We start from the raw sequence: 144,179 nt of genomic DNA on the forward strand, positions 1-144,179 counted from the left end.
GGATTCTGAGTTGATTCATTGATTTCTATAATTGGTGATTGGCAATGTTTAGAAATTTTCTAGAGAAAAGTAATTGAATGCTCTTGAATGTAAACCTTTATTTTGGAGGAACCATAAAGACATGAGTAATTTTGAACAAAGAGCTAGTGAAAAGTTGAACAATGTTCTTATCTTTGATAAAAACAGTTGGATATTGTATTAGCATTCTCCAAAGAAATAGGAAATATGTTATCTTATAAGGAATCCGCTGATGGGATTATGGAGGCTGACAAGTCCAAAATATATACAGCTGATGTCCCAGATCAAATGCTGTCATGCAGGAAGATCCAGTGTTCCATTATGAAAGCCATCAAGCAGGGGAATTCTCTTACAGTCAGCCTTTTGCTCTATTCAGGCCTTCAACTAATTGGATGAGGTCCACCCACATTATGGAGGGCAATCTGCTTTACTCAATCTACCAATATAAAATTTTTAAAAGACTTTATTTATTTATTTATTTATTTATTTATTTATTTATTTATTTGACAGACATTGAGAGAAAGAGAGAGAGAATAAGCAGGTGGAGCAGCAAGTAGAGCGAAAGGAAGAAGCAGGCTTGCTACTGTGCAGAGACTCCAATGTGGGCCTCGATCCCAGGACCCTGGGATCATGACCTGAGCTGAAGGCAGATGCTTAGCCAGCTGAGCTACCCAGGCATCCCTACCAATATAATTGTTGCTCTCATCCAGAAACACCCTCACAGAAACACTCAGAATGATGTTTGAATGAATATCTGGGCATCTCATGCTCTAGCCCAAGGTGACACATAAAATAAACCATTACAACTTTTTTCAGAATTGACTTAAGCTATGAAAATGCACACAATATGTGTCTCCTAGCACAAATTGTACCTCTACTGATTATTGTTTCAAGATTCTCTAAGAAATATCAGAGATCTGTTGGAAATAAGGGTGAAAGAAGATGGTCTGATCTCTATTTGGTTGGTTACTGGTGAATGAATTTTTTTAATGAATTAAAAAAAAAGAAATACTGCATTTCCAACAGGAAGAAGCAGCAAAGCCAATTCAATCAAAACTTTCACAACAGCAAGAATATCTAATGAATAGCCTTATAGCCTTTGCCAAGCAAAGAAAATTAAGGATGGGGGGTTAGAACAAGGCACATGACAAAAGAGGATTTGTTGGTTTGATTGCTCCTTCAATGCAGAGTTTGCAATATAGAAACAGAGAAACTACTCTGGCTTGTTTATTAACCAGCACATTAAAATAAAGAACGTGGCTAAATTCCAAATCAAATTATATCAGAAGTATTTTAATTTTTTTTTTAATTTGTATTTATTTATGATAGTCACAGAGAGAGAGAGGCACAGAGACACAGGCAGAGGGAGAAGCAGGCTCCATGCACCGGGAGCCCGATGTGGGATTCGATCCCGGGTCTCCAGGACCGCGCCCTGGGCCAAAGGCAGGCGCCAAACCGCTGCGCCACCCAGGGATCCCCCAGAAGTATTTTAATAGGAAGTATGTAATATCTTTTGTCTTCTTCCCTACCACTTAGAAACCTCTTCCCCTTTCTTCCTCATCCTCCTCCCACATCCACCTCATCTAGCTAATTCCTATTCTTGTTAAAACCTTGAGTTGGAATTTACTTCCTCTGGTATACCTTCCCTAATCCTCAAATTCAATCTAGGTTGCTCTCTTACGTGTTCTCCTAGATTTCATGAATGCTAATACCATTTCTGTGTTAATCACTGTGGTGCTGGCATATGATAGGCACATAAAATGTATTGAGTGCCAGAAGAAGAGTTTAGCTCTCATCATTTAGTGATGAGAGACTGAACAGACAAGTGGACAATGGCCAGACTGTATATGACAACAGAACTCTGATTCCACGCCTTCTGCTGCACCAAATCCAGAAAGCCAAACTACAATTTAGCAAACAAACAGCTCAAAACAATGGGGACTTGGTTAATGACTGCCAGCTTCCCTATTTTTGCCCCCACGTATGATTTCGGATTAACCAGAGAAAGCCAAATATGCTCCCCAACCCCATCACATAAGATGTCCTGCTTCCATTTAGCCTGCCTCCAGCTTCCCCATGGCAACAGCCTCCCATCAGAGCACACCTGATGTTTCTTTTCTTTTTTTTCCCCATGACAAAGGTCTTCCACTCCCATTTGCCTCTGAGTTTCTGCTACAGTGGTAAGTGCTGACTTCCTTACTATAGCAAACTGTTAATAAATAGCCCCTGTTTGAGGGTGGCTGGGTGGTTCAGTCGGTTGGGCATCAGGTCAGTTTAGGTCATGATCCTAGGACATGGGATCAAGTCCTGCATCAGGCTCCCTACTCACCGGGGAGTCTGTTTCTCCCTCTGCCCTTCCCCCCTATTCATGATCTTTCTCCCTCCCTCTCTCTCTCTCTCTCTCACTCTCTCTCTCAAATAAATAAAAAATCTCTTAAAACAATTTTTTAAAAATACCTCTTTGTTCTCATTTGGATAGTTTTCATTTATTTTTACAGTGGGAAATTATTTTCTGAGCACAGACTGTTTTTCAGTATAATTATACTCTTTTTTTTTAAATAGTATTTTCATTTTATTCTATTTCTGGGGTTACTTTTATTTTATTTTATTTTTAAAGATTTATGTATTTATTTATTCATGAGAGACATAGAGAGAGAGGCAGAGACATAGGCAGAGGGAGAAGCAGGCTCCTCAGAGGGAGCCCGACGATACAGGACTCCATCCCAGGACCCCAGGGGTCCTGAGTCAAAGGCAGATGCTCAACCACTGAGCCACCCAGGTGCCCCTGGGGTTACTTTTAAAGTTTATTCAGTTTTTAGTAATCTCTACACCCAATTTGGGGCTCAGACTCATGACCCAATATTAAGAGTCACATGCTTTTCTGACTGAGCCAGCCTGGCATCTCAGGGTTACTTTTTAAAAATTAAATTATTTGGGGGAAAAAAATGGCTCGGGGAAACATAGAAAATGCAATGAAATACATGAAGAGTCCATACTAAAATGAATTTGTATTAAGGCAAGTAAGTACAAAGGCATAAAATATACATGATGACAAGAATTATAAAAGGAAAGGAGAACATCACAATGAAATGTTTTTGCTATATCACTAAAGAATTTGCATCTTGAAGTTTTATTCATAATAGCAGATTTTTAGCTTGATTATGCAGTTCCTTACTTCTGGCACCCACCTCACATATGCTTAATACCTTTCCACTTGAGTATAGATAACTTTAGGTTCATAACAAAATCATAATCTCTAAAACACCACATTTTAATTCCGACACTAAATGATAAGAATGGTGAAATGTAATAAGCAGTGTGTGTACACCTATTTGAGATATAATTGACATATAACTGTTTTAAGTTGTACAATGTAGTAATTTGATATATGTATATATTGCAACAATGTGTATTCTTAACATTATTTTTTTGCAATTCAAAAAGAGATCAGACAAAATACTAATGGCTAAAACACTTTGCATGGGATCCCTGGGTGTGTCAGGTTTAGCGCTGCCTTCAGCCCAGGGCGTGATCCTGGAGACCCGGGATTGAGTCCCACATCGGGCTCCCTGCGTGGAGCCTGCTTCTCCCTCTGCCTGTGTCTCTGCCTCTCTCTCTGTTTCTCTCATGAATAAATAAAATCTTTTTTAAAAGTTTAAAAAATAAAACACTTTGCACATTCTGAAATAGGAATTACTAGAGGATCTATTTTAAAGGAGCAAATGAGGGCAGCTCGGGTGGCTCAGTGGTTTAGCACTGCCTTCGGCCCAGGGCCTGATCCTGGAGACCCAGGTTCGAGTCCCACGTCGGGCTCCCTGCATGGAGCCTGCTTCTCCCTCTGCCTGTCTCTCTGCCTCTCTCTCTCTCTCTCTCTCTCTGTGTCTCTCATGAATAAATAAAATCTTTAAAAAATAAATAAGTAAATAAATAAATAAGCAAATGATAAAAGTATTTTCTTTTCTAAAATGGTAGAGTCAAATACCTTCTTTTCTATGACTTGTAAATTAGAGTAGAAATATTAGGTTAATTGTAATGAGATAATTATACTATATGAGGTATTATAATAAAAATTATATTATTTTTCAAAAGACTGCTATGAATTTATTTTAATGACTGCTAAATTAAAATATATTCTGTACTGAAATATAATGAAATAATTCATGCATTTATTAATTATTTATTGAATATATACAGCATGCTAGACCCAGTTCTAAAACCTGGGAATCTGGTGTGATCCAAATAATTGAGGCCCCTGCCTTCATGGAGCTGATATTCTTTGAGGGAACACAAATAATAAATACAAACACATAAAATGTCAGAAGATGATAAATGCTCTGAAGGAAAATAAAGCAGTAAGAGCTATAGGGCGTACAGGATGTGTTAGCTATTTCAAATAATATCAGAAAAGACCTCTCTGATAAGCTGCTTCATTATATAATAAAAGAGCTAGAATGGATTGAAAGGAGTTTGATTAGATGTCTTCCTAAATGATTGTCCTCTTCTTTCCCATATTTATATTGTTAAAACCACTAAATTTTAAGTTAGCTACTTCGGTATGAGTAATAAGATCATCATAGTATTTTTTCCTCTGAAAATTATCAGTCTACTGTTCTAACCAAATGTTATTACATTTCCAATTAAATATATTTATACTATGTTTTATGGCATTTATTAGTTTTAAAATGTACACATTTTTTGTTCATTTCTGCAACTATAGTAAAACTCTACAGTTTCTTTTTAAGCTTTTCTTTTTTTTTTTTTTTTTTTGTAGTCTCTGTATCCATCACGGAGCTCAAACTCATGACCTCGGGATCAAGAGTTGCATACTTTTCAGGCTGAACCAGCCAGGAGCTCTGAAACCTCTACAGTATTTTATTTTATTTTATTTTATTTTATTTTATTTTATTTTATTTTATTATTTATTTTATTTTATTTTTTCGTGAGAGACACAAAAAGAGAAGAGGTAGAGACACAGGCAGTGGGAGAAACAGACTCCCTGAAGGGAGTCTGATGTGGGACTCCATCCCAGGACTCCAGGATGACGCCCTGGGCCAAAGGCAGACGCTCAACTGCTGAGCCACCCAGGGGTCCCTCTACAGTTTCCTAAGTAAATTTTTGTAGGATATAGCATTGAACAAAGCAAATTTTCTTTTTTTTTTAAATTTATTTATTTATTCATGAGAGACACAGGAGAGAGGTAGAAACACAGGCATAAGCAGAATCCCTGAGGGGAGCCTGACGCAGGACTGGATCCCAGGACTCTGGGATCATGCCCTGAGCCAAAGGCAGATGCTTAACCACTGAGCCGCCCAAGTGCCCGAACAAAACATTTTCTGCCCTTTGCTGCTTTCATTTCCACAGAGAAGGAGACAATAAATATATATATACCTATGTACAAAGTCAGTTGGTGATAAATGTCTTGGAGAAAAATAAAGCAGAATAAAAGTATTATTTTAGGTAAATTGATCAGAAAAAGGCCTCTAAGATGAAAGGGGGATTTGATTAGGTTTAAGAGAATTTGATTAGATGCAATCCTATTGTATTTTCCCTCATGCTTTTGTATTATCAATCATTATATCATAAAGACTTAGATATTAGGTGGGACACAACTACCACTACAGCTTTTTTTTTTAAACACCCCTGAAATTTCTAAGTCTGTAGTCTGAACCAAATAATGTTACTAAATTATGAACATGAATTTACCTACTCGCTATATGCCTCTATGAAATTTTGCAAGACACATTTTTTATTCATCTGTATCAATAGTTAAAACTTTCCATCCATTAGGTAAATTTTTAGTCTCAAATATGATTATATTCACTAGTAAAGTTGAAAGCATAGTTCCCCCATTCATTCTCTTTCAATTTATAAGAAAAATAAGAATAAAAATACAAGTTTAGCCTTCCCTAGACAAAAAGAAAATAAGAATGGGCAAGGCAACATTGACTTCTCTGTTGGGAGAGAAAACACAAAACTTCAGAATGCAAAGGTTAGGAAACATCTATCACAAAATGCTATTTGTTGAACACCAGATGGCACTCTGAGTTAGTTATAAATTCATCTAGTGCAAGGCTTACAGACTGACCACCCGAGATCTTTAACAACCACCGGATCTTTAAAAGAGTAATTTGCTCACACTTCAAAAGAAAACGTATTTTCTGTTCTTATTCCAAGTCTTCTGACCCAGAGACTTAAGAACACACATTTTATGGATATAGAAATGATATAGAAGGAAGGAAATAGTGCTTGGCAAAAAATAAGCTTTTTAGAGAAATAATTTTCATTAAAACATACTGAATGCTAATTCTTCAGCAAACTGAGGTGGTAAACTTACCACATTTTTAAACAGAAGTTCTATGATGTACCTTTCATTTCCTTCAAAAATACATCCAGGACATATTTAGTTCAGGAATATCCTGCTCCCAATTCTTCCATACGAGTGTGTAATACTCAGTATCAGATTTTCCTTCCCCTGTTCACTGGGCTTAGAGAATTTAAATATCTTTCAGTCGGACACTTAGAAGTTCTGAATAAATCCTTAAATAATCCTTTTCATTCTTACTATTCTGATGGATATTCTACCCAACAAAGGTACTTTTTATTCATTTCATTCTTGAATTAGGAACCTGAACTATATACCTTCAGAGTAGAGGAACTTCAAATAATATCTGACACCTCCATTTTTTTTATCCCTTGGTTTCTATAAAGAGACCAGATAAGTTCTTATGGTATAATATATATATTTGAATTAAAATTTTTTTAAATGGTTTTTGTTTTGTTTTGTTTTTAGGTTTAATTTTTAAGTAATCTCTACACCTAGTGTGGACCTTAAAACTCCCAACCCTGAGATCAAGAGCTGCAGGCTCCACCAACTGAGCCAGCCAGGTACCACTATCTTTGGCTCCTCCTCCCCACAACCTTTGGAATTTTCTTAGGGATTGGAGAGTCTTTTGTTATTCATAACAAGTCTCTGTCCCTCTACCCCCATTTATGTTAATGAAGTGATTCTTGGTGGCCCTTAGTTTCAGGGAGGAGCTGGCTATGCTTAAGGAACTTTCAGTTCTCCCCCCATCCCCTACCCTCCACTCATCAGGGGAGGGGAAGGCACTGGCAATTGACTTCAAGCACCAATGGCAAATGATTTAATCAATCCTGCCAACAAGGACACTTTAATGAAAACTCTTGAATGACAGGGTTTTGGGGGATCTTCTGAGTGGTAAACACATTGATTTGCGCGGGGCTAGTGGTACACCTGAAGAGAGTATGGAAGCTCTGCCCCAAACCTTGTCCCAACCTCGTCCCATACATCTCTTCTATTTGCCTATATCTGAGTTGTATCCTTTGTAACAGTGCTGTAATTATTTAGTAGTTTCCTGAGTTAAGTGAGTTTTTCTAGCAATGAGGGAAGGCCATGATAACACCACAATTTGTAGTTGGCCAGGAAGAAGTACAGATAGTCTGGACACCCTATTTGTAGCTGGTGTCTGAAGTGGAGGGAGTCTTACAGGACTGAGCCCTTAACCTGTGGGGTCTGTACTAACTCCAGATAGTTTGTGTTAGAATTGAATTGAATTATAGAACACCCAGCTGATATGAGAGCATTGGAAAATTGGTGGTTGTTTGGAAAAGCAAACAGTCCTTCTTAAGCCTTCCTGGGAAATGATAATACATTGTCATTTTTGTACTTGTAGAATGAGAAACTATAACGCTAAAAGGCTTCTAATAAATTTCAGTAATGGTTTCTTGAAAGATTTATTAATTTAATTTGGGGGAAGGGGTGAGGGAGAGAATCACAAGCAGACTCCCCGCTAAGCAGGGAGCACAATGCAGGTTGGGGGTTGATACCACAATCCATGAGATCATAGATTGATCTGAGCTGAAACCAATCAGTTGAATCACCCAGGTGCCCCTTCAGTAATGGTTTTTAAATTAATGTGATTTTAATTATAACTGCAGTGTATTTGGGAAGCAGACATAAGTTTGGTCTAAAATGCATGGGCACACAGAAATTTGTTTTTACCTTTTCAGATTGGGCTTTTTTTTTTTTTTTTAAAGGATTTATTTATTTATTTGAGAGAGAGAAAGAGAAAGAATGAGAGAGAGCATGAGTATAGAGGGAGAGGAACGAGTATCAGGAGTCCAACTCGGGGCTGGATTCCCGGCTCCTGGGATCATGACCTGAGCTGAAGGCAGATGCTTGAATGGCTGAGCCACTCAGGTGCCCCTCAGAAGGGGAGTATTTAAGAGTGATGTAAAGTAAAAATATTATAGATCTTTATGAACCATGAATTTTATACCATGTTCAAAAAATTGGAGAAAAGATAGAGTTTTATCTATTATAAGTAGGACCTTGTCTGTATCCTGTACCTGACCAGTGACTGACATAGTATAGGATGATTGAAGTAATAATATTGTAAAACAAAAACAGAAAATGAGATAACACAAAATTCACAGAATTTTAACAAAATACCTGAGACTTTAATGAAATATCAGGCTTTCTCCAGGCTGTTTTAAGTATTGTCATTGTGATAGGCAAAAAATGGTCTTTCCCCCAAAATATCTAGGTCAAATCCCTAGAACTTGTGAATGTGACCTTATTTGGAAAACTCACTCTTTGCGGATACAATTTAGTTAAGGACCTTGAGATAAGGGACCCCTGGGTGGCTCAGCGGTTGAGTGTCAGTGGTCAGGATCTGGGGGTCCTGGGATCCAGGCCCACATCAGGCTCTCCACAGGGAGCCTGTTTCTCCCTCTGCCTATGTCTCTGCCTCTTTGTGTCTCTTTATTTGTGAATAAATAAATACATTTTAAAAATGACCTTGAGATGAACATGTCCTGGATTATCCAGGTGTGGACTAAATCTCATCATCAGAGACAGAGTAGACAGCAATGTGAAGATATGGGCAGAGAGTGAAGTGATATGGTCATAAGTCAAAGAAGCCAAGAAGACACCTGGAGCCACCAGAAGGTGGAAGAGGAAGAAAAACAATTCTCCTTTATAGTGCTTCTAGTAGGAACATGACCCTGGCAGATTTTGGATTTCTGGTTTTCCAGAACTGTGAGAAAATAAAATTCTGTTCTTTCAAATTTGTGGTCATTTGTTACAGCAGTCTTAGGATACAAATACAATAGCTAATCCTTGAGGGCTGACAATCACGCTCTTTTGAGAAAAGTTTCTTTGGAAGGAGAATTTAATAAGGTTCCCAGGTGGCTAAGGTCCACAGGTTGGACCCAGTATAGAGGACCTCCCATATGGGCCTTTTCAAGTAGAAGATCTCATAATTCACTGATCTTAGCAGTGTTAAAAAACAAAACAAAACCCAAGAAACAACAGGTCCAAAATACTTAATACCTAACCTAATTTAGTTTCAGCCTTTCTCGGGAATATAATCTTAATAGTTCAGCTGGGAATTTCTGGGTGAAAACTAGTGAAGGATTCTGGTTGATAGACTTCTTTCTTCCCCAAAGATAGGTGACATTGTATTAAATAATCCTTTCATTTGTTTATGACCCTTGTCCCACCCCCTCTCTGACTTTTACTTATATATTTTTAAAGATCTTATTTATTTATCTAAGAGAGAGAGAGATCACATAGGGAGCTGGAGAAGCAGATTCCCCACTGAGGAGAGAGCTCTACGTGGGGCTGGGGGTTCGATCCAAAGACCCCAGGATCGAGACCAGAGCTGGAAGCAGATGCTCAACCCATTGAGCCACCCAGGCACCCCTCCTCTCTGCCTTTTAAAGCTTTCCATTTTTACGGCATCTTAGAGCTCCTTTCTATTTGATAGATGAGATGCTGCCTAATTTATGAATCATTGAATAAAGCCTGGTAGATCTTCAGATTTACTCAGCTGAATTTTGTGGTTTGGTTTGGGTTTTTTTTTTTTTTTTTTTTGAATTTTGTTTTTAGTAGTAGCATTCAACCCTAGGGAGGGGATAAATCTGTTTTGAGGTAAAGGGGGAAAAAAGTATGAGCTTTGACAGTTTAAGCAATTAAAAACACGTTGAAAAAAAACAAGTTGAAAGAATATCTAAAGATATGTCAAATTCTTTTAATTGGTATCATGCTAAGATATGAAAAAAACTGTAGAACTCAAAGGGCTGTCTTTACCCTTTATTTATTCTTGATCTATCTATCCTGGCCATCCCCCCATTATGTTCATACCATACATTTAAGTGAACAGCCAGCTGGCATACTTGTTAATGTGCTATCATAGCACAATTATGGCCAAAAATCATCACTTCTGTAGCTACCCAGTGAAGCACAAAGACTTGAAAATTATGAATATATTAGGCTTAATTTAGACATTACACTTTTGTTTGATGTATTTTCATTTGGGGATCCCTTTTTAAAAATCCGTCCAGCGAATTGTGCTTAACACAGGCTGTATTATATTAAAATCATGACATGATTGTTTTGCCTCATAATGGCCTTTATTTTGTAAATAAGTTAGAATTCTATTTCAAAACAAAAATAACAGAGCAAACTTCCTAAATAGCTACCTTTGCTTCAAAAACCAAACCAAACCCAACACTATAGATAACATTTCTTAAAGTTAATTTGGGGTTTATGAAAAATGACTTCACACCTTTTCAGAGTACTGGTTTTGCAACTAATTTTCATACTTTTATAAGGCAATGAAACACCTCATTTGAAAATGGGGGGGGGAACCGTTAGAAACAGACGTTCTAAAAAAAAAAAAGACGTTCTAATTTTGTGACTTGGTAACTCGAGTCTTAAACTCATGTAGTTGGATGTGAAAGATCAAAAAAGGTTTGTTCTTATAATCGTTTAGAATTTTGAAAAATACCGTATTTGCCCTTTGACCTTAACAAATAGATTTCCATGTCCTCAGTAAATAAATATAAAGCGCCACCCCCCCCCCCCATCTTAAATAGCGACGCACAAAGGGCGATGATTACCACGAATGGCACAGTCCTTAGCAGCGCTTGACCTGGTTTCAACGCCTGGGCAAGACCCCTCTGGGCCGGCTCAAGTTTTATTTTCTGATTTCATTTTTATTTATAAACACAAATTTTGCTTTCTTCGGAATGAAAGCTCTACGTTGGGTTACTCGTTTTCTTTTAATCCTGGAGGTCCCGCCGAATAGTCCCAGGGCTTCTGTGGGCTCTCGAGCAGCAGCAGCCTCACCGCGGGACACCGGCTCTTCGCGAGGCGCCCGTCAGACCCGAAGTCGTGATGACGCCACCGGTTCGAGTCTTTCTCTCGGACGTTTTTCTTCTCGTTTCGCCAGGATGTGGGCCGCGGTCCGCCGCGCTGCTTCCACGCGCCCGTGAGCCTCTATGGGCGTCCCTCAGCCCTGCACAGCCAGGTGAGGGCTCGGCCCAGGCGTCGAGGCCAGCAGGTGGGGCGTCCGCGGCTGTTGAGGCGCACGTGCGCCGCCCTCGCCCCGCCTCGCCCCGCCCCCCCGCCGGCACCCGCGGCCCCGCACAGCCCCCTCCCCGCTCCCTGCACACACCCCTGGCCGGGCACAACCCCCCCGCCACGCCCCCCTCCCGGCCCGGCACGCCCCCCTCGCCACGCCCCCCCCCGCCCGCTCCCCACCCCCCCCACCCCGGCCCGGCACAGCCCCCTCCCCGCTCCCTGCACACACCCCCCCGCCACGCCCCCGCCACGCCCCCTCCCGGCCCGGCACGCCCCCCTCGCCACGACCCCCCGCCCGCTTCCCCCGCCCCCGGCCCGGCACCGCCCCCTCCCCGCTCCCTGCACACACACCCCGGCCCGCCACGCCCCCCCGCCACGCCCCCCTCCCGGCCCGCACACGCCCCCCGCCGGCACCCCCGGCACAGCCCCCCTCCCCGCTCCCCCCGGCCCGGCACCCCCCGCCCATGCAGGGAGGACGCGCGCGGCTGCGCGGAGGAGACCGGCGGCGGCTCGGACAGCCCCGCGGGGCGGGGAGGGCCGGGGAGGGCCGGGGAGGGGCGGGGCCGGCGCCGGTGGGGGCGGGGGCCGGGGCGGGGCCGGGGCGGGGCTGGCGGAGCCGGGTTCTCCCGGGCCGCGGCCGCCGGATGCTCCGACCATGTCCTGGTTCCGCGCGGCGCTGCGGGCGACGAGGCCGGTGCGGAGCTGGAGCGGGAGCGGGAGCGGGAGCGGCTCGGCGGGGCGGCTCGGCGGGGCGGCGGGAGCCGCGGCCTCTGGGTACGGGGCGCCGGGGGGCGCAGGGGGGCACAGGGGGGCGGGGCGGGGCGGAGCGGGGCGCGGAGGCCGGTGGGCGGCCTGGGCCGAGCGCTGGGCGCCGGGCGGGCCCTGGGAGGGCGGCGGGGCCCGGGAAGGATGGGGATGGGGGTGGGGGGGACGAGGCCCTAAGCGCTCGTGTCTTAGGACACGGATCCTGTGACGCTTGGGCTGAAAGCGCCGGAGTCGGGGCGGCCTGGACTCCCCTCCCCCCGCCTAACCCATTGGGATTTCGGGTGAACAGCGCCGCGAGCCCAGTCGCCGAGGACCCCAGGCGTTGCACGGGTCAGACGAGCCGGGAAGCTCTCGCCGTGCGATGGAGCTTGTGCAGGTCTGTCTGCTGGACCCGGCGCCTGCCGCGGGAAGTGAAGGGGCCGCTTCCTACTGACTAACAAGGCCTCGCGGAGCGGGCGGATGGGCCTGCGGCTGGCCCAGGTTGAGGTCGCCTCCCGCTCCGGCGCCAGGCCTGCGGGGGGACCCTGCCCGGGCTGATGCTGAGCCATCCGCAGGCCCCGGCCGGCCCCCAGGTGGTGGGGCCAGTTGCAGTGTCTGTGCCGGCCACTGAGCACCCGTCCCTCTGCCTCGGGGTCTCTTCCTTCCTCCTTGGTTTGGTGACTCTGACCAGCTCTGCAAGGCGCCAGGAACTTTTATGATCTTTCTGTGCTAAGCTGGTGACCCACTCCGGAAGGTGCTAACCACGTGGTTTTTGCTATTTGACTCACAGGCCCTTGAGTTCCTGTGTATTTCCAGTGATGTGACTCCCCGAGGCATTTAGCGTTTCGCCCACCTAGTATGCAGTAGGCGCTCCATAAATGTGGCATGGCTAATGGGTGCAGTCATTGTTGAAGTGAAACGTTTCTTGTGCACTTCTCTGTTGATGTCCCTTTAACTTACTAGGTAATAACTTTTACCAAGCCCCACCAAAATTGAAGGAGAGAGGTTCTTTCCAGAAACACTTTTATAGGAGAGGGTAGGAGATGATACTGCGATGCACCCCCTACCTCCTCTCACTGCCCAAGATAACATTCGTTTGAAGGTCCTACTGAAACTCCTGCTTCAGTAGGAGATACTGTGGTAGATAGTTTGGGGATGAAGGCTAGATGCTGGACTAGAGATGGAAATTAGTTGATAAACCAATAGGTTGCTGATTTATTTATTAAAGATTTTATTTATTTATTCATGAGAGACACACACAGAGAGAGAGAGAGAGAGAGAGAGAGGCAGAGACACAGGCAGAGGGAGAAGCAGGCTCCATGCAGGGAGCCTGATGTGGGACTCGATCCCAGGTCTCCAGGATCACACCCTGGGCTGAAGGCTCGCTAAACTGCTGAGCCACCCGGGCTGCCCAGGTTGCTGATTTATTACACCGAAGCACCTTCTTAGGTCCAGCCCAGTGCTGGTTAACCTTTTTTTTTTTTTTTCTTCTGGTTTGGGCTCCAGGAACTCCACGTGCTTTTTTTTCTTCATGTGCACTCTCTGCTCTCCATCTAAGTTGGTTGCAGTCTCCCTAGCATACTATCCTCACCCCTTCCTGAGTTAAGTGCATAAGCCTTTTTTGTTTTAAAGATTTCCTTGCTGACTATTAAGATAGATTGTAAACATTGGGGAGTTCTAGTGCTATGATGTTCCCTTGGAGTAGTTCCTGCCTCTCTTTGTAATTCTTGAAGGAGATGTTTGTTATAGCATCCTTATTCTAAGTGTGAAGGCTGGCCATGTAAATCAGCTGCTCATCATCTGAGGATAACATGTAATTATCCATTTAAATTTTTTTCTCTTAAATTCTGCACCCAATGTGGGGCTCAAATTCACAACCCTGAGTTACTGATGATGACGCCAGCTAGGTGCTCCCGACATTTAAATTTTAAATGCACTCACAGGGAATTAAGGAAGTGTTTGGAAGGAGAAATTTTTCTATCAAAACTTGAGTTTGGAACATAATCATAAGGAGAATATATTTTGAAATATTTGAAACTTCGGTTCTTTATTTTAGCCTCTTAATCTTTTCTTTTTTTTAAGATTTTATTTATTTATTCATTCATGAGAGACAGAGAGAGAGAGAGAGAGAGAGAAAGAGGCAGAGACCCAGGCAGAGGGAGAAGCAAGCTCCATTCAGGGAACCTGATGCGGGGCTCCATCCCAGGACCCCAGGATCACGCCCTGGGCCCAAGGCAGACCCTAAACTGCTGAGCCACCCAGGGATCCCCCTTAGTCACTTAATCTTTAGATGTTCAAGTAATTCTTCTTTGAAGCCCATATTATTCTGTGATTCTTTTGTAAGATTTGTAATTTTGCTCTAATTAGTTTGCATCAGGATGTTGGATGTGGTTTGGACAATGCAGTGGACCTGGCTGATCAAGAAAGATAAAGTGGATGGGGAGAGGTCCTAGAGATAGGCAGAGAGACTTGATATAAACTGCTCAAGTTTTTAGCGAATATACTCGTGTTGCAATGAATGCCTCCTTTTATAAGCTCCAACAGCTAAGTTTTAGATAATATATACCTCGAGGGTCCCTGTAATCAAGAAATGATAGTAATATGTTAAACGTTATTGAATATTTACTGTGATCAAGGGACTGTTCTGCTGTCAATACATTTAATCTTTGTAAACCCTTTGAGGTGGGAGTGACTATTATTCTTACTTTATGGATCAGGAAACTTGGAGCTATGAGTATTGTGATTGAGATATCTTAATTTCCTTAAAATCTTTGAATCTTTGTATATTCTCTGTGTCACAGAGAATTTGTGACATGAAGATTTGGCATATTTTAAAATGAAAATGGAAACTATTTTTGAACTAATGGTCAGGTCATAGGTCAAGCATTAGGACAGTCTGTGCGAAATTTGGTGTTCAGATATGAGTGCACCAGGCTTTAAACACAGTAAATGTGGTTTTATCAAATAATTAAGGACATGTGGAGGCTAGCAAAGCACACAGTCCACAGTCCCTTTTGGTTTTTGTAAGCAAATACTTTGTAAACCTATATTTTTGTACTAATAACAAGTAAAACTTTTCTGTATTTCATAGATTTGGATATATATTTATTTGCGTACCGGATTTTTTTCAAATGGATCTCATCTGCTGTCTTATTTTTAATGATATATTATCTTTAATGTTTAAAGCTGCATTGCCTTTTGAAATTCTTTTTAGGATGGGGAACAGCACATCATCATCTGCATCAGCACCTGCTCCTGTGAATCAGATTCAAGTGAGTGTTGGAGAAGTAGGAAAAAACTTTCCTCTGTGGAAAAAGAATTGGGTCTTACACATTTAATATGCTTATTCAGTATTCAACACGACATTAGGTCAGCAAATGAATTACTAAATATATATTTTAAAATCTGCTATCAAAATAATCCAGTTCACAATTTATTGTACTGTTGATACCAGTCACGCTGCCCCAGGGATACTGTTTGATATTGGCATGGTGTGTAAAGCTTTCTCCCCTAACACAGAACTTAGTGTGCTGTAGTTACTCTATAAGTGATCCTCTCAGGAACACCGTGTGCTTCTGTGAACTCTTTTCCTCTTTTTCACTGCAAAACGCAGTTAATTCTGCCTCAGGAAGCTTTTCTTATGTATGGTTTTCTTCCCTTGCAGTCAACAAGACATACTCATGTTTTTCTTTTCTCTATTCTTCACCACCACCAACCACCACCACATATATAACATTTCTGCCTTTAATTTGTTCGGCTAAAAAAATGTTCACTCACAGCTGATGAACTTAACAGCAATGCTAGAAGCCTGTAGTGAGGGAATTGCCCCTTTTAAAACAAGAATATAAAATCGTGAAAATTTAGCAAGGTTGAGCTCAAGAGAAGGTGAGAAGGATTGTTCGAGAAACTCTAGCATTGTCATCTTGAGCTTCAACTCACTTTGAAATGTCTTCATCAGTTGTTTTTTTTTTTTTTTTTAATTTTTTTTTTTAATTTTTTTTTTTTTTTTTTTTTTTTATTTATTTGTGATAGTCACAGAGAGACAGAGAGAGAGAGGCAGAGACACAGGCAGAGGGAGAAGCAGGCTCCATGCACCGGGAGCCTGATGTGGGATTCGATCCCGGGTCTCCAGGATCGCGCCCTGGGCCAAAGGCAGGCGCCAAACCGCTGCGCCACCCAGGGATCCCTTCATCAGTTGTTTTAATGAATGTCAACACCCGGGATGCTCAGCTCTCTCTAAATGATGGGCTCCGTGTGCTTATAACCCGGGGCAGCATGGTGGAGGAAAAAGCACTGGCTTTGGCATTGGGACAGGTTGGGTTAAATCCTAGTATTGTGAACTTCTCAGTATTGTGAACGTTCTCATCTATAAAATGAGAAGGCAGAAAAGTAGACCAGCTTTCAGACAGGTAGACCCTGCCTTAAAACCCTTCTGACACCCAAAGATGGATGTAACTTTAGAATTACTTTGCCCCCGGGCACTTTACTTTCTGAATTTTGGCTTTCATCTTGAAGGTGTTGCTTATGACCTGCGTAAGAACAGCCCAGACAGATGCTTGGGTGTTAGACCTATCTATTCAGAATCTCTTGAAGAACCTGCACATTTATATATTTAGAAACAAAAAAGAAAGCAAATTTCACAGGCAATGCAATGCAGTTGCATGGCAAAGTCTCATGTTTTTTGTGATGAAGACCCGGAGAGTGTTTTCCAAACCAGGCTGATGTTAGAATCATCTGGGAAGTTTAAAAAAAAAAAACTTTCTGACTTCTGCCTGTAACCCATTGAATCAGCATTTCTGGTAGTAGCTTTTCCAGGAACAACAATAGAAGAATGTCTTAACAATACTGTAATGACAGTTTGTTGTTGTTTTACTATAAAGATATTTAAGAAGGAGTAGAAGTTGAGGGGTATTATACCTGGATCAGTGAAAGCCTTACATTTTTCTTTTTTTAAGATTTTTTTATTTATTCATGAGAGACACAGAGAGGCAGAGGCATAGGCAGAGGGAGAAGCAGGTTCCATGCAGGGGGCCTCATGTAGGATTCGATCCTGGGACTCTGGGATCACACCCTGGGCCTAAGGCAGGCGCTCAACCGCTGAGCCACCCAGGTGTCCCAAAAAGCCTTATATTTTAAAGAGAAATCGTGTATCAGTTCTCACCATTAAAAGTTAAGGAAGGTAAGGAGTTAACTCCTAAACACCTATTAAGTATTTAAGAGGCAATGTAACAGTTTTAAGTGCTTGGACTATAGAATGAGACTTGCCTACCCACAAATCTCAGCTTTCCAGCTCTTTTTAGGTGAGGACTATGAGTCAGTCACTTCGCTTTCTAGTGCCTCACTTTCCTCACCTGTAAAATAGAGATAAATATAGGACCTATCTCAGGATTATAACGAGGTTTGTATGAGCTAGTAAAGGTCAGGTGTTAAGAATTGTGTCTGGCACACAGAGATGTTTGCTGTATATGAACTGGCTATGATTATTATTGTTATCACTCCATGCCTACTTTGCATCTGTTACATACTTTTTTTCCTAAAAACATTCCTTTAAAATGAATAATAATATTCTCAATCTGCAGAAGATGGATTTTGGAGTCTCATGATTCAGTGCTCAAACTAAGTCCCTATTATCTATTTTCTCCTTTCCACTATAATCATGATTTTTTTCCAGAAAGTAATGTCTAGAATTAAAAGAATTTTTTTTTTTTCTGACTTCAGGAAACCATTTCTGATAATTGTGTGGTGATTTTCTCAAAAACATCTTGTTCTTACTGTACAATGGCAAAAAAACTTTTCCATGACATGAATGTTAAGTATAAAGTGGTGGAATTGGACATGCTTGAATATGGAAGCCAATTTCAAGATGCTCTCTACAAAATGACTGGTGAAAGAACTGTGAGTGTATCTCTGTGGTGCTTTTCCCCAAATAGGTAGCACCGGGGTCACCTAGAGCCTAGACCTTTGTGTTAGAAAAGTGAGCCAGGCACTCTCTCTTTCATCCTCTGAGAATCTTCTATGGATAAAGAAATGGCAGATCAGGGAACAAGATTCAGAGAGTGGGAAACAGCAGAATTCATTTTATTTTTATTCTTGCCATATGTGCATACATGCATGTGTGTGTGTGTTTTGACTAGGAGAGTGGGGTAATGGTGTTGTCATGAGTACTTGTCGGTGAATCTTTAAGATCCTCCTGGAGCTCCTTTCAAGATGAAATTCTTCCTCCTTTGGCTTGGACAGTACAAACCATGGGTCAGTCTTGAGTTACTGTGCTAATAAGAGTGCTTTAGGTGCTTTATGTTCTTAGATTCCTGAAATTTGTCCAACCATATGCATTTTTTCAATGAAATGCATTATCAGGAAAATATAAAGTGTCATTTCCTTTCTTGTTTCCATGTGCATGGAGGATGTTTATGGTATACTTTTCCCGTTCAGTAAACAAGTATAAGAACCACCTAAACATATAAACAATAGTTACAGACTGCTATTTTCCCTTTTATATGCCATAGCAATTAGAAGGGCCTGAGGGTCGGATTGCCCTGCATTTAAATCCTAGCTCTTTCATTTGCTATCATTGTGATGTGGGGCAAGTTCCTGTGCCTCATTTCCCTCCAAAATAAGGCTAAAATTAGTACCTACTTCAGGGGTTGTAGAGATTTAAGTAGATACTTTGTGAAAGAGCTTAGTTTGGTGCCCAGCCCATAAAAAGTGCCCAGAGTATGAGCATCTATTATTATTATTATATGAAAGGTCCTATACTTCTGACTAGAGTGACGCCTAATCTTGTTTATTCAACAGGTGCCGAGAATATTTATCAATGGAACTTTTATTGGAGGTGCAACTGACACTCATAGGCTTCACAAAGAAGGGAAATTGCTTCCACTAGTTCATCAGTGTTATTTAAAAAAAAGTAAGAGGAAAGAATTTTAGTGATGTATGTGCTCATAAGGTTGCTAGTAAAATGATAACGCCCGATAATGCCTTTTAAATGTTTGAGAATGTATTAAATATGTAAATAACCTTCATGAAAAAGTTGTAAAACTAATGAACAATAAATTGTGGAAATCTCTCTTCCTACTTGCCAATTCTTGAGCAAAAGGGAGGATATTTACAACTATTGGGGTGGAATTGTATTAAAAGATAAAATAATGTATTTTATTAGGAATTTATATATGAATTTTACAACCAAGAGCTAGAAGGTGAGCATTTGAGATTCTTTATTTATTCTGTGTAGTATTCAGAAGTTTGACTCCTTATCATTATGGCTTTCAGTGGTGAGGACTGATTTTTTTATTTCTCTTTAAGATGGAAGGTTCTCTTATATATAGTTGTCAGCTCAGTAGGGATATCCTTGTATTGTGACAAACTTTCACACTTTGTAGTTCTAGACTAAGAGAACTTTATTACATTCGTATGATGGAATGAAATTTTCTTCAGAGAAACCCAGTTACTCCTTTAATGACCTAGTAGTTCCAGAGAATGGAACTGTACATAGAGGGCAGAAATTAAAGGGGGAAGATTGTATGAAGATGAACTTTTGAAATAGTTCAGAAATGTACTTGAGTATTATTGTGAGGTGGGAAATTCTGCTTTCCAAAACTTGTCGAAAGGCTGTTTGTAAATGTTCCATTAGAGATCCAAGTATTGGGTGAGGGTTTAGCTTAGTGACCCTAAAGTAATTTCGGATGTAGATATTCTTCAATTCTGTTCCTGATACAAGCTGATCTCAGATAAACTTAGCAAACAAGATTATCCTATAGGACGTCTTATTATAGAATAATTAAAAATATTTTGGATACTTGATTAATCACATCCCTATTTCAAGCTTCTTATCGACAAGAATTTTTTAAGTGCACTTAAGGAAGTATTTTCCTAGCTAATCTCACAGTCACCAGGGCAGATTGCCAGATGCTGTGAAGAGAAGTCTTCCTCAAAGGTGGGAGGACAATGCATTTTAAGAGAAGTGAAGTGCTTCTGCTTTTCTGGTCAAGGTGGACCAAGAAATCTGGGATAATTCTGCAGGAGATAGGTGGTGGCTTTTTTGGCTAAATGTAATCTATGATGCTCCTTCATACATGGATTTATTAAACTGCCATTAGGAGACTTTGATAAAGTAAGAATTAGGATCATTTCATTCTCATGTGGTAAATTAGAACACTGGAATGGAGCAGAGAATAGAATGTCCGTTAGTCCTTTATTTTGCATTTTGTCCCAGAAATTCTACATGCTTGCTATGTTGTAGAATCCTTGTTAGAGAGTAGAGGAAGTCTGTTACCTTGTGTAATACTATAAGTTACAGTAGGAAATATAGATTTGGTCTTAATCCCATTCCTGGCATACAGCTCCTAAAACCCTTGGTTTTCTTGTAATGAGAGCCATAAAAATGTTTTATTTAATGAGATGATTTGAGGGGAAAGCCCATAAGGATGGCAGCTGGTTGCCTGGAGAACCAACCATGTGATTAGAGTGTTGGAACTTTCAGCCCCACCCGACTGCTGGGGAGGGGAGAGAGTAGATTGTCATTATTGGCCATTGGTTTAATCAGTCGTGTCCCTGTAATGAAGCCTCTATAAAATATACCCCAAAAGGACAAGGTTTGCAGAGTTTCCAGGGTGGTGAACACGTGAACACTCAGGGGGAGTAACATGCCCAGAGAGCATGGAAGCTCCCACTCTTTCCCCATACCTTGCCCTATATGTCTCTTCCATCTGGCTGTTCCTGCTGTCCTTTTATAATACACCAGTAATCTAGTAAGTAACACATTTCTCTGAGTTCTGTGAGCCATTCTAGCAAACCAGTTGTCCTACGGAGCAGGTCCTTAGAACCCTTAATCTGTAGCTGGTCAGTCAGGGTAACACGTGACACAATCTGGATTTCAGATTGGTGTCTGAAGCAGGGTTTGAGGGGAAGTCTTGGACTGAGCAGCTGCCCTGACGCACCCATCCCAGATAACCAAGACTTAGTTTTAACTGAAAGGTGCTAGTTACAAAGCCTAGAGTTAAGGGGGAGGTATTTGGTTGGGGCTACAACAAACCACTAACTCCTCAGTGGAAAAAAAAAATCACTATTAGTACTTAAACAATGATCAGTACCTATTAGATCAAGACAGAGAAGTGTTCAAAACACAGATCACAGAGGGTGTGACCAATGGGTAGGTGACAGTCTCTGAACAATAAAGTCCTTTTTCTTTTTTTTTTTTTTTACATAAAATATGGATACCATCTTCCTTAGTATTTATTTTGGGAAGTGGAAATAATGTAAATCACACACCATGGTGCTTAGTATAGACAGATTTTTCAATATGTAATGGCTATTATAATCACAATGGCTCAGAAGTATGTATGGTTTTCTTGGGAACCCATCAGGGTTTTCCAGTGTCCTAGTTAAGATTTTAGGGGGATGGATTTCCAGTTCTTCTCCCTTACCATATATCTTAGCTTGGGCAACTATAGCAAATTACCAAACTGGATGGTTTAGACATCAGTCTATTTCTCAAATTTCTGGAGCCTTGGAAGCTCAAGATCAGCTCAAGTGCAGCTAATTTGGTTTTTGGTGTGGGCCCTCTTCCTGGTTTGTAGATGGCTGTCTTGTGTGTCTCCACAGGGCAGCAGAGAGAAAGCAAGCTCTCGTCTCTTACAAAGGCCTCACCTTCAAGACCTAATTACCTTTCTAAAGGCCTCATCATCAAATACCATCACACTGGGAAATAGAGTTTCAATACACAAATTTTGGGGAGATAGTCTGTAACTCCATATTTTACAACTTGGCAAAACTAGGTAGACGTTGTCTCAGCAGCTGTTTTTCCAGAACCAAAGGCTAGAAAGAAGAGAATCGTGATCATTTTAAGAAAAGGTAAAGTTAGGGCAGCCCAGGTGGCTCAGCAGTTTGGCACTGTCTTTGGCCCAGGCCGTGATCCTGGAGACCCGGGATCGAGTCTCATGTCAGGCTCCCTGAATGGAGCCTGCTTCTCCCTCTCCCTCTGCCTGTGTCTCTGCCTCTTTCTATGGGTCTTTCATGAATAAATAAAATCTTAAAAAAAAAAAAAAAAAGGTAATGTAAACCTTTTTTTCACTCTATTTAAAAATATTGTATTCATTCGTGAGAGACACAGAGAGGCAGAGACATAGGCAGAGGGAGAAGCAGGCTCTCTGCGGGGAGCCCGATGCAGGACTTGATCCCAGGACTCTGGGATCACATCCGGAGCTGAAGGATCAACCACTGAGCCACCCAGGCATCCCAGTCTATATAATTTTTAATGTTAAGATTTGGAAGATAAACTCTTTATTGTGGCCTACTAATATTAAGAAATAGGCCATTTCTCATTTTATCACTAATCAATTTATATTTGAATTGCCAAAATAGCTAGTAGGGAAGCTAAAAAATTGTTGAAAAAAGTGGTCTTTGTCTAAATGTATTAGGATTGTTTACTAATATAAAAATCCCATTTGAACAGTATTCTTAAAGTTATGTCTTACTGATAAGGTTTAATGTTAAATATTTTAACTTTTTAAAAATTATTTGAGAGCAAGCCAACTCCCTACTGAGTGGGGGAGCCTGATGTGGGGCTCTATCCTAGGACCCTGAGATCATGACCTGAGCTGCAATCAAGAGTTGGACACTTAACTGCCTGAGCCACCTGGGTGCCCCCTATTGTTAAATATTTTCTAAGTCTAGTTTTCTTCAATGAAGAAATGTAGAATTTGTGATCTTACTTTCTCCATACAACTGCTATCATCTTTAAATACAGAACTATAAAATCAACCAAATGTTCAAAGTTTTGGTAGGTATATTTTGATGTAACTTGCTTTTTACTCTTTTGCATAACCTATAGCTCAGATCTTATAAGTTTTCAGAAGTTTTATGGGAATTCAGAGAGAAAAGAAACATCTGCATTGGCACTAAAACTTTTTGTTTACATAATTGATTTTTGGTATTAACATCACTTTTCCCAAAGGTAACTTTATGGAGTATTTTCACAAAAGAATCCTATTCTAAAACTCTTTAAGAATGTGCATTTGGTTAAATCCAGAAATTCACTGGGAAAGACTCCTCAACCATATGTATTTTAAATATATGTAATTAGAGCCATTATAATAAGGCTAATGTTAATTATCAAACTTTAATTTCATCTTGTTAAAATATGATTGCTAAGAGCCTTAGATTTTATAAGGCATATTATAATCTTAAAATTCTTATTTCTTTAAATAAATGAACACCATTGTGTGATGTGCATAGAGTTTATTTGGTTTATCTATCAGTTTCTACAATAATACAGTTGACCAGAAGCAGTTCCCATAATGTGCATCTGCACCCCATGTCTACAATGTTGTATTGCGTATGGTATTTTGGAAGGCTAGAAAAGGAGAGAAAGTCAAGATTTCACAGTATCGGTGAAAACTTTATCATGAAATAAATTTAATTCATTAGTATTTCATCGATTTTTTTAATCAGAAAACAGCAAAATTACATTGTTAGATATATTATTTACAGTGAAAACATGGAAGACTCAACAAAGCATCAGTAAGTTTATCAACAGACCTAAGAAACCACCCCGCCCCTCTTTGCAGGGTCCTTTTCTTTGAAATGAAACTTGTGATAAATCAAACTTTGTATCCTTAAGCACCAGCTAGACAATTTTAAGTTTTCTTTCAGTTTTATAAAATATTCCTACTTCGAAAGGCAAAGTGAATGTAAAAATGTGAACGTAATTAAATCACTGACCTGGATACTTTTTATTGCAACATTCGCAATGTTTTACAACTATATTCACTTCTTTGAATGAATTTGCTTATAGGCTTGAAACAAAAGCATTTGCCTTTTGTCTTGAAAAAAACACCCTCAAAAAAGTAATCATTTTTGAAACTGTACAATTGTTTTTCATCCAGTGTTTAAATATGCAGCTTGGTCCTTGGAGATTATGTTACATAAAGTCCAGCTTCTTGGATAATTTGTTATACCAAACAATTAAAAAACCCTTGACCTACCACAAAATATTACTGATATTAAGTCATGTATATAGAACATACCAGTGTACTCAGATTATCCTGTTAATAGGTGCTTAAACTAATGTACAATCAGGTTTTAAAACTTTAACAGTTAAATTTCCATTCATTATGTAAAAAATGAAAGCTCTAAAAGACCCTTTGAATTCTGTACTTCAGAAACACTAATACTATTAAGGCATTACTTAATGAACAGACTCTATGGAAAGTAACTAGTATGCCTGTTGGAGAGCTAGTCAGATTTTAAGGCAGTCAGAAGATTCATTTTTTTCACTTTAAGGCTCTTGCATACTTAAATTTTATTCTATGCAGGCATTAGTCTGTGTAATTTAAATATTCAGTAAGTGTCAATTACGGAAATCAAAAGCCTTTATATAAAACAAATGGATAGTTTAGAACTCCTTCAACCTATTTTTTTTAAAAAGATTATTTCATATATCTCATCCCTTTGGAGAATTTCTTCATTATCAGAAGCTGGCAATAAAGGGAGAAAATATAGCATTACAAAAAGTTCTACTAATACCAAACCACATTATATGTATCATTCATATTTAAAATAATAGTGCAACGAAAAATTTTTTCTTCATTACTATCCATTAGTTGTGTAATATTTTAAACTCAATTTGGCTGTGTATGGATTCTAAAGTTTACATTGCAAATAAAGCCTAATATTTAAACATAAGTTTCAATATTCTATCAATTATATATGGTCATGATAAATAAAACAGCAAGGTTTTACCTCATTTACTAACCTCAACAATCTAAGTGTTCATTAAGTGAAACCTGCAGAAATGTAGCTAACTTCGTATTTCTTTTGTTCAGTTTTCTGATAACTTCCAAAAGTACAGAAATCAAGATATATTTTAAAATTCAGTATCACTTATGTTCATTGAATTAATAGGACACACGGTGGTGCCAAATTAAATAGAAGCAAAGGGAAAATCTGTTTAGGCTCAGAAACAGCTTTTGCGTATTTTCATTGTATTTACAAAATTCAAAATCATTGAAAATAATCACTTTAATTTCAGTAATAGAATTTTGCAATGCAACTCCTCTAGTTTATGTTTCTACCAATTTCCAATATAATTTGATACTTTCAGAGTTTAGGGAAAATGTGTCATTTATTATGATTTTATTCAAATACTATGCTTAACTATATTATTAGACTTCTACATGAAAAAATATTGCCATAGAATTTTTAAGTTCATAATTTTCAAAAGCAAATATAAAACCAATTAAAAAATGTTAAATGTGAATACAAGTTACTTACAAGATCTTTTAGGCCACAAACAATGTATATATAAGCTCAGTGAAGTACTTAGTAGATGCAAGACTTGAAAGCAGTCCTTATATGGAAATAGGAGTATGAGATGTGCTATCTTCTGAGTAGTCAGTTAATTATTTTTTTCTGAGAGCTTTTTCTAAGAGCAAAGTAGATGTAGAATTGCAAACAAAGGCTTAAAGTCCACAGAATTTTTGCAGCATCTAGCACAGACATACAATATAATTTGATGTGGGGAAATAAATATATTAATCCAATTATTGTTCCAAGAGACCTGCCCCTTATTAATTTGAACAAATATGATCTTAAATCTGTATAGAACAAATGGAAATCTGCAAAAAGATTCATCCCAAAACTAAATATGGGTGATCTTCCTGTCATTCATTTTATTACTAAGGTTAAGAGCAGGACAAGGAACAGAAGACAAAAATGTCAGAATAAAGTAATTTTGAAAGAAAAAAAAAACAGGTATAAAAGTAATCTTCCAACAAATAAGATTAGGAAGCAAATAATACTGAAATGCTAAATAAAATCTGTACAGTAAATGTAACTAAACTCCTAGCTTATCTTTTTTTCTAATTCTTCCTTACACATGTAGAACATTTCTCTAGAGGACATACTGCCTTAATAAATCACCTCAAACTTGTAGTATGTACTAGAATTTTTCATTTTCAATAACTTACGCGAAGGACACTACTTTTCAATAAATTTTTATTTGTGGGTATGAAATTCTTTAGGTTAAATTAGGGTAAGTCCAGTAAGTGATCAAAGTGATTTCCTTTCAGTTATTGTTTAGATGTGCTTTTAAAATGTTTTTCATTAAAAAAAAAAAAAAAAAAAGTTTTTCATTTAATTATTAGATCCTCCAATTCGGGAATTTTTTCTTAAAGTTCCAAGATAATTTAATTTTATATTATTTTTCCAAAATCTTAGGAAATGAGGAAAAACCTTGATAAAATGATATTCTTTCATTTATAGGTTTACCTGTTATTTTAAAAGAATAATCAAATGCTTATTAATAGTGTTTGTTTAGAATATACATTTATTTTCTAGGTTTACCCAAGTAGATCTGAGACTTGGAATATGTTCCTTTCTCTTGATCAGAATAGTGACTTCTTAGTCAATACCTTCACTGTAAACATTTTTCTTCTACATTTTCCCCACTTATAACAGGAATGTTTTAATGAATTATTGAGCGTATTGAATGGTTTTTCTAAACCATTTTATCATTCAAAACATGTATCTCCTAATAAGAATGTTTTTAAAGTTCCAATTTGTATTGTAAGCCCCCCCTCCTAATTTAAACTTTGTTATACAGATATTAAATCATTGATTCTTCTAAGATCCAAGCATCAAGATAGGTCACATTTCAAAGATAACAAAATTGATAGGTTAAACTGGTTGTCTATAGTTACACAGTAAGTTAGATGAAGCAAGAGGTTCCAGAGGGGTAACACTAAATCCCATTCACCAGCATCTTCCTCACTAATGTTCCCATAAGATAGTTACTAAATAATATGTAACTTAATAAATGCAATTTTCAAGAAATTTCAACTAATAAGTAAGGGTATCATTATAAGATTAGTTTTTGTTTCACTAATTATTACCATATCCTGAAAATATTTACATATTTTCTAGGAAATAAAGTTTATTTTTCTTAGAGCTGTTTTTAAAGCAACATTTCCCTAAATATTAATGTAGCAATAATTCTAAAAGTAATTCAGAAAATAAAACTTCTTCATCACTTGAATACAGTTTTATTCATAATGAGGTAAAGTTTTAAAATTTTTTCTATAGGGCTACGTTATATGTAGCAACAGAGGTTATTAAGATATTAATTGTAATTGAGGATTATTATGAACTACAAAAGTATACGTGTTCACAATTTGTTTTTCTACTCCTAAAGCAATCATGTATATACATTATTTCTTAATGCCTAAAAAGATAAAGAGTCTTGAGTAATTTTATTTTGTTTCCTACTCTGTGAATCATTGTCTTCCCATTTTGTGGGGAGATTAATTCTGGAATGGGAATGAAGAGCCCAAGATTGCTATATCTAGTACTCCAAAGCCATACTTTTTTAGACCTTGGATCCTTAACCTACATTTAAAAATCACCTTTTAAATTTCAGATTTTTTTGTTCCTTAAATTTTACTCTAATCCATTTAATTAGACGTATCTAAATACTTCAAAAAGGTCACATCTAATCTTACTCTTTCTGATGGACTGATTAGCTTATGAACATCCAGTTTACATAAGTGAAGGAAATAAGCTTTTATGCTACATTCCAGTTAACATTTCTATTAGGAATAAAAAGTTAGATCATGTTATAATTTTTAATTTAAGGAGACCTTGGGTTTACTTAGAAACTTCAAAACTATTATATAACTCTACTAGGCCCTTTAATCTGAACATAGTATTTTAATGTCACCAAAAGTAGCGAACACCTTATATCCAATGCTTGACAGAGGGTTAAAAACCAGAATGACATCAGAAGCAATGTATGGGGGATGATGGTGGGGGAGTGCACATGCTACTTTGCTGACAAAAAAAATCTCCGGTAAATCACAACACTTACAAATTGCTACCAGTTGCCTTGAAGGAATGGCTACATAGCAGAGCCAGCATTAATATGTCAAATAAGTTTGAAAGGGACATTTTCTTTTCCCTTCCAGAGCCCAAATTTCTCATGAAACAAATTATCTTCACAAATTCTATACTACTAAAGTCCCCTTTGCCTTCAAAACAAAACCTCTAACTCCTAAGCACATAGAAGGCTATAATAATTTATATTTACTAGTTTAACTTTTCACATGACAGTGAGAAGGGCTTTATAAATCTTCAGTAAATCGTTAATTATGAAAAGAATAAATAACTGAAGTTTTAGGTCATCTTAAACAACCATGATATCATTATGAGCAAAGATACTGGCATTTTTAATAGGTTAAACCTCCCCAGAAAGAAGGGACAGTTGTTCAAGAAAATAATGCACTTTAGTGTAATGAAAAGGAAGTTTAATATACACAAATAAAATAGAAAAAAAAATTTCTTACAGATTGGTTAGTGGTAATGTTATTCAAAAGTTGCCTTTCAAACCTGAAAGACCTAGCTTGCTTTATTATCTTTTGTACACTATTAAAAAAGAGTGTTTTGTCACAAATGAATAATGAACAGAGATACGTCATCAACATGTTTACAATCAGGAAATATCTAAAACCCACTTACAATTGACTAAAAAAATAGGTAAAGATAATTAGAATATTTAAAGTAAGGTAAAAGCTAATCTGGTTACAGGTGAGATAATAATTGTCATACAGATTTAGGAGTGGGGGAGCTAAATGCTTGAAACAGTCTGTTGGTTTCATTTGGTAAGACTATGAAAAAAGAAAAAGTGTGGCTACATGTGGCTATTATTTCAGCACAAATTGTGAAGTTATGGCCCCACTCACAGCAATAAAATGCACCAAAACAAAAAGCAAACCAAATAGGCTTCCTCAGGTGACACAAACTTTAGTGTCTTTTCTCAGGGGTTTTCCACTATTTTCTGGTTAATGTAACAACCCTACATGTGTAAATAAAATATCAGATTCAAAGTATCTTTTTCACTGAGTAAGAAAGCTGCTATTTATATCTTAGAAAACTCCAAGAATTTGTAAAACCTGTTCATAATTTAATCAAATGTCTTTTTTTAACCCCTTGGTATAAAAATTTATAGATGAATTTCATATTCCATCACAGTTACATGGTCCAGTGCATTTTAGAATATTTGGACATTATCAAAGCTGTCCTTTCCCAATGCAAACATTTATGAAAACTTTAAGCACTTTTCAAACAAGTGACATGATATGGAACTACTTACACTTTTGGCTCTCACTTCTTTTAAGTACAAATGTGATTATTCACCACAGCAAAACTGTTTGACTATTTTACAGTATCTATCAACAAGAAGTTCTCTGTTAGATAGAGGAAGCTACAGTGTATTCTGAAGCTATTTCCCGAGAGCTAGTTTAGTAGACAGAAAGAACTTTGGGCTCATCTTACTTTTCCTTCCTTTTTTTTTGTAAAGTAAATTTTCCATTATGCATATACTATACTATCATCATCTTTCATTGGATTAAGATTAGCTGGGAAGTAGCTACATATTTTTAGCGAGATCACGGATGACAATGGACCTCCTTAGTTCATGCTGGTGCTTAGGTTAAATCACATCTAATGTGAAATTTCGAATTACATCCAGAGCTCCAGTATCAAAGCCACACATATCCAACATGCCTCTATCATCTGGGTCTGCAATGGTAAAACCATTCGATGTCATTCCACAAACAATCAATTTAGCTGGAATGTCCATTTTCTGTTGGAAAAGATCAAAATACGTAAAATTTATATAAGCAAAAGCAAATAACCTCCAAAATTAAAGCACTTCAAATTCTATCACAACTTATTACAAAGTCAATTTTTTTCTCTCTATAAAATTTCTTAATCTTTTAGGGCCAGAGTCTATGATCTTCAGAAGAACAGAAAATAAAATTATGTAGACAGCCTGCCTGAAATTCCTGCTTCTCTGTTCCATGGGCCATAGAGTACATTCCTTTGCAGCTTAGAGGCTTTTTACTCATGAAACCTGTCAGGACATTTGGGGGCATCAGATATTTTTACCAGTATATCAAACACTGGGGCAGTGTATGTGGGTATATATAAAGAAATATTACCCTGCAATTATCAACTTTTGGTCTTTGGTTGGTTGTGTTATATATGAAACATACATGTCACATGTAAGAACTTATTTTCCACAGCTATGGCTTAACGTTACAATAATTGAATTTTGGAGAAGAACCAATAATCACTGAGTATGCAGTATGTCAGATACCATAATGAGCTCTTTAATTTATTTAATATAATTGTTGCAATAACTCTAAAAGGTAAGTAGTACTATTAGATACTATGACATGTATCAGTTAATTTGCTAAGGTCCATACTAAAAAAGAAAGACCCAGGACATTCAACCCAGGCTGCCTTGACTACAGGTTCTATTCTCTCCCTTTGTCTCAAACTTATACATTAGAATTCCTAGGAGATTTGTTAAAACATAATCCAACTCTCCAGTTTGATTCAGCAGGTCTCCCATGGGGTCCAGGAATCTGTATTTCTTTTTTTTTTTTTTTGGAATCTGTATTTCTAAGAAGGTCCCAGGCTAAGGCTGCTGGCAGGGAAATCACATTTTGAGAACAAAACTCCTCATCAAATTCTAGTTCTCCTAGTCACATTAGCCACAACTCAAGTGCTTGATAGCCACATGTGACTCGTGGCTACCACACTGGATACTATAGATAAAAACATTTCCATGATTTCAGAGAGCTCAACTGGAGAACACTGATTAGAACACTGAAATAGGGACACCTGGGTGGCTCAGCAGTTTCGTGTCTGCCTTTGGCTCAGGGCACGATCCCAGGGTTCTGGGATTGAGTCCTGCATCGAGCTCCCTGCGTGGAGCCTGATTCTCCCTCTGCCTGTGTCTCTGCCTCTCTCTGTGTGTCTCTCATGAATAAATAAATAAAATCTTAAAAAAAAAAAAAAAAAAGAAAGAAAGAAAGAAAGAAAGAAAGAAAGAAAGAAAGAAAGAAAGAAAGAACACTGAAATAGCCATAAAACTTAAAACACAGCTTATAGCTTTAATTTTACATAGTCCTTTTGCAGAGGATATTTTAGTAATGTATAGAATTGGGACTAGTTAAAATAAGTCATACATGTATATCCCATTTTCTGTTGTAAAGATTTATTTATTTATTCATGAGAGACAGTGAGAGAGGCAGAGACACAGGTAGAGGGAGAAGCAGGCTCCATGCAGGGAGCCCGATGCGGGACTCGATCCCAGGACTCCAGGATCACGCCCTGGGCCGAAGGCAGATGCTCAACTGCTGAGCCACCCAGGTGTCCCAATATAGCTAATATTTTTTATTTCAAGTATTGTTGAACTTGTGTTGTATCCCTATGCAAAGATACAGAACTATCTTCAGTATGTTTTAGAAAAAATACTGAATATTTGAGAATTGATTCTTATTTGGGGTGAGAAAGAATATTAGAATTTTACCTTTCGATACTCCTTCAGAGCAACAGCAGGATGGATACTTCCAGCAAAGGTCTCATTATCAGTGAAGACAATGAAGACATCAGCAGCTGTGTTTGTCTTCTGAGCCCAGATCATTGGAAGAGAGCAATCAGTTCCACCTGCTGGGATCTAACTCAGATCAAAAAAAATGGATAAGAATAAAAGTGCCCTAGTTTACTTACGGAGATGTCTGAAATAATACTTAAAAATACTATTTTTTACATCATCATTTTGTTTACAGCCAATATATAGACCTTCTCAAAGCATGTGTATATATTTATTATTCTGTGCTCTGGGAAAATTGAGATAAAACTATTTGTTTTCATAAACTTATTAATATTACACATGACATCAAAATAAGATTATTATTATAGAACACATGTTAAGTAAACTTAATAAAAACAGTTCCTTACCTGACTCATAGCCATTAAAACTTGTTGTAATGTCATATCTGTAGTTACTGGACATGGTACCATTTCATCTGAAAAAGCAACTACATAAGAATCTTTTTCTGTTCGTGTAACAACCTGAAAAAAATCAAAGGTGGTAACTTTCAGCAGATTCAGGTAAAATAAATAGAGTATCTTAAAGTTCATTAAACTTCATTTTTAGAATATGCTTATTTTTGGGGCACCTGGGTGGCTCATTCAGTTAAACATTAAACATCTGTCTTCTGCTCATGATCCTGGGTCCTGAGATCGAGCCTGAGTCAGGCTCCCTGTTCAGCAGGGAGTGTGCTTCTCCATCTCACTCTGCCTCTGTTCCCCTGCTTTTGTGCGCTCTCTTTCTGTCTCCAATAAATAAATAAAATCTTAAAAAAAATGTTTATTTTATTTTTATTTTTGTTTTGGAACTACACAGTAACAGTATAGCTTTCAAGGTACTTTCACAAACTGTTACAAAGAAATTGGTTCTCATAACTGTGCTTTGAATCAAATAGAGTATATGTTCTTGTCATTTTATTAAAGAATAAAGCCACAGAAGAGAAGGGACAGTCAGGCTAGATCCAAAGTATCCTGACTGTTGTTCTTGGTTCCTGATCTTTTAATTTCTATATTTAATAATACTTTCTCTAAGCATTATCTGCTTCAACAATACATTAATATTTAATATTTTTTAAAATTAAAATTTCTGTTGTTCTTTAGACATGCTTTATAAATATACCTACAATAAACCTAGAACTTTTGAGAGAAAAAGCCTGCACCTGAGTGGGAGGAGTAGAGGAAGAGAGATGATCTTAAGCAGGCTTCATGCCCAGTGTGGAGCCCAATACAGGGCAAAAATCACAACCCTGAGATTATGACCTGAGCCAAAAATCAAGAGTTGGATGCTTAACCAACTGAGCCACCCAGGCTTAAAACTTTGCTTATTTTTAACTATTTTTATATATTGATATTCAATTGAAATAAAATGTGCTAAATAAAGCAAAATGACAAAAACAAGTGAAAACATAATCCTTGATCATATCTAACTTTATAGTTTTGTCCCACATTAAACATTTTTTAGGGTGGCTAAAATTCTTAATTGTCTTAGGTGTTCTCACCATGCACATTGCTGCAGCAACTGTGCTAGCATTGAGTACACTACCCAAAACTCTTTGGTTCATAGAAGCACTGACATCAATAGCCAGCAAAAAACGTTTTCCAGTTGGCTCCACTGTCTAAAAAACAAAAACACACAAAGCAAGTGTTAAAAGCAATCATAGAAATTACAATTAATTTCTAAAAATCATATTATTTTTCATTTGAAAGACTTTTAAGATAAAAGACCTGATTTTTAATTTACCAATTGACAAGAACTTGAAAATGCTTAGCTTTTCTGGAGGAAAATAAGAAAATAAAACCACCTATTTAATAATTCCATTAAAGAAGTTACCATCTTCCTGTTTTTTTTTTTTTTTTTTTTTAAGAAATCATTCCTCATAAAGTAAACTGAGAATATCTAACAATTTTTTTGTGGTAAAATATAAATAAAATTGCTCTTACATCATTTTTAAGGGTACAATTCCATGAAATTAATTATATTTACAATGGCACGTAAGCACCACTATCTATTTCCAGACCTTTTCATCATCCCAAATACAAACTCCCTACCTATTATTAAAAATTCCCCATTCCCATCTCCCTTTAGCCTCGTGCAACTTCTATCTTCTTTTCTATGAATTTGTCTATTCTAGGTACCTCACATAAATGGAATCATTATAATACCTGTCCCTTAGTGTCTGGCTTATTTCACTTAGCCTAACGTTTTCAAGGTTCATCATTCAAGGTTCATGTCGTAGCATGTTTCAAAATCCATTCCTTTGTAAGGCTGAATACTCCATTGTGTGTATATATTTGATTGTGTTTAACCATTTATCTGCTGAACACTTTCTACCTTTCAGCTATTGTGAATAGTGCTCCTTTGAACACTTATCTATAGGTATGTTTGATTCTCTTTTCAATTCTTTAGGGTATATAATTGGTGTAAATGCTGGATGGCATGGTAATTCTATGTTTAACTTTCTGAGGAACAACCAAACTGTTTTCCACAGGGGCTGTACCATTTACATTCCCACCAGCAATGCACTAAGGTTGCAATTTCTCCTATCCTCTCAAAGGCTCCTTTTTTCTGCTTTTATGATAAGAATCAATGATTTACATTTCCCTTATGACTAATGATGCTAAACATCTTTTCTGATGTGCTAATTGGCCATTGGATATCTTCTTTGGAGAAATGTCTTATTCAAGGACTTTCCTCATTTTTTAATTGGGTTTTTGTATTTTTACTGTGGAGTTGTAGCACTTCTTTATATGTATTCCAAACACTAGAAAGCTATCAAATATATGATCTATAAATATTTTCTCCTATTCTGTAGATTATCTTTTCACTCTTGATAGTGCCCTTTGATAAAAAAAGGGTTATTAAATTTTTTTTTAAATTTTTATTTATTTATGATAGTCACAGAGAGAGAGAGAGAGAGAGAGAGAGAGAGAGAGAGGCAGAGACACAGGCAGAGGGAGAAGCAGGCTCCATGCACTGGGAGCCCGATGTGGGATTCGATCTCGGGTCTCCAGGATCGCGCCCTAGGCCGAAGGCAGGCGCCAAACCGTTGCGCCACCTAGGGATCCCAGGGTTATTAAATTTTGATGAAGTCCAATTCATTTACTTTTCCTTTTATTGCCTGTGCTTTGATGTTATATATAAGAATCTATCGCCAAATCTAAAGTCATGAAGCTTTTACTCTATGTTTTCTTCTATGAGTTGTATAGTTTCAGCTCTTAAATATATAGGTCACTGAACCACTTTAATTTTCCTAAGTAATGGTGCAACTTTGTTCCTTTGCACATAGATATCCAGTTTCTCCAGCACCACTTTTTGAAGACTATTTTTTTCTGTACTGAACTGTTTTGACACTCTTGTAAAAAATCAGTGGGACCATACATGTGAGAGTTTATTTCTAGCCTCTGCATTCTATCCTATTGGTCTATGAATTTGCCTTTATGCCAGTACCACATGGTTGTGATTACGGTAGCTTTATGCTGTTTTGAAATCTGTAAGTTTGGAAGCATGAGTCTGCCAAATTTGTTCTTTTTCAAGATTGGTTTTGTTATTTGGGGAGTCCCATTAAAGTCCACATAAATTTTATAGTGAGTTTTTCTATTTCTGCAAAACGTGCTGAATGTGTAGACTGCTTTGAGCAATACTGTAATCACTGCATGTGTACTGAATGCACTACACATACACAGGAAAAGATAATGTGATGTATTACATTAATTTTTGTATATTGAACCATCTTTGTATATTGAAGATAAATATCTTTGTATACTCCCTTTGTTACTGAATTTAGTTACTACTATTTTGCTAAATAAGAAAATCTTAAAATCAAAAATTCTTAAAATCAAATCCTCTGATGTAGGATTTTCAGTCCTAAAAAAATCACTTCCCACCGAGACAACAGAGGTACACTACTGATTAACAAAATGGCAGAGGACCAAGTCAAAGAACTCTACAGGAATAAAAAAAAAATTTTAATTTGGTATTTTTAACCTTATCAAAATGATTTTATAAGATAATTGGGTATTTTCCAAAGGTATGGAGAAATTTTTTACTCATAAACTTACAATGTTAATTACATACCTGCATTTACATGAACTACGAAAAAAAAAAAAGAATATCTAATAAATGGTTAAACTATTAGTATGATCTTTAAAATGTATTTTTGTAAAATATATCAAGTCCCAACTGGGTCATTTTGTTATAAAGCAAAAATCAAACCATTACCTTAAATGTTTTGTAAAAAGCAGCATCCAAAGCTTTCAAAATTTCCTCATCAGGACGCCACTTCAGTTTTCCTCTAAGCCCATGACCTGTTTTATAAGTTTCTGATGCAATTAAAACATGAAATGGATGTATACGAGCCTAGAAACAAGACAGAGACAGAAATAAATGCAAAACAATCAAATGAAAAATAGTCATTATGTGTCTTAGATTTTATTACTGTAGCTAATAAATGTATTTCCTAAAGAAAAGACAAAAATGAGGACATATTATCTTACATTTCAGAGTTAATTGAAATTTGGTATTATAAAACTCTCAGAACACCTAAAAATGCACTAGTTACATTTCCAGAATTTAGGAGTTAACTTTTTCAATTAGTAGCAGCTAACAAATGCTTAGCGTTTTTTAGATTTTTTTAAAGCTCTTATTTATTTGAGAGGGTGAGCAAAAGTACACACACATGAGTGGGGGGGAAGTGCAGAGGGAGAGGGAGAAGCAGACTCCCTGCTGAGCAGGGGGGATCCACAGACCCAGAAATCATGAATGGAGTTGAAGGCAGACACTCAACCAACTCAGTCAGCAAAGCACCCTAATGCTTACCTTTTTTAACAGTTTTTCATTACATAGTTTTTCACATACTAAAGATACTTCTGAATTTCCTGGTTCAAGAACTGAATTAGCAGTCATTTTTCCTAGGTTCCTTAGTAATGCAGTAAGAGGCATTTCTTGTAACAAAGCCTTCCATACCTATTGAAGTGAAAACATAGGTAGAAATGTAAGGAATTAAGGGGAAATGAATCAGTATAATAGCTGTATCAATAATAATACTATTAACATTCTTTAAGACTTTCTTTTGGGGTTTGAAGTATTTCCTCAATAAAAAGATTTGCACAATGATCAAAGGCTTATCAAATTAACTTGCTCTCTACTATAGTAGGAAAGTGAAGTGTATTCTATGAAGGAACTGCATAGAAGAATTTTACTTATTTTTAATTATTAGCAAGGCAAATTAACTGGCCTATCTGAAGTAGAAATAACACTTAACTGAATGCCAACTACATCTGGGCATTGTGTTAAGTACTTTAAATAAGTATTAATTTCAAGATATATTTTACATTTTTGTTCAAAAGAACTGTATATATAGTTACCGTCTTATAAACTACATATCATAAATTACTTTATATATCACACCTTAAATTTTAATACTCCTGTTTAATCACATGCTATATTATAATTTACTTACCTCTTTAGACTTTAAATGATTTGTTAGAAGATGTTCCCTAACTAATCTATGTTCTTCTATTAGATGAATGACTTCCAGTTCATCCTTTGTGCGTTTCACTTTCTCTACGGCCTCCAGATACTTTAATAATTTTTCAGTCTCCACAGAAAGTGCTTTTTCTTTATACAATTCGTGGACTTCTTTCCAGCCCTTTGTAATATATTTGGTCACAATAGCAAGTCCTTTAAGAGAATAAGGAATTGAAACAGCATGAGAATTTCTGGGTGATAAACAACATATATACTGAGAATGCAGTAACTAGATACAGAGGAGCTAAACTCTTTACACTGTGAGGCCGCTTTCTGTGATATAACAGACACATTTAAGCCAACGGAGTCAAATGATCTCGCTTATTTCGTCACAATTGTTTTAATACAAGGCTCTGGAGAAAAATCTCCTATATTCTAAGTCATTTTATTATAGAGCTTTTGGTTTTGTTGTTTTGAGACACCAGCATTAGACAATACCTATCTCAGGTCTACAATCTCAGAATGATTCACAAAGTACAGATCTGTCTCAATCTTCAATTCACTTGTTCCTTTTTGCTACTAAACAAGCATTTATAAATAGCAGAGATAAGTGGAAGTGGACATGTAGGTAAGTAATTTGTTGTTTTTAATAAATGAGAAAGTATTACAGGCCAAATTAAAGAAAGAAACCAAGATGTTTATTTCTTTTGTGATTTCTTTTAATAGTTGAAAGGGCTTTGGATTGGGGGACTGAGGAAGTCTGTGTTCTATCCTACATTCTACCAATAAATGGCTGTGTGACCATTCCAGGCCTTAATTTTACCTCTGTAAAATGGAGAAGAGGATGTTTGAGTTATCATACTCAAAAAGGTCTATGGGGTAAATGCTGGTAAAATAAATAGGACAAGTCACATAATAGAGAGTGGTTAAGATGATGGAACTAAAGAGTATAACCTACTAATGTTTCAGTGAAGTTCTGGCTTACTGCTGCCAAAGAAAGTATTTTCAAAAGAAGCCAGAATAGGTATTTTTATGCGAGGTCTTCTGATTTTTTTAAAGTGATGTTAGCCATGAATTCATTTTTTTCTAAAATACTGGCCGAATAAATCCATCTTTAAGGCAGATTGAGCCTATGTGATATCTCTGGACTCTAAATAATTTGATCAAAAGTCAATACTAATATGTAGGATCTTCTAAAGTACTTTGACTCTTCCAGATTTTAGTACAAAATCTAATGTTGTCTTAAATTACTAAATGTTTCATATGTGAGCACATCTTCTATTTTGTCTTTCCAGTTAAATATAACTTCTTAAAGGCAGTCATCTTACTCAAGTTCTATGCTGGCCACATGGTAAGTACATAATAAAAAACTGATTGATTAAATCACATTTTCTTGTTTTATATGTTTTAAATACACATTTCAGTTAAAGTATTAAAACATTACTTATTTGATAGCTTAGACTATATTTCCAAATTCTTTTTACTCTGAGAAGCTTAGGGTCTCTTATCCCTGAACATACTATTATTCAAAGATTTTAAGTACGAGTTCTGCCCTCAAAAAATTTAGAATTAAAGAATACCATCTGTGGGAGCAGGTTTAGGGAACATCAACTAATTCCTCATTTTATAGACCAAGAATCCAAAACCCAGAATAACTATTTGCACAAATTCAGAAACTAATTTTTCCAATTAGAACTAGCACTTAGGTACACACAACCATGTAATGTTTCAACAGACAAAGCTGGATCCCTCCCTACCTTCTTATACTGAATCAAAAATTTAAAAATAAAAAATTAAAGCATGAATATGTTAAGGGAAAAAAACATAGGTATTTTTATAACTTTAGGTTGGAAAAGGCCATTCTAAACCTAACACAAAACAAGTATGTATGAAGAAAAATGGTAAGTTTCATTACATTAAAATTCCAAACTTCAATATGCCAGAAACCCCCATCAAAAAAAATTGAAAGACAAAGAAAAAAAAGAAAAGCGGAGGGGAAGTGCATGCTATGTATATAATAAGTTATAAATTCCTATATGTTCCAAGTTCTTAGAACAATGCCCATCCATTAGGTGCTCAATAAATATTTGTTGAATGAATGAATGGTGACAATATTCAGAATAGCAACTCAATGGATAAAAGGGCAAAGATACACTCCACAAAGTTACAAATAATCAGCAGTGCCCATAAATTCAGTAAGATATAATTTTTCACCTATTCTATTTTGCAAAGATTAAAACACACCGGTAATAATCAGTGTTCAAATACAGGGGAAACTGGCCACTTCTAAATACTCTTTGTGGGTTTACCTATTATATAAATATTTACATTATTCAAGTTTTTTCACTGTAGTATTTTTGTAATCGCATAAAAAACCAGAATCTATTTAACTGTCATCAGTAAGAGACTCGCTAAATAAATTATAGTATATTCATACGATGGTATATAAGCAACCATTTCTACTGACTTGAAGAAATATCAATATGTTTTTAATTGAAATGAAGAAAGTATAAAAAATTTAAAAGTAAAACAGTGTATGTTTAGGAGTAATGTTCAACACAGTGATTTCTTTTGAAGGGCAGGACTCCTACTTTCTGCACTATATTTTTATGTATTATCCAGCTATTTTAAAACAATTTCTAATAAAAAACCAGAATACAAATGGGTTTGTTTACATAAATATTTGTAATACTTTGCTGCTTAAATTTCATTTTAAAAAGTCCATTCATAATAAAATGGATAAATTAGGAATTAATGAGGAGCTGGCTTTTCAAGTTTCACTTCTGGTATTAAAAAAGAGCGAATTTTGGAAATGTTGTGTAACTTCATACTTTACATTATTCTTGCCCAAAAGTTTTTCTTATTTCCCTTCTAAGAAGGACTAGGTAATTATCATACATTCACCTAACTTCTCAAAAGTCTCTTCCCATAGACATAGAAAAACTGCCCCAAGTTACCATGTCCCCTGGCTGACTGCTTGGAGATAATTAACATCCTGAATTGTTAAGTTCAGCACTATTTCAGGTAGCCTTTAGGTTCCATGGAACATAAATCCTAGGAAGACAGGGAGGGAAAAAAATCATAAGGGACTAGAGCAGTGTAGCCTGGCTATCTGCCATCTACTGGCTTAGGAGGTGTTTTGCTTACTACAACTTTAATCATGTCCATGCTGCTTTCATAGTCCATAATCACTTGGGTAAGCATTCTAGTTAGCATGGTGACATTTTGAGATTTAAAATGTTAACCTGTAAATCTATCCTTGGATTCTTGATTAGTAATGTCTGGATTGCCTGTGGTTGGAGTTTAATTCCAGGTTGGCATCAAAACATTTCAATTAGTCAACCAATGTATTTTGAGACTAAAAGGCTATTTCTAGAAGATATTATACGATCATCTTATGTCAAATAAAAATTTGCTATTTATCAGATATCTGCAACCTCCCCCAACCCAAAGATCTTATGCTTACCTTCACTGGAAGGTTTAAGATGTGACAATCTTAATAGATCTTTGTGAGACCAGCCATTTCTTTGTTTATACTTTGTAACTGCCAGAGCAAGGGCCATGCCCCCCTTTTCATTGTACCAGTCTGCTATAGCCTTCCGGAGGGCACGGCCCCACATGCCACATTTCATGCTTTCCTTCAGATCTTTCTTAAACTGGATAAAAGTAAAGAGATGTGTAGGAATGCGACAAACTTCAGAAACAGCTTTAAATGCTGCTTGTTTTGTGCTTATGTCAGAACACTGAGAGCAAATGGCAAGTGCAAAGAGCATAGGCTCTTGCTTTGCGGTTCTGCCTTCCTGACTAAATGACTTTATTTCCTGGATCACTTCACATCCTCTTCCATCTTCAATCAGTCTAATTAAAGCTTCAGCATTTTCAAGGCCCAACTTCTGTTCTTTGATATAATAAGTTCCACCTTCAGAACCAAAACATAAGAACCGGTGTAGTCGATTCATATCAGTGACTTGCCATACATATCCATCTTCAGAATTGGTTATCTGCTTCTCATTCAGCGGTTGCATTTGGTTTACGGATTCCTCCATTTTTCTGTCTTTTAGGAAACCTACCAAAAAGCAAAATGTTATCATAGCTAGAAACAAAACAGTAAAATTACAAAAAGGAAAACATTTATTAATCTATGCTTTTTAAAATGTTATAAAACCTTTATTTTTTGTAAAGATTTAATTAGAGAGACTGAGCACGCACATGTGCATGGGCACTCTTTTTTTTTTTTTTTTAAGATTTTATTTATTTATTCATGAGAGACACAGAAAGAGGCAGAGATACAGACAGAGGGAGAATTAGGCTCCATGCAGGGAGCCTGACGTGGGACTTGATCCTGGGTCTCCAGGATCACACCCTGGGCCGAAGGCGGCGCTAAACCGCTGAGCCATCTGGGCTGCCCCTACATGGGCACTCTTGCAGGAGATAGGCAGAGGGAGAAACAGACTCTGGGCTAAGGGCTCGATCCCAGGACACTGAGATCATGACCTCAGCCAAAGTCAGATGCTTAACCAAATGAGCCACCTAGGTGCCCCTGTTACAAAATCTCTTAACTTGAAAGTATTTTTTAAGCTTGTTAAATGGTAGTATGATAACCAGAACCAACAACTAGAAGGTTATTACATTTTTAAGGCATAGTTGGTTGCTTCAGAGACTAGGCAGGTAGCTCAGCATGGGGTCTGGAGGCCCAGAGAGAATAAAAGGAGTAGGGAGGGCAGCTATGGTAGCTGAGGCTCAAAAAGATCTTAGTCTCTTTACTCCCAGAATAACTGTGTACACAGTTTTGGTTGGGTATCTAACATTCATCCCTTCCCTCCCCTTTTTCCCTAGCAATAAAGTCCTTCAGGGAAGGCTAGACCTTTCTCCAGCCCGAAGGGAGGATTCGTTTCTCTAAGCCAGCTTTCAAACTCTGTATCAGAATTCTTGAATTGCTAGTTAAAACACTGAATGGTGGGCTCCATTCACCATCCCTAAAGTTTCTTTTTAAAATTCAGTATGTCTGGAGTGAGGCCTGTGTATTTGTACTTATAACAAGTCTCCAGGTGATGCTCTCATTTCTTTTGCCGCGTGACAAGTTTAAGTAATGGGCATGTAACTGGCCAGTATAACATATTAAGTCTGCAGAGAATTTTTTTTTTTAAGATTTTATTTATTTATTCATGAGAGATACACAGACAAAGGCAGAGACACAGGCAGAGGGAGAAGCAGGCTCCCTGAGGGGAGCCTAATGTGGGATTCGATCCTAAGACCCAGGGATCACAACCTGAGCCAAAGGCAGAAGCCCAACCACTGAGCCACCCAGGTGCCTCTGCAGAGAATACTTCTGAGGTTTTCTTTATTCTTAAAAGTGGGACTGGGCTCTTAAAAAAGAATGCTCCCTGTTCTACCTCCAGACATTCAATTACAAGTGATGCCTGGAGTGGTGGGCTTGAGTCATGCGGGAATCAGTTTAAGACACACTAATTTATAAGGATGGTAGAACTGGAAAAAAAAAATAGAAAGAATCTGGATCCTTGGTATCATTCAGCTACCTGGAAATGCCTTACTTACAAATTTCATAACATATAATAAATGCATCCTTATTGTTTAAGTCATTTATAATTTATGTGATCTTGTAACAACCTGTACTTTTCTCCATCATCTCTAAAACTAGTAGAACTGGCTGTGTGGCAACAATATCCCTTTTTATCCTCTTAATGGAGGAGCCACAACTGTTCACTACTGTATCAGTTCACCGCTACTCTTACTATAGTAGAGCTGCTTATCCAGGTACCCCAAGTGTCCTGCCTATACCATCAGAGTGCAACAGGCTTCCCTCAATGGCAAACAAAACAAACAACACAATCAACAACAAGAAAAAATCCTTAACCAGCATTTACTGCATATAATGTGTAAGAAATTAAAGAGGCTCCTGTTCAATTTAAAAAAAAAAAAAAAAAAGTTTTTTTTCCTGCCCTTGGAAAAACCACATTCTATTTGGTGAGGTAGAAATATATACATAATACAAAGCAAACTGTAACTAAGTCCTCTAATAAAAATGTACTGTGAATCAGCAGAAAATAAAATAATGCTGTCTCAATAATGCAAGATGACTTGTGCCGAGAAGGCAAAATGTAAAACTAGTATATTAAGTTTGGGAGGGGGAATGTATTCCAGAAAGGGATTTCTGAAATCTTGCTGTCTTTAGATTTTAGAAAAAGAACTAAGTATATGGCATAGCTGTGAAGAAATGTTGACAGATAAGACAGTAACAGAGCAACACAAGGTAAACGAAATTTTGTTTTGATGATGATAAAAGCTTGAGGCTGTTTATGTATTGTAGAGAAGCCTTAAGATGGAATCTTGGTGAATATTAATAATTAAGAGCTAAGGAGAAGGGTGCCTCGATGGCTCAGCTGGTTGGGTGTCTGCCTTCGGTTCAGGTCATGATCTTTGGGCCCTTGGATGGAGCCCTACATTGGGCTTCCTGCTCAGCATAGAGTCTGCTCCCCGAATCCCGCCCTCAAAAATAAATAGAATCTTAAAAAAAAGAGTAGGGAGAAAAGGGCCATTTGAAGGAGAAAAGAGAAGGAGGGGTACATAGCAAACCAGGAATAGTAGTATCATGGGCCACAGGGAAGAGAATTTCAAGGAGTCAATGGCTGGTAATATCAAATACTCAGAGACAAAGTAAAATAATGCAGAAAAATGACCACTGGATTTAACAAACAGTAGTGATGAGGAAAGGCAATTGTAGTAGAGTTCTGCAAGGAAGAGCCTGATAACAGTGAGGAGTTATGCAAGTCATGCAATGAGGGAAACTTCACAGGTGACTACTACTCTTTGTTACCAAAAGGGATGGAATCAGAGTGTGTGAGAAGAAGAAGAAAAATCTTTTTACCTTTCTAGATGAGAGGACACGGAGAGTTTGAGGTTGAATGGTTCAATCTGGAGAGTGTAAGATAGTAGAGAAAGGATATAACTGAGGGATGAGATTCCTAAAAGTGGAACAGAATGAGCTTTAAAGCATCCACATTGAGACTGACCTATTGACAGCAAAATAGATATCTCCTTCACTAAGTGTGAAGATGGGTTTGAGAAAAGAGAATAAGGAAATTGAGGAGGTTCCCAATGTGGGAAGTTTGGTATGCAAGGGAGCAATGAGGATGGGTCTCATAAAGGGCAACACAAAATGGTGTGGGGATAAATGCAAGGGAGAATGGAGAGCCTCACATTTCGAATATGACTGGAGGGGAGCAGTGCTTTGAATTGTGTTGGAAATAATCAGCGTGATATTTCAAATAAAGCTCTGGTATAAAGTAGCTTATATTAGGGCAGGCTTAAGTGTAATGATCATATTATATTAGTCATTAGGGACTGATTTATAATTACCAGTGCAGTATTGGCTGAAACTCCTAGTGCAACAGACGATGCTTCTGCTAATTATTCTCTGCCACCTTTCAATATGGCTTTTATCTGCTTTTCAATCCAAAAAACTTTGAGAATAACAGGCTTCTCAAAGACTGACACTTTAACTGCTAATTCCAGTGGAAAATTTCCTTTCTTTCTTTCTTTCTTTCTTTCTTTCTTTCTTTCTTTCTTTCTTTCTTTCTTTCGGAAAATTTTCTATTTTACCTTTAAACGGCATTTGACATTGCTAACTTCATCTTTAAGCTTTTATAAAAATACCCTTGGATGGTACTTTAACCTGGCTATTCCTGCTTATTAGTTATATTTGTTAGACGAATAATACTGAAATGATACTCAATATTATGCTAAAACAACAGCTTTCCTGAACCACAGCCCAAGAAGTATGATCTAAAGGTTCCAATCCAAATCTCAAAATTCCCTCCCCTCCAAGTTCTTTCCCTTGTAATTATTCTCTGTGAGCATGTCTAGCTAATAATATTAGTTCCCTTAAGAGCAGGGACCTAACCTTAGTTGTGTTACCCTTCCTCTGAACCTAGAATACCACTTTTAAGAATAAGCAGTATAGTATTAAAATCATTTTCTGAATCATCTAAGAATGATGTGTGACTTTTTTTTCCTGTAATACATTTATTTTGAAATTAAGAATGTGTGCAATTAAAAAAAAGTAATTCAAGCCTTTAAGATAAATTCTGAAAATCAGAAAAAAATGTACTATATGCAGGTAATGGATATACAATCAAGAAAAGTTGAATGTGAAAAAGTTACAAAGAGGAAGTAATGAGTAGGCAGTAAAAATGTCTTCTAGAACAGTATCTCTTTGTAAGGTTTTCTAATATATTTAATGTTAGATATTCAAGTATCTTTTTCAAGTATCTTTTGTTGAGCAAGCAGCAAAATGAACTTTTAAATCTAGGGTGGATACTTAAGAGAAATTCCTAAATGTAATCCTTATTATAAGAAATATAGTTACTTATTCATTACCTCTTCAAAGGAATCTTACCCTTCCATATGTTAATGACAACCATGAAGACAAACATTCTCAACACTTCTGCAGGAAAAAATCCTCAGCTTTTCACATGCTTCTGTGACTCGTCTTTCCAGGATGCAACATAGGACAGTGGAACAGATCACACAAATGGCCCCTCTCTACTTGTTTGTGCAAATTTACCAGAATCAAATTTTTAAAGTGAAATATGAAAAGTGGAATGGCAGCAGTTCTAAGTAATCCTCCTTGTCCCTGAGTGCTGAATTATAAATTAGCTTTAAAATTGGCTGGGTGATAAGAGAGGGGTATAATAAAGAATATCTCGTTTTTGTCCATGTTTCTGGGCAGAGCTTCAAAAATCCTTGGAATTTCCAGATTGATAGGAGTCTCTTTGTTATGCTAATGTGGCAATTCATTCTGGGCTTCTGAATGGGGGCTGGTCACCGGAAAGACTAATCATTTGATTAGAGGGTTGGAATTTTGGGCCAGATCAAACTCCCAGGAGGGGTGTTAAGGCTCAAGACTGGGCTCAACCACACAGTCACCCAATCGTAATCCATAATGCCTCATAATAAAATCCCAAATACAATTTGGGAACATCAATTTCAGTGAAGCTTCCTAACCAGTGAACAAACGTGTGCTGGGAGTATGAACTGCCAGGATTCCACACAGAGGGTATCCCTCTCCTGCCTCTAGAGTTTGGCCTCTATGTGCCTTCCATTTGGCTGTTCTGAGTCATATATCCTTTATATTAAAACCATAATCATAAGGATAATGCTTTTAGTGAGTTATGCGAGTCATTCTAGTGAATTATCGAGGAGGTTATGGGAAGACGTGAATTTGTAGGTGGTTGCATTGACTAGGAACCCTACTTGGGGCTGGTGTCTGAAATAAGGGCAGTCTTTTTGGGGACTTGCCCTTTAACTTGTGGGATCTGAAGCTAACTCTGAAACTGAACTGAATTGCAGGACACGGAGTCTGTGTCAGAGAACTGATCTCAGAACACACACTAAAGGCAAAAGTGACAAAAGAAAATAAAGATCAACTGGACTTCGTCAAAACTTAAAACTTGTGTTTCAAAGGATACCACCAAGAATGTGAAAAGAGATCCCATGGAATGGGAGAAAATACTTGCAAATCATACCTTAAAAAGCTTATATCTAGAATACATAAAAAACTCGTAACTCAATAATAAAATAATAACCTAATTAAAAAATAGGCAAAGCATCTTAGTAGGCACTTCTTCAAAGACATACAAATGGCCAATAAATACATAAAAAGATGCTATCAGTACTCATTGATGTGGAGAACAAAGGCAAAAGAAATATAGGAAAAAATTAAATTTCCTTCGCAGCCCAATGACAAATACTTGGGATAGGCAGAGTGAACTTCCTCCAAGAGCTTAGTTAGTTATTAGCTGCCTCAATGTTAATACTTTGCTAGAGGCAAAAGGCAGCCTAAGCTTGACAAGTCCAACCTCCAGGATCCTGTAAAAATCCCTTTGGAATCTTCCTTTATCTCTACCCTTCCCCCCAAGATAGATGTTAGCAGTCATCCTCCAAGCATATGGGCCCCGATATACATCTGAGATTCATCTAAGGTTTTATTAGACAATAATAAATGACCTTTCCTAACGACAGCTAACCTCTCAATGCCCTCTAGAAACCCTGCTTTCAAATTCTGTAGAGACTTACTCTCAGGTCGCCTGGGTGGCTCAGGGCATGATCCCGGTTGGGGCATGGAGGCCCACATTGGGCTCCCTCTGAGAAGCCTGCTTCTCCCTCTATGTCTCTGCTTCTCTCTGTGTCTCTCAGGAATAAATAAATAAAAATCTTTATAAAAAATAAAAATAAAATATAAAAGATTAAGGAAAAAAAAAAAAAAAGAGAGAGAGAGACTTACTCTCTCCCTAACCCCCTCTCAACTTGAAAGTATACAATCAGCCACTCTTCACAATCCCAGTGCAGTTCTTTGAGCCCACGGGTCCTGTCCCTGTGCTTTAATAAACAGCATCCTTTCTGCACTTAAGACACCTCAAGAATTCTTTCTTGACTGTTTCTGAACCCCAACATTTTACACCACTCATCAGGGAAATGCAAATCAAAACTGACTTGAGATGCCACTTCACACTCACTAGGATGGCAACAATCAAAATGACAATGTAAGTGTTGGTGAGGATCTGGAGAAATCAGAAGCCTCATACACTGCTGGTGGCAATGCATAGAGTTCCATATGATGATCATATGGAACTCTAACCTTTTGAAGAACTGCCAGACTGTTCTCCAAAGTGGTAAGTGTGGAGGCCGAGAAAATTAAGGCCATTCCACTTTGAGTTCAGCGTTAGCACAAGTGCAGCCATCCCAGGTCCCTGTGAATAAGAGCTGAACTTTACCTTACTTCAGTTACAGGAAGAAAACAGTTTGCAGCTTAAAGTCCTAGGAAGCCCCTATGAGAATGAGAACAGAGCTCAACGCCCTTGAAAGCCCCACATGAAAATGTAAACAGAACTTGAGAAATTCCTCCACCCCTTCTGAAGATCCCCTAGACCAGCCTATAAAAACGAAGCTGAAACCCACCTCAGGGTCCAAGTCCCTGCTCCGCTGTGTCGGGTATACTTGGACCCAAGCTCGAGCTTGTAAATAAACCCTCGTGTGTTTGCGTCGGTGCCGGCTCCTTGGTGGTTTCTCGGATTCGCAATCTTGGGCACAACAGTAAGGGTTTCTTTTTGGGGTGGTGAAAATGTTCTGAAATTAGATGGTGGTGATGGTTACACTGAGATAGGGAAACTGAAGGGACTCCAAGAAGAACTGGGTTTTTTTTTTTTTGCTCTTTTTCCTGCATCTACTCTTGCTAAGACCTGCACCCCCACCTTACACTTGTGTGCCTTATACTTAGTACAAATAATGTATGCCCTTGTAAGGGTCTAGAAGTTAATGATTTCTTTGGAGTTTTCCAGTATAATCGATAGAAGTGACAGGGCAAGGCTGTCATGTACATTTTGCAGACCATTGACTTCAGACACCCTGATGCCAAGCCTCCTGGCTCCAGAGCATAAGTGACTTAAGGAGGACACCTGAGCACTCATCCTTGTTTTGACCAATTTCTGGATGCTTGAGAAGACATGTACACCAGATCACAATCCTCATCACATCACATCACAAACCCCACATCCCAAGCAAAAACTGAGATTTGATTTTTTGTTTGATTTCTATCCTTTGTAAAGCCATGGACCCTCTTGGCTGGTCCTGTAGGACTCCATTTGGATCCATGGACCCAGTCTGCCTACATCAACACAAGTCTGTGAATATACTAAAATTCACTGTATGGCATACTTTAAAATAGTGAATTTCAAGTCACATAAATTCTATCTCAAAAATCTGTCACTAAAAAAATGAAAACTAAAGGTTGACTTACTAAAACATATCTGGGAAGTTATTTAAATAAATATTCAAATGATATTTAACTCTGTATTTTTTATATTTGTCTTTAGAAAGCAATCTGAGATACACACAGACATAAACAGGACCTTAATTTCCTCTTTCCCCAACTCCCATCATCTCCCTCCTCAAAGCGTTAAACTCCATTGTCAGTGATTTAGAAGGCAGTTGGGGTGAGGTCAGAGCCTGGTCGTCAATTAATCCACTCCTGAATAATCAGAGTGTTGTAAATCCAGATTAACAACAACAAAAAGATGGTTAATTCTTTGGATTGTCCTGTCCTATCCAGCATTCTTAAAGCACACCACTCCAAAGACTTTAACATAACTAAAGTTGTTTCAAACTTCCATAAATTAAAATATAGGGAATAATTTTTTTTTAAGATTTATTTATTCATGAGAGAGACACACAGAGAGAGGCAGAGACACAGGCAGAGGGAGAAGCAGGGTCCCTGCAGGGAGCCCTTTTTTGGACTCCATCCCAGGAATCCACAATCATGACCTGAGCCAAAGGCAGACCCTCAACCACTGAGTCCCTCAGGTGCCCCAAAATTTAGGGCAAGAATTAAACAGATCATAGTATTTTTAAAGATATGGCCATAATTTGAAATTGGTTGTGGCCATTTTATATATATTGCCCACTTCTCTGTTAATATTAAATGCAAAATCAATGAACACTAGTAATTATTTTTTTTGAACACTAGTAATACACAATACTTTTCTGTTTTGCATTCATTAGAAAAACATTCAGTTATCTTTTAATAGTACTGTTAGTTTTGAGTTCCTGTTTTTCTTTAACATACATATTTGAGTATCTTTCCAAAGTCTCTTGATCATATCTTATTTGAAAATGTTCTCATCCCAAGAGGTCAAACAAGTTTTACAGCTTAATCTTTTTTAAATGAAGTCAAAGCTGACATACGGGACCCCTGGGTGGCTCAGCGGTTGAGCATCTGCCTTTGGCTCAGGGCGTGATCCCTGGTCTGGGATGGAGTCCCCCACCAGGCTCCTTGCAGTTAAGCCTGCTTCTCCCTCTGCCTGTGTCTATGCCCTTCTCCCTGTGTCTCTCATGAGTAAATTAAATCTAAAAAACAAAAAACAAAACAAAAAAAAACCCTTCTCTCTTTAAAAAACGCAATCCCCCCCCCCCAAAAAAAAACCCCCAAAAAACAAAGCTAACATCTAGGAGAGTGCCAGACAATCTAAAAGACACAATACTCTAAAAACTGGGGCCACAAATTCATACTGTATCATTCAGACTGGTAGTATACCTGAGTTGATCAAATCAAATGAGATGCAATAAAAAGTGGTGAGGAATTGTGGCAAACATGACAGCATTCCATCCTTAAGGCATGTACTTTCAGCCAACTGGTAGCCATGCAAGTATGGACCTTGTATTATCAAACCGTCTCATTTTTCTCAAAAGACCCAGAAATCTGGCTTTGTTTTAAAGATTTTATTTGTTTAATCATAGAGACACACAGAGAGAGGCAGAGACACAGGCAGAGGGAGAAGGAGGCTTCCTGCAGGGAACCTGATGTGGGACTGGATCCCAGGACCCAGGGATCACGACCTGAGCCCAGGCAGATGCTCAACCACTGATCCACCCAGATGACCCAGAAATCTGGATTTTTATGTGAATTTAGCATAAATGAAGAAACTTCAACCTTCCTTTCTGGTTATTTCAAGGTTGTGTCAAGGGCTAAATTTTCAATAGGCACCATGTTAAGTTGGATATGAAATGAGTGTTAGTTCTGAGTCTTTATTCAGCACAGAAGACCCTTTAAGTTCACGGCAATATTACAGATCAAAATATACCACAAATGATCACAAACAGCTTTGGGCTCCAGTGACAGTCATTTTAGCTATGGTTTATTAAGGAAATACAGCTAGACTCCTATGCCTCACAAACTTTTCCATTTTAGTCTGCTTAGGAACAGCTAATGAACAGAGAAGTCCTTCCCCACCTCCTCTAACTCCCAGAGTCTCCTCTGTCTAATTCGACACTTCAAAAAAGTCTCAAATCAAAAGAAAAAAAAAAATCAAACACTTGATACAAACTTTCATTTCTATTCCATAATACAGCCATGCCCCCGCCCCCTTTTTTAAAGTGGTTTCTAAACCCAATGTGGGCCTCGAACTCACAATCCGGAGATCAGCAGTTGCACGCTCCACCGACGGAGCCAGCCGGGCGCCCCACAGCCATGCTTGTTTTTAACACAAAAACTGTGCTGTTGTTTCCCTCGGTAACATTTGTCACTTTTATTTGTGGCTTCCCATAATCCGCAACACAGCGCTCGCTACCCTCCGAGCCCCTGGTCACCCCGGCGCGAAGCGCGGATCCAGTCATCTTTTCTGGATTCCGAAGGCCCTTCTCGGAACGCAGAGCTTTTCAGGAGTGGTGGTGCAGAAACACACACACACCCGGCTGAAGATTTCAATCTGAACACTTAGCGTGCTGCAAAAGCCTGCTGAATGAGGGCGACGTCACGGTTTAGCGAAAATAGGCATTTTTGGAGGATCCCTGGGTGGCTCAGCGGTTTGGCGCCTGCCTTTGGCCCAGGGCGCGACCCTGGAGACCCGGGATCGAATCCCATGTCGAGCTCCCGGTGCATGGAGCCTGCTTCTCCCTCTGCCTGTGTCTCTGCCTCTCTCTCTCTCTCTCTGTGACTATCATAAATTTAAAAAAATAAAAAAAATTTTTAAAGAAAATAGGCATTTAAAAAAAAGCAAAAAAAAAAAAAAAAAGAAAGAAAATAGGCATTTTTGGGGATCTCTGGGGAGCGCAGCGGTTTAGCACCTGCCTTTGACCCAGGGCGCGACCCTGGAGACCCGGGATCGAGTCCCACGTCGGGCTCCCGGTGCATGGAGCCTGCTTCTCCCTCTGCCTCTGTCTCTGCCTCTCTCTCTCTCTCTGTGACTATCATAAATGAATAAAAATCAAAAAAAAAAATTAAAGAAAATAGATTAATACGCTACGTTTCTTCGACGTCGGCCGCTGCGGCATCGCATCCCCTTACGCTTGTCGACCATCCCCGCGGACTGCAGGGCAGGCCTTTCTCCCCTGGTCATTCCCTCCAGGATAAATTCGCCTCCGGTCTGCCCACAAGGATCCCTCTCCCCAGTCCCCAGATCCCGGGCGACGCCTCTCGGCGCAGAAGCCGCGCGAGGAGGAGAAGGAAGAGGAGGAGAGAAAGGCCGAGCAGGGCCTCCCGACGCCGGCCTGCGGGAAGCCATGGAAGCCCGGGAGGGAGCGGCCCGGGGTTTGGGAGGGGCCCGCCCTGGGGGCGCCCGAGCCCAGCCCCGCGAGGCTGTGCCCGCAGCGGGCTCGTTCCGCTCTCCAGCGAGGCCCGGCCGCGGAGGCTCCGTCGAGGGTGCTCCGGCCAAGCGCCCGCCCCGGCCCCCGGCGCCGGGATGCGGGGTGAGCGACACCGCGGATCCGCCGAATCCTGCGCGAACGCGGGGCCGCTCAGACCGCACAAAGGGCCCCGGCGGCCCCCCGCGGCTTCCTCACCTGTGCTTGGCGGCCCTCCGAAGCCGCAGCGCCACCGGGTGAAGCCCCGCGCGCTGCGGGGACGCGACGGGAAGACGCCGCAGCAGCCCCGGGCCGGTCCCAGCCCCGCCGCCGCCGCCGCCGCCGCCGCCGACTCGCCCCGCCCCTCCCCGGGGCCCCGCCCCGGACTGGCCAGGATCCCGGATGTGGCCTCCTCCGGCGCCCGAATCCCCGCCCTTTCTTCGCAGGTCCCCGCCCCTTCCGCTCCGCTACGGGTCCCCGCGCGGCCCAGCCCGAGTTCCGCCGTCCCTGGGTGGCTAGAGCGTCCTCCTGCGCTCCGTCGCGCTGCAGGTGACGGCGCCCGGAGGCTGTCGGGAAGTAGGCGGGGTGACGTGGGGTTGACGAGCTCGGCGGCGGGTTTGCCGCGATTCCGTGGCGGCGGCAGCTGGGGCGGGCGGCGGCCGCGGCCTGAGGCGCAGCGGGCGGTGCGTGGCCGGGGCCATGACGGGCAATGCCGGGGAGTGGTGCCTCATGGAGAGCGACCCCGGGGTCTTCACCGAGCTCATTAAAGGATTCGGTGAGAGCCAGGGGGGCCGTGCCGGGCCGGGGGTCACGGGAGGAGGCCCAGGCCGGACACGGAGTGGTTCTCGGCGGCCACCGCGCCTCGCGTCTGACGGGAGGCGAGTCCGGCAGCCCGGATCGCGCTGGGCTCTCGGCCGCTCCTCCGCCCCGGGCACTGGCGGTTCCGCGGGGATCGGGGGCGGGGATCGGAGGTGTCCTGCGCGCTGCGGCGTCCGCTGGCCTCGGCGCCCAGTCACTGGTTCGGCGACCCGAGCGCGCCCCCGCCGCAGCCTCCAGCCGCCGCCGCCGCCGCCGCGCGGACCTCCCCGTCTCCAGGGCCGCTCGCCTGGGAGCGTTCCCCGCGCCCGGCAGGTGAGCCTGGACGCCGGCTCTCAGGCCGTCAGCCCTGCGGGGAGAGCGAGGCTGTGCCTCCTCCTCGGCGGCGGCGGCGGCGGCGGCGGCGGCGGCGGGAGGCTGCGGACTCCCTCAGCACCGCGTGTGTGTGAAGAGCCCGCGGCCCTCACGCACGCCGACCGCGCGGCACTGACGAGCCACTTTGCTGCTGCTTCCCCCGCGCGCTCTCTTTTTTTTTTTTTTTTTTTTTTTGACTTCCGGTAAAGTGTGGTTTCTTGAGCCAGTGCTCCAGACCAGAGGCCACATGCTTTCCTCAGTTTTCTTTTTTTCTGGCCGCGTTCCTTGTCTCACATCCTAAATAGCATGTTTTGGCCTTTTTAGACACTTTCATGTCCTTCTTGTTCTCATCCTTTCTTTTGGGCAGTAGGTTTATTTCTCGGCTACATTTCTCCCAAGTATTACTAATTCTAGCTATTATGTTAAAACTTTTACTGGGGGTTAGAAACCAAACGTCGGTAGAGATGCTGTCTGTTGCGCATCGCTGCATGCGAGGAATGTGATTTATCAAGTATGTGTCGTTTGTCTGCTGTATCGTCGGGCACCCTGGTAGGGCTGGGGAGTTTTCGGTGTGAATAAACCACGACTTCTCTTCTAAACATCCGACGAAGGAATGCGGTGCGTTAATCGCTGTGCTGGAGCATGTGCAAAAACGTTAAGGGGACACAGGTCACGGAAGAGCACAGGCAGAGGGAAAAACGTACACAGGAATGTAAAGTATATGCAGTAGGAAACAGCAAAGTGGCAAAAAACAAACAAACAAACAAAAAACCCCAAAACACATAATGTAACAGACGAGGAAATATTTGAACCTGAAGCTGAAAAGTAAACTGAGGCAAGATTGTATGCTGAGTTGTATAGTTTGGATTGCCCTGTCGTCACTGGGGACTTAGCTGTCAAAGATAATTGAATGCTGAAATGACATTTTTATAATTAGAAAAGGTTTGTGCCACGTGTGGTATGCGGGCCGGAGTGAAATGAAGGGAGAGAAGCTAGAGGTGTCTTAAAATGATTGGAGTCAGATGATGAACCTAAAGTAATGGGTTAAAGAGGAGGAAGTAGTTGTAATGATTTTGCTTTATTTAAACCAGCAGGACAGCCCACTGACCGGATGTAGGGGAGAAATGTGAAAACGCTCCAGGGTTTCTAGCTCGAGTGACTGGTGAAGCTTGATGAACAAGCTTGATAGACAAGAAAATGAGTTCCTTTTAGGATTTTTAGTTTGAGATGTCTGCAGGTTTAGCCATGAAATTTAACCTTTAACACCTTAACTCTTTTGACATTAGTGTTGACTTTAAGAAACAGTGTACTAGGCAAGTTTGTTTTTCAGTCCTATATACATAGAAAACTTATAATTCAGAATGATTAAAAGTTATACTAAAGAGGGTGATATGTAAATGCATTTTTTTGCACTGACACATATGGAAAGTGAAGCAATTGCTATTAATGGGTTGGCTTTATTAGCAGAAAAATGTTGCAAAAAGTTAAATGATACAAGTTGTATATCATCATCAGATACTTCAAAGAGAACATAAGTTTATTCCAATCATTTCCATCTTTTTTCTTACACAATTCATGGATTTAAAAAGCTTTTTGAAGTTCATTTTTTAAAAAGTGCACAATCTTATTGTGTCATGAATGCTATTGTAAGTTTATTTTAAAAGTTTCTTCACTGGAGAGGAAATTACTTGTGGAGTCGATGAATATATAAATACATATTTTAGTGGAGTATAATCCATGGTAAAACAAAGTTGTTTTTTTTTTTTTTTTTAAGATTTATTTATTTGAGAGAGAGAACGAGAGAGCACTCACACGTGCACACCTGAGTGTGAGGAGGGGCAGAGGAGGAGAGAATCCTCAGAGTCCCTGCTGAGCACAGAGCCTGACTTGGGGATCAATCTCATGACTACGAGATCACAACCTGAGATGAAACAGAGTTGGCCACTTAACTGGCTAAGCCACCCAGGCGCCCCCCAAAACAAAGTTTTTATTAGGAAACTGATGGAGCAGAACTTCTACTTTTAATTGGTGTGGTACACACATAATTCATAAATACACTGAAATAAACTGTGATAGTCTACTGATTAAAAACAGAAGCTGTAAACTTATGTTTCCAGCCAAGATGGAATAACAGGGACTGCATTTACTTTTCCTACAACAAATCAATGACCCCCAACTTTCATTTCAAGAAACCAGAAAAAGAATAGCAAATGAAACTTGAAGTAAGCAGATGAAAGGAAATAATAAAGATCAGAGTTGAAATTAGTGAAACAAAATAAGATGAAAATGGTGGAAAAAAATCAATGAGACTAAAAGCTGATTTCTCAAAAATCAATGAAATGGATAAACTTCTAGTCAGAGTAATTAGAAAGAGGAGAGGAGAAGGGAGGAGAGGATGCCTGGCTGGCCCAGTTAGTAGAGCAAGTGACTCGATCCCTGGTTTGTAGGCTTTTAAATAAAATCTTAAAAAAAAAAAAAAAAACTAGAGGAGACACAAATGACCAATTTTAGAAGTAAAAGAGGGGATACCACTATAGATTTTATAGATTAAAAAGATAATAAGGGAATATTCTAAACATTATGCTAATAAATTTGACAACTTGGGTGAAATGTATGAATATCTTTAAAGATAAAAATTTAAAAAATTACCAAAGCTCATACTAGAAGATAAAAAAGATAAAAATAAAAATTTTTAAAGATAAAAATTTAAAGATAAAAATTACCAAAGCTCATACTAGAAGAAATAGATAAACTCTATAGCCTTGTATTTATTGAATTGAAATTATAATTTAAAATCTTCCCACAATGAAAACTCTAGCCAAAATTGCTTCACTAGTAAATTATTTCAAATACATAAGGATTAACTAATACCAGTTCTACACAAAACTTTTCCTAAAAAAAAAAATGGAGAGGAAGAAGTATTTCCCATCTCATTCTGAGAGCCATCATTATCCTAACACCCAATCCAGACAAAGGCATTACAAGAAAAGGAAACTACAGACCTAACTCCATCATCAACATAAATGCAAAAATTCTAAACAAAATTTTAGCAAATGGACAATTAATATAGATCAATTAGTATAGGTTATAATAATCTGTAGGTTTTATACATTATAATGATATAGATTAATATAAATCCCATTCAGTTATGAATTCATGGGAATTCAATGTTTTAAGATTTGAGATTCAATGTGGTTTACCATATTAACAAACTTAAAGAAAAACTGTATGATTGCCTCAGTAGATACAAAAAGCATTTGATACAATCCAACATCTCTTAAGAAATATGTACTATTATATTTTACCCTGTTTACCAGCTAACAAGTCAGCCTGCACTATCTCATAAAGGATTGTATTATTTGACATATTGATAAAGAGATAAAGATCACTTCTCGGCCTTTTGGCTAAGATGAAGTGTAAAGAGATAAAGAATTATATTACTCTTGGCACAGTAAGCAGCAGGAGATTCACGTTTGCATTGGTTCCCTTGTCTTCCTACAAGTCCACAGGAGTGGCAGTGGATCCAGGTGGATGCTGCTGCATGAATCTATGTCATAGCTAAGGAACCTGAGCTTAGGGAACTCCCAGTTTTATTAAAGAGGTCGCTGTTCAGTCTTTAGCTTTAGGAAGATCCAATGGACAGCAAATATATCTTGCCTCTGCACCAGTAAAAGATACTATCTCTATCAAGTCTGTTTATTAAAATAACATCCTTGAAAAGATAGTCCAGAACTCTCAGAGGACAAGCAGAAACAGGAGAAACTCAGTGAAAATTGTCTCCGAACGTTATCCATTCTTGTTTTCTACACTAAATATACCTTTCCCTCAGCTACTCTGATTAATCTGACATTACCCACAGGGCTGGCACCAGATCTGTTTAATTTATCTCTTATAGTGTTTACAACAGAAAGCAGTGGCTTTCTCCTTATATTTTTATGTATTGACATTTCATCTTGGCTTAAGGCATTAGCTCAGGCATGGCTGGGTGTGTTAGTGATTGCATGGACTCCTCCTGGGCTTGCAAGGAAAAAGTCTTGCAGAATTCCATTATCCACAACTCTGGCCCGGGGTTGAGACAAATCTGAATGACTTGGGGGACCAACATAGTTTTTCCTTGACCTGAAAGTCTGTTATGACTTCTCTTGAGGTACGTGTTACTTTGTTTTGAGGAGAGAGGCAAGTTAATGAATGCCTGGCTTTCACACAAGAAATACAAGTATACTTACGACGGTGCACCTGGTACCTACCCCTAGAAAGGAGTACTGCTTATAATTGTTGGGGTCCCCAAAATGGAACCCTCTCATTAGAGATATAAATTAACAGCTTTCCAACTTGAGGTTCCCAAATAGTTGCATCTAGTCCTTGTTTTTGGAGGGCTTACTGAGTGCCCACAATTCATTTTTTTCCTATTTGGTCACATCACTAACTAAATAACATGGAATGACATGGTTAGGGAAGATACCTGGGACTATTTTTTGTAGAAGGTACAGAAGCTGGGGCCATGCCTTTGCTTCTGGTAGACTTGGTGTGGTTAGGGGAATGACAGATTGTCAAAACTGTTGGAAGATAGCATTACATTTAAGGCACTGGCAACAGGGAGGGTCCTTCCCTGGGTTGGTTGGTTTCTTTCTTTTCTTTTCTTTTCTTTTCTTTTCTTTTCTTTTATTTTATTTTATTTTATTTTATTTTATTTATTTTATTTTTTTTATTTTATTTTATTTTATTTTATTTTATTTTATTTTATTTTATTTTATTTTAATTTTTAATTTGTTTATTCATGAGAGACACACAGAAAGAGGCAGAGACCCAGGCGGAGGGAGAGGCAGGCTCCTCACAGGGGGCCCGTTGTGGGACTCGATCCTCAGACTGGGGTCATACCCTGAGCCAAAGGTAAATGCTCAACCATAGAGCCACCCAGGCATCCCCCCGGGTATTTTTCTTGGGGAGAAATGTTCCAAGTATATTTTTAAGAAAGTTAATTTTGAAATTAGTTCTGGAATAGAACTATTATGGAGCCACCAGTATCATAATACAACTATGTTTGTCAATACTTAAGTATTTCAAACATTTAAAATATATTCCTTTCACTTTGGAGCAGTGTTCTGGTTTGGATGACAGATTCTGTGCTCATCCTATTTAAGATGCAGTCCAGTTATCCATGAAAGTTTCTGATGAGCAAAGATAGCAATGGTCTCTCCTACTTACTCTCTCCTACTACTTCCAGAAGGCTCTCCAGTGTACCTTTCGTATGCAAATTATGCACCGTGCGTTGTCTTTGAATTATATATACTTGTTTCCTACTAGTTGTGAAGTTTTGTTTTGTTTTTAAACTCTATCCCCAATGTGGGGCTGGAACTCAGGACCCTAGATCAGGAGTCACGTGTTCTACTGACTGAGCTAGCCAGGAGCCCCCTGAGTGATGTTCTTAGGTTCTTATGTAAGATGTCTTAAGTATTATGACAATAGTTTATTATTTCCTGTCTTTGCCAGGACCTAGTACCATAGGTATTACAAATACAAGGTATTTGTAAAATAGCAGCATTTTGTTAACTTTTTAAAGCCTTCCCCCACCCTACCTCCATCTTTTTACTTAATATATGTTAAGGAGTCTGCATTAAGGGATTCTTTATGATGTATACCTCTCAAGGATTGTGTGGATTGGGTAAAGCAGGGAGTACCCTTGTTGTATACATAAGGAAAGTGAGGCTCAAAGACATTATGTTCTTGCTCACGGTTAAGCATTTTAAGGCGGTGCTGGGATTGGAACTTAGGTCTCTTGTGTACTGCTTCTCTTTCCTATTCCATGCATTATTTGAAATTGAGTTTATATAAGAGGATTATTAGATATAGAATTTATATAAGGAGAGAAGATAGTAAGAGTTGAATACTGTGTTTTCCTTACACGAAGAGTTGTGTGTTTAGCATGAGGTTGTTTAAACAGGTGTCCCCACTTGAAATTCTACCTGTGCAAAAGATTTTGGGACACTTTTGTTCAGTAGATTTTTGTTGTTTTAGCATAATATGTACAATGTTTTAAGTTTGGCCTTTTTATAGTTGATTTCCAATAGCAATAACCAGTGTTAACAGATGCATTAGGGTCCTTTTGTGCCCTTTTCAACACTCATATAAATATAGATTCACACTTCAATCTATATTTGAATCCTTAAGGCTTTTAACTCCAACTTGCTACATGTGAATGCCTAGCAACATGTTTTCTTTTTTCTTTTTTCTAGCAACATGTTTTCTACCACAAACAACCTAGTAACTCCCCCTTGTACCCGTATCTTTAATACAAGAGTGGGTACTTAATAGATATTTGCTGAATAGAGCAAATGGGGTCCTGGAGTTATATGAATGCCCAAAGTTAGGTGGTTGGTTGGCTCAACTTTTTTTTTTTTTTTTTTTTTGCAGGTAGGCCAAAGGGGCCAAAGGCTTCTCTAGCTTTTACTTGAAAATAATCTCAAATATTAAAAAGTGTCCAGACTTTGGAACCAGACGTCAGCCTTAATTTGTTTTTTGGCATATACTAGCTGTAATGAATTTAGACAAGCCACTTGACATCCCTAAACTTCTTCTGTATAATACTTGCCTTGCAGTGATTAGGGAAAATGCATTTAAAGAACTTTATACATAGAAGGCACTGGTAAATATGGCTGTTTTTTGTATTATAAATGGTCATATAGCTAGTAAATGGAGAAGTCGGGATTCAAACCCTAGCATTTTTATAGCCAACATTTTGACCAGTGCACTGTTACTATGATACATACTACTAGGACAGGGTTTCTCAGCTTTGGCAGTGTTGACATTTTGGGCCAGATAATTCTTTGCTGTAGGTGGCTGTTCTGTGCAGTGTAGGATGTTTAGCATTTCTGGCCTCTATCCATTAGATGCCAAGGCCATCCCACTAGTGACAATAGTGACAGTAAAAATGTCTCCAGATATTGTAAATTATTTTCCAGATGGGGTGGGGGAGGGTCCAAGGGGCAAAAAGCATCACCTGATTGAGAAACACTGTCCTAAGAAAAGGGTATGTTTGGGGGACTCTGAGGTAGTTGAAAATAAAGTTAAAGGCAATATAGAATTGGAATTTAGGAAAAGGGTCAGAACTAAACATCTGATAGGAAAGTCACTGTTAAGTGGTAATTATTTATTACCACTTTAAAAAAAAGTATATAGTAAAAAAAAAAAGAAGAGGGCCAAGGTCAGAGCTAGAGAAACAGCAATTGAGTGAAAAGAGTGGATATAGAGGAGATAGAGATTTGAGAGAGACTGAAAAGTCTGGGGTGGTATTTCAGTGAAAAAAAACAAACAACTTTTTTTTTTAAGATTTTATTTATTCGAAATAAAACAAAAAAAAAAAAGATTTTATTTATTCGTGATAGAGAGAGAGAGAGACATAGGTGGAAGGAGAAGCAGGATCCCCACAGGAAGCCTGATACTGAACTCAAATCCAGGACCTCAGGATCACAACCTGAGTCAAATGACAGATGCTCAACCACTGAGCCACCCAGGTGGCCCTGAAAAGTAACTCTTGAAAAGTCTTTAAATTATAAAACTAATATACTCCCATTATAAATAATTAGGAAGTGGGCAGCCCGAGTGGCTCAGCAGTTTAGTGCCGCCTTCAGCCTGGGAGCGTGATCCTGGAGGTGGGGATCAAATCCCACATCAGGCTCCCTGCATAGCGCCTGCTTCTCCTTCTACCTGTGTCTCTGCCTCTCTCTCTCTGTCTCATGAATAAATAAATAAAATCTTAAAAAAAAATAATTAGGAAGTAATAAAGGAAGTAAAAGGATTTGGCTGTGAGCTTTCTCAGTTTTACCATTTTAATTTGTTATATCTCATTGTTCCTAAATGTACATTTCTTTCAGTTAATATTTTATTAAATGTTGAAGGAAAAAATAAGTTACTTTGTTTTCAATTTTTTTTTTTTTTAATTTACTTATGATAGTCACAGAGAGAGAGAGAGAGAGAGACACAGGCAGAGGGAGAAGCAGGCTCCAGGCACCAGGAGCCCGATGTGGGATTTGATCCCGGGTCTCCAGGATTGCGCCCTGGGCCAAAGGCAGGCGCCAAACTGCTGCGCCACCCAGGGATCCCTTACTTTGTTTTCTTTTTTTTTTTTTTTTTTAAGATTTTATTTATTTATTCGTGAGAGACAGAGAGAGAGAGACATAGGGAGAAGCAGAGGGAGAATCAGGCTCCACGCAGGAAGCCCAATGTGGGACTTGATTCCGGGACTCCCAGGATCACACCCTGAGCCAAAGGCAGATGCTCAACTGCTGAGCCACCCAGGCGTCCCAATTACTTTGCTTTCTAAAGAAATGATTTCTTATTTCAGGTTGCCGAGGAGCCCAAGTGGAAGAAATATGGAGTTTAGAGCCTGAGAATTTTGAAAAATTAAAGTAAGTATAATCTTAGTTGTATGAAAAATAGTATGTCTGTACTTTAAGCAAACTGTTACCTGTTTATTTTACTTGGATTACTCTAGGCTGAATACATCATCTCCTTTAAGTCTTTCTTTGATCTTATGATATAGGTATTATTACTCTTATTTTATAACCCAGGCCTGAGATTCTATATAAGTAACTTGCACGGGATTAAAAACTAAGTATCTAATTCCATATGAGAATTGATTGATTGGCGGATGTTTTACAATGTTCATTTATAGATCAATAGGGTTAGAACATAAAACACATTTTAACATTAAAAACATGAATAATAGGTTGGTCTATAAAAGCATACTTAGTAGATAATGTATGTTAATAGTAATTCAGAATTTGTCTATACATTATCACATTGATTTTTGGAGAAGTTACAGTTCAAATTCCCAAGAAGATACCAGGAAGTTTCTTCTTTTCCCTATGACTGGAATCACCTCTCTGAGACTCCCCTTAACCCTAACCTCCATGCCCCTAAGCATTGACCCTGAATTGAACAGAGAGAGAAGAATTTTCGTTGGAGGAAGAATTCTTGGATTCTTGGAATGTGACAAGGGGTAGGCTTCTAGAGGGGAAATAGGGACTGTAGGGATATAGCTATCGTTTTTAATAATAAAGGGATCATTTGCTTCCCCCTACTTCCCCCTTCCCCACAGAAGGAGCAATGACTCGAGATGAAATAAGTGATTAGGGAAGATTAATTAAAGATACATCAATTGAACTGTCTTTAAAGGATAGGAAAGGGTTTTGTTGCATGGAAGACAGTTATAAAAGGGTGGAGAGAATCCTAAAGAGGTGATTTAATGTTTCATGGGCAAAAAGAGTTCCTTTAGGAAAGTGTGACTTAATTATGTATGAGATGATAGCATCTGTTCTTGCTGCAGTTTGATGATTGTTCATGAACCCAACAATTATATGAAGGTGACTTAGTATATTTTATAATATATATGCTATAAACCATTTATCTGTGAACACTGTATGTGGACTTTATTCATATAGATTGGAATTCAATCTGTAGGGTTAACAGCTTCTTTCAGCTTTTCTATGTTCTTGTTTTTAGTTTTTAAATGAAATGATACAAGGTAGAAATGAATAATCCAGATTTGAGAATGAAGTTTTCATTATAATTCTACTTTGCCTGATATAATTTTAAATTTTATTAGCCTTGTTGTAGGCAACATTCTAGTGTCTATGAATAGCAGTAGAAATCTTAAAAAAATTTCTCTGACTTTGTTTGCAATACATTTGTTAAGTAGCTTACTAAAATGTAATGTATTGACAGCATATTCAAAAAGAAGCAGGGTTTGGTGTCAACTAATTTGTATTTTATTTTGTAGGCCAGTTCATGGGTTAATTTTTCTTTTCAAGTGGCAGCCAGGAGAAGAACCAGCAGGCTCTGTAGTTCAGGACTCCAGACTTGACACAATATTTTTTGCCAAGCAGGTATGGTCCTTGGATACTCTGAAGTCTTGAGAGCAATCCTTTCTATAAACAGAACTCTGTTTCACTTTTGTGTCTTTGGTATAGCACTCCTCAAGCTTTTTGTCTTTGGATCCCTTCACATTCTTAAAAATTATTGAGGTCTCCAGAGAACTACTCTGTTTATATGGATTATATTTATTAATATTTATTATATTAGACATTAAGACTGTGATATTTTGAGAGTAGTGATGTTAAAAACAAATGCATTACATGTTAACACAACACATTTTTTAGTGAAATATAATCACACTTACCAAACAAAAAAATTAGCAAGAAGTTTTATATTTACGTTTTACATTTTTTTACATTTTTTGCAAATCTAATGTCTGGCTTAATAGCACAAAGCTGGATTCTCCTATCTGCTTCTTTATTCAGTCTGTTGCAGTATTTTTGTTTTGTTTTTGTTTGAAGTATATGAAAAAAAATAAGTTTTTTTTTTTTTTTTTTTTAATTTTATTTATGATAGTCACAGAGAGAGAGGCAGAGACACAGGCAGAGGGAGAAGCAGGCTCCATGCACCAGGAGCCCGACGTGGGATTTGATCCTGGGTCTCCAGGATCACGCCCTAGGCCAAAGGCAGGCGCCAAACCGCTGCGCCACCCAGGGATCCCAAAAATAAGTTTCACACATATGTGTAGTTGGAAAGGGAGGAGTATTTTAATATATTTTTCAGAAAATTATGGACATTCTTTGATATCAAGACTCTAGAAACATTGCTTTCTTAAAGGTTAGTTGCAATGTGAAATCTGAAACCATATCAGTGAACTTTGCCCTTTATTATATTAAAATTCTTTGATTTATCTTGCTCTGCAAATGAATCTTTTATTCATGCAGCATTTGATAACATTGTGTATTGGTCATTTTGAAAGTTCACCGACTTTTACATTTGATTACATACATTATCAACAAGTCACATACATCATCAGAAAAGTCGTTAATTATCTTTTTTTTTTTTAAGATTTTATTTATTTATTCATGAGAGACAGAGAGAGAGAGAGAGGCAGAGACACAGGCAGAGGGAGAGGCAGGTTTCTTGTGGGGAGCCTGATGTGGGACTCCACCCTGGGACTCCTGGATCATACCCTGAGCCAAAGGCAGACACTCAACCACTGAGCCACCTGGGAGTCCCAGAATTGTTGTTAATTATCATGAAACTTTTAAACTCACGGTGGGTTAAGTATCGTGAAACTTTTAAACTGATAGTGGAGGATCTTAATTCTAATTTTAATTTGAAAGTTCAAATTTTATCAGAAAAACAAATACTATCAGGTATTTTCCTTGAAGTAACAGACTCATTTCACTCAATTCAGAGAAAATATCTGCTATATGCCCTGTTTGAACAACCATATTTGTCTGCCATTTGTGTTTTCAAGAGAAAAAGATGTTCCAAGAAAAAAAGCAGCCAACTTAGCTCACAACTCAAACAGTTGTACTACTGCTTTTCCTTGAAATGACTAGCATATTTTGGTTTGCAACAGAAGTGCTTTATTTCTGCTACCTGTTTCATTTCATAGAATATTAAAGACTTGTATTCCGAGGTCAGGTTTTTTTTTTTTTATTTTAATTTTATTTATTTATTAGAGACACAGAGAGAGAGAGAGCAAGCAAGCCGAGGTCAGATTTTAATAAAAATAACTTCTGCTTCATTAAAGACAATCTTCAGTAAAATTACTTTTTTTTTTTTTTTTAAAACTATGTATCTGTGTCAATGAAACCGTTTAATGGCACTGCCCAGACTGGTGCTAAAATACCAGCAGTATTATCTACCATTGCCATTATACTATCAGTGCAAATATGAAAGCAGGGAAGAAAGCAGAAACTGTCTTTGAATTATTATAGAAGCAACTTTGAACTCATGAACCCTTTGAGAAGGGTCTTAGGAATTCCCAAGGTCCATGGACCACACTTGATAACTGCTGTTCTAGTATATACAGTGAAGTCAGTGAAGTGTTGAATATTACTAGATGCCTCCCATTGTTTGGGAAAGGAGAAAAAGAGAATGATAAAAGAGATTTGATTAATGTTTAAAATCTAAGCTAAATATGATTGCATTTGCTTGAAAATTGCACTTATTTCTGAGACTCAAAAAGTTGCTTAGGATAACCTGTTTGAATCTAAAGAAAGGTTGAAAAGAAGACTGCTAATTTTCATTACTGTCCTTTGGATCAAGCTTTTGCTATTTCACTTAGTAACTTGTTTTCCCTTTATTTCTTACTACGTCTTTCCATTTTCCCCCAACGTTTTAAAATTGAGTGTTTTAGAGAAATTAGCACTTTCTTGCTTTTACTTTAAGAAAACATTATTGTATATTTTTTCTGATAGCAGAATTTAAAGTGCAGAAATATATAGTGATAAAAGTGAATATCTTTGTAATCCTACACCCATCTTTACTAACTACTTTTAATGGTTTGACTCATTGATTTAATCAACAAGGAGTTATTGAGCACCCACTATGTGCTAGGTATTGTTTTAAGTGCTAGGGTATAATGGTGAATAAAACAGGCATCTTTCTTCTTACTAACAACTATAATGATAGCATTACCAACAGTAGCCAACATTTACCATTCTTACTGTGTATCAGATATTGTGCTTTAATATATTATTATTTAGTCCTTGCATCAACTCTGAGGTTATAATAACCTCATATCACAGGTGAAGAAATCAAGGCCTGGAAAAATTAACTTATTTTCCAGAGGTCACACAGAATTTAAATGCAGGTCTAAAACCCAGGTTTGTGATTCCACATTGCCTTACTATCTCCCACGTTTTCTTTTTATATGTTAACCCATTCTTATAATTTTCTTACTAAAGTTGGATTGTTATGCAAAATCTTTCGCATCTTTTTTCACTTAATGATAAAAGTTTGACTTTGTTCCACTTCCATACACATAATAATATTAGCTAACATTTACTGCAGACTTATTAGTTTCTTTCATATATATTATTTTTTATGTATTAATTTATTTGTAGTAACTACTACTCACAACAGCCCTTTGTGGTTTTTTAGATTTCTTATTATTTCACAGATGTGGAAACTGAGTCCCAGAGAGGTTATGAAAACATGCCCAGGTTATGCAGCTAAACGTTGGCAGCGCTGGGGTGCAAACTCCAGCACTTAATGAACACACTTTTGAGTTTCTAGTTATTTCTTCTAACACAAATAATTTGTTGATATATTGTAACACTTGTGCAATTATGTATTATTGTATAACAATTATAATTTTGTTTTGTTTTTTTTTTTTAAAGATTTTATGTATTTGAGCAAGAGAGAGAACGCGCATGCACACTAGCAGTCGGGAGGGGCAGAGGGAGAGGGAGAAGCAGGCTCCCTGCTTAGCAAAGGCTCCTTGCTGAGCAGGGAGCCCCATGTGGGGCTGGATCCCAGGGTCCTAGGATCATGACCTGACCCGAAGCAGCCACTTAACCAACTAAGCCATCCAGGTGCCCCAATAATTGTAATTTTAAAACCAAAGTTTGTGATTTTCAAGATCTAGATGGTAGAGAAAAAGTAGGAGAAAATAATTTTAGAAGTCCTTTGGGTGTTTTTTTCTCCTTTTAAAGGAAGGTTTTATTTTGAAAGGTATATAAAAATATATACTCATTTTCTAAAATTTAAGTATTATAACTATATGATGTAGAATATAAAAGTCCCTTACGTTTCCTGTGTTAGAGATAACCACTGAAAATGATTTATATTCTTTCAGAGTTTCTCTGTGTGTATGTGTGTATTTAATTTCTTCCACACTATATTTCTTCCACACTAAATTGTGAACCTGAGAGTGAGATTTTGTTTCTAGGTACAGTCCCTGGCCCATAGTAGATATCCAATAAATGTAGACTGAGCTCTTCATCTCTAAGAATATTACAATTAACACTAGTATTCACTAACACTAAGGCACTAATGATTTATACAGGTGTAAGTATTTTTAAGGTAAAAAAAGTCAGAAAAGTAAAGCCCTAATGATACTAGGGCTTGAATTTATAATTTCTGGAGTCCCTTGATATTTTTCTAGTTCTGTATTTCTGTCTTAACTATAATTTAATGTTTTATTTGTATTATATTATTCCTGCCATGTTTATTAATATGTAGAATTAGTGATTTTCCTATAATACTGGGTGTTTTTTTTTTTTTTTTTTTTAAGATTTTATTTATTTATTCATGATAGTCACACAGAGAGAGACAGAGAGGCAGAGACACAGGCAGAGGGAGAAGCAGGCTCCATGCTGGGAGCCCGATGTGGGATTCGATCCTGGGTCTCCAGGATCGCCGCCCGGGCCAAAGGCAGGCGCCAAACCACTGCGCCACCCAGGGATCCCTTACTGGGTGTTTTTTGTTCTATATTCTGTCAACAGTTCTTGTTGAACTGACAGGTCAGTAATTCCCCAATAATATCTTTTAGTCTATTTATTATATATTTAAAAGATTTTATTTATCTGAAAGAGAGAGATAGTGAGAGAAAGCACAAGTGGGGAGCAGGGAGGAGAAGCAGGCTCCCCCCTAAGCGGGGAGCAACTTGGGACTTGATCCCAGCACCCCAGAAGCTGACGGCAAATGCTTAACCGACTGAGCTACCCAGGTGCCCCTTTTTTAGTCTTTTTAGTGTATGCATCCTATGAGCCTATGCCCAAAGTTTTATATTACATAAATATATAATCCTTAATTCTAGGCTTTGAGAACTAATAATGATTTTATCCAGGTATCTCCATTATCAGAAATTTCATTTCATTTCATTTCATTATTTCATTTTATTTTTATTTTATTTATTTTATGTATATATTTTAAAATTTTTATTTATTCATGAGAGGCGCAGAGAGAGAGAGAGAGAGAGGCAGAGACACAGGCAGAGGGAGAAGCAGGCTCCATGCAGGGAGCCTGACGTGGGACTCGATCCCAGGTCTCCAGAATCAGGCCCTGGGCTGAAGGCGGCACTAAACTGCTGAGCCACCGGGCTGCCCTATTCCCAGAAATTTTAAAAATGTAATTTAAATTATATTTATTTATAAGGTCATACGTATTAACTAAGTATGTATTTTTGGTATTTATGAATGGAATTGTGTCAGTTTAATAGTAATAGTAATACTGGCTGTCTTAAGCTGATCATATGCTCTAATTGTAGGAATGCATATATGTGGATCACTGATTAAGAAAGTATCGAGAAAAGAATCTAGTAATTATAATTTGTATATAAGAAATGACATTTTGATAATACTTCTCTGTAAAACATCATAGTTTTGTTACCATTTCATCATTTACTTGCTAAGATTATGCTGTAGTGTTACTGGGTTTGTTGATTATCTATGCAGTCTTCCAGGAAAGAATGATTATCTACAATGTACCAGACACTGTGCTAGGTGCTTAGAGAATGATAATCATAATCCCTGCTCGCAAGGTGCTTAGAGTTTAGTGGAAGAGATTGGTTTTAATCAGTGAAATGGGGCAGCCCAGGTGGCTCAGCGGTTTAGCACCACTTTCAGCCCAGGCGTGGTCCTGAAGACCTGGGATCGAGTCCCATGTCGGGCTCTCTGCATGGAGCCTGCTTCTCCCTCTGCCTGTGTCTCTGCCTCTCTCTCTGTGTGTCTCTCTCATGAATAAATAAATAAAATCTTTAAAAAAAAAACAGTGAAATGCAAAATTATGGTGGTGATAAGTACTGCATGGAGTGAAATGAGAACCATATTATACTGCAAAGTTTGAAAACAATCTGAGACCACCCTCACTTTGAACACCAGCTATATAGAGTTCGGGGTTCCCAAGCCACCCTTATATCTGGCAATTCCAAGTTTGGAGAGGGTCTCCAAGAAAAACTATAATTTGCCAAGAAAATGCATAGACCTTATTGAAATCTGTTATAATTACAGTTATGGTCTATTACAGTAAAAGATACAGATTAAATTCAGCCAAGGAAAGGGATGGGGCAGTAGAGCCCTAGTAGAGCTACAGATGGCACTAACTTTCCTGGCAACGGTATGTGACAGTATGTACAGAGTATTGTCATCCAGCGAATCTCAACTAATTCTTGATATTCAGAATTTTTATTTGACCTCAGTCACATAGACCTGACTGACCGGACCCATATGACGGACCTCAGTCTGCAGTCACTTTGGAGGTTGAGCTGATACTGTTGACTCAAGATTCCATGCAAAGTCACAGTATTAGCCTACCTTAGTGGACCAAATACCCCAGGTAAACAAAGATGCTCTTATGAGGCCTTTCTTTTCAAGAGCTAAGAGTTTACCTCCCCCCCCTTCCCCCCCCGCAGGAACCAAGGGCAAAGGCACGGCCTCTCTTTGGGCATCATACATATAGTATACGTATATACATATATTATATGTATATAAATAGGGACTTAACACTTTAGGGAGACCTGAGAAAGCCCTGAGTAAGTGACAGTTCAGCTGAAGTTTAAAGGTTAAGTCGGTATTAACTGGGGGAAAGAGGCTGAGGGTCATCCTAGATTAATAACAGCTTTATAGCAGGGAATAAAGGGGGTAAGACTAGTAAAATGTACTAAAAGAAGAGCAGTGTAACTGGCATATATAGAGAAAGGAGGAGATGACATGAGGTATGAGGCTGCATAGGCAGCATGTTAATCAGAATTAGGTACAGTTGGTTGTAGAAAAACAATGGTTTATGAGAAATGAAAGTTTTTCTCTTTCACTTCCAAGAACTGTCAGGATTACAGGCTCTTCTCTTCCTTTGTGTGTGGATTCTATTCTAAAGATTACTTTGTGGCCCAAGATGATTGTTGGAGTTTTAGTCATTCTATCTTAATTTCACATTCCAGAAAGCAGGAAGGGGACAGCACACTTCCCTCCTTTTATGGACATTTTCTAGAATTTGCCTATGTCATATGCTTACTTCTCTCTGGCCAGAACTCAGTCACATTGCTGTACTTAGCAACAAAAGAGTGGGAAAGTGGTCTTCATTCCAGGTGGTCATGGACCAGATAAAATTTGGGTACTTTATTCATATGGAAGGAGGAGAAGATGGTTTTTAGAGAATAACTATCAGCCTTCTGCCACATTTGCTGAGAAAGGTCAGATCATCAATGGTATTTTAGGCCATGATTGAGACTTTTGTCTGTATCCTAAGAGTAATAGAAGGTTATTGAAGTGTTTAAAGGAGTATGACACAATCAGATTTTTATTTAGAAGGGATTCCTTTAGCTATAGTGTGGAGAATGCATTTGAGGAGGAAACGGTGGTATAGAATATAGGAATAGTTGGAGGCTTTTGCAGAGGTACATGCAAGAGTAGATAAAGACCGGTGGTAGAGATGAATATGAATAGATTTGAATAATGCTTAGTAAATAAAGTAGTTAGCACCCTTAATATGTAATAGATTGGCTATGGGGATGAAAGAAGAAGACATAGCAGTCAGTGATGAAGGCTTTTTCTTTTTTCCTTTTAAAAAAATTAGTCTGCAGGTACATGGAATAGGATTGTGATAATCCTTGATTGATGACACACACTCATGACTCCTATTTATTTATTTATTTTGTAATTTTAAGTAATGCCTAAGCACCTAAGAACTCACCTCCCAGGTAAACTTCATCTATTATTTCCTTCTCTCACCTATTCAACTTAACTCTCATCCTCTTTCCCTCCATTACTTATAATCCATTTGAATTTGGTATATCATCTCCTTGCTTTCTCTTTTTCTTTCTTTCTTTAAGAAAGAATTTATTTATTTAAGAGAGAGTGCATGAGGGAAAGAGAGAAAGAATCTGAAACAGACTTCACACTGAGCACAGAGCTGGAAATGTGTCTCGATCTCATGATCTCAAGATCGTGACCTGAGCTAAAAACCAAGAGTTGGCTGCTTAACTGAGCCACCCAGGAACCTTCCTTTCTTTTTATGTATTTTTTGTATCCTAAAAGGTGGTGTGTATAAAACTTTTTTTTTTTTTTGTATAAAACTTTGACAAAAGAAAAAGTATTATGGTTATCAACAAAAAAGAGACAGTGCTGAAATAAAACAAAAGCATTTGTTTGGGGTTTCAGAATTGCAATTTGTGGAGCACAGATTTGGGTAGCAACACAAATTGTGTTCCCTAGAGAATGACAGGGTTTTAAAAGGCAAAAGGAATGTTTATATGTGTTGTTTACAGAGAATTTTCATTGGTATTGACTCATAGAAAACTAATCTTGGCTGAATATAATTGGTTACTAAGGCTATCATATCACTAAGCCAAGTCTTACTGTAGCAAGTTGCAGGTGTTTAGGCAGAGTCCTTGGAACTTACGCCCTTTGGCCCAATTCAGAGTTCATGGTTTTATCCACTGAGGATGTGCATAAGGCCCATTTCTTTCTTTTTTTTTTTTTAATTTTTTAATTTTTTAATTTTTTTTTTATTTATGATAGTCACACACACCGAGAGAGAGAGAGGCAGAGACACAGGCAGAGGGAAAAGCAGGCTCCATGCACTGGGAGCCCAACGTGGGATTCGATCCCGGGTCTCCAGGATCGCACCCTGGAAGGCCCATTTCTTTATTGACTTCCTGGCTCCATTTTAAAACTCCTTAAGTGATTTCATTTCATTTCATCACTCATCCATTGTAAAGGAACTTACTTTTTGACTTCATATTATATCATTGAGATTTTTCTGTAAGTTGTTTATCATAGTAGTTCCTTTATTTTGCATGCTGCATAATATCAACTCATGATCTACTTTTCCTAGATTGGACATTTAAGTTAACTATGAATTGTGTAGCTATAAACATTTTTCTATATGTCTGCTATTACATATGTGCAAATTTCTCCTGGTATATACCTGGAAGTAGAATTGACTACTTCATCTGATACATAAATGTATCAAAATCTTTTCTGAATTAGATGCTCCAGTTACACTCCCACTAGCAATATCTGAGTAACTAAGTAGCCACATGCTCCAATGTGTGATATTGTTAGGCCTTTTTAATTTTTGCCAGCAAGCTTGTTCTAAAATGGTACTTCATTGTGGTCTTGGTTTACGTCTCCCTGGACACTAATAATTTTGAAAGTGGCCATACATGTTTCTCTGTGAAATTACTGTTTATTTTTATTTTTTTCTATGGAGTGAATCATGCTTTTCTTTTTGACTTGTTATGTTTTCTTGATACTGCTTCTCCAAGTTGGCACCTTATTGTTTTACCTTTTCTGAGTATCTTTTTGATAAATAGAATTTTATATTTTAGAGCCAGGTGCTTTTCATATCTTGTTTGAGAAATTGTTATTTATCTGAAGTTGTAAGAGATATTTACCTGTGTATTTAAATTTTAATTCTTGACATCTATGTCTATAATTCATCGGGAATTGGGTTTTGGTATGTCATGTGAAGTAGGAGTTCAGTTTTATCTTTGTCCATATGGATCATCATTTTTTTCTAGCCTCATTTATTAAACATCTGTTGTTTTCCCTACTGATCTAACATTCTGTCTCTGTTGCATATCAGAGTTCCATATGTGTGTGTGTGTGTTTTCTAGACTGTTCCTCTGTTCCACTCATCAGTTTGTCTCTGTGCCAGTATCACTGTCTTAGTTCCTTCCACTTCTTCATAAGATTCAATATCTAATAGGTCATGTCTCCCCTCCCTGCTCTTTTTCAGAAATACCCTTCTATTCTTGGCCCCATGCTCTTCATGTAAATTTCAGAGTCATCAAGTTGTATGAAAAATTCTATTGGAATTTTGACTGGAATAGCATTGAATATATATATCAATTTGGGGAGAATTTATATCTTCATATTAAGTCATGAACATAGTATGTATATTTATTTAGATCTTTATTATCTTTAACATGTAATTTTCTCTGTAGAGGTCTTTTACATCTTTTGTTAGATTTATCTTAACTCTTTGATATTTCTGTTACAATTATGAATCCTCTTTCAATGAATTTTCTAGGTTTTTGATGACGGTAATAAAAATGCAATTCACTTTTATATTTTAATATTTAACTATCTTGCTAAACTCTTCTATTATCTCTAATATTTGTTGGTTTTTTTGAGGGGGTTCTATCTAAATTATTATATCAAATGTTAACAGTTTTTTTTTCCTCCTTTCAAATCTTTATGCTTCTAATTTATTTTTCTTTTCTAATTGCCTAAGGCCTTCAGTAAAATCATCATGATTTTAAAGGGAATGCTTTAACATTTTCTTGTTTTGGATGATGTTTACTAGGGTTTTTATTTTTTAAATGCTCTTTTTCAGGTAAGGATGTTCTGTTATTTATTCAGTGAGTGTCTTTATTATGATAATTTTTTAAGTGATTTTTCTGCACTTAATGTAATGATCCTTGTTTATTTTTTCTCTTTTAAAAGATGAATACAGTCAGTTATGTTTATGATTTTTCTAGATATCATACCATCCTTCATATCTGGGAAAAACCCAACTGGTGTTGATATATTCTGTCTTTATGTACTGTAAGATCTAAGTATTCTTGTTTATTAGCATTTTACATCTGTATTTATGAATGAAGTGGGCCTTAATTTTCTTTTCTCATAATGGCTTAGATTAGTTTTAGTATTAGAGGTTTACTGGCTTTATGGGAATGAGTTAGAATTTCCTCTTTTTTTTTTTTATTGTTCCAAAGAATTTGCATAAAATTTAGTTCTTGTTCTTCAGATATTGATAGGATTGGCCTATACAGCCAGTTCTGGGCCTTTATAGTCAGTTCTGGGCCTGGTATTTTCTTTGTAAGTATGTATATAACTGTTCATTCAGTTTAATAGTTAAAAGACCATTCAGACTACTTACTTCTTCTTGACTTGGTTTTGATAAGATTTTAAAAAAATTTCTTCATTTTTAGCTTAAGTTTACAAAATTGTTTCTTATGGTTATTAGTATTCCCTTATTCTTTTTAACCTTATTTTATTTTTACTTGTATTCCTGTCTCCTAGAATTCTGATCTGCATATTTGTGTGATAGAGGTTTATTTCCATTAATCTGTCACCTTTTATTGTTTCATATGTGCATTAGGACAGCAATCCAACTGATCTTGTTTCTGTTTTCAGCCATCTTCAGTCCTTGCTATAAACTATCAAACTGAATCTTTCATAATAAAAAACTTATTTTTATTATGTTATTTCCCTATTAAAAAGCTTTTGCTCCTAGAGCAAACTACTAAATTAATTTAGCTTAAGGTCAGTGTTTCAAGGTAGCAAATGATGACATTTGTTATGATGTCATGCCCTGACCACAACCATACTTACTAATACAAACCAGTATGCTCATTGTCTCTTGAACATACCATGTAAGTTTGTTCCTTTGTTCATACCCTTCTTGCTTCCTTGAATGAATTTCCTTTTTTATTTTCTAGATCCTGTCTAGCTTTCAAAGCCCTATTAAAATTTTACATTCATAGAGAAATCTCTGATACTTCAGTTAAAGATGATTTCTTTCTTCATCATTTTGGTTTTCTTTTAATCCCTTTTTCATGTATGGATTTTTTTTTTTTCCTAAATTTTTCACAGGCAGGGCATTTTTACATACTTTCTTTGTTTTGTCTTTATTCTAGAGTCACTTTCCCTTTAGGAACCCATAGTTGTATTCTCAACCTTTTTTTCCTTGACTACAAATAAATATTGAAAATTTATTTATTTTATAGCTACAACTCAGTGAAGATGACTGTAATTTATAATTTAGTACTTTTAGCTATTTTAGGAGCATCCCTCTGAGCACTCACCATATTCTTTTGTATAAACTACGAATAGAAGTTACTCTCTAGTCCAGGTTTGCAAGTCAAATGGCTGCAGTATCAGATAGGCAACATGCGTGTGTGAATCGGGTTGTGTGGAAGATAATAGGGAGCGGAAGAGCCTGGATGAACTAAAGAATATATGTTCTCTCAAAGGAATTTAAACCATATTCTTAAGGTTCCAGGCCAGCCCTAGTCTAGCCTCCTTTTACTGTTGAACTCTACTGTGGTGTTTGAAAATGTATTACCACACACACAAAAGAAAATGTATTACAAGCCAGAGTATATACTAGAATACTCAGGATAAATTAAAGATGTAAAAAGTTGGGGACTATGTAAATTATGCTGCACTAAATTTTTTGTGACATGAACTAAAGTTAAAGTTGTCCCAAATAGATCTATATAAGGTGTTTTTATGTGAGTTTAATGAAGTGAAAGACCTCACTAACTCTCTCGTTCACTGTGCACTACATACTTACCACAATGTTTGGCACACTGTAGCTGCTTCGTAAATATTTGAAAGACAGTGTAGAGGTACCTCTTTTACCATCTTTTTTCTTTTGGCAGTTTGTGCTGTATGTAACATAACCACATGGTGGCGCTAAACTCATTTTTAAACCTGGAAAGATATTTTTATTCCCAAGCACACCATGATTACTATTCTTCATAAACACACAAAATAACTTGTAATAAATCATGGATAGTGTGAATCATTATTAACATTGAGAGGGAAATATTAACTACAGGATTTTTCCCTTTCTAAAAAATATTGAAATATGATTGATTATACAAAAAAACTGCACATTTAATGTATTTAGCTTAATGAGTTTGGAAGGAGTTTTTTCTAATTCTTTAAAAAAGTTTTCTAAAGTGATGGATTACAGAAATCCTTAGATCATAGGAATGTTTGAGAATATTCTCTGCCATAGCCTCAGCATGTAACCTGGCACCAGGTACATAGTATGTCTTTAATGTATGAATTTGAAAGAACATGTGAATGAGTATAAATTTTAACTTCTAACTTTGCTCTTACCAACCCATTGCCAGATACTTTCATCCCAGATAATTCTGGTCCAAGATAAGAGGGTACTGAGTCTTACAAAGTTTTAGTTAACCACCTGTATGAAGTCTTGTGTAACCATTGAAATTTTTTATCCAAATTTACTAAAGAACTGTGATTCAGAGAAAAATACATGTTAAAAGAAATAGCAATATAATTGGATTCTAGATTTCTTGTTACTTTAATTTGCCAGTTATAAGATAGTTTTGAGTATAAGATACTATCAGAAAGGAATATCAGAAGTGTGGTGTATCATGTTTGTTTGAGAACTGACTGTAAGAAAATGTTTCTAGTGGAGAAAGCAGTCTTATCAATGAATTTTTCAAACATACCGCAGGAAACAATTTAAAAACTGGTGGATTTCACAAGACCTCAAAAGCCTCTGGCAACACAAAAAGTAGAGGAATATAAGAATTAAAGACAGAAGATAATTGAAAATTTTTCTTCTGAAGTCTGGCAAGATATAAATAGATAATTTGTTAAATAGTAAAATGATAAGGGAATTAGCATTATGGAAAGACTAAGTTGAAGATAGTATTAAATTATAGTGTAGTAACAAAATATAGCAATTGGACTAAACTGTATTTTTAAATATCATTCACTAAATTTAGTTCAACTTTACAATTAACTTTCCTGATATTCACACTAGTCATTTGAGGTTCTTTCTAGCTCTATAATCTCAGCACTTTGTATAGGGAATAAGGAAGAAGCCCTTGTCCACAGTGGGTTATAATCTTGTTAGAGAGACTATTTATGTACAGTCAGCCTAACATGGTGGCTAAGGGCACAAATTTTAGAACCAGCCTGTATGCTTCTTGCTTAACTCTGTGCCCTTGGGGCAAGTTTCTTAACTTCTTTGTGCTTTAGCTTCCACAGATGTAAAATGGGGATAATAGTATTACTCCTTCTTCATAGGTTTTTGAGAGAATTGAAAGAATTAATACATGTGAAGTGCCTGGAAAAGTACCTGGCACAGAGTAAGTGCTGTCTAAATGTTTTTTTCACCCTAAAATGTAGTCCACATAATGTGTTAAAAAAAAATAGTTAACAGCTAGGTGACAGCACTGTAAAGACTATATATATGACTGAGTTGAAAAAATGTATGGACAATATATATCCTTTTTAGGAACTCAAAGGAGGGTAGAAACTAATAGCAGTTGTTGGGTAATTTCTCTCAAAGCCACCTAGGTGAGTTGGAGCTTGTGCCAAATACTGAAATATGGTTAAACTTGGATAGGCAGAAATGAATTTAAGAAGTAAATAGGAGGGAGGATAAGTTCTGTTGGTTTTAATCAGCTTTGTTTAGATCAGGAAAGATTGGTCTTATTACCCTAACTGGATTGGTTTTGCTGATGTTATGAGTTTATTTAATTTATTTGGTTTCCTAGAATCCTCAACTCCAGAATTGCAGCAAATTCCTGAAAATAGTAGATGGAATTAAGCATGTTTATTATGTTTATGTTAAGAATATATGAAATACATTTTGAAAACTGTTAGCATTACTCAACATATTTTGGAGGGTATTGTCATTCTGTTAAAAGCTGCTTTTTGAAAAATAAATTGATAATATTTTTGCATTTATGTTTTATAGGTAATTAACAATGCTTGTGCTACCCAAGCCATAGTAAGTGTGTTATTAAACTGTACCCATCAAGATGTCCATTTGGGAGAGACATTATCAGAATTTAAAGAATTTTCACAAAGTTTTGATGCAGCTGTGAGTATAATCATATTATTCCTGAAATGCCCTATTTGTGATAATTCTCTTTTTAATAGGCTACTTTAACAATTATTTTATTTTATTTTATTTTTTTATTTTTTTTAACAATTATTTTAGATGAAAGGTTTGGCACTAAGCAATTCAGATGTGATTCGACAAGTACACAACAGTTTTGCCAGGTAAAGAGACTTTTTGTTAAATGAACACCGTTTCTTTTTTTGCTTGTTTCTCACTATTTTTTTTTCTTGACTGTAGACAGCAGATGTTTGAATTTGATGCAAAGACATCAGCAAAAGAAGAAGATGCTTTTCATTTTGTCAGTTATGTTCCTGTAAATGGAAGATTGTATGAATTAGATGGATTAAGAGAAGGACCAATTGATTTAGGTAATCTGTTTCCTGTTCCTGGTATTTCACTTTTGACAATGAAAAAAGATTGGGTATTCTTTCTTTGCTTTAGCCACACCACTGCTTAGATTTTGAAGGGAAAGGTGACTATGAGATAAGATAGTATAATGTCATGGGAGTCTTAAGCTTTTCATACTTATGAGGTTAAATAACAGATAGGAAGGACGTGTTGACTACTGTAGTTCAACTGGGATCTTTAATTTTTTTGTAAGAGAAACCCATGCGTAGATTACATAATTTATTTTTTATTTTCCAGTTAACTTTAAAAAGCTTCTTTTAGTGAATAGAAGTTATTCTGGTCATTTTTAACTTACTGACAAGGGATAATAAGCATTTCTTACCATCTTGTATTAAACCGTTTTCCCTTAGAATTAGATCATTCAGAATCACTTTAATTCAGTGTTGAACAATCTGTAAAAGTATTTTTCTTCAAAGTTTCTGTTTAAATATTAAAATGCTGTTCTTTGGGCCAAAGGGTAGATTTGTCCCAATCCTACCGTCTCTAACTGTAAGCAAAAATGATAAGGTTGAGGAGATAATTGGTGATTCTGATACAGTACTAAAATCATAAGACCACAAAGAATTTTAACTACTTATTTTTACCTCATTAAGTTTCCTTTTTTAAAAAATTAGGTTCATTTTTTTAAGTCCAATAAAACCTGTTTTTATTGAATGTAACATTATCTGCTGTTCATAAAACTTTAGTTTTAGATTAAAAAATAAACATAGTTTCATTTTGTTTGTACTTTTTGAGCATGTCTCCTGCATAGAACCAGTAATTTGTCTAATGCAGATTTACATGTTATTTCTATATTTAAAAATATTTATTTTTCTATGTCACCGAAAATTGATAGAATGTTCTTTAAAGTCTCTTGAAATTAATTTTTTTGTAGTTTGGTAGTTGAGCTGATTTCTGCATTTTCTTTGTTGGCTTCTACTATCTGGTCACTATTCATTAGAACCATCAAATATAAAGGAAGTAAAAGATAAAATAAAATAGCCAGTTTTGTTATACAGCTGGTGGCAGTGCTAGAAGTTATGGTGGAAAAGAGGATTAAAACAACTGGGTAAAATTGGTTTTGCATTATGTGTAGATTTCAGTGTTTTATTTTATACTTAAAATGGTAGGGAATCAGACTGATAAGGCTTGAATCCTTACTTGCTCCTAATTTGTGTGCTGATTTTTCTTAGCCCTCGGTTTTATCACTGTAAAATAAAGGTAGTTATTCTTATTTTACAAAGTTGTGAATTTTAATGGGATAACTCCCTAATTAATTACTTTTCCAAACATTTGTTCAGCACCTACTAAGTCATACAATAATGTGGTAATGCAAATATACTAATGCTTTTTGCCCTTACCATTACTAAGAAAATAAGAACTGAGTTTTAACATAGTTATGCTAAAAGGATTTTTACTGTCCTGAATTTGCCAAAATATTTATAAAAAAGACATTTTAGACTAACTTTTGAAATAATTTTAATGGTGATTTTATTTTATTTAATTGCTTTCAAATTTCTTTCTAGGTGCATGCAATCAAGATGACTGGATCAGCGCAGTAAGGCCAGTCATAGAAAAAAGGATACAAAAGTAAATGCTCAGCTAATCTCACTGGCGTAATATTCTGATTTTTGAACATTTTTTTCAACTTTTATTTTTTTATTTTAGCAGTGCTTGTTGAATATCTACTTTTGATTGGATTAATATGTTCAAGAAATCTATTTCAGAAATATTTAAAATCTACATAGTAATTTGTGCTCTTTATAAAAGTTAAACATGCAGATCTCCATTAGATATTTTGTATAGTTGTTTTGTAGAGTTTTGTTTTTAAGCATCTGTTTTTTTTAATTAAATTAAAACCCTTATTTTGACATAATTATATATTCACATTCAGTTATGAAGATAATATAGAGAGATCCCATATACCGTTTACCCAGCAATGGTAACATCTTAGAGAGCTGGAGTACAGTGTCAACAGCCAGGATATTGACATTGATACAGTCAAGATGCAGAATGATTTCATAAAGCCACAACCACTTTCTTCTTCTGTTGCCTCTCCCCCCCCATCCTTAATGTCTAGTTTTATAATTTTTGTCAGTTAAAGAATATTGCATAATTGGAATCATACAATATGTAACCTTTTTGGGTTATCTTCTTCTACTCAGAATAATTTTCTGGAGATTTATCCAGGTCATTAAGTACATAAGTAGTTCATTCTTTTCTAATCATGGATAGTAACTTGTGGTATGAGTAGGACCATTTTTTTGACCGTATACCCTTGAAAGACATCTGGATTGCTTCTGGTTTTTGGCTGTCATGAATAAACTAGCAATAAACAATCTGTGTACACATTTTTGGGTGAACATAAGTTTTCATTTCCTCTGCGATAAATGCCCAGGAGTGCCATTGCTGAGTTCAAAATGCATGTTTAATTTTCTAAGAAACCGCCAAACTCTTCCAGTCACTGTAGCATTTTACATTCCCACCAACAATGTATGAGTAATACAGTTTTTCCACATCCTTGTTAACATTTAGTTTTGTCAAAATTTTTATTTTAGCTATTCTAGTAGATGGGTAGTAATATTTCAAATTGTAGTGGTTACTTTTTTTTTTAAGATTTTATTTATTTATTTGAGAGAAAGCACACAGGGAAAGGGAGAATCAGACTCTCCGCTGAACTGGCGTCTGGCGTCCCATGTGGGGCTCAGTCCCAGGACCTTGGAATCATGACCTGAGCCGAAGGCAGATGCTTAACCTACTGAGCCACTCAGGTGCCCTTTGTTGTAGTTTTATACATTTATGTATTTATCTTTAAAAGATTTTTTATGGGATGCCTGAGTGGCTCAGTGATTGAGCATCTGCCTTTAGCTCAGATCATGGTCCCAGTGTCCTCGGGTCGAGTCCCGTATGGGACTCCCCACAGGGAGCCTGCCTCTCTCTCTGCCTGTGTCTCTGCCTCTCTCTCTGTCTCTCATGAACAAATAAATTAAAAAATCTTAAAAGGTTGTATTTATTTGTATTTATATACATAAGATTATACTAAAATTTATACAGGAAGACAGAGAAACTATAACAGCTAAGACAATTTTGAAGAAAAAGTCTTCTTTATCACTGTAGTAGTGACTTCCCACTTGGCTTCCCATTTAGTCTCTTCTAGACACTGCAGTAGGTGTTGTTACTGCCTTCAGGGATAAAGTCCCATCTCCCTACTCAGCTTTTGCTGGTAGGTAGGGTTGGGGCACAATTGTTTTTCAGTTGTGCTTAGGTGTGGTACAGTGGTAGAGTAGTCTAAAGGTTTTGTCTCCTGAATTGCCCCCTTTCTGTTTGGGTAGAAGGAGCAGACTTTTGTTGGTGCTTTTTTAGTCTGTGCCTGTTGGCATTTCTTAGCTGCTGGCTTCTTTAACTCCAAGTCTAGACTATATGAAGGCAGATGAAATAACTCAAGGAGCTCACTATTGTGTCATTTTTGGCTCCTGGTTCCCTAGCTTGTCTGCCTTCTCTCCACTTTTCAGAATTTTTGTTTATCTTTTCCTTTTCTTTTAAAAAATATATATTATGTCGGGCAGCCTGGGTGGCTCAGCGGTTTCGCACCGCCTTAGGCCCAGGGCCTGATCCTGGGGACCCCGGATCGAGTCTTGCATCAGGCTCCCTGCATGGAGCCTGCTTCTCCTTCTCCCTGTGTCTCTGCCTCTCCCTCTCTTTGTATTTCATGGATAAATAAATAAAATCTTAAAAAAAAATATATGTATGTATGTCTATATATTATATCTTGTGGTTTCAATTTGGTATTTTCTTAGTAGGAAGAATAAGGAAATGGAAGTTCCACAGCAGAGTTTTTAAAACATTTTTACATAGTTCAAAGCACTGTAGTTAATATTGCTCCCAATTCTTTCAGTGAATAGAACTGTGTATGAGAAACTGTTACAAGCAAATAATGCAAAAAAAAAAAAAAAAAAAGCTTACATTTTCTATATATCCTCATCTTGATTAAGCACCATTTACATAATGTTACCAATAATTCTTCTAATGTCATTCCTTACCAAAAATAAATTTATACTATGAGATGTCTCATTGTGATACTCTGGTATCATAGTAGTGAAAATAAAACATCACTTGGAAATTTGACCAACAGTATAATCACATTATATTAATAAAATATTATACAAATATTTTATAATAAAATATAAGATATAAGTGAAATATAAAAATATGTTCATTAAAAATAGCAACTACATGATGACTTGGAAAAAAGTATGTAGTTAGGAATATAGTTAATTACTGTCAAAAATGCCAGTATAATTAATCCAACAAATGTGAGGTCTTAGTTTAGTTATTTTTTTCTGAGATCTTAAGTAAATGATAATTGTTATATTTCTTATAAAAGGAAAACTGATAATATTTTTTATTTCAAATCTTTAGTGTTATAATATTTTTTAGAACATTTAAAAATATTTGTGATTAAGTTTATCTAGTTTTTTCTGTAGTTGTAGCCTTTCATATATGAAAGGTTTTTTTGTTTTGTTTTGTTTTGTTTTGTTTTAGATTTTATTTATTTATTCATGAGAGAGAGAGAGAAGCAGAGACACAGGCAGAGCCAGAAGCAGGCCCCACACAGGGGGCCCGATGTGGGACTCGATCCTGGGACCCCAGGATCATACCCTGAGCCGAAGGCAGATGCTCAACTGCTGAGGCACCCAGGCATCCCTGAAAGTTTTTTTTTAGTATTAATTTTCACTGTTAGTCAGTTGATAGATTTATGTTTATTCTAAAGAACCCTGGCATGATCGCAATAGTTATCTTAATTGTAATACTGTTACAATTCTTTATTACATTATAAACTAACTTTTTTTAGGTACAGTGAAGGTGAAATTCGGTTTAACTTGATGGCCATTGTATCTGACAGAAAAATGATATATGAACAGAAGATAGCCGAGTTACAAAGACAACTTGCTGAGGTTTGTGACTATGTTTTTTTTTTTTTTTTTTTTTTTTTAAAGATTTTATTTATTAGAGAGAGAGGCAGAGGGAGAAGCAGGCTCCATGCAGGGAGCCCGACGTGGGACTCGATCTCGGGTCTCCAGGATCAGGCCCTGGGCTGAAGCCGGCGCTAAACCACTGAGCCACCCGGGCTGCCCTGTGACTATGTTTTTAAGTACAAAGTTCTAGTTTAGTGATCTCAGGGTATTTTCTCTCTTTCTTTGTTCTTTTTCTTTGTTTCTCTTTTTCACTCTTTCTTTCTTTCTTTCTTTCTTTCTTTCTTTCTTTCTTTCTTTCTTTCTTTCTTTCTTTCTTTCTTTCTCTCTTTCTTCTCTCTCTCTCTCTCTCTCTGTTTCTTTCTCTTTTTTTCCTTCCTTCCTTGATTTAATAAAGTATCCCGAGTGAGAATTAAGAGAATACACTCTGGAGTCAGGCTGCCTAGATTCAGCTCTTGGCTTTGCCACTTAGTGGATGTATGAATTGGAGTATATTTCTTTGTGCTTTAGTTCCTTCCTTCCTTCCTTCCTTCCTTCCTTCCTTCCTTCCTTCCTTCCTTCCTTCCGGGCCTCCCTCCCTTCCTCCCTTCCTCTTTCCCTACTTCCCTCCCTCCCTCCTTCCCTCCTTTTCTTCCAAGAGAGAGAGCACATGCTGCATGTGCACGTAAGAGTGGTAGGAGGGCAGGGAGAGGGAAAGACAATCTTAAGTAGGCTTCATGCCCAGCACGGAGCCCATGCAGAGCTTGAGCTCACAACCCTGAGATCACTACCTGAACTTAAATCAAGAATCAGTAGCTTAATTGACTGACCCACTCAGGCACCCCTGTGCTTCAGTTCCTTAATGTAAAATGAAGTTATTAGTATTTACCTTATAATGCTGTTGTGAGGTTAATAGTATTTACCTTATAAGGCTGATGTGAGTATAAACCGAGATAATATATGTAAGCCACTTAAAATGGACTGACAAATATTACATGCTAAGTACGTGTTAGCAGTTAATTATTTAATTTCATTATATAATTAGGCAAGTTAGAATATATTTCTCACAGAATTAATTGGGTACATTTAGATTTACATGTAATCTTTACTTGTCTATTGATTATTTTTCTGGAGTAAATATTAGAGAAGATAATTAGTAATAGTACCTTTTTACATTCCTTTGATCATACTGTCTTAAGAGCATATCTAAGCAAATTCATTTTATAGTTGAACAAAAGATTTTAACAATCTAGTACTTTGCAGTATAGGTTGTTTTTAGGTAAAAGTTCATACATGTCATTGTAGAACATAGAAATACAGGAGGTACTACTAAGGATTTTGTCCTTTAATTTTGCAGTTAATAGGCAGGTATCCTGTCACCAGTATTGAGTAAAATCTGAAAATAATTGTACTGTATTTATCATTTTAAAATGTTTTGGACTCAGTCATTAGGGTATGCTGTTTCTTTTTCTTTACCCTAAGGAGGAACCCATGGATACAGACCAGGGCAATAATATGCTAAGTGCTATTCAGTCAGAGGTTGCCAAAAATCAGATGCTTATTGAAGAAGAAGTACAGAAACTAAAAAGATATAAGGTATGTTTTCTTTTTATTTGTTCCTTTAATAGAGTAGTATATTTTGACATGAGGGTATGTTGAATGCTGGTTTTTCCTCATTTACTAGTTTTAAGAATAATGAGTTGATTCCTTGCACCCCATAGAGGTAACTAGTAAGGATTCTTCTTAATTTTTTTCAAGTGTCACTATGAACAGATTTTTAACCTATTTGATGTTTCAGTTCACTACAATTAATGATGATCAAATTGTCTTGTCTTTGGCCATTAGGATCCACTTCAGGCTGTCTCCTAAGTTCCTTTTGGTATGATTCTCTTCATTTTTGATAGCTTCCTTGATTTCCAGAGTGACAAGATGTTTCAGACTCATTTTGTACATTTCCTACTTCAGACTTGGATTAGCCATTTTTTTCAAGAAGCCCTGGATCCTTCTGTTGGGAAATGATATTTAGAAACCACTATTTGGGTGCTTAATAATACTTATTAGTTATTATGTCTAGGCCTTTTCAGAGCTAAGAAATACATTTTTGTTTTCTTGTTTTAGTTTTGAAGAGGAAATAGAATGTGAGTTCGTACAATGTGAATTCAGTATTCAAATTTAGAATTAAACGGGCTTCGGGCACCTTACTGGCTCAGTTGGTAGAGCATGGGACTTTTGATCTCAGGGTCCTGAATTGAAGCCTCTGTTGGGTGTGGAGCCTTTTAAAAGAAAACAATAACTAGAGGGCTTTATACTTGAAATTAACCATTTGCATCTCTTCTCTTAAGCTGAAAGTCTTGATTCCTAACAATATTAACATAATTACTTGATTTATGCTATATGTATAAAAAACATGGATTTGTATAAGAAGGTTCAGAATAACAATAGTAGTGTTAATAACAACTGAAAAAGTTTTTATTTATTTTTTGAAAAATGTTTTAACTTTATTTTTTCCTTAGTGTGTATCCCATTTTGGATATACAGTCAAATTGCTATATTTTTAAATTCACTTGAAAAAATTTCCTCTTGTTTTGGTTCTGTCACCAACTTGGTACACAATTGGGTACATTTTTAAAATTTCCTTTCCAGTTTCTTAGGGTTTTTAAACAACTCTTGATTCAATTTTAATTATGGCAAACATTTATAGAATTCAGAGTCAAATACAAAGCAAGGTTATTTTTAGTAATATTCTTTCACTTGCAATCTGATTAGCTTTTTTCAGAGAGTGAAGAGTAAAGGGAGCTTTGAATTTTGTGTAAGTTTGGAAGTGGTAGTTATGTCATTTCTCATGTATATCATAGTACAAAAGGCATTGTTATTCATTTGAAGCTCAGTTGAAGGCAGGCATGTCCTTTTTTTTTTTTTTTCTTGCTCACCAAAGCATTAGCTAGCATAATGCTTCTTTGCATCATACTTAACAGCCAATAAATGTTTAAAAAAATGAGCCTTGGACTGATAGGATTTCTTCAGATGGAAGTGTATTCCAAGTCATGGAGATAGGAAAGTAAGGGATGAAAGCTTGAATATTTATTATCTTCCATTTTATGTGGTATGCAAAAATAACTACCCATCACTTACATATTCTTATGCAACGTTACTCCATTACTAAGTAAGTTTTAACATTAGCCTAAAATAAAACACAAATTTAGTTTTCAGAATCTTTACCTGCTTCATTGTTTTAGAATGCTTGTTGAGAAAGGTAGAATGATTCTTATACAGCTATTAAATGAACATGAGTTAGGATTTTATTTAATTCATTAATTAATTGAAGGAACCTGGAAGATTTCACAACTATTCAAATAAGATGTTAAAGAAGCTCAAGTAAAGGAACATTGAAATGAATTTACTAAAGATGGAAACTTTTTTTTCTATGGGAGAATGGAAATAAATTGAACCTTTATCAGACAGACTATTTAATAGCTCAATGGCAGTGAAAAACTAGAATTCATGTACCTTGGGAAGGGTGCTGTAGACAGTGCATAGTTTTCACTTGAAGCACAGATCTTTCCCTGTAGTCTGCCTTCTTGATTAAAAGTAATTTAAAGAAAGATCATTCTTGATCACAGAATAAATCTGCAGGCTTGGCCTGATTATTTGCATAGTAGTAGTAATAAGAGTGTTAATTTATCATGTGGGCTTCTTAAATTTACTTTCATAGGTTATGTTTTCATAAATAATTTTAGCCTTTTAAAAGTCTTTTTATTTGATAATCCAAGAATAGGAAGCCACACCCAAGAAACTCTTAATGTGTTTTATTATATTAGTCTTTATTCTCAGTGGGGATGGAATTTCATTATTTCTAATATTTTTTTCTTTTGAGAATGGAAGGTTTTCTCCCATTTCTATTTTGGATTGGATGCAAAGATCAAAATATCAGACACTTAGTGGAAATGTAAAGTTAGTGTTGCTTGATATTTGTTTTATTTTCAGATTGAAAATATCAGAAGGAAGCATAATTACCTGCCTTTCATTATGGAATTATTAAAGACTTTAGCAGAACACCAGCAGTTAATTCCACTAGTAGAAAAGGTAAGTATTTTACTGTTGAATATTTAGATGTAAATTCCCCCAAAACGAAATTTTTTTTGGCTTGAGTAGAGGTAAAATTTGTTGAAGCATTCTTATTTTAACTTTTTTTTTTGCTTTTACTTACTGTTTTATATTCTAGATGAGCATTTGTTCAACCTGATATTGTGAAATAAAAATAAGGAATTGCCCCATTGTTTTAGACTTCCAAGACTCCCTAGTCTTAAGAACTCGGTTGTGCCTAATGTTAGATTAAAATTTAAAACATTTCCTTTCCTTAAACTGAAAGCAAATTTTTTAAAAAGACTTTATTTATTTATTTGAGAGCTATAGTTATATAGCAGAGGAAGAGGGAAAGAGAATCTCTTGCAGACTCTGCACTGAATGCAGAGCCTGAGGTGTGGGGCTTGATCTCATGACCCTGAGATCATGACCTGAGCTGAAACTTTGGATGCTTAACCAGTTGAGCCACCCAGGCGCCCCTAAGGTGAAAGCAAATTATTAATGTTAACAATTGAAGTAATAGATTCTCTGTTACTTAATTTAGAAAATATTTCAATTATTATAGAATTCAAAACTAGAATGGACATTGAAGGGAGAAAATATAACTATAGTGTAGACTAAGAAATGTTTTTTAAAATTCATTCCTAAGCTAATATTCTTTCCCCTGAAGAAAAGCTAACATAGGTTTGTAAAAAATTCTGATTTCTAAGATTTTTTTTCATTAATATAAGGCACTTAAATACTTATTGCATAAATGTAATGCAGTTAAACTGTAAATCAGTGTTTCTGAAAGTGACTATCACTGGATACTCTTTAGAATACATGTTACCTGGCCCCTCCTCAGATATTCTGATATAGGGGAAGGAATCTTTAATGTTACCCCAAATGATTCTAATGCAGCTGGTTTGTGTACCACATTTTGAGAAACACTTTGAGAAGACGCTACTAGGCAAATAAAATTTTGAACCATTAACTTAAGGGCAGAATACATGGTAGGTATGTGTTTCTTATTAGTTTTAAAGTTTCTGAAGCAAAGATACATTTCAATCCACCTTTTGTATCATCATAAATTTTAAATAATAGGAGATGAGAATGAAGGTTTTTGTGTATACCTTATTACCCAGATCTGAAATGTATGCTTCTGCTTTTAGCACTAAGTGCACAAATTATTGCAGAAAACTGCTAGTCTTATCTTTTCCATAAAGCTTTCCTGTTCGTGTATCTTAGGGTATTAAAGCTATAAAATTCTAAGATGGGAAACTGATTTTCAAAGTTTTAGATTAACAATTAGGGTTCTGTGATTCTAAAAAGTACCTAGATACTGTGTTCTTTGTATGAAACAATATGAAATATTTCTCTATTAAAAATATTAAAATAATGTACTGTTGTGTTAAATCATGTTACATCAGATTCTAAGTAGATAAATATTACTAAAGGCCAGACAAATGTTGAGTAATTTAAAATTGTATGTATTTTGCTTTGAAATTGGCCTGTGAATAAACTTTTTTAGGAAAATGACCATTCTTGTTTGATTTTAATGACAATATATCTTTAGATTTTTTTGAAATCATAGTTTGAGAACATGCATTAGAACCATAACTTCTTACTTCGCATTTTGGACACAGGGTGGCAGTATATGAATGTTTGGTGTTAGTGGGACACCAGCTCAGTGTGTTGTATTTGCAGGTTTTTTTTGAAGGGATAGTTATTGACCTTATGCCTTTTGCCTATTTATTGAAGCTGTTCTTTGATTAATAATATTGTATAAGCAATATTGAGGTTACATTTATTCCTTGTGTATATGCAATATCTGTTAGCCCCTTAGGAATTCCCTTAAAGGAATCAGTCTGTTATCCCCTAAGGAATATTCTTTAAAGATATAAAGGAATTTAGTTACATTATTTGATTAAAATTTTTGAAATTTTACAGTTATTCATCGGACATTTATCTAGCTGTAATATATTCTGGGACTTCTCTTAAAGTCTTCAGATGTACATATAATTAAGACACATTCTTCTGCCTTAAGCAGTTCATGATATTATTGGGGAAAAGAATAAATTATAGTATTGTGCTGAATAGGATTGTTCTCATAAGTGCCAGAATAAATTCATGCTGAAGGTCCTGGCGGAGCACAGGGTAGCTCCTAAATAGCATTATGCTACTTAAAGTTTCATATCCATAAAATTTTAAATCTGTGTTTAGAATCAAATGCTTATTCTCTACCAATAAATCAGCTTCCTTAAGAACAAATATATTTTGTTCATCTCATTTTGAAAAAGAATTATTTCGAATTGAATATCACTTCCTGCTGATAAACAAAAATGTCACACATGAAAAACAATATATTTTTATAATTATATACAACGACTTTAATAGTGATAATTGCTTAATAACAATACCTCTAAGAAAAATTAGATACAGAATTCAGAAATGAGTAAGTTGAAATTGCTAAGAAATTAGTAAGTTCAAAATGTTCCTCCTCCATGCCTCAGCTCCCTATGCCAAGAGAAGGTAGGAAAAAGGAACAAAGCATGAAAAAGGTAGAAGGAACCCAACAGAAAAGATGTGGCTACTCTGGGCAGTGATGCTAAATGCCAAACCTGTCCAGGATCAGATCTCTGGCTAACTGAGATAGTTGCTTATAATAAGCCTGTGAGAGCATGAAAGTATTTGAGTTTGAAAATCTTTTTATTTTACAGAATAATAAAGAAAAGACCAAGACTTAATTCTCCCAAGGACATGTGGCTATAATGAATTAGGTTAAGATCTTGCCTTATAAGTGTTTTTGTTATATGAGGCTTCTGCTCTTCTCTCAGAAGTTGAATATACATTATATAAGAACAGCTCAGGAAGTAACCTAAAAATACATAGTTACAAAACTTCTTGTGCCATATACCAAGTCTATTTCTTAAAATATAAAATCAGCTAGTTGAAGATTTCATTTGTAAAACTTTTACTTATTTCAGGTATACTTAAAATTCTTCTAATATTTTTATCTTAACCTAGTAATTTTGGATCATTGTCTATCCCAGGTTTGTTTTTGTTTTTTTTTTAATCCCAGGTTTTTAACAATCACCAGTAACCTACTATAATAGATTCAGTTGCTGTGGGGGATTCAAAGTATCTTCACGATATTTTTTGTCCACATTTTACTAAGACATTATAATTCCATTGGTAATAATCTTCAGAACTTACTTTTTCTATTCCTTAATAGAAATAAGATAGAAGAATAGTTGGTATTCACAATATCTACATTGATTTTTGTGATTATAGAATTATCTGACTTGAGTGAGTGGTTTTTGGTATTTCATTGGCATACTGTATAGAAGGTAACAATGTTCCTTTTTTCCATGCTATTTAGAAATGTAATATTTTTAACAAAGACTGAACAGAATACAATCTTTTGGTTTTAAATCTCAGTTATGTTACTTATCGGCTGGTGCTTTTAGGCAAGTTATTTTCTTATAGTTTCTGTTTCTTCATCTGTAAATTAGGAATCATACCTACTTCACATTCTTGAGGACTAAATAAGATATCTATATAGTACATAAATAAGTACTCAAGAAATGGTGGTAATTCCTTTCAACTTATTTCACCTATTCTTAATTTTATTTGAATTATAAAGTTTAATAAATGTATAGACACTCGGTGTTACATGTTGCTCATTAAGTTATGCTGTAAAGTTTATGTCATAAACCAGTAAGTTTATTTTTGTTAATCCTACTAAATATTCTGCTGTATATTCAGAGATCAGTGTGGGGAAAATACATATTTTTATTTCAAATTATATGTGAAATTGTATTTTTATTATTTGGAAACAGAACTTTGTTAAAAATTATGTACATATCAAATTACAAATTATGCTTGTTAACTAAAAATGTTAAGGCAAACGATTTTTTTCATATGGTACATGTAACATATTTCCTCAAGATATTTTCTAAGGCATAGAACTCTTTTTTTAATCATATAGTTATATAATAATTATACTACCTAATACATTGTAAAAATATTATAGTTCTAATTACCCTATTTTTTAAGGAAGTTTTTTTCTTAGTTGTATAATAGCAAAACTCTAATTTGTTCCTTTCTGATTAAATGGCATAGTAGAAAGAACATTATATTCTAGTACTCTAAAATCTTATTTCTCAGAGTGTTATCTGAGGATCAGCAGAATTGGTATCCCCTGAAAATTTGTTAGAAATTTAGAATCTCAGGCTTTTTATTGAATCAGCCTGCATTTATAACAGGGTCCCCAGGTCATTGGTACATACATTGAGAAGCACTGCTATAGAATAGGTGTCTTTTTACCTCTTGAGGTTTTATTTTATACGATCTGTGTGACTTTTGTTAAGTTTGATATCTATAAACTCTGTTTTCTTCTTCATCTGCTGAAAAAGAAAATAGAATTACTGGGTTCAAGCTATATAATTGTCATAAGGATCAAATGAAATAAGGTGGGAGAGCATTTTTTCAATTCTGTAAGTTTAGCAGTACTACAGATATGTGATCCTTCAGTGATACTCTGTTAACTCATTTGTTCAAATATGCAGAAACTAATATAAGATTTTTCTTATACTCAATTTAAATGGCAAGTGGGCACATACGTAAATAGATTGTTTTGAAGTATTTATTAATATGACTTTGTGGAATGAGTAATTATGTATGCTTAAATTATTAAAATTATAATATTACATTTTAACTGCAGATAAGAAAGAACTGTAAACCAAACATAACCTTTTTTTTAATTGAGGGCAAAGTATAACCATTAATTTGTCCAGCAGTAGTTTGTTGCAAATCTTGGGTTATGAAAGACAATGCTCTAGAAATCTTAAAAACAATTCATTTCAAGCCTTTTAGTTTAAGAATGCCCACTTACAGTTTAATATGATCTAAAATGGACTTTTAAGATTTTATAGAATACTGTCTTTAACTTCTAGGCAAAAGAAAAACAGAATGCAAAGAAAGCACAGGAAACCAAATGAAGATCTTTTGGGATGTATACACATTTCTGCTTCTGCACTTATTTTCATGGAAACCATTAAGTATAAAGAACTTTGAGCAACATCCTAATTGACTCAGTGCACGTTTGGCAATAGTACCAGTCTGTCTTGTCTTTAATGCATGGATTCTTTCCCTACCTGCATCATGTGCATGTAGTGCATATTAAATAAAAGTGATATTAAGAGTGCTTGCCCAAATTCCATTATTTGAAATTGGATCTGAGAATTTCTGTTGGTTCTCTGGATATATACTAATATAATGAACCTAGAAATTGCATAAATGATATTCTCTACCTGTGATTGTTAGAATTAATCTCTTAATCTTTTAGCTCAGTTACATGCTTAAAATTTATGAATGTCAGATCTTGATTAAAGTGGATCTCTTGTTTCTCCTCATCATTAATGAAAAAAAATCAGTATTTGTCTATGATATCTATAAACATTTTGAAGATTTTAAGACTGAATTTTATCTTGAGAAAGTATGGTTTTAGTGCAGATCATTTGAAAAAGACAGAATTATAGTTTCTAGTGATTTTCATTGCTGCCAGTAGAAAAAGTAATAAACATTCAGTTTATTTTAGCAGACTTTCTTTAATTGTTTGGGGTTATGTATTTATGTATTATGGGATTATTTCAGGAAGGTGTGAGAATTATGCTTCAAAGCAGAATTTCAGGTTAAGAACAAATGATAAATCTTAAAATATTTTGGTGTTTTCTTAGTCTGGCAATATTTTTCAAGCTGCTAAGTTGTATCTTTATAAAAAAAATCAGAGGTTTGATAAATCAGGCTATCTGCTTTTTTAAAAAATAGGATATGATGTTGGAGGATCCTTCTATGCCAATTTGAATGAAATTGGTACAGCCTAGTAGTTTCAAGAACCATGTAGTTTACTCACAATGGGTTTTTAAAAATTACTTTTGGGAGTTGCTTTGTTTTTTGTTATTTTATGAAATAATTGTATTCTTGCTCCTAGTCTTTTGCAAGTTCAAGGGAGATTTTATAGAACTTCTTTTTATAAAGGAAATTACCTACTTTTTTTTTTTTTAACTAGATACATTTCTGAAATTGATACATGACTTTTTAACAGTTTGTTATGGAAAAGTTTAGACGTGTAGGGGGACTGCTATTCATCTTCTAGCTTCAAACACATGAACTTTTTAAGGATTGTTTTAAAACTTATTACATTGTGGTATTATTAAATAACTAATGTGAGGAAATCTGCTGGGAAATTGAGTGGAAAAGTTAATGAAATATTTTTCATACATAACTGCAATTGGGAATAAAGAAGAATTTGTAGTTTTACATTTTCTTTTTGTGGGTAAATATATTTTGTTCTGGATATAATAGTAGTTGTGGAGTGTTTTCAAAGCCATGATACAATTTTAAAAAGTGACTTCTTAAGGATTATTTTAGGCTCATCTTGATCCCATGCAATTATTTCAACCTAATTTATATACCTTGTTTTTAAATTTTAAGGCTTTGTATTTTGAAGTAATCTCTACACCCAATGTGGGGCTTGAAATCACAACCCTGAGAATCAAAAGTTGCATGCTCTACTGACTGAGCCAGCCAGGTACCTCTATACCCCGTTTTATAGAGGCTTGAATTTTGTAAAGCAATACAAGGAATATTATAGTCAGTAGTATTCAGTCATCAAGACAGTGTGATACTGGCATAAGGATCAACAACAAATCAATCAGTGGAATATAAGAGAGAGCCTATTAACAAATCCACATTTATATGATTACTTGATTTTTGACAAAAGTCACAAAGCAATCCAACAGAGAAAGAAAGTCTTTTCAATAAATGAGGCCAGAACAGCTAACCCTCATGTGGAATAAAAATGAACCAAGACTCCCTTCCTCACAAAAATGAATTTGAGATCGGTCATAGACCTTCATTTAATTGCTAAAGTACAAAGGTTTTTAGAGGAAACTGTAGGTGAATATCTTTGTGACTTCAAGATAGCTAAAGTTTCTTAGGTCACAGCAACAACCATAAAAGATCCAAAATCTGTTTATAAAAATTAATTGTCATTGAAAGATGCTTTTAACAAGAATAACCAGTATCAAATGACATTAAAGAATAGGTTTATAAAACTGTGTTAATAGATATAAGGATATTTTCTTATTAATCTAATTCTTTGATAAATTCCATACCTTAAGAATGGTTTATTTTATCTGCTTCTTTGATGATTGTAAATGCATTGTGATCTTTCATGATAATGTCTGCCATCTGCCAGTGAATAAAGAAATACGACTTGTCTTTGTCTGGGTCTTAAGTCATGAAGCGGGTGGGTAAAGAAAGAGCAAATGGATGAATGAAGAGAATCCAGAAATATATAAATGTTATGTGGGAAGGTTTTTTTGTTGTTTTTGTTTGTTTGTTTGTTTGTTTGTTTTTAACAGGAGTATTGGAAGGAGTATTTAAAAGAAAGTATCCTTTCTTCATTTCATTTTTGCCCATTCTTTTCTAAAATTTCATTTTAATTCTTGGGTAGGTGAGGGCACTTCCATTCTGTTTTGGTACCTTTTAAAACCTAGATGATTCTAAGCAATATACTTTTGCTCTCATAAACAGAAAGCTTGCCAACAGCTGCTGCACTGGCTAGTCTCACCTCATATGTTTAGTTCCCAAGATAGCTGCCCTTTTTCTAGCAGAGAGCAGTCAGCTTGACTGTGCCATTAGAATAGACAAATATTTGTTCTAAGATCATGAACCATGGGGACTTGCTCCCCTATTTAGACCATGATACATACTTCTGTGTGTATTATGGTGTTACATGCAGATTAATAACTTTAATTTAATTGCCTAAACCACTCCAAGATACATTCAGAAATACTCCTTTTTTTTTCCTGTAGGAGGATTTTGTGTCTTTTGTGGGGGGAAAAAAAAGCTTTTAAAGTTTTCCCTTTAAATAAAACATAAAGATAAGCAAAAATGAAATTTAAATTACCCATAGTTCTACCATCGGGGATGACTACATTGACCTTTCAGTGTATTTAGTCTATTTAGTGATCCTTTCCCCCCATACGTGTGCGTTTCTGTCTGTGTTAGTATCGTATGCCCTCCCCATATTCCAAAATGTTACTAGCCCACCAGGGGAACAACATCTGCAGCACTCTAGGGGATCGATCACCCTTGGAGTCCCCGATGTTAGAACATGCTACAGGAGCTGTGGTCTAGGAATGAAGACTGTGCTGCAACTACGTGTTATCACTCAGCCACTACACCAGAATTGGAGAAAAATTCAACCTCTCCACAGCTAGGCACTCAGAATAGCTAAGGCAACAGGCAGATGGCCTCTGCCTTACATTTGACTTTGAAAATTTTCATTAGGTTTTCTGCAGGGGAATCTAGGAAGCTAGTTTTTAGCTCTCTAGTCTCTGCAGAGTGGGAAAGCATTCTAGGAGGAGGCTGGCAAATCCACTCAATCACATGTTACTACATTCTTCTACAGTAACAATTTTTTTCTTTTTACAGGAGTAATGTTTATTTTAGAGAAATGAGAAAATATAGAGAAGAAAAAATATGAAAATCTATTCCTTATTAACCCAGAGATAATCACTGTTAATGTTCTGATGTTGATCTCACCAGAGGATGTGTTTACACTTAAACATGTAATAGATATTTTCATTTTTATGAAATTGGGATTACAATTAAATATTTTATTGCATACTTTATACTTTCCCCCCGACAAACTTCATATTAATAAATATGCTTGTATCACATCTTAAATCCTTGCTTAGTATTCCATTATATAAGTATGCTCTATTATATTTAACAAGCGCCCAGTAGTGTGGAATAAAGCATAGAACTAAAATGGGCAAACTAGATAATTTGATTTTAGGGGGAGGAATTTATTTTTTAAACTGACATGAGATACTAGATCTGCTACACATGCATGTTCTTCAATTTGTTCTTCTCCTTAGCATGTGGTTAATTGGCTTAAATCCAATGACCGTGATGTCAAAGATTCATACTTAGGTACTTTTGATTTTTGACTTGATTATATTAATGTCTTGAGAACTTTCTTTGATAATTTATTCAACGTATATCTGAGTTGTTCTAGATGCTGGAGATGTAGTGGTGAACAAGATCAAGCCCCTGCCCTCATGATAAGATAGGCAATAGGCAAGCCTGTATAATATAATTTTTCAATTACTGGTAACTGTAAGGAAAATAAGGCAGGTAAAAAGAGTTGGAGGGAGGTGAGGTTTGATGGAATGGCCAAGGCAAATACCTTTAAAGAGATGATAATGAGTAGAGATCTAAATGAAGAGAATTTTCTCTGTAGTACTAACTCAGCACTATGAAAGGATTGCATACAGGCAGAGCCAATATGCAAAAATTCTGAAGATTAATTTTAAATAATATGTGATAGTTAAATGGTTTAGAAAGGTTGGTTTGGGGGTAATTCTGATTTGATTTTCAATATGAAAATAGGTTGAATAAAAATTACATGTATAAAAGGCTAGGACCACTGGCCTAGTTTCTTTTTTAGGCTATCCAGATATTCTACATAAACTTACGTAACACTTTCTTGTAGCAATGTACTATCGTATTTTGCTAAACCACAAAACTAGTGGGAAAAGTCTCATGCAAGTGTATTTTAACAATTTGACATACACCATGATTAAAGAAGTAAACAAGAAAAGTAAAACAATGAAGTTACTAGAAAAATATGGGAGGATATTTTATTATTTGAGGATAGAGAAAAGCTTCCTAAGCAAGAGATTAAAAAAAAGAATCCAGAAGAGAAACAATTGACTATAGAAATTTCTGTACAACAAACACCATAAAAACTTAAAAGCAAGATAACAAGATTTCATCATATAAAATGTAGTATGTACATTAGAAGTCTAATTAATAACTAATATATAGAGAGCCCTCCCCCAGGAAAATGATATGAACAGGCAATTCACAGAAGACCTTAAAAAATGGCTAGTGACATTATAAAAGATGGTAAATCCACTTGTGATCAAGAAAATGCAGATCAAATATTAAAGAGATGCCTTTTTCCTTTCAGATTATCAAGAAATTAAAGTGCTTGTAAACATCTACTTTATAGTGTGGGCATAAATGGGCAGGCTGATGGACCAGGGGTAGAATCTTTTTGAAAAGCAATTTAGCAATTCTCAAAATTTAGATGGTACTATCCTTAAAATAATTTAACTTCCAAGAACCATATTATATAATTATTTATACTAGATAAAGATCTGTATAAGAAGATTCATTAGAGTGTTATTTGTAATAGCAAATAATTGGAGACAACCTAAAAGCGTAGCAAGAGGGAATGGAAAAATAAGTTGTAGTATGTTGGAATATACACAGATCACTGAAGATAATGAGATAAATTTCTATGCATTAGTTTGGAAGGACATCTCTGACAAGTTTTTGGGGAAAATGAACATTGCACTGTAGTGGTAGAGTATAAATCCATTTTCTGAAGAAAAATCTTATATGTGAATATATGAGAACAGAAGAGTATTTGAAAGTATCACACTAGATTCTCAATAGTTAGTAGCCCAGGAGCTTAGAAGTGAAAAAGTTGAAATGGAGAATTTTAAACTTCATGGGTTTCTGAGATGATTGAAATTTTTCCTAACAGAATATGTTACTTTTGTGTTCTAAACCATAAGTAAATAAACCATATCAATAAATAAACCAATTGTTCTTGTGACAAAAGTATTGTCAGGATTTCTTTCAATAAGATGCTCCCTAAATGCATTTAAATATGAACAAGACATAAATGCGGCTTACATGTGTATGTGTATAACACATACATTTGAATAAATATTTATTGTGCAATCTAAGGCATACCTATGTCTTCCTAGCAATAATAATACTGGTTATTCCAGGGTATTCCCCACTGGTGCCTATTCTCCTAGCAGTTTGTTTTTAATTAATCAATTAATTGAGTAATTTCTTGTACTTTTAAGTTTTTATTTAAATTTATTTAAATTCCATTTAATGAATATATTATGTAATATTAGTTTCAAGAGTAGAATGTAATGATTCATCACTTACATACAACACCCAGTGCTCCTCACAAGTGTCCTCCTTCATACCCATCACCCATTTAACTCATCACCTGTCTCTTTCCCCTCCAGCAACCCTCAGTTTATTCTCTGTAGTTAAAAATCTGTTTTATGGTTTGCCTCTCCTTCCCCCCCCATGTTCATTTGTTTGTTTTTTTAAATTCCGCATGTGAGTGAAATCCTATGGTATTTATCGTTCTCTGACTTATTTCACTTAGCATAATAGTCTCTTATTTAAAATATTTTATTTTACTTTGTTTATCTTACGTGTGTATGCATATATGTATTTAAGTCAAGCCATCCGTAACCTAGCTACTCAAAATCAGACCAGCAGTGTCAGCATCACCTGGGAACCCTAGAAATGCAGAATCCCAGGCCAATGGAATCAGAACCTGCATTTTAATAAGATACCCAGTTACTTCTTTTGTATATTCAAATTTAACAAGCACAGGCTCATTTGTTATATTTATGGAAATACTGTTTTCATAATCAGTGGGCATTGTGCTATATTTTGTGCACTTAAGAAATTGATCTTAGGATTTTGCAGTTTCAGTAGCATTAGAATTAGTAGGATTAGAAAATTGATTAGAAATTAAATGCAGCAGGTGCCTGGCTGGCTCAGTCTGTGGAGCATGTGACTCTTAATCTCAGGGTCTTGAGTTCAAGCCTCACATTGGGCATGGAGCATTTCTAAAATAAAATTTAAAAATTAAAGAATTAAAAATAAACTTGGATGGAGGGAGGGAGGAAGAAAATGCAAAACCATTTGAAATGTGCCAGGCAATGTTCTAAGTATTTTTGCATATTAACTCTAATCCCCACAGGATATGAAGTAGATCCTGTTATCCCCATTTTTCCTATGAGAACACTAAAGCACTAAAACAGTAAGTAATTTACTTAAGTTCACACAGCTCTGTAAGCAGTAGACCTAGGATTCAAACCCAGCTAACTGGCTCCTGAATCCTTCCCTCCCCTTCCTTCTTTCTTTCCTTCCTCCCTCCTTTCTCCCTCCTGTCACTCCCCGCACCTTGTCTCCGTCCCCCCTCCTTTCTTATCTTTCCCCCTCCTTCCCTCCCTCTCTCCCTTTCCATGCCCCACCCTTCTTTACTCCCTTCCTTCCCACCCCCCCCCTTCCCCATTCTTAGGGGTGAGAGTTGCATTATGGACAGAAACAAACAGTGTAGGCTCTTGGGTGAAAAAGCTATCATATCTCTGGATTTATTAGTAGCTTTATAGGAGATTAATTACCTTCACTGAATTATTAAGGAATATGTAGAGTAAGTTGTAATCATGAGCTCTGGGATCCAGTGGCTCTGTGTGGGCTGGTAATTATAATCATTTTGATTAGAGACCAACAAGCTATCCAGGTTGGGCCTCCTAGGCTGTGTCTCCTACTAAAGTTACCAAAGTCCAAAGTCTGCCCTTTCAGCTTATGATTTGAGGCATTGAGTGTGTATACTCACTGAAGGTGATAAGGACATTGGGTAGTTGAGACAGCTTAATAAAACTTACAGACGGGTGTATACCTGTAAGACAATTTACTAATTTACTTTACAGTTAGAACTGCCAAGCAGACCAGACGTTCCTATCAGCCTATCAATACATTCTCTCCCTGGTACATAAACTTACCAAGGAAACCAAATTAAGACCAGAAGGTGGGTTGACTATAGAACTGGTCCAAAGGAAATTATTTGTTTTTTAGAGATACTGGCTGTGATAACCCATGAAATGTTTTGGCATCCTAGACACTAGCCAGATCTGCCTAGTACACTACACACCTCTTGGCCAAAATGTTACTGCATCCTTCTACGCGTTGCTAGAGACACAATGACAAATCTGAAACTCCATAATTATCACTTCTCTGGTTGATACTCTCCTACTTCCTTTTCCATATCAAAAGGTGTTTTCAAATATGTTGTAACTTAAGTTTATATTCATTTTATTTCAATTTTATTCTGATCTGGCTTCATGATATCTGGAGAGGCTCCTTAATTTTTTAAAGTGTCTTTAAATGAAGGGACTATTTTCTATAATCTATGTAACACCTATGTGTGACGAATCAGTGTTTCTGTTCTAATATCGCCACAATGACCTTTAATATCGCATGCCTGAAAGAGTTTATATCTAACTTACATATTTGGAATGCCTGAACACTTAAGATGATGTGGAAAGTGTTTCTTTTAGAGCACACAGGATTATTATTGGGGTACTTGTGTTGCTTCAATATTCAAAATTTGAAGTATGGTTGCTACTAAATGCATATCCCTTTTGCACAATTAAAGAAAAATTGCACCATTAAAGAAACATAGTTAAGTTGGGGGCCATCTGTATGAGCACATTAGGTGATGTAGTTACTCTTTCAGATTTTAGGCCAAAATTTATTTGCATCAACATTTGCAATCAAAAACAATGGTGTGTCAACGTAAGTAGCCTCATTATATCTTCCATAAGTAACTTGGTTACCCCAGCCTCTGCTACCATTCTAAGAACTGTACATTCTTGTCAACTTTCTTGAAGATGGCAGACACGGTGTCACAGGTAAGACACTGAGCTTTCTGCACACCAATTTATTCTCAAATCGTAACCCTATGGTACAGTATGCTGGAGGGCAGACCACCACAAGTGGATTTGGGTGACCTGGGATTCTGGTCCTGCTATGCTATTAACTTGTATGAACTTGGCCTTTGTCCTATTATCTACTGAAAGGTACTTTGTCCTTTCTTATAAATTTCAAGTAGCACTTAGCAAACAAATTTCATGTATGTTTATACGACTCACCCCTAAAACAAATATTGCTCTATTAAAGCTTCGTTGTATTAGACACAAACACTTCTGGACCCCTCTTGCTGTCTCTCAGGGTTGAGTCTAAACATAAGAAATCATGCTTATATGACTTTCTTTTTCTTTTAAAACACATGATATTTAGAAAAAGTTTGGTTACATTTCCTTAGCTTTTATCCCAATGTTTTGGGGATCTCTCTGCCTCCTGGGTTGACAACCTGATAAACCTATACATCTAGTTTGTATTATTATCTTGAAGCAGTCCTTTTGCTAATTTTAACCTCTAAAATGGTATTAAGAGTGTAAGCTAGTGCAGATCTTCCTCAGCTTATGTCGAGGTTAAGTCCTGATAAACCCTTTGTAATTTGAAAATACTCTAAGTCTAGAATGCATTTTAATACACCTAACCTACTAAACATCATAGCTTAGTCTACCTTAACTGTGTTCAGAACACTTACATTAGCCTACAGTTGGGCTGGCCCTCATAATTGCATGGCTGACCGGGAGCTGCCCCACATCACAAGAGAGCATCATACTGCATACTACCAGTCCAGGAAAAGATCAAAATTTGAAATATGGTTCCTACTGATTGCACATCACTTTTGCACCATTGAAGAGTTGAAGATTGTAAGTTGAATCATTGTTAAGTTGGGGGCCATCTGTGTAAACTGTATTCTGACACAGCATCTCCAATTTGAAATCTAGTCATTTGTATAAGCAACCTTCATTAACAAAGAGGAAAATCAACTTCTTTCTGGATACATATTTAAATAAATGTAGACAATTCTGGGGACTTGTGATATAATTTCCATTTAAAGAATTTTGTATGATCTATTTTAGCATAAGTAAATGTCAAGACATTTACAAGCCCTACTATAAATACCACACGATAGTAATTATAATAGAAGAGGCAAGATTAAGGAGAGGCTTGAGTATCTACTTGTTCACTCATTAATTCATTCATTCAATCAAATTACGCATCTCCTCTGAGAGAGATTTAATGCTGTGTTGAGGTTCCATGGATGAAAAGACATGATCTTGCTCTGTGGGCTTGGGCTGGGTTTTAGCCTTGTGGGGCAATAAATCTCACTGGTGATAACTTCCTCAAAGAGCAGGGACAGCATTATGATAAGTAACTGTTACTCTTTTTTTTTTTTTTTTTTTTTTTTTTTAGTAACTGTTACTCTTAAGTCTATTTTGCTCCATATGCAGCAATAGTGTTTATGTAGTTTGGACAAATGTTTATGAGAATCGACTTACACTTGAGATACCAACTTACTATTATATTTTGTGGTCACAGTGTGAACATTCCTGTCAACTTTTTTCTTTTTTTTAAGATTTAGTAACAGCTTATTTTGGGAGGAGGAAACAAGAGGAGAAAGACAACAGAGATGTTAGCTGGATAAGAGTCAAGGTAGATAACAAGTAGCAATTGCAACTTTTAAGTTCTGTTAGCATTTGGGACTAGTGAGGTGCTTTCCAGGCACCTGGGAATTCAAGCAATGAGATTGCGTTTTGAAAATTAAATTATAATGTCAACACATAACAGAGTATAAATTTGGTAAGTTGCTAGCATGAAATAGACTGCTCTCAGGCCATTTGGATGTGACTAACTCAGAGGTCACCAACAGAACACCTTATCGAGCTAGGCGAGTAACATAAAGGAGTGAAGCTGACCAGGTATTGGTGTACTAACCATGAAGTGATATTGTTCATTTCCACCAATAAATGTTTTCCTCCACTTTTCTTGACATATAGACCATTCTTTGTCCGATTTTCTATTTTCCCTAATCTGAGAGATAGAACAAGTACTTTATTTTTCTACCAAATTTACTCTAAGAAGGGGGAAAAAGAACACATATAGATTAATGGCAAATGACACTTAACCAGAGTGGCCGAGATTATAGCTAACAGGAGAGTACACCCTATCTAGAGGGAGCAGTTATTCCTCAGTTGTAGCTGATTATTTCCATGCAGAAATATGGCTAGTATTGCCAGATATTTCTATTTTTTTGAGAGATGCCAAAAATCTGGATTTATTGAAGTTTTTCAGTTTATAAATGCTGGCTTCCATTTCTTTAAAATATCTCAGGCCAAATAAAACAATTTGTGTGCTGAACCTGACCCAAAGTCTCTACTTTGTAACCTCTGCTATGACATAATTAAATATACTTATGAACAACATTAAATACACTTGTGTAAAACAAGGTGTTAATCAAAAAGGATGGCCAATTCTAGAAGTGCAGATACAATGAAGTCATACAATTTATTGAAGTATGTCCAGAGGAAGAGGCTCATCAATGAAACGTCTGCGTATTTCTGATCTCAACATTTAGATATTTCCATTGTTAAACTGACCTTACATTTCTCAGATAAACCTAATTTGGTCCTGCTAGAGTATAAATTTTTATGTATTACTGGTTTCTGTTGTTATTTGGAACTTGTGCCTCTAATGTCTGTAATACTGGTCTTCATTTTTCCTTTCTCATACTACATTGCTTGGATTTTGATAATAAGTTTATGTTACCACATGATGAGTCTGATAATTCCAATATCTGAAGTCTTAGTGGATCTGTTTTTACTGTTTGTGGTTTCTGTTAGTTCTTGCTCAAGTTGTGTGTGTGTGTGTGTGTGTGTATGTGTGTGTCTATGCATGCATGTGTGTGTTTCTTATCTCATCATTCTTGAAAAGTTATTTGTAAGAACGTTTTTGAGGCCTAGCATGAAATTTTCTTCCAGAGAAGGTTTATACTGCCTCTGGCAGTACCTAGAAACTCAGCAAGTTTGGAAGAGGCTTATTCTACGTTGAAGAACCAGGGTTTCCTGGCCTACCTAAGTCATTCAAACCTGAACTACAAAATGATGCAAAGGCTGATATGAGTATGGTTCTCTCTTATCATGGTATATAATCCTTTGGAGTCTCAATGATTTTGTGGGAAGTTCCAATTGAAATATTATTTTATGGGAGATGGGGCTTAGATTTTTATTCCTTCTGACCTGAGAGACCATAAAAATGAAACTTAAAATTTTCAGAGTTTTAGGGATCCCTGGGTGGCGCAGCGGTTTGGCGCCTGCCTTTGGCCCAGGGCGCGATCCTGGAGACCCGGAATCGAATCCCACGTCTTGCTCCTGGTGCATGGAGCCTGCTTCTCCCTCGGCCTGTGTCTCTGCCTCTCTCTCTCTCTCTGACTATCATAAAAAAAAAAAAAAAAAAAAAAAATTCAGAGTTTTGCAAAAACATCTTTCATATATTCTTTTCTCAAACTGTTTTTTTTTCTTTTTTCTTTTGGTCTGGTAATTCCTTGTTATTTTGTTGGTACTGTGTTCATTTCATCCATTTAAAAATAATTAATTAGTTAATTTGAAGTTCTTGTAACCAGGAGATCTAGGCTACTCCCAGGACAGCATTAGTAGACAATAAAGTTCTTTTTCTGTTCATTTCGATATGTAGAAACTGTCAGTGTTTACCAGTAGTTCTTAATTACTTAAAAAATTGATGTTAATTTCAATAAGAATATAAAAATACATGTAGTTTTTATCTCTGCAGTAATGGCATTCTTTGTGTTTCCATGCTCCTTGAGTATTAGTGGAGTTAATCTTTTGTGTGTTTAATGGCCATTTGTATCTCTTTGCTAATGAAGTACCTGTTGTGTATTTAGCCCGTTTTTCTATTGCTGTGTTAATATTTTTGTTATCCATTTGTAATAGCTTTTTAGATATTAAGAAATTTTATTTTCTAAGGAAAGCTGAAATTTTATTTCTAATGCTTCTCTACTATCAGATTACTCTATCAATAAGGAGGAACATGGACATGGATGGTATCATGCTAATAATATTTGCCTCATTGTAGTGCTGGAGACAGTGTCCTCTAGAGCAAGCCATTTAATAAATATTTATTGAACATATAACAAGCATTAGATTAATGAGGTTCTGGGCATGTAAAGGTAAAAGCAACAGTTATTATCTTTGTCTTCATGGAACTTACTCTAGTGAGAGTTGACAGACATGAACCAGATAATCACAAATACATAATTGCTAGCCATTGTAAGTGCTGTGAAGCAACTATTTCTATGAGATCATCAAACAGGGGAACATGACCTATCTTGGTGACAGTTCGAGCTGAAATCGAAGGAAAAGTAGGAGTTAAGTAGGCAAAACTGGGGGTTTGTGTGTGGAGGGAAGTACTGTAGGCAGAAGGAAGTACAGAGTCTGTGAGACAGGAAAGAATTTAGTGTTTTAGAATGTTAAAAAGGCAATACGACTGGGATGCACATGTTGAGTCTGGACAGCTAACAGTGGTGCTTGTGCAGATTTTTGTGAATTACACTAAGGATTTTAGTCTTTATGTAAAGATTAATAGAAATCATTAAAGAGGTTCAAATTTGCATCCTTATAAGATCACACTTGCTGTAATACAGAGAACTGATAAAGAAGGAGCAAATGTGGATATGGAAAGGAATAGACAAATAAAGCATGATGCTAACCATACTCTTTATACCTATTTACGTACCACAAAACTCCACAGACTCCCGGGTATTCCCTATCCTCCTCGCTCTACTCACCTTTAGACTCTGTGTCCTTTTGCCACCCTCTTCAGTTTTGGAAACCTTTCCACAGTGCCCACAGTGTAATTTATGTAATTTATATCCTCAATCTAGATTTTTAAATATTTCTTTTACCTTCTTGCTCTAATGAAAGCATTAGCACCCTATGGGGGTTGCTATTTTTTCTTTCCACTGGGTCTTGAGATTGGGTGTGTCTTGAGATTGGGTAGGTCTTGTTTTCCTTGTTCACCATTGCTTCTTCCATTCTCCTTCTTTCCTCCTTAAAACTTGCTGTTTTGGGATCTCATGTCATCAAATTATATGACTCATCATTGCTGTCAACACCCCTAATTTCTTCGTAATTTTAACTCCCAAATCATGTTACTTACTCCTACACAACTCTTGTTTTAATTCTTGATAATTTCAGTATACAGCACCCTGGTCATTCAGTGCTTTCAAGTCTTTCCCTTCAGCAATATTCTCTAGTCTAGCCACTCAATGCTGTGATCACACCCTTGAATTTCTTTATCACCAATAATTGCATCTCTTTCATCTGAATTTCATGCTCCTCACTCTCTGAACACCACTTCTTATCTTCATGTCATGCTCCTTCTAGCATTCTAATTCCAGCAATCTTTTGACTCCCCTTGAGCCTTCATTTTTATCAATTCCACATTTCCAACTTTCCTCTTTTTTTTGATATCTGTATTCTCTCTTTTCGCAGCCTAAGTTTCATGGTCAGTTATTACAGGACCTCTCTTGTATACATCTTTAATTATTTTGCTGTTCTCTTTGTGCTGGTATTTTGGCAAAACTAGATTTTCGTTAAGTCCAAATTGCTGTTATTCTGAAGCTGATCTGGTGGGAAAAAAACTAAACCAGGTTACCTTGTCTCGCTTGAAATTCTGATCATGAACCTCAAGTGGGCCCTTAATTCTATCAGGTAAGCATTCTATACATCTCTAGGCCATTTCATTTGTCTTTTTGAGGTGATCATATGGGGACTTTTTTCATTTTACTTGAACCTCAACATCACTCCTATGCTCAGCTGATGTCTGTTCTTCCTCCTTTACTAAGAAATGGAACTAATCAGAAGAAAACCTTCATAGACTTTCACCACTACATCTACTTACTTAAAAGCATTAGCACCTCCTCTGCATTCTTACCTGTTCTTGCAGATAAATTACCCATCTTCCTATCTAAAGCTGGCTGCTTTACTTGTCATTAGATGCCATCCCTTTTTGTCTATTCAAGAACAACATTCCAGAAATTCTCTCCTCTTTCTCTTACGTTACCATTTTTTTCATTTTTTAATGGATCATTCCAACAAGCTTATAAAAAAAGTATCTTGACTACACTTCCCTCAACAACTAACACTCAGTTTCCTTGCTCCCTTTTGCAGCAAACCTCCTTAAAAGCATCCTCTGTATTCACTGTCATAAATTTGTCTCCTTTCCTTTTCTCTTAAAACCATGGCAACAGGTATTTGCTATCACTGCATGGAAACCACATTCTTCAAGTGACCTTCATTACACTAACCCCAGTGGTTAATATCCAAAATATATAATGAACTCATACAACTCATTAGCAGCAAACAAAGCAACCAACAAACCAAATACTTCAATTACAAAATGGGCAGAGGAGCTGAGTAGACATTTTTCCAAAGAAAAATACAGATGGCCCATAGTCACATGGAAAGATGCTCAGCATCAATAATCATCAGGGAAACACAGATCACAAATCACACATTAGATCTCACCTTTTACACTTGTTAGAATGGCTATTATCAAAAAGATGAGAAATAACTATTGGTGAAGAAATGGAGAAAAAAGGACAATGGCATGCTATTGGTGGGAATGTAAAGTGGTAAGGCACTAGGGAAAATTGTATGGAGGATTCTCAAAAAGTTAAAAATGGAGCTACCATATAACTCAGCAATTCCACTTCTGGGTATTTTTCTGAAGAAAATGAAACACTAACTTGAAAACATATATGTACCCCTATATTCATTGCAGCATTATTTATAATAACCAAGATATGGAAACAACCTAAATGTCCATTGATGGATAAATGGATAAAGATGATGTGGAAGATATAAGATATCTATGTTTGTAGATATGGAATACTACTCAACCATAGAAAAATATGAAATCTTGCTGTCTGTGACACATGCATAGACTTTGAGGGTATTATGATAAGCAAAATGAGTCAGAAAGAGAAATACAAATACTGTATGATTTCACTTATATGTGGAATCTAAAAAACAAAACAAACAAAACCAAACAGAACAAAACTCATATAGAGTGGTTGCTTGAGGGGATGGAGGATGGTGAATAGAAGAAATGGTAAAGGGGGTTCAGAGGTATAAGCTTCTGTTTGTAGAATAAATTAGCCATGGGATATAATGTACAGTATTGTAACTATGGTCAATAATATTGTAGCTCATGCTTGAAAGTTGCCAAGTTAACCTAAAGGTTAACTTCATATGAGGACAGATAATAAATAGATTTATTGAGGTGAGTACTTTGCAATATATACAAATGTCAAATCATTATTTTGTACACCTGAAATCAATATAGTTATATGTCAATTATACCTTTTAGCAAATACAATTAGAAAATAAAGAGATAAGAACCCTTTCTTTAACTTGGACTGCTCTTTAAATTCGTTCTTTCTCTAAATTCCCATTTATGATATTATAAGAAAATCTTCGGTTGGGTGGAACTTTTAATTTGGAAAGGATCCTCTGGCTCTCTTCCAGGGTCAAGGTGGAATCTAGTAGGAATGAAGGCATAGGATGGATTACTAGGCTGCCTATGCTTAAGCCTTCAAGAAAAAAAAACTTTTTTCTTTGAGTTGGTTATTCTTTTGTAGGGGTAAAAGACCTTGATGACTTATATAGGTAAAGGTACTTATATAGGTATATAGGTACTTACATATGGTATACCTTATACCTTATAAAGGTAAACTGGAGGCTTAAAAAAAGGAGCCAAGGGTGCCAACTTTTAGTCTTGGCCTTATGAACATGGGTAAAGGGACTCCTTGCAGCAGTACCTGGTTCGGCCCCTTACAAGCTGTGTTAATTTCCTAGGGCTACTATAACAAAGTACCACAAGCTGGGTGACTTACAACAATAGGAATTTATTTTCTCATAGTTTTGGAGTCCAGAAGTCTAAAATCAAGGTGTTGAAAAGGTTGGTTCTTTCTGGAGTGTCTGAGGGAGAATCTGTTTCATGCTCTCTCCTAGCTACTGGCGGTTGCTGGTGATGCCCAGTGTTCTTTGGCATGGAGCTACATCACTCCAATAAATGCCTCTGTTATCAGATGGACTTCTTCCTCGTGTGTCTCTGCATGTCTGTCCTTTTCTTACGAGGACAACAGTGATTGGATTTAGGGCCCCAATACCCTGCTTCAGGGTGACCTCATCTGAGCTAATTAGGTCTGCAAAGACGTTATTTCCAAATAGAATGATCTTCCAAGGTTCTGAGTGGATCTGAGGTTTTGGGGGACACTATTCAACCCAGTATATAAAAGTGAGAGTCTCATAGAAATTTTTAGTCAAAGCCCTATAGAATAAATATTTTTATTTATATAATAAATATATATTTATAAATAATAAGTAAATTATTTATAAATAAATAATAAATTTATAAATAAATAGATGTATATTTTTCTAGATATCCATTCTGCAAATGTCTCTCACAAATTTACTAGGACAGGAAGTGGTTGGTCTAGAAATAAAAAACAATTTTTTTCTATCCTTATTATAATAAGTTCTTTTCTTTCCCTGCTACCCTCATCATGATGAATGCATCTAACTTTGTGACTCCTTAAATTTCTTAAGGATAGCCTTAGGTATTTGACTTATCTAGTAATGTTCCAATAAATGTTTTCAAGTGACCAAAGTGAATTGTTACATAGCAAAATACCATCCAAACAAAAGACTGAAGCAGGCACGTTAAGATCTCATTAAATATCAATAATGAGGGCAGCCCTAGTGGCTCAGCGGTTTAGCACCGCCTTCAGCCCAGGGTGTGATCCTGGAGACCCGGAATTGAATCCCACATTGGGCTCCCTGCATGGAGCCTGCTTCTCCCTCTGCCTGTGTCTCTGCCTCTGTGTTTGTGTGTCTCTCTCATGAATAAATAAATAACATCTTTAAAAATATATATCAATAATGATTATTGAGTCAGGAGTGCTCACTTCAGCAGCACGTATACTAAAATTAGTGAGGCGGGGCACTCAGCCAGATAACATAGGAGGCTTGGTGCTTCATTCTTGAAATTCAAAACTTACATTTTTCATCTGTAGCACTTAGATATTTCATTAACCCAACCCAAACTCTTTTTCTCTCTACACCATAATCAAAGAAATATCAATCACTTAAAAAGTAGTGATTACAAAAAAAAAAAAAAAAAAGCCCTCAGTAAATCAGAGTTGCTGATTTTGTGACAGTTTTTCTTAAAGGGAGCTGGAGAAGGAAGGTGTTGCAACCAGATTTTTACCAGGAGTCATTACTGTGAGCTGCATCACGGCTGTCATCTGCAGTGATTTGAAACCATAGAAACAAATCAAAGCTACTGCCAGCGTTTGCATTGAGCCGAGACTGCATGCGCGTGACTGTTCACACCGCCAAAAATGGTAAGAGTTTTCACCAGCCAAAAATAGATTCAGGTACATTTGCCCTGTCTCAATGCATTTATGAATGCTGACTTATTTTGACATTTATGCAGTCATCTCCCTGGTCTCCTGACATGGTTGAGAAAGCGACTTCAGTTGTCTTTTATGGTAATCCAATTTGGGGGCAAGAATAGGGTAAGAAGAAATAAGATTGCAAAGCTGAGCTGCAGGGTGACTATTAGCACTATGACTGTGAAGCAAATCCCTCCATAAAATGGTGTAGGAAATCATCCACTCACTTTGTCTGAATATGGTTGGCACATACAGCTCAGAATGTTTAAAAGAGAGGTGGAAAGCAGCCATCTTTGATACACTGGTTAGAACAAAAGCACATTCAATTTCTGCTAGATCCACTGCCACTCCAGTAGGAATGAACAAGATGATTGAATTGCATAGATACTTAAGAGTCTTACTACTGAGGAATAGGAGATGTTTTACTTAAGTTGAGAATCAGTCTTGAAAACATACAATGTTTTGGGATAAAATTTTGAGAAACTCCTTACATTTGATATTATATATGAAATCCATACATGGAATAGAATTAAATTGAATTGGTTTTTGGAAAAGAATTGGATATATGGAAATTTTAAACACTATAAGGGACAAAAATGTTTCAGAAAAATGATCAAACTTTAGGCTTCTGCAAATGTTTCTACATTTGAATAATAGAAATCAGATACCTTCAAATGATTCTTCTCAAGTCTTCTACCAATAAAGACAGATTGGAAGCTCAAGAGCCAAATCTGGCTCTCAAATGGATTTCTTTTGGCTTTTACATTTTCTTAAACTTGTTTTGAATGTGAAAGTCTTTCTCCACTTGGGCTTTCCTGCTAACCTTGCTCTTGGATTTCCTACTTTTTGCTTGACTTTCCTCATGTGTTCAGTCCCATTTCCTATGTCATTCTTGAATCCAACTGATCCCGTATTCTCAACCTCAGATAATTATTTTTCTCAATCTTCCAGACTGATGCTCATCTTCTTTCTAGATTTCTGAAAATCTGTTTTTTTTTCTCCATTAAACTGATCATAAATACTTACAACTTGCTCTTCTGTTTTTCGGCATGATTCTTAACATAACATCACATAGCAGGTAACATACAACAAAGAAACAGGATGCTGACAAAACTCAAACTGATTTAGTTTCTAGGGACTCCCCACTGTTTTACAGTTGACAACCTAGAAAGTGAGCTGGTGTCAATTAGGAGTTTCTCCTCTGTCTCTACCAGGACCATCACCTGTATTGATAATTGCTGCCTAGGAGGCATGACTAATGATGAAGACACAGAACAATGAGAAAAGTATGGCATCAGAATTCTTTGCATCTCTCCTTCCTAATTTTGCTTAAGTATCCACCTCTTTAGCCTATTACCCAAGTTCAAGGAAAAATTGGTTCCATCTGCCACTCAGGGAAATGTATTCTGATAATCTTAAGCCATTCATAGTTCTGTGGTGTCCATTTCAGGCTAAAGAGGGCAGAAATCTGCTGGAGACTTCTGGACAAGCTTCTTTGCTTTTTAAGTAGGCAACACTAAAGACATAGACCTTTTCAACAACTTTATCTCGTTGGGATGTGATATTTAGAAACACTGCTGCAGCCATCTTGCTACCAGCTGAGGAAGATGCCAACATATGAAGAAAGGCAGAGCCAAAAGATTGCTAAGAAGCTGAATTGGGACCCTGACAAACTATAACTGAAGTTGTCCTACCTCTTGCTTTAGACACTGTGGGTCAGGGCTTCCTGGTACAGCCAAAGGTATCCTAAATGACAGTCTCCCAGATTCATCATATCTCTGTTTACTAGGCAAAATACTCTGACTTTTGTGGCTTAATAAAAGAACAGGAATTCATTTCTTTAAAATATAAACTGCTTGTAGATAGGGATTTACCCTCTGGGTAAGTTCCTTGTGGAAAAATTTGCTCAATGCTATGCCAAGAACAGTACGGAACAGTTATTGATGATTACTATGATTGATTTTTTTTTCTTTTAACCATGGTGAAGTTTGGTTATAAATACTATACCTTGTATTTGCAAAGTGATTTGCAGTCTACCAAAGTGCTTTATGTATTATTTTATTTAACTCTAGTGACAGCCCCGGAAGATAGAGGAAAAGATGAAGATGCAGAAAATGGAGTTCAGAAAGGTTATGTGATTTGACCAAGATCATAAATCTAGAGGGTCAAGGCTAGGACTTAAATCTTGGCTCTCTAACCCTAGTTCTAATGCTTTTGTCACCAAATCACAGCTAGAGGTTGGAGCAAACTAATGATTTACGGTGAAGAAACAGTTTACAGAAGAGAAGTCGTGACATAGCTTCAGACAAATTGTGAGGAAATGGATGTGCCTGCTCCTGGCTGTGTCATTCACTAGCTGTGAAATCTTAGGTGAATCATGATACCTCCCTGAATCTCAGTTTCAAGGAATTATACTAAATGATCTGTTATGTGCTTCCTGACTCTAACATCCTGTGATTCTGTAATCGAGAATTGCTTATGCAAATAGGGTACAAATCATGCTTTACATAAGCTACAAAGCTTTTCTTGTGACTACCAAAGAGAGATCAATTCTGTGTGTTCTGTGCTTCTATTTGAGCCTGCACATTCATGCTTCTTGAGCACCTGTGAAAATGTCAGCAGTTAACAGATGTGTTGAACATCAACCTAAACTTCCTCTATGGCCCAAGTCATGGGCTTTTCATTTGTAGAATTATTTTACTCTAGAGCTGCAAAAATCACTTGTTATCAAACAAGCTTGATAAACTTGTTATCAAGCTAGTTTTGTCACCATGATTCTTGGAACAGATTTAGAATGGCAGAAAAAGCCAGCAGCACCTGAGTCTTGGGGATACTTATTTATTAGGCAATTGAGTGGCAGGTTTACATAATTAATTGTCCTATGACTGACTTGCCTTCACTATTCTAATGAAGCATGTGATATTTGCTGCCTCAACAGATTGAAGTTTGCAAATTTAGCACTACAGAGGCTATTTTTTCCGAAGCAATATGTCAGCAATTTGAGAAAATTACCATCAGGAAAACCGCTGTGCTTTGGCTGCAGTTTCACAGTCCAAAAGCTCATTTGCACACAGAGAAATTATTAAGTCGGAGAAAATGTAGCACACCAGGATTTATGTCTCTTGAATAGAAACTGGTCTGTGTTCAAGAATGGGAAATGATATTTGCTGCAAAATGGTAAAGTAGTGCTTTATGACTAAATGTAAACACCGGGTGACTACAACCATCAGGTGTTATGGCTCCATAAGAAAAATAGCTAGAGGACGGTGGGAAAAAGATTGGGAACGTAGTGGCTTTTGCCTTTGTCCTTAGAAAAGAGAAGGCTGAGAATTGAGTCCTCAGAAGAATGATTGTGAGTGTAAGGGCGATAATATATAACTTTGTGTCAGGTATTTTTTGAAGTGAAGCCCAACTCACACTGGTCAAGTAAAATAGAATTTATTGCCTTATATATTGGGAAGTCCCCAAAACAGGCTAGATCCCCTCACTGTAACCAGGGGCTTGAATGATATCATCTTTCAGCTTTGCTTCTCTCTGGGTATTGGCTTCATTCTGTTGGCAAGATCTTGGCATGCAGAGGAAAGGTTGGCTATAGGAAGTTCCAATAGCTGTCTTGCAAATATCCATTCCAGGGAAGAGTCTCTTTCACCCTATTTAGTTCATAAACTCAAATGCAAAGGTGATAGAGTGCTCTTATTGCCCAGCCTGGATCACTGCTCAAACTTTGGGATAGGGCAGCATCACAACTGCCACACCATCAGGACCTTCAGCTGTAGGGATGGGGGGAGTTTCTCCATAGGAAGGAATGCTGAGCATATAAACTCAGAGGTGTACTTGAAGCTTCTCTTAAGATTAAAAAAAAAAAATCTTCATATTTAACAGTGAAACTAAAGTTTTGGAACTAAAAACAAAGGCAAGTTATGGACAACCTTTTTCAAATTGTCTAGAAATGCTTTGCACTAAAATTAAGACAAATAAATGTTCATAACTGAATAAAATTTCACTGTGCTTTTTTTCATCAAATTCATATTTTCCCTATAAACTCATTATTAAAAACTAAATATCAATAAATACACATTACTAAATATAAAATGATTGATAATTTGAAGGAATATTTAAATAATTATGAATTAGGTATTTCTTTCATAATGACAGTCTGTCCTCAATTATTAATTTCTGTTTCCACATGTCAATAGATCTAATGAATTTCAGTAGATTTATCTAATCCATAATATATTGGAAATGAAGTGATCATTAAACCTTAATAGTGTTAGTCATTAGATCGGGTTCCCGGGACAGACTCTGAAATGAAAGGTTGCGTGTAGAAGTTTTATAAGAAAGGAAGGAAGACAGAGAAAGAAGTTGATTTGCCCAAGTGATTGCTGTGATCTCAGTCCACCCCTCAGGAGTTGTGGAGCTGGGGTGGCCTTCAATGATGTTCCAGCTAAGGCAAGGGGACCAAGCCTTTGTATCTACTTTGAAGCAGGCTGATCTGGGGTGGGGAGAGGAACATGAACTTAGTCAAGGCAGATCCCTCAGCTGAGGCCAATTCCTTGGGAGGTTCTCAGCTGTGAGTAAAGAGAAGACCACACAGACAAGGGCTAAAGGAGTGAATGCTTGGGTCGTGTGGGAGTAAGTGCCTAAGTGGTCACCACGGCACCCACAACTGAAGGACATTTAATGGCACTATCCAAGTGTTAGATGTATTTTCATTTTTTGCACTCCAGCTGAAATAGTCTCTTTAGACTAGAGAGCCTTTGAAACATTTCCCATTGTCACAGCAAACAAGAGAATAAAGCATTCTTTAAAAAAAAAAAAAGATTATTTATTCATGAGAGAGAGAGAGAGAGAGGCAGAGACACAGGCAGAAGGAGAAGCAAGCAGAGGGAGAAGCAAGCAGAGGGAGAAGCAAGCAGAGGGAGAAGCAAGCTCCATGCTGGGAGCCTGACATGGGACTTGATCCCAGGACCCCAGGATCACGTCCTGGCCCGAAGGCAGGTGCTTAAACTGCTGAGCCACCCAGGCTGCCCCAGAATAAACCATTCTGATCAAAGAATGCTAAATCTGCTTAGAGAAGGCAGTTACTTAAGAAAGCACATATGATAACGAATTGGATTATTCTAATGGGAAGAAAACAGTATTACACAGCCATCCCAGGGTTCATAAGCAAAGACTCATCTGCAAAGGCCTCAAAGAAAAGATGTAAATATCTTAGAAAAATCTTGACACAACAGCTTGAGGGAAACAAAAGAAGATTCTCTGAGCCTAGAGTCAGTTCCTTTAATCCAAACCATTTAATTGTGATCGCCATACCTTGGCAAGTAAGAACTGGTAGGATGTTACATTCTAGATCATTCAGTATAACTGCAACAACCAAGTGCCAGTTTTGCTTCTTCTTCAATGTCCTCTTATGCTGGTATATGAGGGTCAAAAAGGGGGATGTCTTATATCTATTCTCAAGTTTACGTTAGCAAATGTTCTCCAAAGCACGTTCTCCTTCTCCGCACCTCCACTTCTATTATGAGTCAAATTTTGCCACCTAACCCAGTTTTCTTGAGTGGTAACAGCTTCTTTCCTATAAACACCAAAAGATACTCATGAGATGTAGGCAAATCATACTTCCCTTTACTGTCCTGGCCCTTTGTTCTCCATATTAACCACACAGTAGACTGTGTAGGTGTGTTAGATTTTACTGGTGGGTTTGGGTGACACATGGAAATTATGGTGCAAGATGAAGAAATAAAACTGTTTCTAAATGTGACTTTCTTCATGTTCAAAGGAAAAGCATGTAGGAAATTGAATCTGCCATGGACTAGTTGCCTTATAGTTGTCATCAACCTTTTACACTCTGTCTTCACATTTGGGCTTCTTTGCAAGAGCATTACTTTCTAAATCTGCCCATAGTGTACCAATTCTTTATTGGGTGTATGACTAGTGATGTATTTGGGTATATTTCTATAATACAATACATATATATATTTAAAGCTGTACATATTTAAAATATACAACTCAATGAATCCGGGGATAGGTAAGTATACACCTATTAAACCATGTAGTTTTTAGGTAATTCTGTCTTTATTAATTAAGGTTGACATTCCTCTCAGGTTTCATACTTTCCTTCACAGTATTCTTATTAGCCAAATCTGAATGGATCTGTTCAGAATGAAATTTGGTAGGACTCATGTAGGACAGTCTATGGTGGATGTTGGTGCTCTGAGTCCTTATGTAGCTTTGGGAGTAAGAATGACTGTATCAGAGACCTTGGTGCCCCAGATCCCTGAAGAACCGATCAGACACTCAATATTTATTCTCTTTATGGTTTCTGTCAGTGTGAGTTGTAGACTTTTCTTTATTCTTTCACTTGTCTGGCAAATAACTCTTTAATCTTTCACCTTCTTCCCAAAAAACAAAGTCACCTGGGGGCACTTGATGGAATGAGCACTGGGTGTTATGCTATATGTTGGCAAATCGAACTCCAATTAAGAAACAACAACAGCAACAACAACAAAGTCACCCATACAAACTTTTTCCAAGACCTACTAAACTTTTAAGAAAGAAGAAAAATGTTTTCTTTTTGTCAAATGTGTGAAGTCAAATTGTTCTCCAAAGGTATAATTGATATTATAACAGAGTATCTTATTTAATCCCACCCTGTTGCCCAGTATAGAAAGCTGAACACTTACTGAATATTTCCTTTTCAGCATACGTCTAGCTATATAGATGACAAAATAGAAGTTTGGAAACTATCTTTTTGCAAGGGTTTGATTAAATTATTTGTTAGGAGTTTGTCTTGGGTTAATTAGAGGTCTGGAGTGGAGAAGTAGGGACCTAGAGATCTACCTTCACAGATATGTGGAACAAATTTTATATAATTCTCATTTTAGAGTTGACTTAGTGATTTTCTTTTAATTTTTTTTATTTTAAAGATTTTTATTTTTAAATAATATCTATACCCAACATGGGGCTTGAACCCACAACCCAGAGATCAAGAGTCTCATGCTTTACAGACTAAGCCAGCTGGTGCCCTAGTTCATTTATTTTCAATAAAATCCTTTATACTCTCAGGAAATCCTCCACATGTTGATCGATCTATCTATCTATCTATCTATCTATCTATCTATCTATCTATCTATCTATCTATGCCTAAACCTAATGGACACTACTTTTTAAAAGATTCTGATGTCCAAAGTGAGTAACACCAGGTTAGTAACTCCTGTAAGGAATTTTGTCTGGGTGTGCTATACTTAAATCTAACTCACCTGGAATATTCTTTGGTTTTTAATAAGAAGCACACTAGGTGATTGAGGTAACTTAGAGTGTTTGTTTGAAGTAAGGTTGCTGCTTTATTTAATAATTTTTATTCATTTGTTTTTTAAGTGTGAGCATGATAAAGTACTAAAAGGGTATTCTTTCTCCTTTTTCACTTTTGAAATATTTAATTTATCTTAAGTAAGGTTGAGGAAGAACAGTAATGTTAAGCAATCAATCATTGTAAGAAACAAAACTGGAGAGGTAAGCAAGACAGGTCATAGAGAATCTTGTATTCCATGCTAAAAAGGTTTAGATGTAAAGTCAATTGTTAAAGGCAGTGGGAGTCCCTGGAAGACTTTTATACAGTGGAGTGAAATGACTCTGTTTGTGTTTTAGAAAGATTAGGGTGGTGGCAATATTTAAGAAGGATTTATATATTCCTTCATCCAACAAATACAAGAGTGTTATGTTCCCTCAAGGAACTTACATTTTTTGAGGGACACAAATGACAACATAATGAATAATTTATTTATAATTGTAATGAGTGCTATAAATGAGTACAGACTTGAATAAGAATGTGAAAAGAAGAAATTAGTTTGGGGAGGAATTTCAGGGAAGCCTTTCTAGAGAATAAGATTCAAGAAACAGGGACAAATTTTTTTTTATACATACCTATACTATTTTATTTTATTTTATTTTATTTTTTAATAATAAATTTATTTTTTATTGGTGTTCAATTTGCCAACATACAGAATAACACCCAGTGCTCATCCCATCAAGTGCCCCCCTCAGTGCCCGTCACCCATTCACCCCCACCCCCCGCCCTCCTCCCCTTCCACCTCCCCTAGTTCATTTCCCAGAGTCGGGAGTCTTTATGTTCTGTCTCCCTTTCTGATATTTCCCACACATTTCTTCTCCCTTCCCTTCTATTCCCTTTCACTATTATTTATATTCCCCAAATGAATGAGAACATATAATGTTTGTCCTTCTCCGATTGACTCACTTCACTCAGCATAATACCCTCCAGTTCCATCCACGTTGAAGCAAATGGTGGGTATTTGTCATTCCTAATGGCTGAGGAATATTCCATTGTATACATAGACCACATCTTCTTTATCCATTCGTCTTTCGATGGACACCGAGGCTCCTTCCACAGTTTGGCTATTGTGGCCATTGCTGCTATAAACATCAGGGTGCAGATGTCCCGGCATTTCATTGCATCTGTATCTTTGGGGTAAATCCCCAACAGTGCAATTGCTGGGTCGTAGGGCAGGTCTATTTTTAACTCTTTGAGGAACCTCCACACAGTTTTCCAGAGTGGCTGCACCAGTTCACATTCCCACCAACAGTGTAAGAGGGTTCCCGTTTCTCCGCATCCTCTCCAACGTTTGTGGTTTCCTGCCTTGTTAATTTTCCCCATTCTCACTGGTGTGAGGTGGTATCTCACTGTGGTTTTGATTTGTATTTCGGACAGGGACTAATTATGTCTGTTGCCTGACAAGAATAGTGGGGTGGGGTAGAATTGGGTCTGTTGGGGAGATAGAATAGAATGGAATAGAATGGAATAGAATGGAATAGAATAGAATAGAATAGAATAGAATAGAATAGAATAGAATAGAATAGAATAGAATAAAAAATATTTGATATTATGATAAGAGGGGAACTAGGACCTTATAGTATAGGAAAATAGTATCTGGTGGTTTGGGCAACTGGGTGGATGATGTGGCATCCATCTAAGATGAGGAATATAGGAGAAGCAGATTTATGAGATTGGGAGATAAGGGAAGATGTTGATTTTTGAGCCTTTATAGGCCAAGTTGGTTAAAATGCCCAGGAGGTAATTGCATATAGGAATTTGGAGTAAAAAAGAAAACTTCATACTGGATTATAATTACAGTTTTTTGACTTATTACAATGTAACTGATAACTGTAGTTACAAGATTAGAATAAATACTTTATAAATAATTTTTAGAGTGGGATAGAAGAAACTTCAGAATCTTGGAAAATATTAATATTTTTAAAATAAACAGAGTAAGAGGAACTCATGGGGGAATACTGGGGAGGAATAGAGCATTGGAGAGGAAACCTGGATACTGTGGTTTGTGGAAGACAGGTGAGGCATTGGTGACAAGTGCTAGAGAGGTCAAGTATGATAATGAAAAATAGCAATTAGATTTAATAACAAAGATGTCATTTGATAAGGACAGTTTCCGTGGATGACAGTGAAGGCAAGATTGCAGTAGCTGAAGAATTACTGGAAAATAAGGAGGTAGAGAAGCAGATGTAGACAATTACTTCAATATTCTTGGCTTTTAAGAGAAGAAAGAAGTTGTCATGAAAAGGTGTAATAGGATTTAAGTACTTTTTTATTTAAAAAATTTTTTTAGCTGATAGAGATTTGAGCCTGTACCATGGTAAAAGCCAATTAGAGAATGCTCAGAAGAAATGTAGGACAGTCGAGGTGTTGTGGCAAGAGTGAAGTCACACAGAGACAGCTGGAGTGGGAATCCCAAGCACTGGTGGAGATAGAGATGAGACTTCTTGTTGGAGCCAGAACTTAGCCCTCCTCCTGACCTTGTCATAAAATGATCACAAAAGAATAAGTTCATGAAAATGTACAGGAGACAGTGAAAGAGGTACCCCTGGGAGATGAGAGAGTTCAGCAAAATCCTAGAAGGTGGAAAATAGAGTTTTCATAGATGCAGCAGGGAAACTGCACCCCAGAGAGTCTTAGAAGAAAATGGAATAAGAAGAAAGCGGATTTGCTTGGCAGAATCAGACGCAGGTTCATAACAAGGGGGTGGAAGTCTATGTATGAAATAGCGGCCACAACGTACAAAATGCTGGTATGATTCCTACTAATCCTCAGTTAGAAGATCAGAGGTTTCTTCTCTAAATAAGCAGCATTCCCTCACAAGGGACCTCCAAGTGGTATCATTTAGGAACCCTGGTATAATGGCTTATTCATTAGGTCATGATCTTAAAGCAAACTATCCGTTGAAAAAACTTCATTCATGTTAACGAAACCTCCAACTGGCTTATTATTAGTGCCTTATACTCAAATATAAATGAAGATTACAGGATCCCTATCCATTTGAAGTAACACCCCAACACCAGTGGAAAACATACAAACAAAATGTCCCTGAGGAAATAAATATAGTGCAAGGAACAAGAGAAACACAAATAAATCTAGTAAGTATCCTCACAGGAGGGATTAAGGGTGCCATGAAAAAGAAAATTCAAAGAACAAAATATAGCTCTTGGAAATTAAAAATGTTTATTAAAAGTTCTATAAAAAAAAAGGAAGGTAAATTTGAAGAAATCTTCCAGAAAGTAGAACAAATAAATACAGGGTCAAGATTTCATGCAGAGTAATAAAGATTTAAAATTGCTGATGTATAAAAAAAAAGCAGAAAGAGATGACTTGGAGATAACCAAGTATTGCAGTATTGAGATTCTAGAAAAGGTAGAGGTAAGCTGTGGTCCCATAGCTTCATGGATCTAACCTCTTTGATTTTCTCATCAGCAAAATGAGACAATACAATTATTAAAAAGGTTAAAATGGGGCACCTGGGTGGCTCAGTGGTTGAGCATCTGCTTTTTGGCTCAGGTCATGACTCTGGGGTATTGGGATCGAGTCCCGCATCAGGCTCTCTGCGTGGAGCCTGCTTCTCCCTCTGTCTATGTCTTTGCCTCTCTCTCTGTGTTTGTCTTTCATGAATAGATAAATAAAATCTTAAAAAATGTTAAAATGTTTAAAATAAGAAGAAGTATCTGTCTTACAGTAAATGCTTTCTAAATGTTAGTGATAAATATGATCTGAATCCTGGAGCACCTGGGAGGCTCAGTTTGATTAAACATCAGACTTGATCTCTGCTCAGGTCTTGATATCAGGGTTTTGAGTTCAAGCCCAGCGTTGGGCTCCATGCCCAATGGAGCCTACTTAAAAAACAAACAAACAAACAAACAAACAAACAAACAAACAAAAAACAATACTAATATGACCTGAGTCCTTTTCTCTTTGGAAAACCAAGCTCTTGGGATTAAAAAAAAATATTGAAAACCTTCATAGAATTCTGTGTCCATAAACTTACCTTTGTCGGTCAGCCCACACCTTTGCTTTCAAACTGTTGCTTATGTTATAAGTTAATAAACATCTTTTTAGAAGATCATTTAAATTCATTGTTCTTTCTGTACTATTTTGCCCTCTTGTAAGGTGCTGAGGAACACTGTGGGAATAAGGATAAAAATCTTGGTGTGTAATTCCTAAGTTGATCCCATCCCACAAACGATGTGAAGTTTCAACTTCACAAGAGTACCAGAGTCAGATGATGGTAGGATTATGTGTTCTTGAAGTTTAAAACCAGATTTAGTTTGAAACAGCAGCTTCTGTAGTCATACTTCTCTTGAGGAAGCCAGGCCTGATCTGATGGAATTCTCACGAGGGCACGGAGGAACATGATTAGTGTTTTCCTAGGATCCTCACCCAGAATAACAGCAGCTCTCAGTGGAGAGGGGATAGAAGCTCTTCTCTGCAAGGGATAAGGGATACTTTCCTCCTTTTTGCTTCCTTCCCCAGGGATATTCTACTTTCTTTGCCCTTGTATGGCCTGGTATGATTTTATGATTAGGACAGTATTTTCTGTTTTTATACACTGTGTGTAAGCTCACCGTAAACCTGAGCCAAACCAATAGCCTTAAAGTTATCTGTAAATCTTGAGATAATTCTCTATAATGCCTTATGTTTTTACGTATTAGAAATGTTGTTGGCTGGGAATTTGTGGGAGTCAGGGCACATGGCTGCAAATAATAGAAAGGACTTCTCAATCAACTTCGTGAAAAAGAAATCTTTGTTTGCTCACATTCCTGGAAGTCTGGGATACAGCTGGCTTCAGGTACAGTTGAGCACAAGGGTTTGAATGATGCTAGCAGTTTCTCCTCTCTGTTTCTTATCTCTGTTTATTTCTGTTTACGTTGGCACCTTGGCCTCTTTTTCTTGTAATACAGAAAGGTTTCCACCATGTGACTTGGGAAGATGACAATTAAGCAGTCTTAAATTTAAATCTTCCCATATCTGTGACTCCAAAGAGCAAGAGGAAATGGACCTTATTTGAACTAACTTAATAGGCACATGGAGGACTCTGATTGGTCCCTAGGGGACCTCATACTCATTCCTGAAAGAATCACTGTTGCTAGAGGTATGGGAGACCTTGAGTGGTTTGACCTGGTTCCTTGCTCCCACCCGTGGCAGAGTCCTGCAATATGCAGGAGATCTTTCTCGAAGAGGAGGAAGTGAGCTGTTACCAAACAGGCTTAACAGATAAAACTATAGTTAATATATTTCGCACCATGAAAAAGAAAAGAGGAAGTAGATCTTCCTTTGTTTTCATTTTATCCTTGACTCGATAACCATTTTCAGTCTTAGTTCCTCAAACACACAGTAGATACTCTTTCAATGTGCCTTGGTTTTTAAGCTAGGGCTTGGCAGGATATATTTGGCAATTGGAAATAATACACATGCACATACAATATTATGAGAAGTCATTGTAAATAATGCTCTTGATCGGGCTCCGTTTATTCATTCATTCACTCATTAATTCATTCTTACTTCCAACAACCTTTTTCAAATACCTAATATCGGCCATTTATAGAAAAAAAGAGTCATAGTATCTGCCTTCATCACACTTACAGGCTGTCAAAAGAGAAAGACAATCAGATCTACACATCCACCCACGCCCCCACACACAACTTGAAATTGTTTTAAATGCAATCAGATTATATAACAAAAGTGGCATCTGTGTTATATACCATACACTATATACTAGAGAAACCTCTCACAAGAAATCATATTTAGGTGGAGTCTTGAATAATGAGTTGGAATTAACCAGTTAAGAGGATGGGGAAGAGCTTCCAGAGAGGAGAAACAGCATGTGTCAAGTGCCTGAATTAGAAGGAAGGTCCTGAATGAAAGCTGTTGTATCTGACTTGAGAGCGAGGGACATGAAATGTGAGGCAAAAGATGAAGTAGGAGATCACACAAGACCTTACAGGCTAGGCTAAGAAGTTAATGTTTTTATTACACATACACAGGGGAGTTCCTGAAGGGTTTGAATCAAGGCAGTGATACAATTTGATTTTTGTTGACGAAAATCATTCTTGCTCATTCATCCATCTGTTTATTTAGGCTATAGATTATGGAACTGTGGGATAAGACGGCCTGAGCTTGACATCTAATTCTGCTCCTAACTACTTGTATGACCCAAAACACATTTTCTAACCTGTTTGTGCCTCAGTTTCTTCATCTTACTGATCTTGAGTAGTGATATTGGTATATTTTTTCCAATGCAAGCCTCTATGCTTTATTTATGTATCTTTGTGATATTAAGAAATTGGGTTCATTGTTAGCTGCTTAAAATACACTCTGAAGGGAAAGAATACATACAACTATTATTGTAGTTATTTTTAGGTAGGGGAATTTAAAAAAAAAGGAGCATAGAGATAAAGAGAGGCTTATGTGTTTTACTAAAAATGCTTATGGAATTTTTAAACCATTGATGGTGAAATAGGTTTATAAGTTATTTATAATATTTGTATGTTATATGTAATAATTATTTGTAAGTAATTTATAAGTTAAGTGTAATAATTTTTGAGGGGCACCTGAGTGGTGCAGTGGGTCGAGTGTCTGATTCTTGGTTTTGGCTCAGATTGTGATCTCAGGGTCATGGGATCGAGCCTTGCATTAGGCTCGGTGCAAGAGTCTGCTTAAGATTCTCTCTCTCCCTCTGCCTCTCCTTCCTACTCTCTCTCAAATAAATCAGTCTTTAAAAAAATAATTATTGAGGGATGCCTGGGTGGCTCAGCAGTTGAGCGTCTGCCTTCAGCTTAGGTCGTGATCCTAGAGTCGCTGGATCGAGTCCTGCATCGGGCTCCCTGCAGGGAGCCTGTTTCTCCTCTGCCTATGTCTCTGCCTCTCTCTCTCTGTGTCTCTCATGAATAAATAAATAAAATCTTTAAAAAAAATAAATATTGAGAAGAAAAAAATAAAAAACTGATACACTCTCAAAATATTTTCTTACCTGACCAAAAAATGAACATTTCTAAAACGTGTATGTGTAGCTTTAAATTTTATCCTCTTCTTTCATTATTTATAAGGAAATAAACAAACACATTTTGTGGATTTTACAACGCACACATGTTTGCTCTTAAAAAGCAAAGTCTAATTTGAAAATCTGTTTGTTATTTTCAAACCTGTCTTCAAAGCTCCCCTTCTAATTTCTATTCTTTTTGTCTCTAACTAAACATACCATATATGCTAGAGGCACTGTATTATGATTTAAAAGAAATGGAAAGTGAAATGTGAAAAGGATATTTCCATTTATATAGCAATAACTTACCATTGAATCTAGTTTTATGATGTTTAACTTTGAGATATCCTGCCCAAACACCATTGATTGATAGGATTGAAATTAAAACCACTGATGGTTTCACCTTAGTCTATAAATCAGGGGTGAGGATTATAGAGCTAAGGTCATTTTCTTTATTGCTCTCTGTGGGAAGAAGAAAGTAAATAGACTTAAATGAGTCTGTGGGCCTGGGGGCCCTGCAGGGATACAAATAGAAGCAGAGGGAACTGATCTCTGGAGTCGACATGCTTGTGGCTAGCAGAATACAGCCAATCAAGGAACAAATGGGGGCCAAGAGCTTGCAAGTAGATGGGCTGCAGAATGGGGAACAAGAGCGCCGAGAAAAGAAGATCACGCAGGGCACCTGGGTGGCTCAGTGGCTGAGCATCTGCCTTAGGCTCAGGTCATGATCCCGGGGTCCTGGAATGGCCTCTCCCAGCAGGCTCCCTGAGAGGAGCCCGCTTCTCCCTCTGCCTGTGTCTCTGTGTCTCTCATGAATAAAAAAATAAATCTTAAAAAAAATAAAATAAAAGAAGATGGTGCAAAGGAAATGTGAATTATAAGGTGAAACTCTCAGCAAATACCCTGCACTCTGCTGCATCCCACAAGCCAGGACAGCTTCCTTTTAGACTTGTCAACCCAATCGGCAGAGGGAGGTTTCTCAGCATTGAAAAAAATGGGAGAATAAAGATTCACCTGGTAAAAAAAAAATTCCTGAGAGCCAGTTGTGTGGAAGACACATATAAAGAAAGGAAATTTATGCTGCCGCCTTGTATTTCAGGCCCCAAATGCATCTCCTAAAAATATAAATGTTTAATCTAGATGTTTGGCATGAAAAATCTAAAAGAAAGATATACTGTGTCTCTCTGAGAATAAAATTAAAGATTTATTCCAACCTCGCAGGGAACAAATGCTTTATTTGCTAGTAAATGTAGTTCTTTCTCCCCTTCCACGCTTTCTCCTAGACCATTGGAATTTCCTCTAACTCTCTAATTTCTTTCTTGTTTTTCCTGTGTTTTTGCTCAGCTTAGTTTCCTTTTTCTGGCTATTTTCAGTGCCTAGTGAAACTAGACAACTATAGTCCAGTGATTTACAGACTTAAGCTTTCTTGAGTGAAGATCTAAAAACAAATGAGGGGCAACAACCTAGGGTTATCAATGTTTTGTTTTTTTAATGACCGATGCAAAAAAAATTGAATAGATTTAAGTTGCATACAACATTCACTACATTGTACTTCTTTCTTTTATTGCTTCTTAGACTGCTGAAAGTTTATTATTGGCTGACCCCAATCTGGGGACCTGTTGTGCATATGCCACTCTAATTGGAAAGAATTAGTCTTAAGAATCTAAAACTTCAGGATATGAAAAGAATTCTCTCTTTTGGTTCTAGGATTGCAAAAAAAATGCCCATTAAAAAACTTTAAAAAATTGTGTTTATTTTTTTGTTAAAAAATGTAATTTTCAATGGCTTCTTCATGAAGCCATTTTTTTAAAAAAGATTTATTTATTTCAGAGAGAGAGAGAGAGAGAAAGAGTGAGCTCATGAGCGTGAGCAGGGGGAGAGGCAGAGAGAGAGAGGGAGAGTGAATCCTCAAGCTGACTCCCTGCTGAGAATGGAGCCCAACTTGGGGCTCAATTCCAGGCCCCTGAGATCATGACCTGAGCCAAAATGAAGAGCTGGTCACTTAATCTGCTGAGCCATCCAGGCCCCCAGGTGCCCCTGTGAAGCCATTTTGGAAGATGGCTTGTATTTTCATTATTTGGTCCCCATCTACTGTTTCAGTCTGTTCTTTTCACCACTTCTACCCCCCCTCCCCATGTGGGTCTCTGTATATACCCATCTGAGAACCAGTCCTACTGGGTTGTCAGATTTCTTTATGCTTTAACATATAATATTCTCTCTGACTTTGGTTTAAAACCCCATTCAGAAGCCAAGTCTAGGGGAAGCCTTTCTAGGAGCCTCCAGGTAGAGCTAGTAGCTTCTCCCTCTGTGCTTTCAAGAATATATACTATATATACATGTCCCTTCAAATACCCCCTATAATATTGTATGGCAATGTTTTATTTATAAGTTCTCTCCTAGGAGAGCTCCTTGAAGATGGAAACTATATCCTTTTAGATTTGTGTTATACAAATAGTGCGCATTGCTGTAAAGTTAAAATATATTAGGCAAAAGCAATCTATGTTTTGAAATTATAATCCTTCTTTTAATTGTAATCTTTTAAAAAAAGATTTTATTTATTTATTCATGAGAGACACAGAGAGAGAGGCAGAGACAGAGGCAGAGGGAGAAGCAGGTTCCCCATGCAAAGCCTGATGCAGGACTCAGTCCTGGGATCCCGGGATCATGACCTGAGCTAAAGCTAGATGCTCAACTGCTGAGCCACCTAGGTGCCCCTAATTGTAATCTTTCTTAGGCAAAACTGGTTTGCACTGGTTTGTGTAAGCAAAAGTAAGCAATATAGAGATTTATTTTTCTCCTGGCATGAACTCCCTGCCACCCCCATCAACCCAAAGAAGACAGAGTGACTACAGTCATGTTTTTGTTTATTTAAAATAACATTCTCCACTCCCATGTGTATGTATGTAGGGAGAGAGAGAGAGAATGAGAGAGAGAGAGAGAGAGAATGAGTTGAAAAATATCTTGATGGGTCTCTTGATGGATACACACTAAAGTAAACAATACTTATAGATATGTATTTTCATTTGCTATATTTTTCCATGCTGCTAAATGTGCTTTCATTTGATCATTTTCAATAGCTGCATAAACTAGATGGCTGTATCTTACTTGGATTTTTTATTCTTTGGCACAGTGTCTGGAATAAATATTTGTGGAATGAAGGACAAAACATCTCCTCAATACTTTTACCTAAGTGTGATTTGAGAATCTAATGAGCCCATCACTAACCTTACATACAGCCTCCAATGGGAAAACAGGAAGGAAAATGAAAGGGAAGTGGTGGCTAAGGAGTGACTCATTCTGTTTTTGTGTTCACTCTTATCATAAGGTAGAAAACAGTGGAAAAAAAAAAAAAGATGTGGTTTCACAAAACATCATCATCATTTCCTTACTAAAATGACAATGTAGCAACAGACGATTATGAAAGTTGATTTGGGTGCCCAGATTGTATGCCCTTGACGCAGGATGCAACAGTTACCTTAACCAAAACATTACCTTTACTGAGGTGTTAAGAGTTCTGACATCATCTTATGAAATAAAGTAATGGAGAAAATAATAAATTAATTGGAGACATTTTTAAATATATGTATCGAGCATTATATTACTGGTACGAGGCATGCAATTGGGAAGGACCAACCCTCTGAGTGTTTAAGATTGGTTAGTGAGATGATGGGGCAACCCTGCCCAACCCCAGGAGGGCCGAGGAGATCCTACTTTATTTCCAAATGTCTTCTTTAAATTCTTTCAACCTTTGCTTGGGACCTGGAACTACCTCTTCTTTCTGCTTCTCTCCTCATGCATCTGACTGCATAGTGATTTGAACAAGATGTGAAGGCACCATGGCTGCAGCTCCAAACTGTTGTTTATCATACCAGGCCTGCTGCTACCTAGATGAACCCCCCAGCCTTCAGCTTCTCCAGGCCTGGTGGATGAGCTGTTGTTCTGAATAGGGAGGGAGGGCCTTACTTTAACATTTTCCCAAAACAACTATTAGGGAATAGCTGTGGTCACTTCACGGTATGAATTGCCTGCTCAAAAGCCACCCTCTTTTTTTCCTTTGCTAGCAAAGCTCTGACTTTGTTTACATGTTCACTTAGATGTTCTTCCCCCTTAACTCAAGGGTAAAATCCTGGTTGCTTTGGGTAATCCCATTCCCTTTCAGAGATTAATTTAGGAATGAATACATGTTGTAGTTCAAGCCAAAGGAGAAGACAGCTGAACAACTCATGGGATGGATCTCCTCATTCTTAAAAGGAGGCCCAGGGAAGAAATAGTCTCTCTTCTTCTACTGGATGCTGTGTTACATGCAGTGATGGCAAGAGCCACAGAGGCCACCTTGTGACATGAAGGGAGATCCAATCCAACGTGGCAAAGATGGCACAATAGAAAAAAATGGAAAAAGCAAGTTTCTCTGATGAATTTGACAAACATATCCTGGAAGTATCTAACTTCTGGACTTTTTTCTCACATGAGATAATAAGTTGACTGATAATTTGAAGTTGAGGTTGTCTGCTTCTTGTAGTCAGAAGCATCCTTGTTGCTAAACTCTCAACATTAGGAGGCCCTAATCCTGATGTAGGACCCTTAGCAGCTCAGTCAACTTTTTATTCCAATGCCGTTATATATATAATCCTATTTTCTTTCCTTTTTCCAATCAAAAATTCCCCTTAATACAAAATGCTGTAAAAAATGGTGAAAAATTAGACTTCTCCACCTGGCTTAATTCTGTGCCTTTCCAACTTTGGATACTTTCTTCATTGCTTCTATCAAATCACATTGTAGAATTCCTGGGACACACATCGCTTTTACTATTAATGAATCTTTACCAACACTATTCCATCTGTGGGAAAAACTTTTTACTGCACTTATATCTAGCGAAATTATATCCATTCTTCAAATTCAGTCCAAATCCTATTTACTTTCAACTTCCACCAGCCAAAATAAGTTCCTCCTGTCTATGTATTGCACTTCGTTTGAGCCAAATCTTTTCGCAATCATCCTTCTCTGCATGTATACAGTATCAGTCTCTTCAAATAAATATAAAACTTCAAGTCACAAGTGAAATTATTTTTGTTAAACGATTCAAGGAACATGGATTTTTCATATAAGTATATCTCCTGGTTGGCAGGTGCTCCATACCGTTTGTCAAGTTGGTCATGTGTGAAATGAAAGGATTGGATTAAATGATACTTTGGGTCCTTTCTGAGTCTAAGGGATAGAGTTGATGATATCTAAAGTAAAGTGAAACCATGACTCTTATATATAAAAGCTTGAGATTTGAAAAGGAAAGAAAAGAAAACCATAAATGTGGGTGATGGTGAAATACTTTCTTTTTAGATCAGTGTTTTTGAAACTATACTTTTATTTTTGGAGATCTTTACTCATGATATTTACTCTTTGATGACTATCCGGAATAGCTCCTTGCAAATGCAGAAAGTCCTGTTGTCTGGGAAGAAAGTGATAAAAATAGTCTTTCATAATACGTGACCAATAATAAATCTTTTATAGGCCTGCCAATATTTGGGGCTTCATTGTAGAGTTATCCACCCTTGTTTTAAACTTTGCACATGTTGGACTTGGAGGGGGATTTGCTTTGCTTAAGGGAAACACTCCAGCAGGCTATTTTTGAACTTGCTTTGACATTTAGATTTGGAAATACTGTTTCCAAGATACTTATCCCTGGATAAGCCTGCAGTGCAGATGTAAAAGTATATCAAGTCAAAACTTTAATCATCTGCTAACATAATCTTTCATAGGAGATTTCCCTGTTGTGGACTTCTCTTTGGGTAGATCAAGTGATGGGTACAAATTAATACAAGATGAGGGAGGAGTATGGAAGGTTCAAGGACTCAAACTTTCCCCTTAATTATTTACCTCACGTTCTCATCTCTACGGTTTATGAACATAAGAAAGACTCACACACAAAACTCCCAGAGACTCTATGTTTTGTTTTAGCTTAACGATGGATCAGATCTCTGCTTGTTTTTCCACCACTACTTCATTTAATTTTATTGGCTCACATGAGAGGTGGCAGCTAGGTACACATTAGCCACTTGCAAGGTCCCACTGAAGAGAAGAGATGGAGGCGGGATGTGGAGGACATCCTAGCCAGCAGAAAATTAAAGCTGTTGCAGGAGGGTAAAAACAGCAGGAGTGGGGGCTTAATCTCTTCCTAGACCGGACATAGGATGTAGAGCCCTCACCCAGCTGCCGAGGCAGACATCCTGCTGTGTGCTTGTCTAGAAATGGACACAGCCTGGGGAGTTTGGCAGAGCCGTCTGCAGCTAAGTCCCGACAAGTGCACGCTGTAGAAGTGGAAGGCATCCATAAATACTTGCTGTGTTACCCTGAGTTATGTTTCTGACTGATGGCCCTTGTTTCACAATGAAAGGTAGCCGCTAATCCAACCTTTTGTTTTTAGTTTCTAGAAAACACAATGGTTCAATATTGCTGCATCTTTGCTCACGTTATTCCTTCTAACCAGCAACATCCTATTCCCCGACATGAATCCTAACTTTTCCTCTAAATTTAGGAGCACCTAAGCAGTCTTTAAAAACTTCCTTTGTCTGGGGCACCTGGGGGCTCAGTAAGTTAAGCATCCAACTCTTGATTTTGGCTCAGGTCATGATCTCAGGGTGGTGAGATGGAGCCCCTGCCAGGCTGTGCTGCTTAATATTCTCTCTCTCCCTCTGCCCCTGCCCCACTACTTGCCTGTTCTACTCTCTCTAACCTCCCTAAAACAACAGCAACAACAACAACAACAAACCCAACTGAATTTGAGTCCAGTGGGGGCAGTGGGAGCGATGAGGGAACTGAGATGGTGGTAGCCGTTGTGTGAAGATGGAGTTTCCCGGAGGAAATAACAATCACAGGGCCCTCGCACCCCTTCCTGTCAGGGGCTGAGACATTCCATACACCAAGCTTGGGAGGTGAGGAATTTGAAATCCCACTCATCTTGGATTCTGATCCCTCACTGGCTGTCTCAGGTGGGTTGGTCACTGTGATGACCTAGCAGACCCCTCCCCCTCTTGGGATGGCAGCTTTTCAGCCCCATGTGGGGTCCAGACATTGGACATGCCTGTGGGCATGACCCATGGCTTATGGAGCAGGACGGGGGGCTCCTGAGTGGGGGCTTGGCCATGGACTTGGACCATTGTATAGGAACTCAAAATAGCGCCAACAGTTGATGTACCAATGACAGACATGACATCTGTCTCGATGGGGCATAGCCAGTTGACCACCATTGATCAGTCAGAACTAAGTTCTCAGCTTGGTTTGAGCTTAGGGGGTGGCACCATCCTGCCACCTGTCCAGTCACTCGAGGATCGTCTTTCAACCACCCCTTCACCTACTAGTTCACTTCCTGAGGATGGTGTTGAGGATTTCCGGAGGGAAGTTCCCAGCCAGAAGACAGTTGTGGTGGAAGCAGGAAAAAAGCAGAAGGCCCCAAAGAAGAGAAAAAAGAAAAATCCTAATGAACCTCAGAAGCCAGTTTCAGCATATGCTTTATTTTTCGTGATACACAGGCTGCCATCAAGGGACAGAATCCCAATGCCACTTTTGGGGATGTTTCAAAAATTGTGGCCTCCGTGTGGGATAGTCTTGGAGAGGAGCAAAAACAAGTGTGTAAGAGGAAAACTGAAGCTGCTAAGAAAGAGTATCTGAAGGCTCTGGCTGCATATAAAAACAATCAAGAGTGTCTTGATTCCACAGTGCTACTGTGGAACCAGTAGATTTGGACCCAGTGCCACCTCCGCAGACGCCTTCTCCACCTCCTATGGCTACTGTTGACCCAGCATCTCCAGCACCAGCCACAACAGAGCCCCTGCCCTGTCCCCTTCCATTATTGTTAACTCCACTCTTTCCTCCTATGTGGCAAACCAGGCATCTTCTGGGGCCAGAGATCAACCCAACATCCCCAAGTTGATTATTACCAAACAGATGTTACCCTCTTCTATTACTATATCTCAAGGAGGGATAGTTACTGTTATCCCAGCCATAGTGGTGACCTCCCAGGGAATCCAACCAGGCCAAACCAGTACAGCCACTATCCAGCCCAGTCAACAAGCCTAAATTGTCACTCGCTCAGTGTTGCAGGCAGCGGGAGAGGCCCTGCTTCTATGCAACTGCCTCCACCCCGACTACAACCCCCTCCACTGAAACAGATGCTTCAGCCCCCCACTCAGCAGCAAGTGACCATTCTACAGCAGCCTCCCCGACTTCAGGCCTTGCAACAGCCAAGTTACAGCAACAGCCACCTCCTCTGCAGATCAAGATTGTAGCTCCACCCATTCTGATAATGGAGACAACCTTAGTCCCACCAGCTGTGGAAAGTAGTCCTGAGCGGCCTGTGAACCACAGCCCTGAGGCCCAGACAGTAGAGGAAACCTCTCCTGAGACGATCTGTGAGATGATCACAGATGTAGTTCCTGAGGTTGAATCTCCTTCTCAAATGGACGTTGAATTGGTGAGTGGGTCCCCTGTGATGCTCTCACCCCAGCCTCGATGTGTGAGGTCCGGCTGTGAGAACTCTCCCATTGTGAGTAAGGACTGGGCCAATGAGTACTGCAGCAACGAATGTGTGGTGAAAGCACTGCAGGGATGTCTTCTTGGCCTGGGTGGCTTCTAGAAATTCAAACACAGTGGTGTTTGTGAGGTAGTCCTTCCTGTTCTCCAAGCCAGTGAAGACTTATCTGCTGGGAATATGTCTAACAGCCTCTTTTTAAAACACAAGCTGGACTTCTGGGAGTGCCTGATCTCAACCCATGATGGTCTTTGTGCTTCTCCCCTTTTCTGTCTCTTTAGCAGGGGCCATAGTTTGGAGCAAGGCTGTTGAGTTTGCTGTAACCTGGAACTGCTTTTTTACTTTCAAATACAAGCAGAGAAACCAGTGATGATAGCAGAGGAAAGGTGACGGGAATATGGACAAGCAGAAAATAGGGGTGGTACTGGTGGGGGGCTGTCTGAGGAAATTCGATAGAATTGTCATAGGACATGCCTAAACAATTATTAAAATGATGGGAAAATACTCAGCTTTGAGCCTAGGATAAGAAAAAAACCAAAAACCAAACCAAACCAAACCAAACAAACAAAAAACCCCAACAACTCCCTTTGTTTGATGGATTTCCTGATCCCACATCTACCTCTCACTAGAAAGAATTTATCAATCTGCTTTTTGAGTTTCTCACTATATGTGGTTAATGTGTTGAGCTTCTGTAATACTTTAGTGAACTTATTTTATATCTGTCTCCTATTACTGTTTTTACCCTCTTTAGATCAGGGACTGATTCCTAATCATCTTTCTATCCCTATAATTATCACAGAGGCTATGTCATTGTAGGGATTCAATATATGCTAGCTCAGTGTGTAAATAAATGAAGAAAGAGGGGTGGGGGAGAGGTTCAGAGAATAAGTTGGTAAGAATGAAAGGATTTCAAAGCTTTACCTGGGAGATACGTGCATTGGTGGTTACCACCCTACAACTCATTCTTTGAAAACCGTCATTCCCATCAGGGCGTGGAGTACTGCAATGATGAGCACCCCTTCCCTGTTCTGCTTAGGAATCCTGCTATTAGTATACTACCTGGGGTTATCTTCTTTTCTCCCAACTAAATTCCATGTGACCTCATAGAAGAAATGAGCAACAGCTCATCCTCTGAAAAAAAAAAAAAAAAAAGGTTGCAAATTTGCATATAACTTTATTCAGTAACCTTCACCAGTGTTTATTAGATATTTATAATGTTCTGGGCACTATGCTAACCCACACAAGGGGTAAAGGATTCTGTACCTTGCCAAATCCTCACATCTTGCCTTTGAAAATTCCCAAGAAAAAATTCCAGAAAGAAATCTACTCGTGCGTTGCATTTCAATTTCCCCCTCTGTTTATTGATAGCTCAGCAGGAAATCCCTCCTTCAGTCTGGAAGGTATTTGGGTTTTTGGAAGAGTATGAACTTTGGAGGCAAGCAGATCAGTCTTTGAATCCTTCTTGACACTCGGAGCTGTATGGTAATTCACTCCATACCTATAAACATCAATTTATTTATCAACAAAAATGATAATACCTATTATTAGTGGTTGTAGTAAGAATTAAATGAGATAATGAACATGCGAAGGTATCTAGGAAATAACAGTCCTCAGAAAGTGGTAGGTCTGATCAGTATTATTATTCTTTTGTATAGTTCAGAATCGTACAAGTAATTCTCTTTAGCAAACCTTGTGACACACGTGTTTATCGGTGTGTATCACTTGTACATTTAGAGCAGACTCGTTACATTCAACTCTTCTGGAGTGATAGGAATGGCTTGTCACATACTGTGAAGATACCCTGACGGAAAAGAGAACCTGAGAGAAACATTGCTAAAATACTGGGATTTTTCTCCTTGGTGTCTTGGAATCACTCCAGGCTGAGTCCTCTTACTGGGTTTTGCTGGCATTGAATGGACGGTGATATGCCTTTGCTTCAAAGACAGCACAGACTATAGAAGTCAAAAAAGCTCAAGTTAAAAACTCATCTTTGCCACTTGCTAGCTAATCGACCTTGGGAAAGTTACTTGAACATCATGTGGTAGACAGCAAAATTCCCACCTCTTCCCCAGTGCTGTCGACGTTCTAATCCCTGGAATGTGTGAATATGTTACCTAACACAGCAAAAGGGATTTTTCAATACAGGTATAATTAAATGAAAAACTTGGAGACGAAGAGAAGATTCTAGATCACCCAGGAGGGCTCACAAGTATCTTTATAAGAGGATACACACGAAGAATTGGGGTCAGAAAAAGGACATATGTCAATAGAATTGGGCTTTGGAATGATGAGCTTTGGAGATGGAGAAATGGGCCACAAGCCAAGGAATACAAGCAGCTCTCGAGGCTGGAAAGGCGAGGCAATGGATTTTCCCTTGAAGCCTCCCTCCAGAAGGAACACAACCCTGCCAACAAACATCATTGTTTGAAGCCACTAAGTTTGTGATAATTAGTTACAGCAGTAGTAGTAGAAAACCAATACACACTGCAAGCTTTCGTTTCTTATCTCTAAAATAATAATGCTATATAACAAATACTTATGATGTCCGGTGCTATTTTAGGCCTGGAAGTCGTAGCACTGAATAATACAAAGTCTGTGCCACCAGGGAGCTTGCATTATGCCGGGTAGACAGACAACAAGTAAAAAAAATACTTTGAAGTAGTACAAGTTCTGTGGAGAAATAAAATAGATCAAGGGACTAGAGAGTGTGGGTGGTGTAAGCAGGAGGATCTATTCTAGGTGGGGTGTTCAGGGACCCTTTGCAGAAGGAAGCTTGAGCAGAGACCTGGGATAAGGCGCCAGCCAGGGCAAGATCAACAGGAAGCTACTTCCTAGGGTGAGGAAATGCCACAGGCCCTGGGCTTCCTCAGGCTGGGACAGGAACTGTGCAGAAAGGGCAGTGCAGCTGGGGGGACCAGGCAGGAGAGCCAGCATGGGGAGACACTGGAGGCCACTCGAGATGTTTGCATTTCCTTTTATTATTTTTTTTTTAAGATTGCATTTATTTAGTTGAGAGAGCAAGAGAGCATGAGGAGGGAGGGCAGACTCCTCATTGAGGAGGGAGCCCCATGCAGGGCTCCATCCCAGGGCCCTGAGATCATGACCGGAGCCAAAGGCAGACACTTAACTGACTGAGCCACCCAGGCGCCCCTGCATTTCCTTCCAAATGCAAGAGGAAGTCTTGGAAAGATGTCAACAGAGGCATAACTTACATTTGATTTAAATTAAAAAAAAAATCATTCTGGCAGTTTGGTTTGGAGCTCAGAGGAGAGGGGAGAGCTCGAGGCATTTGTGAGGATAAAGCGAGTGCTGTGTGGCTGCAGGACCTGACAAGCTCATGGGCAAGGCAGGTGGGCAGAAAGTCTGGGCCTTTGGATCTGGGAGGGAAAGAGAAGCTGGCAGAGGAGACAGAGAAGTGGGAGAAAGCTTCAGAAGGAGGGCGTCTTGGAAGCCAAGAGAAGAACGTGCCTGGAGAGCGAGGCTGGGCTTGCCCTTTCCAGGAAGCCTCCCTCTATGTCTCGTGTCAATGTTTAGAGACAACATGAGACACAGAGGTTGGGTCTCACAGAGAGGCCTCCAAAAGGTCAGTATCGATAAGTACTCAAGTTCTCTTGATGGCTTGGAAGCAATACCTTAGAGCAGACCCATCCTGCAGCCACCCAATTACTATTTTTTCTGAGTCTGATTGTCATTCCTGTTTTGTTCTCGCTGGTCCCTTTGTAATCATGGGTTCTGTAGACAGTGACTACCAGTCAACGGAAGAAAACAAGCACTAAATGGACTCCTTTTTACACTTGTGCAAGGGATGGCTCTTGAGAGACAACAGCAAGAGTTTAACAAAAGATGATAGTTTGGTACAACTACAGGAAATACTGTGTACTAAAGTACCCTGCCTTCTCTGCATCATTTCCATTATAAAATGACATTATGAAAGGACAATAGAATCCCACATTAGAGGACACAAACAATGGCCGTGGTAAGATCAGAAACTTCATTATGCATTTATTAACTAAAGGTTTGAGCAAACGATTTCTAACCTTTTGGGGTCGGGCCAGCCTCTGATTTTTTTTTTTTTCATCTGTCACTCTCTACTCTTTTCTCATACGAGCTGTAATGGGATAGTTTTACAGTTTGAATTAAATATAATTTTGTTTTGAACATTCTGACGCCACTTAAGATTATTGAAGATAGTTGCAGTGGGAATAGCTAGGCTCAGAGGAAAAACAAGTGCACAATGGAGCCAGTGATTCATTTCAACTTGAGAGCACTTCTTAGGATTTGGTGTCATTTAAATCACTTTGAAGCCTCATCTCTTAATTAAGGGTTTCAGAGCACTGTTCTTGCCTTGTCCTAGCGTATAATGTAGGGAAGTCAGCTCTGCCCCAAATATATAGATTCTCTTTCCAGCTCTGACACCTCTTTTTCCCTGGGTCTCTGCATTTCAGCAGTCTTTTCCAAGTGTCCTCCAGTCTTCTCCCTTCAGGACCTTTGCAAAGGATGCTTCCTCCCTGGGAGCTGATACAGATTGCTCTCAAGGGTAAGAGCATCAGGTCAAATAGGCTTTTCTGTGGCTCCAGGATCTGAGTTGAGGGCCTTTCAGGGAGGCCCAGGACACCTGTTAACATTTGGGCTAGAGTGATGGCATGGGAACTGTGTCCCTGGGGAAACCACCTCCCCACCCCCATCTTTTGTGGCTCCCACCCCCATCTTTTGTGGCTCCCGACCACATTGGGTTGTAGGACATCTTCGCAGCCACATGGAGCCTGCTGTTCAGGCCAGTTAAGAGTGGCCACAATATCAGGTTCAGCAGGCTTTCTCTTAACATGACACATAAGCACATTTTAGACACTCAACTAATATCCAAACAGTGAATGTAACGATGCTTACGCTCCTTCACTGTCATGTTCCCACTTCCCTCCTCACTCAGCTGAGTTCTGTAATCCTTCACCGTAATCAGTCTCCATTGATACCTTTCACTTCCTTGCCTCTTGCGCCCTCTGTTTCAGACTTGTATGCTGCAGTAACAAATAATCACAGACCTAGTGACTCAAAACAACACCTTTTGGTATCACACCATCTCTGAGGGGCAGGAGTCACATGGTAGGCAAATCCTTTCTTCGGGTCTTAAGATGTTGGCAGGACTGCGTCCTCATCTGAGACATGGAGTCCTCTTCCAAAGTCATACAGAATTCATTTCTTGTACCTGTAGCTGTGCATCATGGTTTACTTCTTAAAATAGTTTGCCTCTTAAAAACCTCGGGAGAACATCTCTGTGCTTGAGGAAGAGCTAACCTTTTTCTGAAGGCTTGATTAGACACCCAGGTTAATCCCTTTTGAAGAACTCTAAGTCAACTGGTACGGGACCTGCAAAATCTTCCCTCTGCATATAATGTCTGTAATCATGGGAGTGATAGCCCATCATATCCACAAGCCCTGCCACACTCCAGGGAAAGGGTATACCACAGGAGGGAGGGACTCTTGGGGGCCATCTTATTCTGTCTGCCATACCATTGTATGCATCCACCAAACACCAACCCCTAGTTAGATTTACCATTTCACCTGAATGTATATATTCACATGGCTAAGAAAAACACACAAACATACTGACTGATCTCACCTTAATTTTTAATCAAAACTTAACCACTAACTTCAGTCTGGCTTTCCGGGCCTCCAGTTATCCAGTCTAGTTGTTCTCTTCCTCCTCTAGAAGAACACTCTCCCCTAACATTCTACTACCCCCTCTCTCTGCTTTTTTATAGTGAGACCTTAGAAGTAAGTGCTGGACGACCTTCCCCTGCTCCAATGGCCACACCTGCCATCTTCCCTGCATCTGTGCCCACACACTCTGCTTGCTCTCCTGTCCCACTGGATGAGCAGTCTACATGCCCACCACAGGCCAGCCCTCCCATAGGTTGTCCTGAATTACTCCCCCTTACCCCTCACCCACTTCAGGGCAGTGCTCCTATAACTGTCTATTTTTAAGCCTCCAGTATTTAATTTTCCTTCCCTAAAGGATCATTCCTCATTTCATATAACAAGCTATGACTTCTCTTACCTTAAAAGCATCCCTCTCGTGATCCCAGCTACAGCTCCACCATTTTCTATTCCCCGTTAGCAAAATTGCTTGGGAACTGTCAGTAAAAAATCTGTCTCACAGAGCTGTTTACACTTTCATCCATTCTCTCTTGAATCCACTTCATTAGGTACTGTCCCCACCATCCCCTAATAACACTTTTTGCCAAAGTCATAAATGGCCTCCTCTTTTGCCAAACTCAGTGGTCAATTCTCATCTTACCTAAGCATTTCACACAGCTGAGCATACCCTCTTCCTTCAAATACTGTCTTTAAGTGGTTTTCACCACCCTCTACTGCTTTCCTATTTCATGATATAGGTATCCAACAGTGAAATGCATTAAAAGAAGGTACAAGAAACTATGTAAACAATTCTACTGTTTATGTAAAAAATATGTATTCCCTTGTATATGCATAAAATGTATCTATCTGTGAGGAAGAACAGAGCATTGGTCACTTCTAAGACAGGGAATGTGGGTCCTTTTGTATCTTTTGAATTTTTTGCATGTGACTATATTCAAAATAAATTAAAAGCATAAACATATCATATGAATTGGTTGTCAGAACGGGTGGCAAACTTGCAGCTGCTGCATAATGTCTGGTGCCACCAACCTCTTTGTTAGAGTCACTATATGGCTACAGCCACAGGGCACCATGACATCCTCAGTGCTCTCTTATCCCTGAACACTGACACTGAGATTTCTGGTGTGGAATATATTTTTGGGAACAGGGCCAACTAAACAATTTAATTTATTAATAAAACAACGTCAAAGGGAAACAATGCTCACAAATCCATTTTTGCTTGTGGGGAAAAACACACAGCATGGAATTACATGGAACAAGGAGAGGTCATGAACTTGACATATTCCTCAAATTGTTGGAATACCAGAGAAATGGAAGGAAGCGGGGATGGTGGGTGGAATCCACCTAAGAAGGAAAAAGAAGGGGATCCCTGGGTGGCTCAGCGGTTTGGCACATGTCTTTGACCCAGGGCGCGATCCTGGAGTTCTGGGATCGAGTCCCACATCAGGCTTCTGGCATGGAGCCTGCTTCTCCCTCCTCCTGTGTCTCTGCCTCTCTCTCTCTCTCTCTCTCTCTATGTCTATCATAAATAAATAAATAAATCTTTAAAAAAAAAAAGAAGGAAAAAGAAGATAGAACAGTTTGATTAAAATGCATGATTAAATGATTAAAAAGAAGCCTTGGGGCTATACTAATTTTTAATTAAAATTTTTTTCTAGGGGACAGTGTTATTATTGCCAAAAGTTTTATTTAAGAGTTTTATAAAAGCACGATATTTTTATTGCTTTTTGTCCATAAAATGTGTCAATTTTTTCTTCTTTATTTGTTAGCTAAAACATTCGATTTTCACTCTCAAAAATAGATACATTTAAATTCTTCAGTATTGTTTTCTATTGTGGAAATGGTGGTGGTGGTGGTGTTAAGGTGACTGTGTATGTGTGGAGTATGTGCGTGGCAGGGTACAGGTGGAAAATCCTTTTAAAAATTAGTAAATGTCTAAATGAGTCATGGGAATTTTTTTTCTTATTTGATTTCTTTTTTAAAAAAATATTTTATTGATTTATTCGTGAGAGACACACAGAGAGAGGCACAAACATAGGCAGAGGGAGAAGTAGGCTCCCTGTGGGGATCCTGATGTGGGACTTGATCCCAGGACCCTGGGATCCCGACCTGAGCCAAAGGCAGACCCTCAGCCACTGAGCCACCCAGGTGCCTCTCTTAATTTGGTTACTATACAAATATTCACTTCTCCTCCTTCAGCCCTCCAAGCTATCCTTCTATCCATTCCCTTTCTTGACTTAGGGGATGTGAGAATAAAATGGACATTTCCTTATTTATCTAGAGCCTTCTTTGCTGACCTTAAATCCTAAAACTCTTTAATTTTCGTTCATTCTTTTATTTATTTATTTATTTATTTATTTATTTATTTATTTATTTACTATCTAGGTAGTGAGGAGTTTAGAGAATTGTCCTGTTTTAATACCCAGAATGCTAGAATGCCAGGCTCGTATTCATAGAGTTGTTAAAGCAAATTAAATTTGAGGTTGTATTAGTACATACTTGGGGCCAATGGGGAGGACTGTAATAGTCCCCTCCATGTTGACTTGGTAATACCAGAGTATGCTGTACTCCTATGAGAACTCTCTTGTGAGAAAGTTAGAGGCATTAGGAAGAGGAAAGAACATGATACCTGCCTTCAAATATTTTAAGGGTGAGGACGAGGATGAGAGTTTGGCTTTGTGGTAAATGCCAAGTGGTAAAATTTGGGCCGAGCGCTGTTACAGGAAGGTGTAGGAATTTAGATCCAAGGTTGTATGAAGTTGAAGGAAAATTATTTTTTTCCAAATGTCCAAATCCTCCAGGGATAGAATTGGGGGTCTGGGGAAAGCACACACACTATTTCTGAAGGTGTTCTAGCATTTTCAGTTGGATGATCGGAGAAGATGACATTTCACATCTCTTACATTTCTCTTTATGTTCCAAGACCTTTTACAAGTGTTGAATTCTTTTGACCTTTTATGAATCTTGAATTCTTTTGATACTCTGATAAAAGCTATCAGCTCTCTCCCCAGAAACAGGTACACATGTGATACAATTTCCTCTTGCAATCGATATACAATATGGATAGAAAGAGAACAGCTCCAGGGGAAGAACTCCTAGGTCTCCAAAGATGAAATTTTAGAAACTATTATTCTGAGTTATTTATTGCTTACAGTGGGTTTGGATAATTAAAGGCTTCATCAAAAACCAAAGATGCTTTTTTGCCATGCTTCAAGAAATAGCATTTTCCTCCAAATTCATTTAAACATAGCACAAGATCTTTGAAATTAAGTTTTATAGGCTTTGTAAGAAATAGGTCAGAAATAATAATAGACTACGTTATTTATTAAGTTGAAGTCTTTTTGACAAGTATGATTGCAAATTTGGTTAAATTTAAGTGCTAACTATAGATTAGTTTATAATGCATAATTTTGCCTATTTTCTTCTTTGGTCCTTATGAGAATCCCATGATGCAAGCAGGTTATTTATAATCACTTTACAAATGACCAAACTGAGCTTCAGTGAACTTAATTGGGTAGCCTGAGATCAAAATTAGAGGAAGTATGTATATGATGAAGGGTTAGATATAACTGGATTCAATTCCTGGTCTGATGTGTGACTTTAGAGAGCTCACTGTTTCTAAAGCTGTGTCCTCATTTCCATTAACCTTCTAGAGCTGTTATCAATATTTTTTTGGAAGTGTTATCAATATTTAAAAGAGATTTATGGTCTTACATACTGGTAAGGCATGGGTCTTGAGAGTGAGAGCCAGACAGAAGCCATATCCCCTTTCCCAACCCATCCTCAGAAGGCACATACCGACATTTTTGCTGCATTATTATGTTCATTAGAACCTTAGAATTGAGTCCCATGGCTGCCTGTATTCAAGGAGAGAATTAGCCTTCATATTTTTATGGAAGTTTCTAAAACCATCAATGCTCTCCAAGCCTCCTACTCTCTTTATTTATTAATAACATAGGCAAATTATTGTAATGTGTTGGTGGGGGAAGCAGGTGTACAAAAGAAGAAAAAACTTTATCTCTGCTCTTAAGGAGATTACAATCTAGTTGGGAAAGATAATGCTTTCATGAGAAAAGATAACCACAGCCTCGGTGTCCATCAAAAGATGAAATGGATAAAGAAGCTGTGGTCTATGTATACAATGGAATATTACTCAGCCATTAGAAATGACAAATACCCACCATTTGCTTCAACGTGGATGGAACTGGAGGGTATTATGCTGAGTGAAGTAAGTCAAATGGGGAAGAACAAACATTATATGGTCTATTCATTTGGGGAATATAAAAATAGTGTAAGGGAATAAAGGGGAAAGGAGAGAAAATGAGTGGGAAAAATCAGAGAGGCTTACAGAACATGAGACACACCTAACTCTGGGAAATGAACAGGGGTGGTGGAAAGGGAGGTGGGTGGGGGGTTGGGGTGACCGGGTGATGGGCACTGAGGGGGGCGCTTGATGGGATGAGCACTGGGTGTTATGCTATATGTTGGCAAATTGAACTCCAATTAAAAAAAAAAGAAAAGATAATCAAGAATATCTTTGGAGTAAAAAGTTCCAAATGGTAAATTGTGCTTGAAGTGAGGAAACCTGTAGCTCTAGCTCTAGTCCTACCACTAACCTGCTGTGTGACAGTGGCTGTGCCACTCAGGGTCCTGGATTTCCATTTTTTTTATCAGGCATATGGAGGTGAGGTGGGGCCCATGTGGAGACTTGAGTGACCTCTGCTACTTCTTTGGTGTTCCCCTAAGCAGTAAATCTGCGAAAGAGGGTTAACTTTAATTTACTAACCTCTTAGATTTATCAAGTATGTCTGTCATATGTTCAAGGTGCCCTACTAAGTACTATAAGTAAATTAAGTCATATGCATTTTATTAACAGGTACACCTATATTAGTCCCTATATTGCATCTGGAGTGTATATATTCTTATAATATAGAGATAGAATTTTTTTTTAGATTTAAAAAAGATTTATTAGAGAGAGAGAGCACAAGCAGGAGGGGCAGAAGTAGAGAGATTCTCAGGCAGACTCTTCACCGAGCGTGGAATTCGGTCTCATGACCCTGAGATCACAACCTGAGTCAGTCACTTAACCAACTGCGCCACCCAGGTGTCCCAGAGATAGAAAATTTTTATTTCTTTGCAATTGATAATATATGATGTAAAACAAATATAAAAGGACACATGTAGAGACTGTATATATAAAATATATATAAACCCTCCACATCTTTAAGAGATCTGCAGTTAATCTTAGAACGACAAGGGTTTGAACTGCCTGGGTCCATTTATATGCAAATAAATAGCATACAGTGCTATAAATATATTTTTGTTCCTTATAATTTTCTTAATAACATTTTCTTCTCTCGGGATCCCTGGGTGGCACAGCGGTTTGGTGCCTGCCTTTGGCCCAGGGCGCGATCCTGGAGACCCGGGATCGAATCCCACGTCGGG

The 144,179-nt window shown here is 37.4% G+C and overlaps 3 protein-coding genes, 2 long non-coding RNA genes and 1 pseudogene across 17 annotated transcripts; 5 read left to right on the forward strand and 1 right to left on the reverse strand.

Moving 5' to 3' along the window:
* Window positions 1-11,216: 11,216 nt before the first annotated feature.
* GLRX2 (glutaredoxin 2) lies at window positions 11,217-19,218 on the forward strand. Of its 6 annotated transcripts, none has more exons than XM_038586101.1 (4): window positions 11,217-11,351; window positions 15,363-15,420; window positions 17,867-18,043; window positions 18,944-19,218. In XM_038586101.1, exons 1-4 carry the CDS (start codon window positions 11,323-11,325, stop codon window positions 19,073-19,075), a joined length of 396 nt encoding a protein of 131 aa, XP_038442029.1. In that variant the 5' UTR covers window positions 11,217-11,322; the 3' UTR covers window positions 19,076-19,218. The 6 variants fall into 6 exon arrangements, with proteins under 6 accessions (XP_038442029.1, XP_038442030.1, XP_038442028.1 ...); XM_038586102.1 differs by lacking the exon at window positions 11,217-11,351 and adding an exon at window positions 11,366-11,384; XM_038586100.1 differs by lacking the exon at window positions 11,217-11,351 and adding an exon at window positions 12,008-12,098.
* Window positions 19,219-23,368: 4,150 nt separating this feature from the next.
* Window positions 23,369-52,519, reverse strand: RO60 (Ro60, Y RNA binding protein). Of its 5 annotated transcripts, none has more exons than XM_038586105.1 (9): window positions 52,398-52,519; window positions 40,513-41,112; window positions 37,039-37,259; window positions 36,396-36,542; window positions 35,799-35,936; window positions 33,079-33,195; window positions 31,949-32,062; window positions 31,518-31,664; window positions 23,369-29,780 (listed from the first exon to the last, which is right to left on the reverse strand). In XM_038586105.1, the coding sequence occupies exons 2-9, from the start codon at window positions 41,090-41,092 to the stop codon at window positions 29,628-29,630; spliced, it is 1,617 nt and encodes a 538-aa protein (XP_038442033.1). In that variant the 5' UTR covers window positions 41,093-41,112; window positions 52,398-52,519; the 3' UTR covers window positions 23,369-29,627. The 5 variants fall into 5 exon arrangements, with proteins under 5 accessions (XP_038442033.1, XP_038442035.1, XP_038442034.1 ...); XM_038586107.1 differs by lacking the exon at window positions 52,398-52,519 and adding an exon at window positions 51,688-51,724; XM_038586106.1 differs by lacking the exon at window positions 52,398-52,519 and adding an exon at window positions 48,024-48,084.
* LOC119868035 lies at window positions 34,585-46,007 on the forward strand. Its single transcript, XR_005385635.1, has 3 exons — window positions 34,585-38,397; window positions 43,240-43,317; window positions 45,454-46,007. It is a non-coding gene; the product is annotated as an uncharacterized LOC119868035 (long non-coding RNA).
* Window positions 52,520-52,787: 268 nt separating the features above from the next.
* On the forward strand, window positions 52,788-94,429 carry UCHL5 (ubiquitin C-terminal hydrolase L5). Of its 4 annotated transcripts, none has more exons than XM_038586109.1 (11): window positions 52,788-52,953; window positions 61,690-61,753; window positions 63,127-63,232; window positions 77,595-77,720; window positions 77,841-77,902; window positions 77,979-78,109; window positions 79,655-79,718; window positions 82,981-83,083; window positions 84,563-84,676; window positions 87,065-87,163; window positions 92,101-94,429. In XM_038586109.1, the coding sequence occupies exons 1-11, from the start codon at window positions 52,878-52,880 to the stop codon at window positions 92,143-92,145; spliced, it is 990 nt and encodes a 329-aa protein (XP_038442037.1). In that variant the 5' UTR covers window positions 52,788-52,877; the 3' UTR covers window positions 92,146-94,429. The 4 variants fall into 4 exon arrangements, with proteins under 4 accessions (XP_038442037.1, XP_038442038.1, XP_038442040.1 ...); XM_038586110.1 differs by having other exon boundaries at window positions 84,566-84,676; XM_038586112.1 differs by lacking the exon at window positions 63,127-63,232 and having other exon boundaries at window positions 52,937-52,953.
* A 4,627-nt stretch (window positions 94,430-99,056) lies between these two features.
* On the forward strand, window positions 99,057-114,107 carry LOC119868012. Its single transcript, XR_005385508.1, has 3 exons — window positions 99,057-99,089; window positions 109,998-110,171; window positions 111,673-114,107. It is a non-coding gene; the product is annotated as an uncharacterized LOC119868012 (long non-coding RNA).
* A 17,288-nt stretch (window positions 114,108-131,395) lies between these two features.
* On the forward strand, window positions 131,396-133,215 carry LOC100688303 (annotated as a pseudogene).
* The last annotated feature ends 10,964 nt before the right edge of the window (window positions 133,216-144,179 follow it).

This window comes from Canis lupus, chromosome 38 (genome assembly GCF_011100685.1).
Source record: "Canis lupus familiaris isolate Mischka breed German Shepherd chromosome 38, alternate assembly UU_Cfam_GSD_1.0, whole genome shotgun sequence".
Lineage (NCBI taxonomy): Eukaryota > Metazoa > Chordata > Mammalia > Carnivora > Canidae > Canis > Canis lupus.

What these genes read in the sequence shown, in the direction of transcription:
- GLRX2 (XM_038586099.1), top strand. Translation starts at nt 12,060, where the DNA reads ATGTCCTGGTTCCGCGCGGCGCTGCGGGCGACGAGGCCGGTGCGGAGC. An exon ending in GCGGGAGCCGCGGCCTCTGG is followed by an intron (nt 12,179 to 15,362) that starts GTACGGGGCGCC and finishes AATTCTTTTTAG; the next exon opens with GATGGGGAACAGCACATCAT. An exon ending in AAATGACTGGTGAAAGAACT is followed by an intron (nt 18,044 to 18,943) that starts GTGAGTGTATCT and finishes TTTATTCAACAG; the next exon opens with GTGCCGAGAATATTTATCAA.
- UCHL5 (XM_038586109.1), top strand. Translation starts at nt 52,878, where the DNA reads ATGACGGGCAATGCCGGGGAGTGGTGCCTCATGGAGAGCGACCCCGGG. An exon ending in CGAGCTCATTAAAGGATTCG is followed by an intron (nt 52,954 to 61,689) that starts GTGAGAGCCAGG and finishes TTCTTATTTCAG; the next exon opens with GTTGCCGAGGAGCCCAAGTG. An exon ending in TAATTCCACTAGTAGAAAAG is followed by an intron (nt 87,164 to 92,100) that starts GTAAGTATTTTA and finishes TTTAACTTCTAG; the next exon opens with GCAAAAGAAAAACAGAATGC.
- RO60 (XM_038586105.1), bottom strand. Translation starts at nt 41,092, where the DNA reads ATGGAGGAATCCGTAAACCAAATGCAACCGCTGAATGAGAAGCAGATA. An exon ending in TCTTAAACCTTCCAGTGAAG is followed by an intron (nt 37,260 to 40,512) that starts GTAAGCATAAGA and finishes ATTCTCTTAAAG; the next exon opens with GACTTGCTATTGTGACCAAA. An exon ending in CTTTTTACAAAACATTTAAG is followed by an intron (nt 33,196 to 35,798) that starts GTAATGGTTTGA and finishes TTTGTTTTTTAG; the next exon opens with ACAGTGGAGCCAACTGGAAA.